This window comes from Diospyros lotus, chromosome 9 (assembly GCF_014633365.1).
Source record: "Diospyros lotus cultivar Yz01 chromosome 9, ASM1463336v1, whole genome shotgun sequence".
In the NCBI taxonomy this organism is placed as follows: Eukaryota; Viridiplantae; Streptophyta; class Magnoliopsida; order Ericales; family Ebenaceae; genus Diospyros; species Diospyros lotus.
This window is the reverse complement of record NC_068346.1, coordinates 20155975-20300153: the sequence shown is the minus strand read 5'-3', so window position 1 is coordinate 20300153 and position 144179 is coordinate 20155975. Positions and strand designations below refer to the sequence as shown.

General features: G+C 38.8%; 3 protein-coding genes and 1 non-coding gene across 7 annotated transcripts; 1 reads left to right on the top strand and 3 right to left on the bottom strand.

The window, feature by feature from the left end:
- Positions 1-1659: 1659 nt before the first annotated feature.
- Positions 1660-7694, bottom strand: LOC127809970 (alkaline/neutral invertase A, mitochondrial-like). Its single transcript, XM_052349179.1, has 6 exons — positions 6600-7694; positions 5217-5382; positions 4769-4980; positions 2788-3281; positions 2639-2687; positions 1660-2309 (listed from the first exon to the last, which is right to left on the bottom strand). Exons 1-6 carry the CDS (start codon positions 7377-7379, stop codon positions 1983-1985), a joined length of 2028 nt encoding a protein of 675 aa, XP_052205139.1. The 5' UTR covers positions 7380-7694; the 3' UTR covers positions 1660-1982.
- A 15030-nt stretch (positions 7695-22724) lies between these two features.
- On the top strand, positions 22725-22831 carry LOC127810731 (small nucleolar RNA R71). Its single transcript, XR_008025542.1, has one exon. It is a non-coding gene; the product is annotated as a small nucleolar RNA R71 (small nucleolar RNA).
- A 2254-nt stretch (positions 22832-25085) lies between these two features.
- LOC127809555 (E3 ubiquitin-protein ligase UPL6) lies at positions 25086-142803 on the bottom strand. 4 transcript variants are annotated; one of them, XM_052348424.1, is made up of 26 exons: positions 142385-142802; positions 125492-125589; positions 125170-125297; positions 111789-111903; positions 110545-110725; positions 94625-94804; positions 94199-94381; positions 85799-85871; positions 85514-85632; positions 85102-85403; positions 84856-84952; positions 84397-84540; positions 84136-84219; positions 83967-84053; positions 83630-83770; positions 83383-83508; positions 57056-57154; positions 56007-56074; positions 52282-52348; positions 51531-51701; positions 51360-51449; positions 49568-49648; positions 39803-39876; positions 33824-33895; positions 33636-33725; positions 25086-25646 (listed from the first exon to the last, which is right to left on the bottom strand). In XM_052348424.1, exons 1-26 carry the CDS (start codon positions 142541-142543, stop codon positions 25580-25582), a joined length of 3096 nt encoding a protein of 1031 aa, XP_052204384.1. In that variant the 5' UTR covers positions 142544-142802; the 3' UTR covers positions 25086-25579. The 4 variants fall into 4 exon arrangements, with proteins under 4 accessions (XP_052204384.1, XP_052204385.1, XP_052204387.1 ...); XM_052348425.1 differs by having other exon boundaries at positions 111789-111900; XM_052348427.1 differs by lacking the exon at positions 125492-125589 and adding an exon at positions 112006-112121 and having other exon boundaries at positions 142385-142518.
- Positions 61327-65499, bottom strand: LOC127809557 (uncharacterized). The gene is made up of 2 exons (XM_052348428.1): positions 61699-65499; positions 61327-61369 (listed from the first exon to the last, which is right to left on the bottom strand). Exons 1-2 carry the CDS (start codon positions 62333-62335, stop codon positions 61335-61337), a joined length of 672 nt encoding a protein of 223 aa, XP_052204388.1. The 5' UTR covers positions 62336-65499; the 3' UTR covers positions 61327-61334.
- Positions 142804-144179: the final 1376 nt, after the last annotated feature.

Sequence of the window (144179 nt, the reverse complement as noted above, 5' to 3'; positions counted from 1 at the left end):
GAAACCTTTTTGCATCAAGAAACAAATAGTTTGAAACAAATGGAATTAAATGCATGCATTGAGAAATAAATGTGCAATTATAGATTAGAAAAGCTTTTATTTATGCACTAAAAAATTGATGTTTGGAAAACTTTTATGAAAACAATGAGAGCAGTTATAGAAAAGCTTGATGATGAAAATACGTTGAATACTATTTGAAAAGAAATACTCGAGTATCAATATTAATTACTCAATTGCTTTAGAAATATTTATATATGCAATGAAAATTTATGCACGAATGCTTAATTAGTATTGAGATAAGAATATATTATATAGTATAAAAAATATTTTATAAAAAATCAAATTTAAACTTTCAGTTATAGAAAATATATGCAATGATGAGGTGCAACATTTGAAAATAAGAATGAGAGAAACAGTTATAAAAATATAATAGGCTCTTATTGATATTCTTAAATTATGATTTTCAATTCTCATAAAAGATATGTGTATGCAGTTCATCAAGTTGAGTAATGATATATTTTTTTTTTTATCAATAACTAGAAAACATATTTATCTAAAAGAAAGTTACTTGAAAATATCCTTCAGACCTTTGATACTTAATAGAGAATTTAAATATCTCCCAGGCGTCCCCTGCAAGCAATCACAACATATAAAATTTGTACAATGTATTATTATATATCAATAATATACTATATATCATAAAACCTATAATTACCTATGAACAAGATTGTGAATACCTAATGGTATATGTCACAAACAAACATTTATCCCATTCAACAAAATAGATCTCGTACTTTTATAAAATATGGGCAAGATTTGGTTTCTCAATTATTAAACTCTTACTTCTTTTAAAAATATATCTATATATGATGAAATATAATAATATGTATGTATTCTTGTTTTAGAATGACACTTGGAATCTCTCTTATCATGGCAATTGTTGAATTATTATAAAAAAAAAAAAAAAATGATCATCATCATTGTCTGTTCTTGGCACGATACTATTTATTAGGAGGCTTGGAATTTTTTTATTTTTTTTTAAAGATATATGGTTCTCCTTTTAACTAAATAGATAGCTATACGTTCAACATTCCTTGTCCGTTGGACCACACAAAATATTTTTCTTGTTCTATATACTAAGCCTCAAAAAGGTGGGGGGGGGGGGGGGGGGGGGGGGGGGAATCTAGATATGTTTTTTTTTTTTTTTGGTATTTAAACAACCTGGATACTTGAAATTTGAATGTCCAAATATTATTTGAACTCGCCAGTAGCTTAACAAGTCAGCCTATAAACTCCCGATAGCAGAAACATGCGAAAGTATTGTTTCATCTATCTTTATGTATTTTACTTATTAATTCCTCTTGCCATAATAAGAGATTTTACATTCAAGTGAATAACAAATGTATAAGCAAGCAATGCATGCATGCATAAATTGTACAAATAGGCTGTTCCATTTAATAAGGTGGTTTTGAAATCCATCCTAAACAAAAACATTTATAAATTATAATATGAAGTGCAGGCAGGAACATGCCGAAATTGCTTGATAAGTTGCAGGCAGAGGCTCAACACCAACCAAGCTAGCTAGCTAGCTACAATGACCAAACACTGTCATCAAATACCACAACAAAAGCTGATATATATCAATCAGAGCCCACATAATAATGAAAGTTCACTTGCATTATTATTCGCTCCACAGAGACGTAAAAAAATGTCTGAAACGTTTCAACGCTGTGTAAAAAAAATAAAAATAAAAAGGTTGAAGGCTGGCTCTCCTAAATATCAGCCATCATCAACCTTTTGGCATCAGTCAGATGATTTACTAGCTAACAATGACCTACTTATGCTGTTACAAATACATAGCATTCATTTCCTGTTATTATCCATCTTCTTCTTTGCACAACAAAGAAGCCAGCTGCTCCGTGTTAAATCTATAGTAGTTATAATTCTGCTCATAAACGCGGAAAGAGATAACGGGATTCCCCTTAAGCTTGGATCTTAATTTTGGCAACACCAGGCGAACATTTCTTTCGACCAGTTTTGCTAAGTGCACAAACACAAGTCTCAAGAAGCTCGTAGTCTTCATCCCAAAACAGCATGGATGCCATCTCAGGGTTGTCCAATAGCATCTTTGAGGTCAGAAACCCTGCGATTGTCCATGTCTGGTAAAGTCGAGATTGCTTCCCTATGAATCTCCCATTATGTGCGTCATAGTATTCAGGCCACCGATCTACTGAGAGCCTCTTCTCAGCCACGTCTATTGCCTTTCTTGCTAATTCTGGTTTCTTCATCTTAATGCAAGCCAACGTGAACTGGGAATATTGAGCAGTAGCAGGAATTAGAGAACATCGTTAAAACTCCAGATCAAGGTGGTGGTCAGGCCTCATTACAGCAGGATCAAGGATTTTATTACTCACTAATTACTTCTTTAGAGGATCAATTCTGTATTCCAGTTTCATATAAATGTACATACATCAATTTTCAAAATTAAAACGGCAGTACACACATAAATATGGTAAGACTAAATCAGTGGTGATGACATTTATATTAACATTGTAGAACTACTTTTCTTGCATCGTAGTTTTCTCCACTCCAAATTCCAAAATAGAGATTATGAAATCACTATTTAATCAAACCATACCTGCCATAAAAGAGTCGGCCAGGATCCACCATTGTGATATGACCACGAGCTGCAAGTATGCAAGGAAATTTTACTATGTACTACCATGGGTAATAGCTATTAAAGATCCAAGAGATACAAGAAACCATTAAAACCTTAAGCACACTTACGTATTCTTTGGGTCACCTCCAGTGATTATTCGCCATTCCTCATACTCCAAGGCAGGGAAACATATCTTTAGAGGCATTTGTGCCACAAGATCATCCCATTTGGCCTCAATCAAATTCAGAATACCCTCGTTCTGATTTGGGGTACCCAAAGATGAAACAATGGACCAAAGATTTCCAAGCATGAAGACTCTAAAATCCATGTGACCAGGTTGAAGATTGCCAATAAAATACCCACCTTCCTCGGGAATCCAATCTACCAGCCAAGAAGGAATTTGGTCGGGATAGATGTTGAACTTATTGATGGCATCAGTAGAGTACTCCTCTGTCTTGTAACGATAAATTTCATTTATTTTCTTCATATCCACCCAATAGTACTCTCTGATATGAAATGACAATGCGCTAAGACGATTATTAATTGCTGCCACCAAGTTCTTGGTTCCATCATTGACAATAAGCATCTCACGGGAGCAACGCAGAGCTGAGTAGAATAGAGCCTAACAAAATCAAGTGCATCAAGGAATCAATAGACCAATCGAGGAAGAAATAAAATAAGATGCATATAGAAGTAGTTATATATATATATACATACATAAAACATGTAAACAATCCTTAGCCGACTCAAAATGACATTTTTTTTATCCGTTTCCCCTATTTTGCCTGAAGGCAGCAGGAAAGACACTGTGGGGGTAGAGCCTGGTATTCATCATTCAAAAACCAATAGGAGTCGAGTCAAAATGAAAGAATGGCTCCACCAGTCTCCCAACCAAGGGCATTCATTGCATTCTGCCAGAAGGGATAACCAGGAGTGACATATCTGTAAGATTCATTGGCTAAATTCATAGAGAGACTGCTTATTACACCTACAACACCTCCCTCCCTTCCTCGTCTGCTTTTTGCCATAATTGTAATGGCCCTCCCATCACAAAAAAGAATCCACAATTGGACATGATCCATGCAGAAAAACACTTCTCATCCCCACAATTCCACAACATGGTGAAATAACTCTCTATCAGGAAACCATAGCTCTTTATGCTATCAGTAAAAGTCACTGCAAATCACATAAGACTTTTCCAGTTACCTGTTACACTTTTTTCGTTACCAATCTTGGCAATATCATCATTTTATTTGAATCAAATGAAAAAATGACATTAGAAAAACAAAGAATGAATGTTGGAAATTGCAATCTTCACCAGACACTAGCTTTAGGTAAATTGGAAAACAAAAAAACTCATTTCAGTAAAAAGTCCCTCACCCACTGGCGGTACCATGATCAATGAAACTGACCCTTGCACTATCTTATGATTTTTCTTATTGAAAGACATGACAATGCTTAATCAGACGGCTAAACCAGTATCCAGGGAAACATGCATCATAGGGTACTTGAAGGAGTAGATTATTAAACAAGAGCAAAAATCCCTAGCTTAACAGAGGATGCCAGAGCAACTGGCAGGTGACTGAAATTTCAAAAGATTGTGGCAGCCTCAAAAGTCATTGACTACTAAAATATATGAACATATTTTCATCTTTTCCAGACATAAATCAATGCTCAATAAATTTAAAATGCTGGCTGTTTTGACATTTTAAAAGCTGAGAAACACTAGAAGCATCAAATAGAAAGTAATCAGCTTCTATAATACTATAATCTTTTATAATGTATTCCGATAACAAGTACAGATAACCACAGAAACCACTTTAAATACTACTGCTTGATTCACCATTTAAGTAAACTAAATCCTAGAGACAATTATGACACATTTATCACATATATGTGGCAATCTAATTGGAAGACAGTTTGAAAGATCATGTCAGAGTCAAGTCTTGAGAAACAATCATCAGAGAATAAGGACAGCTGTGCCAATTCAAGAAAGATTTTAATCCGACAAACTTCATCTACGATCCAACACAAAGAAATCCAGCAGTAACATGAATACATGAATAAGAAAAGTTGTGAACTTTTTTATAAGCAAAATCTCCAACTTACTTGGATTTCAAGAGGATGGCCATGAATTCCCATCCGCCTATCAATCATGCAGGAACCATCGGTCACTAAAAGAGAAGGGAACATATCAAACCCATCTGTTAAGCATAAGTTAAGGATCAGTCTTATCCCTGTCTGCACATCCACCCTCTCTTGCAGTGTATAGTCCCCAGTCAGCCTCCCATAAGCTCTCAACAAAATAATCCACCACAACCCTGTCACATAAGTCAAGACAGTTACCCATGCTATTAAAACCAAGATTCTAATTGTTGCTTCAACGTGAAGTTACTATATGGAAAGACCTAAAACTGATAACAATGTAAGTCCTTAAATGATAAATTGACAGTAAATAACAATAATTAAAGAGATACATAACAGCAACAATATCAAAAAATCTCTATATGCAACTATAAATATAAACGTTGTAATTGGAAAGTTAACTTTGTCTTACCAGAATCAACAGGTGCAACACGTCCAATGGCTGATTCACCAAAATCTGGGTCCAAGACATCCTCATAGGCTCCATCAGTTCCATCAAGAGGTACACTTTTCACTTTAAAACTTGCTGGCATCAACCCCTGCCCAGGGCTGTAGCAGTCCACTGTCTTTTCCCAACTCTAAGCATGAAATGGGGAAGCATTTATTAAACTAAAATTAAATTTGAAACTCACATAAGAATTCCATAAATAATTTATAGCTCAGGAGTTCCCAGTGACTGTAATAACATAGAAGGTGAAGGAATATTACTTTCAAATCACCAAAAATTCAATGAGTTGGCAGAAATCCAGCCATTATAATGGACTTGTACTATTATAAGAATGGCACAAGGAATATTTTCTTTCAAATCACCAAAATTTCAATGAGTTGGCAGAAATCCAGCCATTATAATGGACTTGCACTATTATAAGAATGGCACAAGGAATATTTTCTTTCAAATCACCAAAAATTCAAATGAGTTGGTAGAAATCCAGCCATTGTAATGGACTTGTACTATTATAAAAATGGCACTGTGAAAATACTAAATTAGTCAAAATGTGGCATGCCATTGCTAAATAGCTCCAGTTGAAGAGTAAAAACGCATTACCAACAAAATGGTATGTGCCTAAAATTGGGGGCATTTTGATGATCAACAGTGATTTATGAACACTGTGGTCCTAGGAATGTGTTTGGAAGGGTCATGATAATGAACACAGCATGGCAACATTTAGTAATGCCATGTTAAAGTCGGTGGGGTGGGCTACCAACTTTATGTCTACCCAAAAAAGAAAAGAATTTGAGAATCCTTCCCTTTTTGGTCCAATATCCTTCTAGATTTTACAAAAATGCCAAAGTGCACATATTGGTCACCTAGTACAAATTATTATTATAGCAAACCTCTACAAATAGCAACACTCCTACACGACCACTGTATATGGGAAAAGAAACAACTTTTCCTGTTGTAATATAGATATGATAATGTTTACACAACACCCCCCAAAAAATTCAAAATTAACCATTCTGCATAGAGCGCTAATAATATCTACTTAGCATTTGATGTCACTAAACTTTTCCTTGCATTAGCATATTCACGTGCAAATTGTTCACTAGGAAAGGCTGCTAGAGCAGTGGACATCAGTAAACCAAATGCAGTTGAGATTCAACAAAATAGTAATTCCAAGTCACTGCTAAACTACTCCAGATTCAACAAGAAATGCATAACTTTGAATCTCAGCCATATCCATATTCAAAATGAAATCAATAGAAGCAACTTCCTGTGAAAGAGAACTGAGAAATTTCGCTAGTAAATAGGGAACAGGTATAAGTTTGTGATGAAGGAAAGAAAAAGATAGAATACCTGCAACTGCAAAGTGTGGAGTAGAAAATTCTTGACGATCTCACCTTCTCCATTGAGCAAGAATGCAAGTGCTGAAGGGACAAAATCACGAATAAACACCTGATCATAGTTTAATGGTTGCTTGTCAGCAGGATCACTTGCTGCAACAGTCCCAACAGGATTTCCACAGTAGTTCACAATAGCGCCTCGAAGCAACTGCCAAGCTTCCTTTTCAATCTCAGACACCTCCCTCTCAGATATTGAGATCTCCTCTCCATTCAAACGTTTTAAATTATCTAAATTGACCTTTGACTCATTTACTTCTACCCTAGACTCTTCATCCACCACATCCGGTCCCCTGTCTATCCTCTCAACTACCAGAGGCTTCACATTCAAGCCTCCCTGAATGTAAATACTCTCAAATCCTTTCTGATTAATATGGCTTTCTACAGAAGTTGAATGGTTCCTAAAATCAGACGCCACATTAGCTATCACTAAGACACGCTTGGTTTTATCAATGCTGGAGCTGGTAAAAGCCCTAGATTGACCCCACACCGAATCAGACACATAAAAAGCCTTCCGATTCGGATCATTCACACGCCTAAACCCTAAGATCTTACTTCTACAACGGCGAACACGACTGGAACTGCGCACTTTGAATTGTGATTTCGACAAATTATCATCAATCAAATGGTTACACTTCCGAAATGAAAATCCAAATACAGAGGAATTCCTATAACCAACCAGAATTCTACAACAGGGCTTCATTGTTGAAATCCCGAGACAACCGCTCGTATTCATTTTTTTTTTTCTTTTTCTTTCCGTATGTCAAGAATAATCAAATCAATTCAGTATCTTTGTAGTTAGCTTACTGGACAATACACGTAAATTGCGCGCGCGCGCGTATACATAAATTATATGTACACAGATCTGTTATTCCTGAAATCGGAATCAACAGACTAAATTTCTAGCTAAATCCGAGGGGATTACTACGAGTTAAGGAGCAGATTAGAATAAAAACTAAACTGATTGTAATTGCTATTACTTACAGTTGATGACGGAGAGAAGAGACGATGAGAATGAACAGAGATTTGCGTAAGGTGGAGAGTCGGAGCCAGGAGAGGATGCGTTTAAATAGGAGAAGGAAGGATGAGAAAGTTCGTTCAAAGTGCTGGTTTTGAACTTGCCAATTTACGAAAGTACCCTTGCACGTGCCAATGGATTTTTAATTGTTACGGAACGTGATTTTACCGAAACGACCTTCTCTCCGGCAAAAAATCTGGGTACGGAGGAGGGCGTAACCGTCAATTCGAGTCTGGGAAAATGAAAGGATAAGGTAGGGTCGGCTCTGAAACCGTGTAAAAAAATGTGAGGAAATTTAGAAAGCGAAAGTTTTGGCTCTTTCCTTTATTTTCCTTTTTATTTTTTTATTTTTTTTAATTCTTGACCTTTTTGTTTTTTTATATTTACTTTGCTTTCTTTCCTCGCAAATATCCACTAAATATCCGTCATGTTATCTCGTCAAAGGGGCAACGTAGAACGTAGAATAGGTTCATATTGCCATTTTATGTTATATTAATTATTATATTATATTATGTTGTTAAATGATTATTATTTATAAAATTAATATTAAAAATATAATAATATTTTAATAATTGAGCGTGCTATGATGTTATATTTATTAATGTTAAAATTAAATAATAAATATAAACTATTTTAAAAAATTAAAAATTCAAAAACTAAAGTGACAATCGGTAATCAAAAGATTCAAAATCAAATATGGAATATTTAATTGATAAATTAAAATTGAAACTAAAAAGAATAAATAAATAAATATATATATATGGACCAACGCGAAAGCAAAAAAGTAAAAAGAGAATCATCAGGAAAAATTAAAATTAAAATTAAAAGAAAAGATAAAATATAAATATACCATTCGTATTTAGATGACACCCCAAAGGAAACGTGTTAGTCTTTATCTTGGAGAGTTATAATGGACAGAGAAAGGGGAGAGGAGAGAATCGGGAAAGGGGGAAAAAGTGAGAAGAACAAGTTAAAAGCGAAGAGACGACTATTCTAATATTATAATAATGTAAAAGATAATACTTTTGAATTAAAAATTATTTTAAAATATTAATACTACTAAAATTAAAAAATAAAAAGAACCCTCTTAAATTTCTAAAGGAAGAAGGAAATTTTGATGGAAAAGTCTTGAGTGCTAGAAAAAGTGATTGACAAGCTTATCGAATGAGGATAAAAGGACGAAATTACTCCCACCCACTTTGTAAATTTGCAAGTCACACTGTCCTGCTCTCTCCCCTCCCCTCGCATGGCCGTCGCCGCCTTGTCGCAGCACTCAGCTCCCCATCGCGCCTCGCTGCCCTCGCATAGCCTTTCGTCACCTCGCTACCATAGTCGCCTCGCTATGCAGCGATGGTCAACAAGGCGAGGGCAGTGAGACACGACGGTGAGCTGATGGCAACAGCGAGACAGTGGCGACCATGGAAGGAGAGAGAAGAGAGCATGGCAATGGCTTGCAAATTTATAAAGTAGACAGGGACAATTTCATCATTTTGCCCATATTCAATAATCACGTCTGTAAAGTTGTCTGTCCCTGTAGAACAACTCAATTTTGATGGTCAAACTGTGGTGTCAGAAGGATATGAGGTGGGACCTACTTTGTTTTTTTAATTTTTTTCTCCATCCAATCTTGTACTTTGACTTTTCCAAAGAGAAAAGGGGCAGTACATGTATTTTCACATCAAGTAATGCTATTCATCTAGAGTTGATCTATAATTTAGGTGATATTTTTTTATTAAGTAATAAAAATATATACAATAAAGATTGATACTTGCACATTTTTATCACCGGATAAAAAGATATCATATAGATTAAAATTCATCTTTAATCTAGGTAAATAACATTATTTTTTCACATCTAATGCATTAAATGTTCCGGATAAGTTGAGTGGAGTGTGTTAAGAGGAGATGAATTTAGTAAGTTGGGTAAGGTGAGTTAAGATAAAAAAAAATGACTAAAAATAATATAAAGTTTATTATAAATATTATATATAAGTTTTAATGATTTAAAATATTTAAATATAAACAAAAATTCAATTAAAATTATGTATTTTATTTCCTTCAATCACCTGCACATAGAGTTTAATTATTATTATTTTTTTACTTTCTCCTATCAGTTGTACGTAACGCAAGTATATATAATTAATAAATTTATTTTATAAAAATATTTAAAAGGAACATAAAAATAAAAATATTTTTCAAAATATATTTTCTATGTATATGTAAATATAAAGTAAGAAAAAGCAAAGAAGAGTATATATAAATATTTATGTTAGTTGTTGGTCCCTTAGGGTATGGTCACTCAAAATTGGGGTAAATTGAGTGATTAAAATTTTTCTCAATTTTAATAAATATTATTAATTAATAATTTTATTAAAAAAATATATATTTAATAAATATAATAAATTATATTTAAAATTAATAATAAATGTAAGCCACAAAATATAATAAAAATAAATAAAATGAGGCACAATACAATTTATAATGGTTCGGTGTTTTCACACACACCTAGTCTACTCTCCCAAGGTCTAGCCACCATTGGGGTTCTACTAAAATAATTTTACCAAAATTTTCACACTAACTCACCCTGAAAACTAGATACACACCTAGATTACAATTGATTTTAAGCAACCATTACACCAAGATTTTTTTCCTAGCTTATTTTGGAAACTAGATTTACCTAAATTTTAATGGTTTTAGGAAACCTATACGATACAATAGTAATTTAAATGTTACAAATAATTTTTTCACACTTGAACACAAATAAACAATTAAGAACAAATTATACAAGGCAATAATATTAAATAAATTTGTAAGCTCAAATAGAGAAGTTCGGATTTGTCGTAGAAGACTTGAAGAACTTTTCCCCTCTTACCTTATGGCTCTTCGGTGGATATGCAATAATATTTTGAGACCCTCGAATTGCTTGGATGTTTTGCTTGAGAGCGTTTGAGAGCTTTCGGGTGCTTTGAATATACAATGGAAGTATTTGGATGCTCAAAAAATGAGTTTGGGGGATATTTATAAGCATTTTAGCCACTAAAAAAATGGGTTAATATGAAGTTTGAAATTCAAAAAATATTTAAACTTTCACAAACAATAAGAAAACATGTCTCACTTTTAATTCAAAATAAATTTACTTTTAACATAAGAAATCAAGATTTGAAAATTTAAATATAAGCTTTTGAGACATAAATAATTAAAATATAAAAACATGTCTAAAAGTAATCTCATTTAATTCAAAATAAATTTACTTTTTGTATGAGTAAGAGAAAATTGTTAGAACAGGAGATGTTATGGCACACACCAAGAGGGGGGGTGAATTGGTATAATTAAAAGCTTGGTAGAAACTTGAAAACTTTTTGACCCAATTGAGGTTTTAGTGACTTAAAACATAGAACATATGAGATGATAAATGTAAAGCAAGAAGAATAAAAGACACAAAGGATTTATAGTGGTTCGGCTTAAACCAAGCCTAATCCACTAACTTAGCTCCCACTAAGGATTTTAAACCAATTCACTAAAACCTCCTACTTACACAAGTAGGCCCTTTAGCTACACAAGCTAGGAAATACAACCTCCCAATTTAATGGGCCCTCTAGCTACTGCTAGGAAAAATACAAACAATCGAATAGAGAATCTAAGAGTACAACTCTTAGTTACAATGATCTCTCAAAAATGATACAAGGCTTGAAGTAAATAATTACAAGTGAAGATCGAAGCTTTGAAGAGAGAAAATTAAAGCACAGACGATTTTAAATACAAATGAGAATAAAAGTAAGCTCAAATAATTTCATTCCCGTCCATTAGCCTTCTCTTGATCATCTATGATATGTATATATAAGTGTCCCACAAAGTTAAAGAGAAATATAGCCGTTTGGAGCCGTTGGGATTTGAAAAAATAGCCGTTGGAGCTTTCTGCAAAAAGAAATAGTCGACAGAAGAAATGCATAGTTGACTATTTTTACAAGTAAAGCAAGAAATAGTCGACAGACAAAACGAATAGTCGACTATCTTATAACACAAAATTTACAATAGTCGACAGACACATTTGTATAGTCGATAGATGCAGAAATATGAAGAAATTTTTGAATTTTATGAACAACAATAGTCGACAGACCAAAAGTCATAGTCGACTATCCTTACTCGATAGTCGACATATGGCAAAAATAGTCGACAGATGCCTTGAATAGTCGACAGAACAACCAAAATAGTCGACTATTTTGAGGCATAGTCAACAGAATGAAAAACATAGTCGACTATCCTTTTGAAAAGATTAAAAATTTATCAAATCCTCATTTGATTCTTTTGAATCCTCATTTTGATTATTTTGAAAGCAAGTTGAGATCATCAAAAGTATATTTTGAAACAAATCACTCTCAACAAGCAAGTTTTTCAAATCACTCTCAACCATACTCAATATTTCTTCTATAAGTTTTCATATCTTGCTTCAAAACTTATATACTAAAAATTCATTTTCTCATTCATATAATGCACATAGTAGAAATTGATTTTCATATAGTCATTTATCAAAACCATTCATTACCAAGAGATATTAGATATCAAAATACTAGGAGATAGTTTTCTAAAATGAACACTTTCTAAAATGAACACACTTTCAAAAACATGTTCTAGTTGGTCTTTTGCCTTAGAATTATTTTGACCAACGATTTCAAGGAGATTCTTTTTAGATCTTAAAACTTGTTTATGCTAATCTCCAAATAATATAAAAGATCATAGATCATTTTATCAAAGCACTTTGAAATTGATTTTTGTTTCCAAACCATATGCTTTGATTGAGAAAAAAATACATTTGAAAATTTTCATCATCAAAACTAAACACAAGAGTAAAATATCAAAAATATGTCTAAAAATAATTCTCCTTTAATTCAAAATTTGAAAATTCAAATATAACCTTTTGAGACATAAATGATTAAAACAAGAAAATATGTTTAAAAATAATTATTTTTTAATTCAAAATAAATTTACTTTTTTCATAAGTAAAAGAAAATATTTATATCATAAAAATATTTTTGTTAATCATCAAAATTTAATTAATATGAGCAAGTTAGCTTAACATTCTCCCATTTTTTAATGATGACAAAAAACATGATTTATGAGGTGATTAATGTAATAAAATATTTTTGAACTCCCTCTTAATTTTATACTATGAGCCCCCCTTTCAAAAATACTAATAACATAAAAATGTTTTGGATATAGCTTAATAGATAAAATAATTTTTAAGAGTTTTAAAGACCAAACTTGATTGTCAAATCTGATTGCCTTGATTGCACCTACTTGATGTCCTATCTCTCAGATATACTATTTCCTCACATACACGAAAAAATATTATAATACATTTTTCTCCCCCATACAAAAATAATATACAATTCACACTCTCATACATATAATCTTTCATCTCATAACATCTTATTCTTCTCCCATTTTTTGTCATAATAAAAAAGACATTGTTAACGAAGAAAATAAAGATTTAAACAATACAGTCCATGAGAGAAATTTACCAAGAATAATCCACATAAAAAATATGATGGATGATAAACAGAAAGTATTGATAATATAGATATAAGTGTTAAAAATAGTACAACATATACATCATGGAATTTCGTGCTGATCATTCCAACCATAGATCTAAGATTACACAACATAGAATATATCTATAAAGAAAGCAATCATAGAATAGTCAAAAGTACAGTAGCATTACAGAATCTACAAAGCAATTATCTAAGTCACCTATGTTGATAGCTTTGGATTTCGTCGATGCTCATTGCTGATGATGGTTGTCGAACACGACGGATCCAAGTTCATCGATATCATCTGGGAATGGGCACTGACTACTGCTAGTTTTAATTGGGTAAGGTTGTGAACTACCTCTCAGAAATAAGAAAACGACACATTTTCTTATTGGATGATTGGGTTTTCAATTTTCCAAATAGGGTTTGGATCATCCATGAGGAAAAATTCATTGTCATAATATGAGTTTGAATTGGTTTCTGGGTGAAACTAATTTTTAACATTAAGAGAATTTGCACAAGAGTTTACAAATAGTAATTCCTCCAATAAAAGTAGATGCAATTGAAGATCGACAACCTACTGTTGGAGGGAAAAAATGTAGGATACACAGCCATAAATAGGATTTTGAAGCCTAGCTTAAGCTTCATATAAGAGTGTAGCAACAACCCTATAATGGTCACTAACTAGAAGTTGGGTCAGGAGCTTTGAGGCATTACTGACACCAAAAACTTTACGAATAGTTGCAAAATCAGTAGGTCCTTTTTCATGACAGAAGAAATGGAAAATACGCATGATTAGGTATATTTTCTAGCAACTTTCATACATGGCATGAGAGTTCTAAGTTAGGATGATAACCCAATCCAAACTCACAAAATCATTTATACACTCAACTCGAGTTTAACTCAAATAAATCTTGCATTCATCGAGGTTTGGCTTATCTTGAGATTCAAGAACATTGGACACTGTCCTCGTCTTAACTCAAGATTAGATTTAGCTACTCATTTCCATTTTTAAAATAAATTGGCAAGAATTTAAATGACGGGAATTAAAAGACAGTATTTAAAAGACTATTTTTTAACCGACCATATAGGCGGTATATAATTTAAAGACAATAATTGAAAGACTATTTTGACCGACCATATAGGCGGTATATAATTGAAAGATAATAATTGAAATTGCAAGAATTTAAAGGCAGAAATTAACCGACCATTTAGGCGGTGGATAATGAAGTAACAATAAATGACATAAGAATTTAAATAAGAAAGAGAAGAAGTAAGATTTGCAAGAGAAAATAAAAGAGAACAAGAGCAATTAAAATAACTAAAATTTCATTCAAGAATAATCATCTCTTACAAGTGCACCTAAGTGCTCTATTTATAGGCTAAAAGATGTAATGGAAACCACTTAATTATATAATTTAATAATACAAAATATCTAATTGATGATGTAAGCAATGATGTCATTTTAACCATGATGTAAGCAATGATGTCATCTTATCCCATGATGTAAGCGATGATGTCATCCTATCCCATGATGTAAGCGATGATGTCATCCTATCCCATGATGTAAGCGATGATGTCATCCTATTTGTGGGACTTGGGATTTTCATATTTTTGGGCTTTGGGCCTTCTTTGTGTTGGGCTTGAGCTTAGGCTTGGGCTTGGGCCTTCCTTGTGTTGGGCTTGAGCTTGGGCTTGGGCTTGTCTTATGTTGGATTCTATTTGATTGTTGGGCCAAGTGCACATGAAACATCTTCTAGACTCCATAGTTGGCCCATGATTTTGAGCAACAATAATGGGTAATCCAACGTCTTCGATTTATGCCCCTAATTAATTGTAGAAGACAGCTTTCTTGCTTCATCCTGTAATAATATATAATGCAAATAATTATTTATTTTAAGCATAATTATAAAGCCAAAATAGCGATATAATTCATTAGGATATAGGAAATATTGACCCTTATCATGTTACAGCCTCCTCCCCTTAATAAAATTTCATCCTCAAAATTCTCATTGGTTCATTCAAACCACAAAGAAAAACACACATTCTCCAAAGAATTTGGTCTTTCAGATTTGCGCTCATTCTATTTTAACAAGGTGAGTTCGTAGCTCCCATGACATCATCCAACATTATCTTTAAGACATTCTATGTCATCATTTTCCAGTATCCCAACAAGTTCAAGGCCATTAAGTACACCATCAGGTTTTACACTTTAACACATCTCCCTAATCCATCATCTCATTTGGGCCATGTCATGACCACAAGCGCCTTAACTAGCTCAAACACATTAAGAGCATCATCCAGATACCTTCATTATATTGTCATAATTCAAGTGTCATCCTAAGGCCATCTCGTGCCCACATCACACTTCTAATTGGTAACATCTCTACCACACATTAGTCTAGGGACGTGCTCAGAACGCATGGGTGTTTAATCCCAGTAATAACTTGATTCATAGGACTGTGCTCAATGAACATATTAAATTCACACTTGCTTCCATTCACAAATAGTTCAGTGCTACCTTAAGGATCACTTGGGGGTAAATTAAATCCTCATCTAGCAGATTTGCATTTGCAAATGAACTCCTGTTACTCAGTTTGCTTAATTTTTTTTCCATGTTTCTTCTACACTCCCTTTTCTATAGCTCTTCGTCATCTGCACCACATATCCATAAGCTCCAATATTCAACACATTCAAGTTCTTATTACTAGTATGATCACCAAGGTTTGTCCTAATTACGCACCACCAGGGGTCTCTATTCACCCATCAGAGTTGGTTAAACTGACTATCCTTTTCTCTCAACTCGATTGTATCTAGTTCCTTTCCAGGCACACTTTAGGATTCCCAAAGTAAATATCCTTCAGACTTATTCAGATTATTTTCTCCATAACATTTCCTTTGTTCCAATCCATTGTGTATATACTATGGCAACAATCCACTCGATTTAGTAAATAGCTGAGGGAGAAAATGCCTCATTCCCTTTTCCATCCTTTATTACTAACAGGTAACCTACCAGACATCACGTCCTTTAAGTCACTCGATGTGGATGCAGTTAACCTCCAATGCTACCGATGAATTTCCTTTGCTGACAGCTAAGTTGATATAACACCAACAAGACCAAGCATAAATTCTAACCAAAGATGATTAGAATACTCGACTCATGCGGTCCATAAGCGTCATTAGCACGTTAGTCAATCCATAACATCATAAGATGAACTACCCTACCCAACTTGGGTAACAGGGTATTTATACCTAATGATAACCTTCTCATTCCATGCATGACATTCCTTGACCACTCTTAGATCCTTTTTTTTTTGCCTCACACATATAATATACATGCACCTCAAGGAACACTCTTGGACGAGATAACGATCAATGGACTCAAGCGGCAATTCATTGCTAGCCTCAATTTCTGGCTTAGAAGGTAACTCTCCCCAGAGATATACCTGGGTATTCCTTTATGTCCTGACATGCTCTCTACACCCGTCCATACCCAACACTTTTGAGTTTCGTTTATCGACATAACCACCAATGACTACCCCAACTGGGTAGCCTAGACCTTATCCATCAAGTCTCGTTCACTTAATTGTTCACTTTCCACAAAATCTAACTACACTCGCCACAGGGACGATAACTCCCCACTTAGAGTTACGGCGATATTCCAAATCTTTAATGATTGCGAATTTATCAATAGCATAATTTGGCCTCATTGCCTACACAGTGCCTAATCCGCATTCAAGTAAATGCCCAAGTGTCACATGACAACCATCCTCAAATCACATTTAGGCCATTTAGATACAAAACTCCCAATTCATTTCATCGTCATACACAACAACAGACTTTAGTGTCCACCTATTTACACAGCCTGTAACCACACTAATGTATTTCTTTTCTTACTTCACCATCTTTCAACTCTAATACCACTAACTCGGTATCACATTTAAACATTCATTTATATAGTTAATCGTTTCAATTCCATCTTCAGATATAAACTAGCATTACATGCCCTGCATACATGAATTTTCAACTCCACTTAAGATTCCTTACTTTCTTAGCCAAATTAACCATTCCACATGAGAGCAATTTGCTTTTGCATATCTAATTTCACTGATTTTTTCTCTCGTTTATTCCTTTTAACACCATGGCAACCTATAACCCTTTGACCATTCTACTTCGTTACATTCCGTTTATTCGAATCCTCAGGCATGTATCAATTCTCATCTATCATGTAATTTTTTTTCCATTGCTACACATTGCAGTTACCAAGCCCCCCTTCAACAAAGACGACCGACAGATGGAAAGAGATCAGGTGATCATTCGCGATCGATTAATAGCTCCCTTACCTACGGTCGACTACCTGCTGTGCCTCGCTATTGCCTCACCTTTCTTTTTACGACTACCCATTAGCATAAATATGTACACGCCTACCAAAAATAATAACCATCATGTCCGCAATAATATTATGCAACACTTCCACCCATACGTGGTCATAAGCCCTAACCATTTCATAAAATGTTTATATCCGATCACACCTTACTCTTATTATCATACTTATTACTACCTGTCACACATTCGTGATTTCTTATATTAACAATCCTATCATATCATCATAAGGACCAATGTCCTATTACATGTTAGAACCACTCCAAACAAACTCCATAAGTTATAGCTCCACACGTTCTAACTTCCTAGGCGAGCGTCCCATGCCTTAGATCGTGCTAGGTACACATCATGAATGTACATCGTACATCTATTCAAAACATTATTCTACACCATTATATGCTATTAGTTATCCAACTCACACACACAAGTCATTGTTGACACATTCGGTATAATCGTAGCATGCCACATATATCATGTATAAGGCCTATACCTTACTAATTCCCTATACACATTCCAAAGCAACCGCACATGCTCAAAGAGAGTCAATACAAAATTTCCATTTCATTATTTTACACATGCCCTACATAATAGCTATTTACATCCATGCTAGCGACCAAAAGCAAAAAAAAAAAAAAAAAAACATCCCATTCCTAACGACTAACTTATTATCTTATCTCTTATTTTTACTTTCACGAGCATGTTCTCACTAAGTAGTGCTCATCTCGTCCTCATTTGCTCGGGATGTGGCCTCATCTATTGGAGATGCTAACCCCCCGTTACTCCCTACACGAGAACTGGGTCCTACTAATTCATCTCTCGAGTGAGTAGGATTCCAAATCATAACTTTTATGGGATGTCCCGTAGAGGATACCCAAAGTCTACCCAAGTCACTCGGGTTCCAAATCTCCGTTTGTCACTTTACAGTGTGGGCAAACTGCTCATAATGAAACCAAATGGTCATATCCTGCATCAGGATTTGGGTGAGCTGCCTCCATTTCTCATTTATATACTTTTTCACAAAGAGCACTTGCTTTTCAAAATGCCCCTACAGGTGCTCATGCACGGTCAATTGAAATACTTGATCCACGAGCCACAAGAAACTTACCACGTGCTCCCCATTATGTTGCTTACCTCCCATTGCGGAGAGTAGCTCATGCTCCCAAAAACCCCAATTAAGTCTAGTGCCCCTAGATTCGAGTCCGACAACTCAAAACTCGATCCTTCTGGGTCCATACTAAATGAAAAGATATCTTGTGACCTGCACATAAAGTCGAGTATCTGGTCAATTACCAAATATCTCACTCCTCAATCTAGAACCAAGCCCAAAAACATATGGTCCCTCATCGGAGTATGCCAATGCAAATCTATACCATACTACATACATATTTTTGGGTACACTTCATTTCACCCCGTTCCTAATCGCGACTTAAGAATGGGGACTCTTATTCAAACTTATACCCAGCTGCTAGACGCAATCTAGACATCTCTTAACACCCCTATGTATATAGGAGCGACTCATCCCAACCGTGCTCTGATACCAACTATGACGACCCAGAAATTTTCTCAATTTCTATTTACAAGCAGCTAATAATTCAAATACATGGGTTAAAATTTTGCCCCATAATTATACAACAGCAGAAGCAAATTAAATATAAATACACATTTCAGGGGTGTTTCCTTACATAACAGAGCATTAATCAAACAAATATAACAATTACAATATCTGAGTCCCTGATCACCACTCTCACCCAATGATCTTTTTGGTTGGGATTGCCCTATACACATAGCCACCTAAGACCGACATGCCTAATGATCCGATCATGACATTAGCTCCCACACCTGGAATGATGTTAAAAACAAGGTGAGCCACAAGGCTCAACAAGTATAATAGAAGAATAAAAGTAAGTTGGGGAATAAATCTCTCACCTAGAATACGCCCCATGCAATGCAATGCCACAAATGACAATGTCACACCATACCATGCACGAAGATATTTGGTGCATAACAAAAATATACCAATGCACATTATGGTCCTTGGGGCTCACGTTAGAAATGCACAACCTGGCACTCTAATCTCGGCATACAAACCTATCGCAACCACGACTGGCTGACATAAGACACATGAGCTTGAGTGATGAGAATCGTGGAGGGCTGACTAACAATGATGCAATCGGACAAGTCAACCTCGTCAACCATGTCGGAATTGGATGATTGACAAGATTTGCGCATAAAAAGGAATGGTTATTGATTGATTGGTTGATTGCAAGATTTGGGCTCATGATTGATTGATTGATTAGTTAATTGATTGACAAGATTTGAGAGCATAAAAAGGAATGGATGATTGATTGATTACCTGATTGATTGATTGAAAAGATCTGGGAATATAAAAGGAATGATTGATTGATTGACCAGATCTAGTTATTTATTTATTTTCTATGTAATTTGGGATTTTTATTAATTTCCATGTAGAATTAGGATTTAATTATTTGCCTATTTAAAGGCTTTTCCATTGTAAACATTAGACAGAAATTATTATGAATTTTTGAATTTGAGAGATTTATCTCTTTTATCTTGTTCTTCAATGAACAAAACTTTGAACTTATCAATGGAGTGATTCCTTTGTGGCGTTCAAAACCCGAACTTATCAAAGATCTGGGCAGTCTTTGTGGCGTTCAACAATTCTTGGTTCTTGCTTCCGTATAATCAACGGGTCTAGATTTTAATATAGTCTAGGTTCTTGGTTCGTGAATCAACGGGTCGGGAATTCTTTGCCTTCTACCCGATTTTGGCTTTTCTGGGGTTCTTTTCAATCTTTTGTGGGTTCCTTTGGTCTTGTCCCATCGTGGGTTCACATCATTGAGGCCCTCACAACATACTCCACATGAGCTAATCCACACGAGCCCGGGGCTTTCATCATACCCATATGTCGGAGTTCCTGAGTCATAACTACTTGAAGCCCAGCTCCACTCATAACTGTTGAGGGTTAACTTCATACCATAATCCACAATATACTATAACCATGCACTGCAACAAATAAGGAATGCAACGGCTTTTGTAGTATTAATGTGATGACAAGGCCCCTATAAGCCAAGCATCAGGCCATGCTACGCCCACGAAGGAACTCACACAAGCAAATGCTCTAAATGCATATACCCGCTTGACATACACAAGTCAACACTCAATAGGTCAACTGTGTCATGCCAATGCTCACACTCCTAACATATACAAGCATGGCCCCCAATGAATGCAAGTCTAATCCCATGCACTGTAATGCTATGTGGTATGTCACATAATCGCAGAGCCAGTTGACAGTGATCAGACATCGGTTGGCAATTCGTGACCAGGGACAATCGATCGAAAATCGTCCTTGGCTTGGTCGATGGTTTGCTCCAATGTCACCAAACGGTCAACACGTTACCTCATCGTCGACAGCTCCAGCGCTCTGCTACCACGACTCACACTTGCAGGAAAGCATAGCCATAGCCAAATCTCGCCAACCCTTTAGGAACTTAGTCTCAAACTGGTTCGACATCACTCCCAAGGAATTAGGGGCGATACAATATCCCGGAAGCTTTTAACAAATAAAACCCCAGAAGTCTCATATTTAATTTAATTTAAATTACCCCAAAGGAACCCATAATTTAATTAAATAATATTCAAAACCAAATCGGATTAAGGAAGAAAACGAAATCCAAAAATCGAAGGAGATTCGCAAAGGGAGTAAAGAGCTTGCCTTTAATTAGCATATTTCAGTGTTTTTATGCTCACATCCCATTAAGTTAGTATACTCTACAAAATAGTATAATTTTAACAGAGAATTAATAAAATCGCCTTATAAATTAAATTTCAATCGTACAATATTCTTTGCATAATTTTCCTCATTTACCTAACTATTTAAACCTTGAATACACTGAGTTTTTCTCCTGAATTTCTCCAATTTTTCTTTTTTCCTTTTTCCTTTTCTATTGTTGTTTAACTTTGGTTGATTTCTCACTGTTTCTTGGGCTTTAAAAGAAAAAGAAGAAGGCCACCAGAGGTTGTCGCGTGGCAGCCCAGCTGGTGCCAGGTTGGAAAATTCAACCAAAATTCCTCTTCCTTGCGCAAGCACCTGCGGGTTCGATCCCAGGTCACCGGCCTAGGTCCCTCACACGTGCACCACCCGCACTAGCTACTCCTTCAACCATTATATGTGCAAATTTAATTTTAAGGTAATCCATAGCCTACTTCCAAAATTTACACTTAAACCCCATAATTTCCAAGAATTAACACCCCCATCCACTTAATTAACTCCTATTCCCCAAATTTTTCAACAATTACCTGGCCATTTCTTTAATATAAAATAATTTAATACTTCCCCTTAAATACACAAATATTCACTAATTACCTCACATATAATAATTAATAATTATTAATTATTCCCGAATTACTGGGATGTTACCGTCTCAATGTTACTAGAACATGCACATTTGAGATTTATTAGACACCATAGCAACCAATTGTCCCATTTGAACCTTTAAATTCTTTATGGTAACTTTGTTGATTTTGCAAAATTAATTGTTGATTTTAAAAGTTTGCCTTCGTTTGTCATAAAATATGTGGTAGCTTTGGTTAGGGTTGTGACCAAATCTTTCAAGGAGGGTTTTTTTTTTTTTTTGGTTGGGATCTAGGTGGAGTGTCACCATATTTGGATTATTCCAAGAAATTTTTTTGGTGATTCCTCCACCCTGGATTATATGCATTTGAATAAGGATTGTTTTGGTGTCTTTCTTGATTAGAAATAAAATAAGCTTGTTCTGTACTTTGAGGTACAAAGGAATTCCCCACATGGCATTCATTTGTAGCATGCTGACCTCCACATAATTCACAAAACCTGCACAAAAAGATTGAACCATATTAGTATTCAACTTATCTAGTTTCTTAAAAATTGTATCGACCTTTGCATTTAATGGTAATGGCATCAATCTCATGCACCCCAATTGGTCTCCTTGGCATGGATCTTTTTAAAGACCATTGATAATTATTTGCAGCCATCATTTCTAACAAGTCATAAGCTTCATATGTGGATTTACCCATCAAAGCTGCTACATCAATGTTAAGCTTAGTAGAAGGATTCAAACCATTATAAAAAAACTTGGACCACCAACCATTCAGGTAACCCATGATGTGGACACTTTCTCAGTAAATCCTTAAACCTTTCCCATGCCTCATATAAAGTTTCCATTTCATTTTGCATAAAAGTTATAATATCATTCCTCATCTTTGTTATTTTTGCTACTGGAAAGAATTTAACAAGAAATTTTTGAGCTAAATCATCCAAATAGTGAAAGTGTTTGCAGGAAAGGAATTTAACCAACTTTTAGCTTTATCTCTAAGTGAAAATGGAAAAAATCTTAACCTTATGGCATTATCAGAAACACCATTATATTTGTAAGTGTCACAAATTTTTAAGAAATTTACAATGTGAATATTAGGGTCATCACTAGGCAATCCATTGAACTGACTTGAAGTCTAAATCATTTGAATAAGTGCTGACTTGATCCCAAAATAATTTGCTTGTTACATAATGCTTGAAGTCACACTACTGATTTATGGAATGGCATAGCCATGCAAATGTTTTGTATTTTCAGCTCTTACTATGTCGTCATTTGTGGCTAACTAATGTTGTCTTTTTAACCTTTCTTTTTTTTTTTAAGAAAAAATTATAAAACCTAAAGAAAATAGTAACTGTAACAAAAAGAATACATAAACTAACAATCTAAACTACTCAGATTTAAAATAATAAAGGATAAAAAAAAGATCAATTAAAATGACATGGAACAACTTGACAAAATAAAAAGTGAATAAATGATACATTAATATGATGCAATATGACACTTAAACAATAGAAACTAAAGTGGGTGAATAGCAAACAAAATTGAAAAAAAATAGTTTAAATTGACAATAGAGTTAATTAGTATTGATATTAACAATGCCAACCATCGGCAACGATATCAAAAACTTGATAAATAAATTCGTGAGTATACAAAATTGCTCAAGTAATAAAATAGAGAATCATATATCATTCCTACAAAGATTGCATATAAACTATCAAAATTGGTTAACCTAAAGTGGGTGTATATTAATTAGATTGTATATTTCTAAATTGGTTGAGTAGAGCAAAGCTCAACTCGATTACAACTCTATCCAACTACATCAATTGTGTTTTCAAATTTTTTTAGATAAATTTCACCTCATCCATGAGGTTTGACGAAAATGCACTGACCACCCATGTATTTTAAAAAATTACCCTTCTCAACTCAGTTATCGTTATCGTTAACAGATTACAATAATTACCCTTACTTTTCAAGCATTTATTCTCTCTCCCTCTTTTCTATCATATCCCGTTCCTTCGTCTTTCAATCTTATCTTCTTGCCACATCTAGGGTCCAAAAACCTATTTCTGACTATCATGGTTGTTACAGGCTTCCCCACATGTCAACTTTGTTACTACTATCATTATTTGGCACCCTATCATAACTGGTGAGAAAAATAATGGATGATGATGAAAGACAAGCCAAAATTAGAAATCAAATAATCAATTCTACTATTTTGACCACCATCGCCATTCTTTCTCTTATGTTGTTCATCTATCTTAAACAATGACCCTTATGTTGTTCATCTATCTTAAACAATAAATGGTCATGCTATTTATACAAGGAGAGTTTTACAGAGGAATTTATAGATGTTCTTACGAGAAATTAAGAATTTATCACGATAAATTCACAATATTCTCTTCTTTCCTCTCTTTCTCACTTTTCCTCTCCAGTAATCATACCTCTCTTCCTTTTCCCCTTCAACATTGTCTCTCACAGCCTTCCTGTTGTCAATGCCTTCACCTCGTCGCCTTCCTGTTGCCTAGTCCTCGCCACCCACTGTTGCCGCTGCCTTGCACTAGTCGCTCGACGTCCACCGCCCGTCGCCTACACCTATATCCTTACCTAATCGACCGCCTACTTCTCCCTCATCGCCTGCTGCATCCTCACCTGGCCATCTCGCCTCTCGGGACGACGATCAGCCAAGCGAGAGGCAAGGTATTGACCATTAAGCATGTGAGGATACAACGGGCAACGAGTGACAAGGGCGAGGGCGAGGGTGAGGCAACGACGAGAAGAAGGCTGTGAGAGGTAGTGCTAGAGGGGGAGGAGACGCCAGAAGAAAAGGGCAAAATAATCTTTTCAAGTTACCTGTAAAACCCTATATGTACAAATAACATTATCCTTAAACCAAACTACGGGCATTTTAGCGAGGTCATCAGTTATTGGGCTTACGTTAGCTTTATCTGTTTAGTCTATCCCACATCTCACGTCTATCTAGCAGTAATGGTGGGCAATACCCTCTGAAACACCGCTACCGGACTGCCCGTTCACCAACACCAAACCTCAAAAGGTTCACGGTTTATTTTTCCTTTATATAAAAATGATAATAAGAAACAGGCATGCATCCATTGAACATTTACAAACACTGACAATTAGAGCTAGATATGATGACAGACCGGTCCTAATTTGGTAAAAGAGAATCTGCAAATGGCTATGATCATTTACATAAATTAAAAGCTCTGCCCAAGCATCCCCTACAAGACGAAGCAGCTTTACCCATAACATTATCCGAGGCATGCAATACTTCATCCGGAAGAGGTTGGTCCTGCATGTCTATGTACATGGAGCTACGTACAGAAATATGATATAAATTGAAGATAGAACCAATTTATGTACATGTTCAGTTCAGCAATGGCTAGCTTTCTTACGCGTCTTATCTACATGTTTCTGTGCACTTTTTCTGTTCCTTTGTGCCTACAATCTTCTTCTGTTGCCCTCAATTTGGATGGTCCTGGACAGTACTTCCCAATGCACAACTGCTATTCCCATACTGTCAGACACAGCAGTTTCTCTGTTCCGGCACTGAATTTTTTCCCACCCTATCTGATGAAACTCGTGCTTGACATGTATAGCAGCATAGGACAAGCTCTCTATCAACTCAAATCAAAACCCGCATCAGCATGTATAGCATATAACAATTTCTGCTCCAGTTGTTCCTTGCTGTATCGTTGACAAGTTAGAAAAAAAAACAGTTCACATAAAGGATTAGGACCTTAATTCAAAACAGAATTAAAGAATAAGCTGTGAAGGTAAAGAACAGGAGGAATGAATACATGAGAAGAAAGCAGAGGCTGTTCTTTTTCTTCATTTGGCAAGGCAAATTTTTTGGCCAGTCAATTCCACTAGGATAAGCATACGTTTTACAAGGGCCACAGCCCCACAAAATAGGTTTGGTTGCTTTTGTCAGTGTTGAAGGATGATCACTTTGACTACAGCATCAGAACAGGAATGAATAAAAGTAAAAATAGCACACTGAAATTCATAGTTCTAATCAAATTACACCCCTCTTTTATTATTAAAATAAAATCTAGAAACAGAACAGGCTTGAGATGGAATCAACCTGAAAAAAAAAAAAAGTCGGATATGCTTCTGTATGTATTGACGCACACAACAATAAATGATTATGACACCATCATTGTAGTGAATCTAGGTTGTGTTGGCTTGACCAGAAATGAATTACTTGTGTAGTCGATAGAAGTTGCATGCTTCCTTGGTTTTAAGCACTACTGGGATTTTGAGGGATTTCTTCACTCAAAATGTGCAAAAAGGAGTACAGCAGAAAAATTCCTATTATTTTGGGTAAAATATGAATGAATAATGTTTAACAAAAAGAATTAATGCACTTCATATTAGGGTAATAACTACACAAACCAACCCCAGAGGCTGGATTACTACATTTCTGGACTCAAACTGGAGAAATAATAGAATGCAGCAGCAAAATCTATATTATACATGCAAAACAAGAACAAATATTGTCCAATATAAAGAATTCATGACAGTGGTGACATGTGAAAATTAAATTGATGAACCTTGACGCAATGTCACACTTTTCTCCCTGACGCCAACTAGGCTTGATGAAATGTTAGCGCTTCTCCCCTAGACAACTCACAAGACCAAACTACCAGTTAGTGCCAGCTTTCATTATCAGCTACTGCCACTGCATTCTTAGAGTCCATCCACTACTATTGGTGGTAAACCCATGTGCCACCAACAAACACAGATCACAACAATCACCTGAACCACCACACCACATTCCACTCCACCAATACTTACCCCACAGCCACCTCATTGAAGCCCCGCTACACCAATATTTGCTGCACCCTACACCATTCAGACTCCATCCCATTGCAGACCATCATCACCTAGTCATTCATAATTTCTGTCATTGAGAAATAAAGCTCAAGCAACAAAACATTGTGCAGGCCTGTCAAGAAGCCCCTATCCATTTTTCTCCAAAACTAGAGGCAGCCATGCTAACACCTAGCCTCCATTACCCTCTCTTCCATGCTCCACTGTTACCCAAGCATAACAACAGTGTCTTATAGGTCACACGGCAGAAGTGGTTGGTGGCAAATGCTAAAAGAGTTTTGGAGGTTGGTTGTAGGTTGTTTATGATCCAATCTTGATGAAGGTTTGAGCAAGTTCACTACTTGCAATCAAACTTGGTAGGTTAGAAGTAAAAGTGGGTTTCTTAGTTGTTGACAGAAAATTGAGCGGTTGTCACTTGATGGGTGGATGAATACATGGTGGTTGTGGTCTCAGAGAGTGGAAGGATTGAAATGCCAGTGGTTTTGGGTGGAGTATGTGTTGAAGGTGTTTCTACCATTCACAGCCAATCTCAAGCCCCAAAGAGAAAGGTTGCAGTCTCTATCCAACAACCAGTGCAAAAATCTTTAGATCTTATATCACGAGTTCTGCGAAAAAAGAGTAAAACCATTGGGGTGTAACCATCTTAATGACGTGTTATATCACCTGGGTCAATGAACATAAGCTAAGGCAACTACATCAGCATCAGCACCTGGATGAAGTGTTAAATTCCCAAGGGGTCTCTCTCATTTTTATGAACATATGGAAGTAAATAAGCTAGTCTAGGATTGAAAACTTAAGATTGTTTTATGGAACGTTGGAAAACAAAAAAGCTTACAAAGTGAGGACTAGGAGAATAAATAATATTATTTGCCTTCAAAAGATGAGATGGGTTGGTGAGATAACTATAATATTGATCAAAGTCTAGACATATAGTTGCCAGTGGTTGGTACTTGAGACCATTTAGAAATAATGTCAGGACCAGAATGCTTTATCCAAAGAGGACAAGGCCCTTCTTTAAGGCTTGAGGGGATTTATCGAGTGTGCTAGGGCTCAAGTCATAGTGGCAAGGAGAAATGGCATCATTTCCTCAACTCCTCAGATGAGACAAATGGGCATACGCCTTACTACTTGCATGGCCATAATTGCTTCTAAGAAAATGCCTATAGTTTATTATAGTGCCTCATTCTTATTGACTTATTATGGCATCAGACTATCTTATTACAAAGACAAGAAAGAACTAATGGCTTGGTGGAACCCTTAACCCTAGTCTCCATTTAGAAGAGTCCCCAAGGGTTCTAAGCCGGAGAAGAAAGGAGAAGATTTTAGATGATATTTGTTTGAAACAATAGGAGCTTGTGCACAAGAGGATGTGCTGAAGCATCCCTCACGGACAATGAACACAAGCTTCAAGTTGATGGGATGTGTGTGCTATAACCTGGACAAGAGGTCAAGATTTGATTGGTTATCATTCCGAGGAAAGGGTCCAGTGTCAATTTCCCCAGGAGGGAAATTTATTACTGAGCTGCTGAAAGAGATGCTACGTCTGCATGTTGGAGGCCAAGATAGCTACCTCCACCATCTGTTGTTTCAGGAAGTAAAAACTCAAAGATATGAAAAAATCTCCATGGCTTCGCTTGTTCAACTTGATCTTCAGCAGGGTAGTCAATGACCCTCTGGCTGGAAAACTCTGGGATAAATGACTTGTTTTTGGATTTCAGCGACTGGCCTTTTTATTTTTTTGTGGCATGGCCATTGCAGTGCAAATAGTCCTTTTGCAGTGGATTTGGATATGGGAAAACGGTAAAATTTTGCTTACATCAAGGATGCAGTGTTAAAAGAATGCAGGAAATTATAACAGTCACTAATGTGTATGGATTCTATTAAGAGATGGAAGAAAGGAACCAACGTAGCAGAGAGAGAGAGAGAGAGAGAAGGGGGGAGGGGCCAGGGGGAGAGATTTAAGTCAAAAAGTGTATTATATGTGATATTTTACTCTTGATATTAATATTTCAAGTATGTTTTGATGATGCAAAATATTTCAAGTATGGTCTTTGTAGAAATAGAAGTATTTTTGAATATAGAATATTCTTTATACATGTTAGGAGCTATGTATATTCTGTGTATATTCTTCTTTCCTTTTTTGTTATTTTCTTTTTGTATTATTCTTTTTCTCTATAAAGAGAAAAGGGGAATTAGAGTGTAATGTAGAGAAATAGAGAAATATATTATTTCTCAGCTTTGTTTAGATGGTATCAGAGTAGGAATTAGGATTAAATCATAGCCATTCAACTGTGAAACCCTAATTTTTTCTATTCCTCTGCTATACCCAAGAAGTGCCGCCGTTCTTCACCAGTCGCTTGTCACTGTTGCATCTCCTAGCTGCTGTCGCCGCCCTTACATCGGCCACCGCCTTTGAGATCTGGCCATCCCGATCCCTGCCGCATCTACAGTCATCGTTGTCCTCCAGTGGATTCCCACCTCTGGAACAGTTGCGACCTCCTAGCCTCTCGTGAAGGTCGGCTTCCATCGGTCGCACCTGTCGCTGTCCTTGGTTGCGAAGGTCGGTGTTGCATCGCACACTAGAGCCGCCCTTATCCTTCGTGCTGCTTCGTTCGTACTGCTTCGCACAATCAGACGTCCTTGATCTGATTGTGCTACTTCGTTTGTGCTGTTCGTGCTGGCCCTCTGTTGCTGTTCGTTTGTGTTGTTCGATCTGGTTTCTATTGCTGAGATTGGGCACTTGGGTACCCAGATCTAGGCACCCAGATCTATGGGTCACTGTTAGCGGGTCCAGATCCGGCTACTACTCCACCTTGCTTCTGCTGCCCTGAACTTTTTGTCCGCCACCATGACTGAATCTGCATCTTCAGTCACTTCGACCTAACAATCCCAGCATTCTCAAGATCAGTTTCGAGTTCCCCGAAACTCCCATGAAGCTGATGCAGGACCATTCACCAAAGATCAACTTCATTATCTTCTGCGACTACTAAAGCCTAATCTATCTCCTGGTACATCCAATTGTTCATTGGCCTATTCAGGTAGAAATTCCTTTGCCCTCTCTAGCTCTTTTCAATCTGTTCCATGGATCATTGATTTAGGAGCATCTGATCATATGACTGGTTTATCACATCTATTCAACTCGTATATTCCTTGTTCTGGTAGTGAAAAAATAAGAATAGCTGATGGTAGTCTTTCACCTATTGCAGGTAAAGGTCTCATTAAACTCTCTGACAATATTGATCTTCAATCAGTACTCCATGTTCCTAAACTTGCCTGCAATCTTCTATCTGTTAGTAAACTCTCCAAAGACTCTAACTGTTGTGTTATCTTCTTTGATTCCTATTGCATTTTTTAGGCCCAGAACTCGGGGGAGACGATTGACAGTGCTAGAGAAATAAACGGGCTCTACTATTTGGATGGGGATGTCTTGCGTAATAAAAAATCTCACGGGTTGAGTGGTATTAGTTCTACTTCTGTTTCCAATCAAATAATGCAATGGCATCTTAGGCTAGGCCATTCTAGTTTTCCTTACTTGAAATATTTATTTCCTACGTTGTTTAAAGGAGTGGATCCTTCTATGTTTCAATGCGAGAGTTGTCATTTATCCAAAGATCATCGTGTTAAATTTCTTCAAAAACCCTATTGTCCTTCAAAACCATTCTATTTGATACATAGTGATGTTTGGGGGCCTTTTAAGATACATTAAAGGGACTTTGAATTTTGGTTTACATTATGCATATGGACAGAAGTTTGAGCTGATTGGATACTCGGATAGTGATTGGGGAAGAGATCCAATTGAGAGAAAGAGCACCATGGGGTATGTTTTCTTTGGAACTTCAACTGCTTTTTCTTGGTCATCAAAGAAGCAAAGCATTGTGGCTTTATCCTCGTGCGAACCTGAGTATGTTGCAGCTGCCTCCACTGTTTGTGAGGCAATTTGGTTGAAGAATCTGTTACTGACATTGAAGTATCCACAGGAAGACTCAATCATGATTTATGTAGATAATATATAAGCAATTAAACTTGCCAAAAATCCAGTGCAACACAGGCGAAGCAAGCATATTGATACCAGGTTCCACTTTACCAGAGATCATGTTAAACAAGAGACTGTGAAGTTAGCTTACTGCCACACACTTGAGCAGGTGGCTGACATCTTCACCAAGCCATTGTCATTCAAGAGTTTTTCAAATATTAGAGGCCTGCTTGGGATGAAGGAGGTTAAGTGTGAAGGAGAACACAATCAGACCTAGTTTGAAGGGGAGTGTTGGAGTTAGCAAATCAGGTCTGCTATGTGACCGAGTCAGCAGGAGTGATGGAATAATAATGTCCTTGTTTGTAGGCAGTGGGTTAATTGATGACCTATTCTTATGGGCACAACTTAGTTTGTTAATAATGTTCTAGTTTGTTATGATTTTCCCATGTAATCTGCATGTAATATCCCTATATAAGGGTCTTGCTTTTTATTCAATAATAAAGAGAGAATTCTTGATTAACAGTGTTCTGTTTTTCTTGTTCTTGAGAATTGATATTTATCATAAGAAAGGAGTGTGTGTCTAAGAGAGTCCAGATCAGAACCAACACTCCGATCCGTCCTTGCACGTCTAACACTGGTGCATTAACTTGTTGAAGTTGCGCATCCATCTGCTTCATTCCCGTTCCATCTGCCATCATTTTCTATTTGAATTAAGCTGCTATAAGGCCAAGGCTTGAGCTCTGGTCAGTTCTCCTAAAGATCGAACAGTAAGCGCTGAAGGTTACCAAATCACTTCTCTGAAACGCCTCCTAAATTGGCTTCGTCTTGCTTGTTTGACTCCAAAATCAAATCAAAGTCGCTGGTCATGCTCACCTAACAGTATCGAGACCAATTGAAATTGTTAAGAGTTCTTTAAACACTGGAATTGATTGTTGGAATTTTCTTGGACTGCCTTGCCTTCACATTTCGGATAAGAGTTGCCACAATTCACAACTTAGAATCGATCAGAATTATAGCCACGAATTAACCCCTCTGATACCAATTTGTCAGGGCCTTAATCCTGACAAGGAAATTTCTCCTCTTGAGAGGGAAATTAGGGCTAGGAAGAAGGGAAAAGGGGGAAAGAACAAGAGATAGATGAATATGGAGTTGCAAGAGAGAAATTTAAGAGAAATGAATATCAAATTTGGTAATGAAATTCCCTTTTCTTCTTATTGAATTGGGAGCTATTATATAGCCCCTTTACCGCTAATCCTTGGTGGTTACAAAACCTTAACAATCTGATGGTTACATCCTCTAACAGGCTAACAGCTTACCACACCCTCCTAACTGCCTACTAACTGCTTTAGCTGCCTATTGTTACAATATACAACACTTACCCGCCTACTGTTACAACCATAGGAAACAAAATACAATTTTACCCCGGGTTCCACATAGGGTCCTGACAAAGATCTAGGTATTTGGGGTACATTGGCAAGGCAAACTGCTAAGGTGGTATAACCTTGAGGTAAAACGATAAGGTAGCAATGAGATCCAAATTGTAGTGAATTATTGAGTTGTTGAATCAGTGTGTCAGACTGCATGACTTGAAAAGCTAGATTGGCGCTCAGGTTGGGGCACTACACACTTTCAACCTGGCCAAGAAAATAGTTTTGAAGCAGAGTCTTGAGAAAGGGAAAGTCGATTTTTTTCTCCTAGTAATCCATTAAGGCTGACTTGTGACACTGGCAAATCATATGGACCTGCCAGTCTCACATGGATGGCCTTGTACCATGCTTGGAGAAGAGCATCATGCACCTGGGACATCCCGAAGGTATGTGCACATACAATAACTAGAATGAATTCCTAGAAGATATAACTCTAATAATTGACTCCTACAAACTTCTATGAGGGAGGACATTGTAATTTCTCACATGCGGGGTGTTTTTCTGTAGTGAGGTTAAATCTTAAAGGAAATTAATATAATTTAAGAAATAAATCATTATCAACGTTCTAAAACGTGGCCTAGGCAGCCCCTGGTTGTTGCGATTTCTTGCAAATCGGCACCCCCAAGTGCCGGGCCCGATTAATTAGGCCCAATTGGCGCCTCGATAGCCTAGGTGGTGCCTAACTGCCGAGGGCAAACACCCGTTTGGATTTCCCCTTTTGCTTTTATATCCTTTCGTCGATTTCTCTCTCTTGTCAACGTTGTTGTCGCCAATCATCTCGTCCCTTTCTTTCTCTCGCCGTTGTCGCCAATCGTCCTTCTTAGCCACGTTCTCGGCTCTCGACGCCGTCCGTCGCTTGCCCCCATCGGCCGTTGCCCATCGCCTCTATCGCTGTGTCTGCGTGTGTGTATATATATATAACAACAATATTAACATATATATATATACATATATATTATATTAATATATTTTTTAATTAATTTTAACACATATACATATATATAACAACAATTTATAATTAAATAAAAGTAAAAATGAGTATTTGATGCATTTTTTTGTATTATTCAAATAACATGTCTATTTTGTCTTTTTATCATATTCTGATAGCTTATTGGCTTCTTCCATCATTTTTGTAGCCCTTCTAAAAAACCTTTGATTTTTGCAGCTCTTCTCACTTATCTTTCCAACTTACAGCAAAAAATAAAAAATAAAATAGCAATTTTCCTAGGCCCCGCCTAGGCGCTAGGCCCTAGTCTGACGCCCAACTAGCACCTAGTGCATTTTAGAATGCTGATCATTATGACGCAAATAACTAGATTATTTGCTAAACTCGAGTATATAAAATTCATTGCTGCAGGAGTTCATCACACAAGGACAAATTAAAGCCATTAAGGCAAGACATGGTTCTTTAGAAGCAAAAGATAATAGAATGGGAGAAACCTTCTATATGGGGGAAGCTTCAGAAGATTCATACAAGTGGCTGATGTTGGTAATCGGTCAAGAGCCTCTTCAGAAGCACTACCAGCAGCCCTAAGAGAATACTCAAAAAAAAAGTCTCAAACTTAATAAGTGAGGGGTTAGGAAAAATATGTGCCACAATTCTTGAAGCATAACAGAGGGATACATACCTTTGTATGCAAAACAAAGGCTCCAGGCATTTAAATCCAAGCAAAGGTCCTCGCGAGCACCCAGTTACAAATCTGACAGAAGAGGAAAGACAAACATTTTCATCAGCCTCATTTCAAAGACGTTGTAGGAATTAGCTATATAACTACAAAACTGCATATGGGCCATAAATAGCTGAAAAAAGAGAGCAACATTTGTTTTAAATAAATCATGCATTAATGAACCTCAAGTGACTAACATACAAATTAAGAAAACAATATCATAAAACACCAAAAAAAAAAAAAAATGGGCCAACATTCAAAATTTGCATAACATAATGACAGGAAAATGTGAACTGATATCATGTTAGGAAAGTTTTTTGAAGCACTTAAGATTAGTTTTAATGCGATGTCTTTTCCATGACAGAAGGATGATGTGGGCACTTAAGATTAGTTTTAGTGTATTGCCTTTTTCATGACAAAGGAAAAGGCTGCAGTAAAGCATATTTCTGGCAACAATTTATTTTTCCTTTAATGTATAAAAAACAACATAATAAACAGTTAGGCGTTATGTAAATATGAGGATAATTTTGTATTACATAACATATTCATATAAATTGATTGCCTTAAGGGATATAACCCATGAAATTAGCCATATTCTTTGCTCTCTTCTCTCTCTTCTTCCCTCCATTATGTTTCTTCCTTGATATATATTTTTCCCTGTTACTTGATCCCATGTTTGTTTGTGCTCAGCGAGCATGAAAAAAGGGAATATGAAAAGTAGAAAAGAAAATGGCAAAAGACGCAACAAAGCACAACAGTACAGTTCAGAAATTTTTTTTGAACTTGCAGGAGTTGGTTTTGATGCGACTTATCTATGTTTTGCTAGCTTTCAAATATATGTATATGTTTTTTCCAAATAAGTTATTTAGAGCATAAATCCATATGACGACTGAATCTTTGGGCCCAAATAACACAACTACATACTACGAGGCTATAACAGTGAAAATTACAGTACCATAACAGCGTTAAGCTAGAGTTCTTCCAGATCTTGATCCTATCTATGTCGTTGCTCAATGAGCACAAAAAAGAAAAAGGAAAAATACATAAAATTTGAAAACCAATAAAACAAAAACAAAAAAGTCCTCCATAGTTGACTCCTCCAGTAGAGTTCCTGCAAAAGATTTTGAAATTTCTTGGAGTTAGTTTGAGGTGGTCTCTCTATGTTTAAATAGTTTCCAATATTTTCCTTTTCCTAGTAAGATATCTGCTACCCAGGTTGCTTTGGAGCTTCAGACACAACACTATTACAACAGTGTCAAGCTAGAACAGTTTGGAACCAGGTGCCTATTGTTGAAGATACTAAGGCAGTTGATCTGTTGTAGTTGTCTTGGAATTGTTTGTCACTTTATATGTTGTGTTTGTAGTTGGTTGAGTGTATTATTAGGATGTAGTTTCAGTTGTAGTGGATTGCTAGCTTGATATGTTTACAGTTGCGGTAATCAAGGCTATATATAAGGTAGCCTTTCTATTGTAATTGTATTGAGATTTATTCTGATTTTCTCAATCAAAGTAGTTTGGACGAGATTCTAGTTTTCTCTCTTGAGTTTTTCCTTTCACTCAATCTTCATTTTATGTTCTGTTACACCTATTTGGTACTTCCACTAAATTTTTGCTGTTGTGAGAATGATTTTATACAAAATGTTTCTGTGAGAATAATTTTCGTTGATCTGAAAATAATTTTCTGCTTTCATTATGCACTTCTCTATAACAGAAACTCTAAATTTTTACTTTTTAATAGCAGAAAAATAACTTCTGCTATTGTATAAAAGCACTTTTTGCTATTGGCCAAACAACAAAAGAAATGTCGAATGACACTTCTATACACTCAAAAGCGTTTTCCTGTCAAGCCATAGCACAGTCAAAGAGGCGGCCATAACACTATTACAGTAGTACAAAGCTAAAGTATTTCCCGAACTTGATCCCATGTATGTTAAAGAAAAGGAAAAAGGAAAAAACCAAATAAAGATAAAAAAAAAAGAAAAGAAAGAGAAATTGAAACAAAAGACCAAACACTCCAATATAGTTAACTTCATGGTAGAGTTCTTGCAAAAATTTCCAATTTTCTTGGAGTGATTTTGTCACGACCCTAGAGGATGGGAATTATGTTGAAATTAATAAAAATTCTTTCCCTCTCTTTTCTCTCTGAATTCTCCCCCCTCCTTTCAAATTCTCCCTCCCTTTCTATTCTCTTTCTCGATTCTTCTATAATTCTAGAAATTGTCCAAGTCTCAACCCCAGGACTTGACATTTTGGTATCAGAGCCAGTGGTCCTCGACTATTGAATTGAGTTGAGGCAATTGAGGTGGGCGCAATTTGGAAGCAGAGGTTGAGCAATCGCTGATCCATAGCAATTCCAATCAAATCTGGGTGATTGGTGATCCAAGGGAATCAAGATCATTAGCGATATGTGTTGATCTTGGAGTCGGCAATTCGCTGCATACCATTGGTGATCGCGATCAATGGCGATTAGTGCAGTGAACAGGGTCGGCAAGTATCTGCATATTAACGGAGAATTCAAGGCAGGCTGTTGAGGGATGGTCGAAGGTACTAGGATGAAGCAACTAGAAGCCAAGAGAGGCGTTGGAATTTGAGATGTTGTAGACGCAGAGGAGGTGGTGAGTTGCAACAAGGAAGAAAGCTTGGCCATACGGGAGTGTGTGCAGCGGGATCTCGCTGCAACTCGAGAGAGTATGCAAAGAGAATTGGAGAAGTACAGGAGACAATGGATCAATATGGTCAGAGAACAAACAACATGTTCAATATGCTATCATCACTGACTCAATTCTAGTTGTCACCAGAATTTCCCCCAAGAACAATTTCAGATCCAATTCTGCCTAGCAATGGCATTCTTCCTAGAGACTCAGGAGTGCAGGAAGCAGAGTTCCCAACCCTAGAACCAACAATACAGGTAAGGGGATCTTCCTCTCAATCCTCTAATTACACCCCCATGCTCAAGTTGGAGATACCGGTGTTCGAAGGATCGAAACCGCAATGATGGATTCATAGATGTGAAAGGTTTTCCCAATTTTATAATGTGGCAGAAGGGCAAAAATCAACTTGGCAGCAGCCTATCTGGATGAAATGGCTGATTCATGGTACTAGGGGTGGGTTAAGATGAGGAAATTTGAGGTCAGTTGGACTGATTTTGCTGAAGACCTGTGTGATCGTTTTGGAGAGAGATCCATGATGGATGTGATTGAAGAATTTAATAAGTTGAGACAGGAAGGATCAGAGATTGAATATCAAATTTGATTTGAGAAGTTAAGGTCCTTAATGTGGAGTTCAAAGCCAACACTAACAGAGCATTATTTTGTATCCAACTTCATTAGCAGCCTCAAGGATCAGCTGAGCTGAGGCCCATCAACAAAATGATGCAGCCTGCAACAATGACACAAGCTGCTGAGAAGGCAAGATTACAAGAACTTGCCTTGGAGGCTATATTCAAGAAGCATAAAGTCCTACTGAAAGAAAGTCCTTCCACCAGTCAACTATTGAGAGGAAACTCTCAGGCTATAGCAGTAGGATCAAATCAAGGCACCCCTAAGGTTTACACTAACCTTAGTGTAGTAAAAAATCCTACCATAGAGAAGAGGAGGCAGCTGGGACTATGCTATAAATGTGGAGATAGATACAACCCTGGCCATCAATGGAAGAGGCAATTGCTTAATATGGTGGGGTCAGATGAGGAAAAAGGAGTAAAGGGGGTTGTAGAGGAGATTGAAAATGCTCAAGAAGAAATGCAAGGGGATGAAGGTGGAGAAATCTCCTTTCATGCATTAAAGGGAGGCCCAACGGGAAAAAGGAGGCTCATGGTGTTAATTGATAGTGGCAACACCCATGGCTTCCTAAATGAAGCCATTGCCAAAGACTTGAAGTGCAGACTAACAAACACTACACCCCTCTCAACGACTCTAGCCAATCAGAACAAAACGTACAACAACTATGAGTGTGTTAATTTCAAATGGTTGATGCAGAGACAAGAGTTTACAACAGATTTAAGGATTTTGGAACTGGGAGGATGTGATATTGTGTTAGGGGTAGATTGGATGAGGACAGTTAGTCCTCTGGCTTTTGACTTCGACAAATTGGAAGTCATGGTGGAAATTGGTGGCAGGAAATTGATGCAAGGACACCCCAGCACAAAGGCAATAACCTACTTGTTCATCCTAGGCCAAAAGAATAACTAACTTACCTTGTTGTAGGTGACGTTCAAGCTTGAGTGCCCTCCAACAGGCGATGCATGCAAGGCTTGCAAAATTCTTTCCCTAGATTGGGGGTCTTCCCCAACCACCAGCCTCCCTTTGTATCTCAGTAGGCCTGCCTTTAAGGTATATCCCTTTTGTTCTGTTAGCCTGGCTGTCAACTGTGTAATGAGGTCCTTAGCCCAGGTTGACTGGCTCATAACTCCCGGATACCTTCTTTATCCAATTAGGGACTACCACTGATATGACTTGGCATTCTCCTTTTTCCTCCCTTCTAGACAGCGCATCAGCCACTGTATTCTCTTTTCCCTTTTTGTATTGAATGGTATAGTCCAACCCAAGCAATTTGGTCACCCTTTTCCTTTGAAGCTGCGTGTGCAGCCTTTGTTCCCCTAGGAATTTCAAACTCTCATGATCTATTCTAATTACAAACGAATTCCCTTCCAAATAGTATCTCCATTTATCCATCGCCATGAGGACTGCTATGAGCTCTGCCATACATGCTTAACCCCACATGTTTGGGAGCTAAGGCCTAGCTGAGCTAGTATCTCATCAAGTTGTTGATATTCTCACTAAGGGACTGTCAAGAGATCGGTTTCTATTCCTTTGTAAGAAGCTTGGTTTGGTTTTATCTCTTACACAATATATTCCTAAGTCTATTGTCAACATTTCAGAAATAGCTCACTCCAAGGAGTTTGATTTGAGGGGGAATGTTGAAGCATATACCGAATAAGTGGCTGATTTCCTTTAATTGTTGATGAGTTATATTTGTATAGGCTATTATATTTTTATGTTTTCTGTGCTGTTCATTTATATTTCAGCTTGCTATATAAACTCAAGCAATGCTGTCATTTGTACGTTTTGATTGATTTTTCAACAATTGAAAGTTTCTCTCTTGCATTTCATTTCTCTCTCTCGCACTTTATTTCTTTTTGTATCCAAGTTTCATTACATGCTTATGCATAAAAATACAAAGGAAAGTTTAAAAATGCACCTGCTCCAGTCCATTGAGATCCAGATCCATGAGATGCAGTCCAATTACAAATCTGGTCCGGATCAGTAGTTATTGGATTTGGATCTAATGGATCTAGACTGGACTGGTCCAGTTCCGGTCCATTGACAGGCCTACTTGCATTATGAAGATTCCCACTTGAGCCCATTCTAAGATGAGATAAAAGCTCTTAAGGATTTGATGGCTAGACTTGATTTCCTAATCTACCACAGCTTCTTCCTTATACACTGCCTTCTAATTCCAATTTTCCTCACAAAGATACACTGCTGGTTGAGTCACTCTCTTCCTTGTCTCCTTGGATATTTGACTTTACAGCTAACAACCATATGACAGGATCTTTTTATTCTTTTTCATTCTTACTCCTAGTTCTAGCAAGAATGAAAGAAGATTTTATGAGTCACTTAGGGCTCTTTATCTTCTGGATAAAAGAAGATTTTATTGCACTATTATGTTTCTTTTGGTTACTCTTCATATATTGACTGCCATATGAGTAGCACAGAAACATATACTCTCAACTGCAACCAAAAAAGAAAAAGGTAAATTAGCCTAGAAAGAAATAGTACTATGGAGGAACACAGTGGATTGATTCCGAGGACTATCCTAACAACATCAATATTGTGACTGCCATACATACTGGAAATAAATTATATATCAGTGCATACATATATATATATATATAAATGCATCAGAAAATAGAGGAAATAAAGTACAGATGATAAAACTCACTTCAAAAGTTTCATCTGATTTTCCCTAGAAAAGTTCCTGAGAACTTCCCAGAACATGTCAATAACATAGTGCTCCTGTAGAAAACAAATTATATAAAAGTGTCATTACAAGATTCAAAAGCTAAAACGAATGACATTTAAGGCTCCCTCACCCCTTTTCTTCTCTCAAAAAGCAACTGATACTAAAAGCTTGATTGCTAAAAAAAAATAATAATAATTATGTTGAACTGTTAATCACTGACTCATCTAAAATTTTGGAACATCAACGAGAAGTGCTAATTAATTCTTCATTTTATATTCTCAGCTTGGCTGCTCATTTGTGGATGGGCTAACTCTTGCGCTACTCACAAGAATTTATTTTCTTATCACATAGGTGCTGAGCTTTGATCAATTGAGCTGTTCCCTTCTATGGTACAATGTAAAACTGTAAGCACATATAAAACCTCAAGGTCCATACTGTGAAGTGTGAAATGAAACTAAATGTTCTAATTGTGATTGTAATACATATTTTGGCACCTGTTAGAAACTACCCAAGATACCTTGTCCATATTTTTGGACTTGATATACTTGATCTTGCTTTCTATATTTATGTGCTACATTGTCTAGAAGATTATGTCTTGATTATATGTTTCGGTTGTATCCTAAATCGTATATATTTCCAAATCTAGATTAGGGAACTGCCTAATCTAGATTTGGAAGCTGCCTATTGTGGTCGAACATCTTGTATATATATTCATTCGAACCCTTCAAGGGGAATAAGATTGAATATCTTTTCTTGCCACTTTTTGACATGGTATCAAAGCCATAGGAAGTCGATTACCGGTCTTTGTGATTCCTGACTACCATGGCCTTCATCGATATCCAATCTTCTTACATAGTTACCAAAATCCCACAACATCATGACGGATTCAGCTGATTCCAGTGGCACAACAAAGGTCCCTTTTGCAGGAAGTAATGGTGTAATCTTAGGAGGAGAGCTACAAAACATCCAAGCGACCCACAGGTTGAATGGAAAGAATTACTTGAAGTGGTCTCAGTTGATCCGGACATTTTTGAGGGATAAAGGGAAGCTAAGTCACTTATTTAGCCAAAGGAAAGTGATCCTATGTATGCAGCCTGGGATGAAGATGACTCTTTAGTCATGTCTTGGCTATGGAACTCCATGATGCCAGAGATTAGTGACATAATTAGTGTTCTCAAATGCGTTAGGCGTTAGTTGGACGCTAGATTGGGGCCTAGCGCCTAGGCCGCCTAGGTGGACTGTTTTTTTTTAATGTAATTTCATGTTATTTTTAGATAAATCAAAGTTAAAAAAAGACAAAAAAAAAAAAACTTATATATATTAATCAAAAATATATTTATATATATATAAACTGGGGTATCACTGTATCAGGCAAGGGTGGAGGAAGAATAGGGTGAGAGATGATTGGCGGCAGCAGCGGTGGCCAAGTGGCCAAGGGAAATCGGGGCCAAGAGAAATTACTGGAGTGACTCCGCAAGAGACGACGATGGGGTGTGACGAGAGAGGCTGACAGAAAGGGCAAGCAGCGACGGCTACTCAGCAAGAGACGGTTAGTGGCGGTGTGCGAGAGAAAGAAGGGGAAAACAACAAGAGAGATTAAGGGTAAGGGGAAACAAAAACCCTAACTATCAATTTATACAAAATGGATTAAGGGCCCAGGCGATTCATGTGGCCAAGGCGACCGCCTTGGTTGACTAGGCACCACCCGGTACTGATTACCCGGGCCGGCACCTAAGGGGGCTGATTAGGCCATAATCATGGCGGCCAGCGACCGCCTAAGCCGATTTTTAGAACACTGGACACAATCATGGTTCTAATGATTGTCAAGGAGATTTGGGACACTGTGAAGCTCACTTACTCCAAAGTGCATGATACGGCTTAGATCTATGAGATCAATACCAAAGTAGTACCCACCAAGCAAGGCTTCTAGACCATCACTGAGTATGCAAATCTATTGCAAATACCATGGAAGGAGTTAGCCCAATACCAATGCATTTAGATGGAATGTAGTGAAGATGCGATTATAGAAAAGCCAAAAGATTTGTTGAAAAAGAAAGAACTTATAACTTTCTTACAAGCCTAAACAAGGAGTTTGATGCAGTGAGAGTACAAATCTTTGATAAGGAGAATCTGCCATCTCTAAATGAGGCAATCTCCATTGTGCATGTAAAGGAAGGATGAAGATGAGTAATGCTTGATGGTTCTCCTATAGATAGCTCAGCCCTCATAACCATAAAGGATTCTAATTAGGGTAAGGGACCTAGAGAGGAAAAAAAAGGTGCTAGACTCGTACAGGATGACCAACAAGGACTCGCGGTGGTGCACCTATTGCAACAAGCCTTGACAAACTACAGAGAAGTGCTGGAAACTTCATGGAAAGCCACCCAAGGGAGGACAACCAAAGGGCTAGGGACAAGTCTTTGTGGCTAGTGGCCATCAACCAACTGAAAGGAAAGTTCCAAATCGAATAGATTCAATGGAACTCAATCGAGAAGAAATTGAAAAGCTGAGGAGTTTGTTAGGATCATTAGAAAAGAAAATTGAGACAGGTACTTGCTCTCTAGCCCTCACAAACCATATGACATGTTCCTCACATCGATTCATCTCTTATACACCATGTACTAGTTCCAGAAAAATAACTATAGCTGATGGATCATTAAGCACTGTGGCTAGCCAAGGGGATGTCATTATAAACAGACATCTCACCCTCAAGAATGTTCTTCGTGTCCCTAAACTCTTTACAAACCTTGTCTCAATTCAAAAACTCACCTCAGATGCTAAGTGTCGTGTCATTTTCTATCGAACTTTATGTGAATTTCAGGAACAGGACACGATGAAGATCATTGGGCATGCTAGGGAAAGGGCTGGACTTTACTACCTTGAAGAACTAAGTGAGCAGGCTCATAAGAGGAGTTTCCCCTATATCATTCCTTGCTTGGTCTAATAAAGATAAGTTGTGGCTTCATCACTTCCGTCTTGGTCATCCCTCTTTTATGGTTCTTAAATTGTTGTTTCCTTTCTTATTCAAAGGTCTAGATGTTACGAAATTCCACTGTGATGTGTGTGAATTTGCAAAACACAAGAGAGTCTAATTTTCCCTTTCTAATAAAAGAAGTAGCCTCCTATATACACTTATTCACGGTGATGTTGTTAGGACCCTAGTCCTAAGTGATGTTCCCTTAGAAGATAGAATTGGAAATTGAGGGAGAAATAGTAAGAATTGAAGGGGGGAACAAACTGAAATTAGGGAGAACTAATAGAAATGAGGGATAATCCAAGAGAATGGGGGGAGAAAAATAGACAGAACTTGAGGGAGAACAGAGAGAATTCAATAAACTTGATAATTCATACATTGTTATCCCGACCATGAGGGTTATGGCTGTGTATATAAGCAACCCACAATTCAATAAAGCAATTACCACTCCTCCACTGCCAGTAACTGCTCCTTAATTACTCCACTATCTCCCCACTTCTCCATAACTAAGAATAATCAAATAACAAAAGCAATAACTAACTACTTCAGCAAAATAAGTAAAAATAGAAATAAAAATAACAAGTTGGTCGTGACATACCCTCTCCCTTGAAAGATTTCTTGTCCCCAGGAAATCTCAGTAACTGGACCAACATTTCTTCATCAAATCCTTGATTTAACTATCTGATTCAATCTTCCTAGATTGTAGGGTGCAGAATCCTTAACCTTCTAGTAATCATGCGAATTAGTTTTAGCAGTATGTATTCCAACAGCCTCACGATCTTCCATCGTCTTCTAAAACACATCAAGGTTCTCCCGTTCAGACCGCTTCAATTGTTCCTTCTGCATCCTCCATGGCTTCCAACTCCAGTTGGATTCAACATTTATTGACTCCGACCGTGCCTTAAAAGCATCTTTTGCTTCCTATTTGCTAGCGTACACCCAAGGTTCATCTTCCACAGATTTCTCCTCCAATGATGTACCATTAACTTGTTCGGAAACCACTATTCCTTTCTTGGCATCTTGAATTGCCTGATCTATTGTTAGTAATTCATCCACTTCTTGCAAATCGAAAGTCTTAGGTAGGATTCCAACTTCTGTTGGAATTGGTTCTATAGTAGATCTTGAATAAAGATCTGCTGGTATACTGATTTGAAACTTAATTGAAATCAAATCTAGTAAGTCATCCAGCTTTTGGTTGATGTTAGCAAAACCTTTCTCGAATGTTTTCTCCAATGATTGCACAGCATCTCTGGTGGCCATATTCTCTTCTCGGCAACGACCCATTTCCACTTGAATTTGCCGCAAACCCAACTCCATGGCATCCAACCTCACCTCCATGTGCTTTGTGTGAGTCTCTTCTTCCATTTCATTAGTCAAATTCTCTTAACTTCACTCTAAACAACAACTATAACTGCTTCCAATAATTGGTAACTGCCTTTGAAACTGTTTTCAGAAACTGCCTTGTTCTGCTGGCCTTCAAAGTCTTGATCGAAAACATCTAGATCCAGTCAAGAACTGGACTGCTTTGATACCAAATGTCAAGACATTTGGACCCTAGTCTTAAGTGATGTTCCCTTAGAAGATAGAATTGAAAATTGAGGGAGAAATAGCAAGAATTGAAGGGGGGAACGTACTGAAATTAAGGAGAACTAACAGAAATGAGGGGAGAATCCAAGAGAATGGGGGAAGAAAAATAGACAGAACTTGAGGGAGAACAAAGAGAATTCAATAAACTTGATAATTCATACATTGATATCCCGACCATGAGGGTTATGACTGTATATATAAACAACCCACAATTCTATAGAGCAGTTACCACTCCTCCATTACTAATAACTACTCATTAATTCCATTATCTCCCCACTACTCCATAATTAAGAATAATTAGATAATAAAAACAATAACTACTTCAGCAAAATTAAAAGTTAGTTAATTAGATAATCTGAACTGTCGGCATGTGAATGCACTTTCTAGTTGTCGCACCCACTTTTCCCCATTGTTGTTGGATCGTCGGCCTTACAACGGCCTAGCCCCGAAGCCTTGCCGCCAGATAGATCTGCTAGTTGGGACGTTTTTGCCCCGATCTCTCTCTTCGGTGCTCCGATCGCGACGCTGTCACCACCATTGGACTCATCTCCCTAAGTCCATCCAGATCCAGGTGGTTTCGTCACCGCCGGCCACCAACCACCGTCACTGGCCGTCACCCACTGCATGCCTCTATCGCTACTCCTTTCATCTCGTTTCAGATCTAATTTGCAGTCCTTGACATGTCTGACCTCAGTCAAATCCCTCCTACACATGGTGAGTCCATTTCAACATCTGCTACCTCTCAACCCTTTGCCCTTTCCAACATTGTTATCACCTCTGACAAGTTGATAGGCTCCGCTAACTATCTATCATGGGCAACCTCTGTCAAGTTGTGGTTCAAGGGGCAGGGACAAGCAAACCATCTCACCACGAAGGCAAAGAATGCCGATCCAGTCAACAAAGCCAGATGGGAACAACTTGATGCTCAGTTGTGTAATATTTTATGGAATTTCATTGATCGCTCTGTTTTGTAGCTTTTTCGGCCATTTAAAACCTATTATGAGGTTTGGATGGAAGCCGTTGAATGTTATACCAATGACATTCAACGTCTATACACAGTTGTCCACACTATCAAGAACATCTAGCAGGGTCACTCTATGGAATCCTATCTGGGCCAAATGCGTTCTCTCATGCAGGAGTTTAAAGCTCTTCTTCCATACTCTGATTCCAAATCCGCTCATGATTCTCAGCAGGAAAAATTGTTCATGGTCCTTACGTTGTCTGGTCTCAAGCTTGAGTTCAAGCTTGTCTGCCATCAGATCTTAACTAAGTTCACTAGCCCCACTATGAAAGATACATACAAAAGATACAATATGGCTGACAGTTCTTCGGACACTCAGATGGTAACCCTACCAGCTACTGACTATGAGGCTTTCTTGAAGTTCCCAGGATTTTAGCCATCTACTGATCATCCCATGGCTTGTGTTACTGAAACCCCTTCTATTAGCCCTTGGATTTTGGATTCTAGTGCTACCGATCACATGTGTGGCAATAATGATATTTTCTCTACCCTTACACTTTCTGAACATTTACCAACCATCACTCTTGCAGATGGCAACAAAATGCTCGTTAAAGGGATAGGGAAAACCTCTCTTACCTCCTCTTTCCCTTTAAATTATGTCCTTTATGTCCCATGTAGTCCTTTTAATTTGCTTTTTGTTAGTCAACTTACTAGAGAACTAGAATGTTCAGTGACATATACCACTACTTCTGTTTGTGTGCAGGATTGGGGTACGGGGCATACGATTGGCATCGGACGTGAGTCACGGAATCACTATCATCTTGTTGTGCTTAGTTCACTAGTAGCCTGCACGACTTCCCTAGATCTCCTTCACTCTCGTCTCAATCATCCTAGCATCTCCAAACTAAAGAAGTTAGTTCCTAGTCTGTCGTCATTATCCACTTTTAATTGTGAGTCATCTCAGTGTGGTAAACACGCTTGTAGTTCTTTTCCTAGTTGTGCCCATAACAATGCTGCGGCTCCTTTTTCGCTTGTGCACTTTGATGTATGGGGGCCCAATTGAGTCAACTCTACTATAGGTTTTTCATACTTTGTTACTTTTATTGATGACTTTTCCCGTTGCACTTTGTTTTTCTCATGAAAAGTCAATCCGAATTATTTTGTCTTTCAAACATTTATTGTTGAAATAAAAACACAGTTTGGCATTTCTATACTTGTTTTCTGTAGTGATAATGTCTCTGAGTATTTTTCCTCTTAGTTTACTACTTTCATAACTGCTAATGGCAACTTACATCAATCTTCCTGTCCTTACACACCCCAACAAATTGGTGTTGCTGAGCGTAAAAATCGTCATCTCATTGAAATTGCCCAAACACTACTTTTACATGCCAATCATCCACCAAATTTTGGGGTGATGCTGTTCTTCCTGATTGTTATTTGATCAATCGCATGCCATCTTCTGTGTTACAAGACCAAATTCCTCATTCTTTTATGTTTCCTACACAGTCACTTTATTCTGTTCCCTTTTGTGTATTTGGATGTATCTATTTTGTGGGTTCTTTTTCACCTAGACAAAATAAACTTGCTGCCAAATCTCTCAAGTGTATCTTTCTAGGCTACTCTCAATTGCAAAAAAGGCTATAAGTGTTACTCTCCTGAGTTAAACCACTATCTTATATATGCTAATGTAACTTTCTTTGAACAACAGTTTTTCTTCTCGGTTGCTCAACCTGATTTACAGAGACATGACCAGGTATTGCCTATTCATTTCTTTTCTCTTTTGTTGCCCTCTTCGGGTCCGTTTGTCTCCTCTTTTGTGGACCCCCCACTACTATCTCCAGATCCACACTCTACGGATCCTTCACTTCTTACATATCATCGTTGTCCTTAGTCTATTGTCGGCGCCAACATTCCTACAGAATAGGACTCTCTGTCAGTGGTTCCTCTTGCCACGGATCCTGCGCCAGCTAGCCTTCCTGTTGCTTCCCACAAAGGTACACGGTCCACTCGTTATCCACACCCTCTTTATAATTTTTTGTGTTACGAGTGTCTGTCACCTACTTTTAGTGCCTTTGTTTCAAGTCTTTTCTCTGTTTTTGTTCCTAAAATTACAGATGAAGCCCTGTCACATCCAGGTTGGTGCCAAGTTATGTTAGATAAGATTAAAGCCTTACACTTAAATGGTACTTAGGACTTAGTGGCTCTACCACCAAGAAAGATTCTCGTTGGTTCCTGGTGGGTGTTCACTCCAAAAGTGGGCCCCGATGGACAGGTGGATCATCTTAAGGCTCGCTTAGTTGCCAAAGGCTATACATAGATAGATCTATGTGCTAAATTATAGTGATACCTTCTCTCTTGTTACTAAAATGACTCTTGTTCGCCTATTTCTCTCTATGGCTGCTATGCGTCATTGGCTGCTCTATCAATTGGATATTAAAAATGCCTTCCTCCATGGTGATCTATTGTAGGAGGTTTATATGGAGCAACCACCTAATTTTGTTGCTAACGGGGAGTTCAATATAGTCTGCAAACTCAAGAAGTCTCTCTATGATCTCAAACAATCTCTACGAGCATGATTCGAAAGGCTTAGCACTGTGGTTCAAGCCTTTGGTCTCACCCAGAGTGAAGCTGATCATTCAATTTTCTATCGACACTCCTCTTCTTTATGCATCTACCTTATTGTTTATGTGGATGACATTGTTATCACAGGGAGTGATCAAGTTGGCATACAACAGCTGAAGGAACATCTACATTAGCACTTTCAAACCGAAGACTTAGGTAGACACTGGTATTTCTTGAATATTGAGGTTGTACAATCAAGAGATGGTATCTCAATTTCTCATAGGAAGTATGACCTTGACATCTTAAAAGAAACTAGCAAGGTGAATTGCAAATTGGCTGATACTCCAATGGACCCGAATATCAAACTCTTGTCGGGACAGGGGGATCCCTTTTTAGATCTTGAAAGGTATTGAAGATTGGCAGGCAAGCTGAACTATCTCACTGTCACTCGCCCTGACATTGCTTTTGCTGTAAGTGTAGTCAGTCAATTTCTCGATTCTCCAAGTGACTCTCACTGGGATGTTGTTATCTGGATTCTAAGATATATCAAAAGAGCACCAGGTAAAGGGCTACTCCATGAGAATAAGGGACACACAGATATTTGTTGTTATGCAGATGCGGATTGGGCAGGATCTCCTTCTGATTGTAGGTCAACCTCTGGGTATTGTATTCTTATGGGAGGAAATCTAATTTCTTGAAAAAGTAAGAAACAAAATGTAGTAGCTAGATCAAGTGCAGAGGCAGAATATCAGGCTATGGCTAATGCAACTTGTGAGATCGTCTGGCTTAAGCAACTCTTGCAAGAACTTAAGTTTTGTAAAGTATCTCTTATGAAGCTTATTTGTGATAATTAGGCTACCTTGCACATTGCTTCTAATCCAATGTTCCATGAACGGACCAAGCATATTGAAATTAACTATTACTTTATTGGAGAAAAGTTGATTGAAGGTGTTATTGTTACAAAGTTTGTTAACTCCAATAATCAACTTGCAGATGTCTTCACCAAGTCTCTAAAAGGCCCTCGGGTAGAATATATTTGTAACAAACTTGGTGCATATGATATCTAGCCTCTAGCTTGAGAGGGAGTGTTGAGTTGTATATAGAGATAGTTAGCATGATATCATGGCTTATGTCATGATAGTTGTATATATGTGTTCCATCTATTAGTTTGTAATAATATGGAGATATTCTTCAAACCATCTGTCTCTCTCTCTATATATATATCTAAATTCTCACACTTACCTTTGCCATGAAAGCCTGCCCTCAGCGGCAAAAACTACTAGAAGAAACAATTTTCTTTCTGAAGGGAAGACAGAACATAGGGAAAGTTCCACCAGATAGCAAACATTGACTTTATCAGACATTGAAGATTCCACTAGATTGGAAACAAGTGGAGTACCATCAGGACCTTTGGCCCAAGTATGAACTGATATTTCAGACCAATTTGTAGTGTCAGGTAATATATTTTTGAACGAACCCTCAAAATGGATGGGGAAACCAAGTTTATGACTGTTAATGATAATTACTCAAAAAAATATGAACTGGTCTATGCCTCATAGCATTCTGACAGTTTGTTTCCCCCAATTACCAAGGAGGGGCTTGGGGGGGGGGGTCTTCTTGAAAGAAGAACAGGAATATTGAGTAAGTAGAAAGAACATACGCTATGGTAGCCACCCGCATAATTAGTATGGGCTCGAAGATCCTCAATATCAAAACCATCAACTGATCCAGATATCAGAAGCTGGAAAAGGAAACACCACAAAAGAAACTGGAAATTGAGATTCCACAGAACAGATTAGGGTTCTCACGACTATTTACAATAAAGAAAAGACACGAAAAGTAATAAAAACTTGTAATCAATGAAAAAGACGATTCATTGAACATATACACTCAAGTACATGAGAAAGACGGAAAAAAACAAAAAAGAAAAGACAGAGGAATACAGCACAAGTAGTAAAACTTTTACATGCCATATAATCTAATTAAGAAGTCATACAGATCACCATTGCAGAAGTGTAAGAGTATTACAAAACAATATCTTTGATAGCATCTATATTAAGTATCTATAAGAGGTGTCAATATGATACAATCTTCATGTAAAGGTGAATCCAAAATAACCACCAATAAAATTAATATTCACAAAATTTCATTCACACTGATGGTGCTATGAATTAAACAACTCTTTTAACAATGGCAGTAACAGTAACAACACAGAATCTTCAAAAGTACACCTATTTTCCTTATTGTACAGGCAAGGCATAACTGTAAAAATAAGAGAATGTAGAATTGTATATTGAATAAGATGTACATCACTTAAATACATGAACCAATACCATCACAAAGGAAAGTATATATTCTACACATCATATGAGATATATGGTTATTATAACATAGGGGTGTAGTATATATACAGTTGCCTAACATATATCAATCATAATATCTTAACACTCCCCCTCAAACTTGAGCATAAATGTTGAATATGCCCAACTTGGTGCATATATAGCTCATACGAGGATCTTCGAGTGACTGAGTGAACAAATTGGCTTACTAGTCATGAGAACCCACAAATGCAGTGACAATATCTCCAAAACGCAACTTTTCTCTAACAAAATGGCAGCCAATCTCAATGTGTTTGATTCTCTAATGGAACATGAGATTAGATGCTAGAGGCTATATGATTTATGTTGGAAATATCACAGGTAATATATTGGAAATATCACAGCCAATCTCAATGATTTGTGTTCGATTCTCTTATGCTCCATCCACTTGCCTCATATGTGCATATATTGGTCTTCTTCTCACACATTCAAACTTTCTTAATTGTGTCTTGTGCATCTTATCTCCAATAAAGCGTCACCCCAATCTTATTATGGATAATCTTGTTTATAATAATGTTTTTTCTTATATAACAACACATCAACTATACTCATTTTGGATGTGTTGGTACTTAACTACCTAACATTTTGAATCATACAACAAATAAAGTCCAATTGATATGCGATAAAACTTTTCTTTTAGCCTTAAGATAATGTTATCATCACATAAATGTTGAACACATTTCTCCACTTTAAGCCCCTACAACTATTTCATTCTATCATAACAGACCACAATGACGATAGGTAGCCACGTCATAAGTTGTGCACAAAGAAAGCACATAAAGAATGGAAGATGTAGGCAAGCGATTGCCATATCAACAGTATTGTGTCTTTGACATCTTGGTAATGTCATTGATTGTAAAAATTTCACTGATGGTTGCAATTTTAAATGGATAATATTGATTGATTTTCAATCCCATATTGATGATGTTTACAATTCATTTCTTATTAGCAGAGAGCAGAAAATAATTAGTAACTTACACTTCTTTTTATAAATTTTATAGCTGTCTGTTTCCAAGGAGAGAGAAATATTCATGTCAATGGTCTAAAATATCATTCAATATATAATCAGGATACCTGAAGTTCATGTTCATTAAACATGTTAATCCAATCTTTCTGTATAAGTTGCTGAAATCCCCTCAGAAAATGGGAACTCTGTTGTCGTATCTGAAAAGGATGTTTTGACATCATAATTATGAAAGAGAAAGTTTACAGCAACAATAAATAAGAGGATAAAACCAGCGATACCTGGAAATTCAAACGATGGTTGGCTACAAGATGAATAAATGTAATGACATTCTCATTAGTAACTCGTACATTTTTCCCTCCCGGAAGCAGCTCTTCTTCCATTTGCTCTCCATATTCGTTATTTACAATAACAAAGAATAATTCCAACTCTGAAATATCACCTCCGTAATGCTGCACGTCAAACAAAAGAAACTATTAAAATAATGAGTAAATAGCTCAAAATTATGCACACACAAACAAAACAACAAAACAGGGATAATGTTTATCACAAAAGAGTACAAGCAAATCTTTTTACATGTGACTAAATTTATGATGTTTATGTTAACAAGTACACTAGTTAGGGAAGGAGGGCCGGAGGGGGGGGGGTGTTGTGTGTGGGGGGGGGGGGGGGATTCCTTTGTAAAACTACAGGGTATCGTTTCACTAGGCCTCAAAATCTGACATCAATCCAGACCTTATATTACCGTTTCTGCAGGCAGCTCCACTTGTTCTGATGATTATACCGTAGGACAATGCAACTTAGAGTTGAGACTTCACTTCCATATGCATTTATAAATGTTCCTAAGAATTTTTTGTTTGACAATAACATGCACTGATGTATTAAAATTCAGGGACAAACTTCTTGTGGCAATGCAGTAACAATGTTTAAATATTGATTTCTTGGCTTCCTCTTTGTCAAACAATTGAAGGCTCAAAGCCTAAGTTTTCACTAGAAGCTCTGGAAATGATAAATGATAGGGGGAAGGATCACCTTCAAGAAAATAAGGTGGCGATATAACTCAGGATCCAAGGAAGGCAAGTCATTCAAATAGTTGTACCTGTACAACAAAATTATAAATGCACCATAATCAGATAGAGAATGTACAAAGAAGCTAAGACAAATCATATCTGGCAGAAGATAAAAGGAAATAACAAGTGGTCAGACTAAAAATCAATCCAAGAACAAAGATGCAAGGGCAAAGTGTAGATCCTTAATGTAATCCGGTTATAACTGAAAAAGTCTAGTATCTCCTTCCCTGATCCGAACGCATGTTTCTGTTTGATGATACATGTCCTTAATAACAACTTATATATAAAAAATGCAAACCTCTTTCTTTTCTAAAACACTTCAAAAAACTAATTTTGGAAATTCAAAGTTACTAAGATGTTGTAATGACTCCAAGGGAATGCCAGAGGTATAATTGTAACTAGTGTTAATGCTAGTAAATAAGAAGTTGTTGTACCTAGTAATTATAGCTTAGACAGCATGTACTCTTTCAGTTAAGGGAGTTACAACCAAAGAGATGCCTATGAAAGGGAACCAGATGTATGAGGATGGGAATTAAGTATGAGATAATACATAATCCTTTCCCTCCAAAATCTCTTTCCCTCCTTTCTCTCTCTCTAAATTCTCCCTCCTTTCAAACTCCCTCTCTCCATTCAAATTTCTCCTATGACTACAAAATATTCCAGTCTTCCAGAGCTGCACAAGTCTCAAATCCGAGACTTATCATTATGGTATCAGAGCCAGTCATCCTCGATGGCGAAGGAGGTGATCAGGCGAAGGAGTACATCGGTGTCGATGCAATGGCAAAAGGAACTCGTTTGAAGCAGTTGGAAACAAGGATGGAAGCATTGGAGTTTGCGATGACTCACGCATGAAGCAGTTACTCAGGGAAGGGAAGATCTGGTTGCATCAAGGGAAGGAATGCAGCATGAATTGGAAAAACATCGAGAGACAATTGAACAGTATGAGAAAAGGATCAATAGTATGTTCAACGTGCTATCCTCCCTACCACAATTCAGGTTACCGCCTGAATTCTCGTCCCAATCAGTCACAGATCCAGGTCATTCCGACCAAGGAATTCTACCGCAGCCTACGAGAATGGTGGAGACGAATGAACTATCAGAAAAGGATACAGGAGTACAGGTAAGAGGAATAACTCCCCAAACTACTAATCATGCCTCGATGCCCTGTTTGGAGATAACCCTATTCGATGGATCCAAGCCTAGGTGGTGGATCCATAGATGTGAGCAGTTCTTCCAATTATATAATGTGATGGAAGTGCAGAAAGTAACCCTGGCAACAACCTATCTTAACAATATGGTCGATTCCTAGTACCAAGGGTGGATAAAAACTAAGGAGATGGAAGCAAGGTGGAATGAATTTGCGGAGGAGTTGTGTGAATGGTTTGGGGAGAGGAATATGTCTGATGTAATTGAGAAATTCAAGCTGTTGAAACAAGTAGGGACGGTGACTCAGTATTGAGAGCTTTGAAGTGAGCTCAACCAGCCTTGACTGAGCAGTACTTTTGTGTCGAACTTTGTTAGTGGCTTGAAGGATGAGCTTAGATCGATTGTGAAAATGATGATGCCTGCCATGGTGAGGCAGGCAACTGAGAAAGCTAGGTTACAAGAGCTGACATTAGAGGCTATTTTCCCCAAAAAAACAAGGTATAGCCTAAGACAAATTATAATCCTCTACAGACAACGGAGGTGAATTCAGGGACAATTACAGGGTTGATCAAATATCTTGTTTTTTTGTTTCTCTAGGTTTAGCCATCTTAAATATATCTCTTTCCATGTCTTTTGTGCGAAATTGGTTCTACAAACATTTATTACCTTTTGACTCTTTCTGTGGTTGCTAGATCAAGTGCTGAGACAAAATTTAGAGCTATGGCTCATGGAGTGTGAACTTCTATGGCTAAGAATTATTTTAAATGATCTCAAGATCAGCCCAAAAAGGACAATGAAATTGTATTGTGGCAATAAATCTGCTATTAGTATTTCACACAATTCAGTTTAGTATGAGCATACCAAACGTATAGAGATAGATAGACACTTCATCAAAGAAAAATTGGATAGTGGCTTAATAACCACTTCTTGCATGCCAACAGAAAACTAATTAGTAGATATTCTAACTAAAGGTCTTCCACCTACAAGATTTTAGTAGATTATATGCAAGTTGAGAATAGTCAATATATACTCTCTAGCTTGAGGGGGAGTGTCGAAAATAATATTGTCATGAATCAAGGTAGAAAAATCAAGAAGATTTGCCATAAATCAAGGAAGAAAGATTTGCCACTGTTGGATTAGTTGTCAATTAACATGTAATTAGCAATCAATTAGCACGTGATTAGATGTAATTAACTATCATTTAAGCCTTAATTTTAGCCTTAATTATTATCCAACTTACTATAAATTTCAATGGAAGAAGTCTAAACCAAACATAGAGTTCTACTCCTAAAAAGGGTTTTCTCTCTTTTCTATCTTGTTCAACATTGTTTCTCTCTCTTTACCACACATATCAATCAATCAATCCACCCCATCTTGCTTCCCATGATTGTGGGATTATTCCTATAATTATGGCTCAACTATTGTACAGATTTGTCCCTATTTTATAGTTTTCTATTTTATTCTTTCCTATTTTCTAATTCTTCTCATATAGATAAAGGGTGATGTAAAAATATATATAAAAAATTGTGGAAAATGCTATTGGTACTCCATAGGTTATACCATGAGCTACATAATGTAACTAAAATGTCCAAAATACCCCTCACCTAAGGTGATGAAGTGAGGCAGTGAAGCGCATGACTAAAATACCCCCCACCCAATGGAGTGAGCCAGCACGAGACAGTTAGACGCGAGGGGTATTTTTATCATTTATGATGCATTGTGTAGCCCATGGTGTAGCCCATAGAGTACCTATAGCATGGTCCAAAAATTATTATAGTTTCTACACAAAGTATGATAATTTGTCACTGTTGTTGTGTAATGCAAGCCAATATTAAAGAGGTGAAGTTACACTGAGGTTGTGAAAATTGTGGGAGCACAATAAACATTTTTAGCCCATTAATGAGCTTGGCAATAGTGATCAAATAGTTTAAACAAGCAACATTTTGGTTATATTACTTGTCTTCACAACAGTTATATTAATATCCTGGAGAGGTATTCACAACGCTCTCCCTTATTGATTCGAAGAATTTCACAAACCAATCCCACATCAGTAGTCTACTGTGGAAGCTTAGATATATTACTTGGTCCCATGAACCTATAAGCTGCCTTTGGCTAGCACATTTGGGTAAGGACCCATGGTGCTCCAAGTAACCTCTTTCGAGACCTCTGTTAAGAATTGGAAACATTTTTAGCATTGGTAGAAAACTCTTGAATGATAAAATTCAAAAAGCAAATGAAATCAAACGAAAGAGTGATTCAACTTGAAATTATTATATATATACACATAAATAGGTAGATTTTTAGTTTGTGATCTAAAATCAGCACCCCCCCCCGGGGTTCAAACTATCCCTTGGTTTGACTTACAGTAGAGATCCAGATTTCAATAATTCCCCATCTAGATGACATGCAAATGAGACACACACAGGTGAAATAAAATATCTTCAAATATTAAGAAGATAGAAATCCATAAATGGGATCAACAACTAATAAAGAAGGAACATATTAAAAGTGATAAGCCAAGGAAACCATCTGAAACCTTACTTCTGCTTTAGTTTGCTCAAGAAGAAAGTGGCAAATGGTATATCAACAAGGATCCCTTCAAACATTGTCTGCAATAATAACAAAGAGAGACAACATGAAGCACCAGACAAGACACAATTTAGTTACCACAGATAACAATTCAGCTATAATGTTAACAATTGAATTGCTGAATAAACTAGTTATACAGAAATTTCAAGGGTAAAGGATCCGTGAAGAACAAATCAGCAATCATATAGCAAGGTATAGAAATGACCTACTCTGTCTGAAAGCTAATAGTAAGGAAAAATAAAACATATGATGGTAGAAGCAAAATGGTATAATACAGAATAGTAGAATCAGGCGGTATCATGATAGAGGGAAGAATGTTTGGTTGGAGAACCAGATAAGTACAAAAGAAAAGAAATGAAGTTTGAATGGTTACATTAAAAATAGTGCAACAGGAGCAATGAATCTTGGCAACCAATTAAAAAAAAGAGTTGAATAAGTAACTGCAGTTATATCCACCGAGTGGAGGAAGGGGCTACCTATTAACTAAACTCAACTCCTTACGACATAGACCCAACCATGTGCAGTTGATTACTAAAATTTTGGAGTGCCATTCTGCCTAGATAAGATCAATTCCTATACATGAATAAATTAATACTGAAAGACAAACATAGAATGCAACTACTTCATCACCTAGTTACAGCAGATAACATTTGAAGCTATAGAGGTGCCCTCTGGCAGTATTGGCCACAAAAAAGGTAATAAAAAAAACAGTTCAAATGTTTTTCTTAACTTAAATTACAGAAACATAATACACTCAGGCTATAGGGGAAAAAGAAAACATAATTCTGAAAAGAAAAATGCCAGTTGAAACTCATCAGTTTTATGTAGCTAGATAATCAAAGACTAGTGGTACGTGTTTATCACCTTGTGCATGTCATGTTAATGTCTACCGTCTATGACCTTACCAACTTACATCATCCAAAATGTCAATAATGTATGCACTTGGTTTTTAATTATTGCAATGCTACAGGCCAAATCTAAGGCAGATAGAAAGGCAATACCTTTGCAAGAACAGCTCCAAGAAAGTGAAAATACTGGAGATGCAGTTCATGTATCATTCCTGATCCAGGATTGGGGTACAGTAGGTGATCTGCTGTTTCCTGGATTATCAGTCTAATATTATTTAATTAAAAAAAAAAAGAGGAAGATAAAAGCATGGTAAACTATTATAAGGAGCAGTGATGCTTCGCAAATAAAAGCATATTGTTTGCTCAACTGGATCACAGGAGTTTAGAGTAACGAAAAGACAGGCAGGAAATAACTACAACAAGTTGATATTTGTCCTTCACCAATTAACTCCCAATTCTGAAGAATAACGGAAAACCATCCTGGCTTCATGCTCAAACGGCTTTGAGAAAATCCTGAACCATTATTATTCACCGATTGTGTCTTGATCCAATGGAAACTAGGGCAGGGATTATCATACAAATTACAATATTCCAAATGCAGGAATAACTTAACTCCATTCTGTCTTTTTCTCTCAATAAATTACCATTAAATTACTAACATTTCATACACTAGCATATGAAATCTTCTTTGCAACTCAACTGCTTGGATGGGATATAATAATAATGTGCATGAAAACAGAAATAAAATTAATAAACCTAGCAGGACGAGATAGATAAGGTGCAAAATCTAGTCTCTAGATCATCTACATTAAGTAGTCCTGCCAAACCTGAACTTACACCATCACACAAACCAGTATAACTGATGCACCATGTGGATTACTCAAATAGTTGCCACATGGTCATTCACAATATCAGACAAAAACATATAAATTTTCCAATGTTGATGTTTTGCCCGAGTTGTTGTGCTGGAAGTCTAGAAGAAATCAGAGAGAAAATAAAGATGATCGAGTGGCAGTTAGATTGCAGGACTTAAATGTAATAAACTGTAATTAATAGGGGTAGTTTAGACTTTGTAACAGTCGGTTATGTAAACAATGGAATAAAAATTCTGTTTCTATTAATCTCATCAATCTAATTACATGGGCTCTTCTTTTATAGAAGAGGTGTTACATAAAAAGGAAAGCAATCAATCTATGTAATAGGAAACTATAGATCTATGCACAACAGGAAACTATACAATAGGAAATGATAGCAACTGTATATTTAGAAAAGTTTCCTAAGATTGGTTTAGGCAAGATTCTCTAAACCAATTTTAGGAAACTCATATCACATTGAATTCTTTGAATGCTAACACTCCCCCTCAAGGTGGAGAATGTATATCCCACATTCCCAACTTGCTTACCAAGTCTTCAAACCGCTTCGTTGGTAGCCCTTTGGTTAGGATATCCGCAACTTGTTCTTCGGATGGCACACAGGGTAAATGAATTAGGCCGGCTTCCAATTTTTCCTTGATAAAATGTCGGTCTATCTCAACATGTTTAGTCCTGTCATGTTGGACAGGATTATGGGCTATGCTAATTGCTAATTGATTATCACACCAAAGGCTAATTGGTCCTTGGGCTTGAATCTTCAGGTCTTCAAGGATAATTCTAAGCCACAAAACTTCACATAGGCAAAGGGCCATAGCCCTAAATTCCGCTTCTGCACTTGATCTTGCTACAACACTTTGCTTCTTACTCTTCCATGACACCAAGTTCCCGCCTAGATAAACACAATAACCACTTGTTGACCGCCTATATGTGATAGACCCAGCATAGTCAACATCTAAGAAACCCTTGATGTCCAGCTCATTCCCTGCTTTAAATAGAATTCCCTTGCCTGGAGTGGACGACTTGAGGTAACTTAGAATTTTTCTTACAGCAAGCATATGATCCTCAGTTGGGCTATGTATGAACTGGCTCACAAGGCTAACTGCAAAAGCGATGTCAGGCCTTGTGTGGGAGAGATAAATCAGCCTTCCAACAAGTCTTTGATACCTTCCTTTGTCCACTGGTTGGCTACTAGGGTTGTTCCACAACCTACTGTTAGGTTCAATAGTGATTTTAGACCCTTTTCCACCTGTTAACCCTGTTTCTGCCAACAAGTCCAGCACATACTTCCTTCGAGAAAAGAAGATCCCAGCTTTAGAATAGGCAACTTTAATTCCCAGAAAATACTTGAGAACCCCCAAGTCTTTGATCTCGAATTCCGTGGACAGCCTTTCCTTGAGTTTTTCTTGCTACTCCTTATCATTGCCTGTGACAATCATATCATCTACATATACTAATAGAACTGTCACTTTACCTTCTTTAGAGTGTTTTATGAAGAGAGTGCGGTCTCCCCTACTTTGGTTATACCCGAAAACTTTTATAGCTTTGGAAAATCATCCAAACCAAGCCCTAGGAAACTGCTTAAGCCCATATAGAGCTTTCTTGAGCTGACATACCTTCTCTTCATGCTCTTCTTGGAACCCTGGTGGCAATTCCATATATATGTCCTCCTCCAAATCCCCATGGAGGAATGCATTTTTTACATCTAGCTGTTGTAGGTTCCATCCAAAATAGGCTGCCAATGAGAGGAGAATACGTACCGTGGTCATTTTTGCAATTGGAGCAAATGTCTCAAGATAATCGACTCCATAAGATTGTGTGTATCCCTTAGCTACCAGCCTGGCCTTATATCTCTCCAGGGTGCCATCAGCCTTGTATTTTACATTAAGAATCCATCTACACCCCACTGGATTGATCCCCTTAGGTCTGGACACAAGATCCCATGTATGGTTCTTTTTTAGGGAACTCATTTCCTCCAACATAGCTTGTTTCCAGTTCTGATCCTGTAAAGCCTCATTTACTGACTTAAGAATGATAATTGAATCCAAGGAAACTAGGAAACTCTTATGCCTTTGGGAGAGACGATGATAGGAAAGAAAATTGGTTAAGGGATGTTGTGTACAACTCCTAACCCCTTTTCTAACTGCAATAGGTAGGTCTAAATCATCAAAGATAGGGCCATCAGAAGAAAAAGTATCTTACGTGAGATTCATACCTAGACCAGAATCTGAGGATGGTGTATGATGTGTGTCTTGGATAGGCTCCTTCACTTGTAGATGTAAGGAGACCCCTTGTACCGAACTGGAGAGGGCAGCCGTTTCATGGCCGCTTGTTCACCCAACTCAGCCTGATCATGCACTTCTTTGTGACTGCCAGGGGACAGACTAATGAGAGGATGAGAAGGTCGGGTTGGTGATGGTTGAGTTGTTTGAGCGGTAGTAGGGCTGGTGTGGTCAAGAGAATTAGAACTGGAGTGAGGTGTATGCTGAGAGGCAAACAAGAGAGTATCATCAAAGCTTTCATCGAAGCTGTAGTCTCCATAGGAAAGTCTCTCCCCCTGGGGACCAGGTAGAGAGGTACCAAAAAAAGAAAGGGACTCAACAAAGGTAACATCTTTAGAGACATACAACTTGTGAGTAGAAGGATGATAACACTTACATCCTTTTTGGGTAGGAGAATACCCTAGGAAAACACACTTAAGTGCCCTTGGATCCAACTTATCTCGATGTTGTTTGGATATGTGAACAAAGGATACACACCCAAAAACTCTAAGAGGAAGAGGATTATGCACATTAAAATCTAGAAAATGAGTAGTTAGACAAGCAAGAGGGCTTTGTTGGTGAAGGAGCTTTGTGGGTACTCGATTAAAAAGAAAGGCAGTAGTGAGGACAGCCTCTCCCCAAAAACTTTTAGGAACTCTATGATGGTGAAGAAGAGTACGAGCCACATTAAGGAGATGTCTCATCTTCCTCTCAGCTACTCCATTTTGTTGTGGAGTATCTATACAGGAAGATTCATGGACAATTCCTTCTTGTTGGAAAAACTGATGTATGTGGTGATTAAAACTCTCTCGGGCATTATCAGTTCTAAGTTTCTGTATAGGTGTTCCAAATTGAGTAGTAATCATCTTACAAAAATTTGGCAACACTGTTCCTATGGCAGCCTTATCTTTTAGCAAAAACACCCATGTCATTCGAGTACAATCATCAATGAAGGAGATAAACCACCGAGCCCCAGAGTAATTAGGAATTTTACAAGGCCCCCATAGATCAGAATAAATTAGAGCAAAGGGTTTAGAACTGATTTTATTACTCATGGGATAAGGAACACGATGCTGTTTGAAAAGAATGCATACATCACAATGAAAGATATTGGGATCAATATAATGAAATAAAGTAGGAAACATAACTTTTAATAGAGCAAATGGAGGGTGACCAAGGCGGTAATGATGCAGCCATATATTATGATGATCTGCTGTAGTTTGAGAGGAACAAGCAATCGGTGGCTGGTTTCTAGATGGATAAGAAACCTTCCCTACAAAGCAGTACAACCCACCTTTTTCTTTAGCAACACCAATCCTCGTCCCTGTCTTTAGTGCCTGAAACTCACACATATTAGGTGAAAAAACAGCTTGGCAATTTAAGGTTTTAGTGAGTTGATGAATGGACAGCAGATTAGCTGATAAGTGTGGAACATGAAGGACTGGTTTGATGGAGAGATTAGGGCCAAGATCCAAACTGCCATGGCCAGCAATAGGAACTGCTGTGCCATTAGCAATTGTGATCATTTTGGTGGTCTTGAGAGGTTGATAGGTGGAAAATACATAGGGGTTAGGTGTCATATGGTCTGTTGCTCCCGAATCCAAGATCCAAACATCATTCCGATTAGTTTTTAAGGTAGAACAGAATGCAGAATGAGTGCATTTACCTGGGATTTCCAACTGTGTTAGAGAGCAGGATCCATCTTGCATTGATTTGAGGAAGGACTTCAGCTTGTTGATCTCTTCAGCATTACATGGAGTGAGATTTGAGCTGCTGTCAGCCTCAGCTTTCACTCCCGGCTGGTCCTCCTCTTGCTCATTGTGTGATAGATAAACCTGATTTCTTGCAACCAGATTCTTGAATCCTCCTCCACTCCTATTTAGGATAGCCTCTTTGCCATGAAGCTTGAAACATGTGTCACTGGTATGCCTGGGTTTCTTACAATAAGTGCACCATAGTCCCTCTCTTCCATTGGCTTGAGTTTGAGCCTCTATTCGCCCAGATCTAGGCCGTGTCCCCTCTCCTTTGTTCACTGCCATTGCTGATCCGTCAGTGGCAGATTCCCTTAGCATCACCTGCCTCCTATTTTCTTCACTTCTTACCACAGCAAATACCTCATTAAGAGAGGGAAGTTTTTCCCGACCAAGTAGCTGCACCCTTACTCGATCAAATTCGAGGTTAAGGCCAGCCAAAAACTCAAAAATCCTATCCCGTTCGACTATTTGGTTAAGGGTTGCAGCATCCATGCTGCAAATCATCTTTATATTCTGGTAGTGGTCTAATTCAAGCCAAAGACCATTCATATGATTATAATACTCGGTGACAGACAACCCCCCTTGTTTAGAACCATTAATTTTAGTTTTCACTTCATAGATGACTGATGCATCCTAAATTTTAGAGTAAGTTCGCTTCACAACTTCCCAAATCTCCCTAGCAGTACCCAAAAACATGTAATTCTTACTTACCTCTGGAAGCATAGCATTCCACAGCCAGGACATTATTAAGGAATCCTCAATATCCCATTTTGGGTACATAGGATCGGTTGCCCTTGGAGGAGAGGCAGTGAGATGATCGATGTTACCCCTTCCTTTAAGAAATGTCCTTACCAATTGAGCCCACTGCAGGTAATTTCTCCCATCTAGTCGATAGGATAGGTGGAAATTGGGCAACTCCCCTGCTGCTGCTCCATGCCCAGCTTCTGGGATTGCTGCTTGAACTTCATCTACTGCTGGTGAGGTTTCTCTGGTTATCACTGCTTCAGATAGTTTAGACATGCTGCAGAGAACTTAAATAAAATGCGAGAAGGCTGGCAGCAAGACAGGAAGAATGTGTGTGATGTAGGAAGGGTTTCAGAAGGTACTGCAGTGCTGAAAGGTGCAATGAAGGCACTAGGGTTTGTAGGGCTGTGATGGCTCTGATACCATGTAAACAATGGAATAAAAATTATGTTTCTATTAATCTCATCAATCTAATTACATGGGCTCTTCTTTTATAGAAGAGGTGTTACATAAAAAGGAAAGCAATCAATCTAAGAGATATTTACATAAAAGGAAAGCAATCAATCTATGCAACAGGAAACTATAGATCTATACACAATAGGAAACTATACAATAGGAAAGGATAGCAGTTGTATATTTAGAAGAGTTTCCTAAGATTGGTTTAGGCAAGATTCTCTAAACCAATTTTAGAAAACTCATATTACATTGAATTCTCTGAATGCTAACAAGTTATTTCCCCTAGGAAGATCCGCTTCTCTAGCTTATAAATAGAAGGGTGCGGAGGCCAGATTAGATCATCAATCATATTTTTCATTTCATTCTCTTGTGTTCGAGTATAGTGAGAAGAGAAAGAGTTGTGATAGAATAGTTCTTGAAGTCTTCATGTGAGGATTGTATTCGAGAGATAAGAGAAGGCGAGTGAGAGGGATTCTTGTACTGATTTCCTAAGTTCTTAGTGGATTGTTATCTTCTTGTAGTGCTGGATGTAGTGCCATTTCTATGGCATGAACCAGGGTAAATCGGGTGTGCTGCATTGTGGTTTGCTTTCTTATTCCTCTTTTAATTCTGTTTGATTACTTACTTTCTATCTTTATCCTTGTGCTGTGATTGGTTTTGGTGAGATTATTGAGTGATTCTTGGGCCATATTAGTACTCGGTTTTAACATCCAAAACCCTAGAAAATATGCCTCCTCAACTTGAAATATTGAGGAGATATTAGTTTCTTATATTTCAGATATTGATTAGACCATCTCTATTATATCATAAACTCTGCAGTATACACGCAGAAGTTCTATTATATCAACTATGTTATTCCTTTCAAATTGCTCTCACACAAAACAGTAAATGTTGTCAATTCCCCAGCTCATATCACAAACCAACTCAGACTTTGCACAGGGAATGACCGCCTTAACTATGCTAACAAGAATATCCAATGATGTATACCATAAGTGGTATCCGAAGTCATCTGAAAGTATAAGAAAACATAAGAACAAATGGGAAGTCTAGAAATTAGGATCTAGGCACACGATTTTCATTAAAATGGGATTCAATCACCAAATCTCACATTTTCTCAAAGTCGGAAAATGTATGACTAGTTTCTACAAAATGTACCCACTAATATGAACTTAAAAATCTGAAAACTTGACTGGATAATGCACAAATTAAGTCGTACAGTTTTACCACTTGGCTAGTATGCTTGCAAGTGTGGACAGAGTTTGTGGATCATTATTAAATCTCACTTTCGAAAGTCACTCTAATCCCTAGTGAAAAAAAATCATGCCTGAATCCAAAGTCTTCCCATTCCTAAATATTTAATCTCCTTTTATAAAATGCAGACCCATTTACAAAAGTTCAAAAGACTTGAATAGACATTCCAAATCTTCTCAAGTCAACTAAACTCAACAAGCCTTGTACCGACTATTCAAGGCCACAAGGTGAAAGTGTTTTCTCCAGTTGGCCCTATTCAAACCCATATCCACATTCTTAAACCTTATAAATATTGTTATACCCAATAGTTTAGCCAAACAGGGTTCAGATTAATGATTCACCAACAAATGAACTATACGCAGAACAAGAACAACTATGAACCAAACTCAAAACCAGCTCAGATTACATAAAAGAGGATTTCATGAACAATATGCAAAACAAGAACAAACTACAAACAAAACTCATAACCAGACTCAAAAGAGTTTTGAAAACTGGAAACAGGAATGAAATTTAGAGAACCAGAAAATCAAAACTAAAATTTTCCTAGTGAACATAATACTGAACTCAAAAGAAAATTACTAAAAACACAAAAGTTATTAATTCCTTGGATCCGGATGCACCCTGAAGATGAAGAAAAATAGCATTCATCACGGAGAATGCTAACTTTTGTTATCAAGTCAAGCCATTCGGGCTAAAAAATGCAGGCGCAACATACCAACGACTGATGAATAAAGTTTTCGCTAAGTAAATTGGCCAAAACATCGAAGTCTATGTAGATGACATGGTAGCCAAGGCTTCAGAAGAACAGGACCACTGCTCGGACCTAACCGAAATCTTCGCACAATTCCAGCAGCATAGCATGAGGCTTAACCCTGACAAATGTGCCTTCGGGGTGCAAGCCGGTAAGTTTCTGGGATTCATGCTAACCAGCCGAGGAATTGAAGCCATCCTCGCAATGCGTAGTCCTGCCAGCCTGAAGGAGGTCCAGCAGCTAACAAGCCGAATAACAGCTTTGTCCCGCTTCCTTTCGAAGTCGGTCGGCCAACCGAGAAAAGCCCTTCTTCCAATACCTAAAAAAGTCAGTCGAGTTCCAGTGGACAAAAGAATGCGAAACTGCTTTTCAAGAACTAAAAGCCTTCCTGGCAGCCCCCCCCCCCCCCATCCTTTCGAGACCAAAGCCTGGAGAGAAACTCTCACTCTTCCTCTCCGTCACTGCTAACGCTCTCAGTGCGGTACTAGTCAGGGAGGAAGGCAAAACACAGTAGCCAGTATACTTCATCAGCAAAACTTTTCAAGGAGTTGAACTACAATACCAAAAGATCAAAAAGCTAGCGCTAGCACTAGTGACGGCGGCCCGAAAGCTCAGGCCATATTTCCAAAGCCATCAAATCACGGTCCAGATTGATCAATCGATCCAACAAATACTCCAAAAGCTGGAGCTTTTGGGAAGAATGATCGCATGGTCAGTCAAGCTTTCCGAATTTGGCATACAATACCAGCCACGAAAGCACATCAAATCTCAGGTACTCTCCGATTTATGTGCCGAACTCTCTCCCATGGGCAAAGCTCGGAGCCCAACCCCTAGACACTATTTGTCGATGGATAACATAAAAGGAGGCGAGGTTGGGGTCATCCTAGAAGGACCCAGCATTCTGATTCTCGAACAATCACTCCGCTTCAATTTCAAGGCAACCAACAACCAAGCAGAATATGAGGCCCTCATAACCAGTTTAAGTCTAGCAAAGGAAATCAAAGCATCCCGGTTAATCGCTAAAAGCGACTCCCAGCTAGTAACCAACCAAGTCAAGGGCGAATTCTAGACAAAAGAACCACAGCTTGGGCAGTACCTCCACAAGGTTAGAACCCTGGCTGAATCTTTCGACTATTTACAAATTGAGTATATCCCCAAGGAACAAAACGCACGAGCAGATCAACTCTCAAAGCTTGCCAGCACCAAGAAACCCAGAAACAACCAGTCAGTCATACAGGAGGCCCTGGATGTGCCCACCGTCAACCTTCCCGACATACAAACAATAGAAGTAGCCCCCGAATTTTGGGGAACCCCTATCATCTGATTCCTGCAGCACAGGATGCTCACCGCAGACGTCGAAGAGGCCAAGAGACTCAGAAGAGTAGCTTGCTACTTCACCCTACTCGAGAACCAGCTGTACCGAAGGGGTTACTCCGTGCCACTTCTCAAATGTGTCAATCTCGACCAGTTCATCTGCATCATGACTGAGATACATGAGGGAGTATGTTGAGGCCACCTCGGCGGGCGATCCCTGGCAGCGAAAATATTGAGAGCCGAATACTATTAGCCAACAATGCGAAACGACTGTCTAGCCTATGTGAAACGTTGTGACAAGTGCCAAAAGTTTGCAAACACGCATCATTCCCTCCCGGAAGAACTCCACAACCTCGGCAGCCCTTGGGCATTTTATAAATGGGAGATAGTCATCCTCAGACCCTTTCCAGCTGCAGCAAGACAACTTAAATTTATGGTAGTGGCCATCGATTACTTCACAAAATGGATCGAGGCCGAGCCCCTGGCTACAATCATAGCTGAAAGAATCCGAAAATTCATCTAGAAGAATATCGTTTGTCGATATGGTCTCCCTGGGGTACTAAGCTCGGACAACGACACTCAATTCACCAACGGCAGACTCCAAGACTTCTGCCAAGAACTCGGTATCCGCCAGGTCTTTACCTTGGTTGAGCACCCCCAAACCAATGGCCAAGCTGAGGCCGCCAACAAGGCCATACTGGCAGGACTAAAGAGACGACTCGGCGGCACAAAAGGAGCCTGGCTAGACGAACTCCCCATAGTCTTGTGGTCATACTGCACCACCACTCAAATCTCGACTAAGGAAACCTCTTTTCGACTCACTTACGGGTCCGAAGCCATGATTCTTGTCGAGATTGAGGAACCTAGCCCCAGGTTACAATACTTTTGGGAAGACAGCAACAATGAAGAACAGTGGGTCGACATCGACCTCGTCCAGGAAATTTGATACCAGTCCCAAATTCGTGAACAGGCCGCCAAACAAAAAGCATCTCGGAAATACAACAAAAGAGTTCGACCTAGACAATTTCAAGAAGGAGATTTAGTCCTAAGAAAGATCGAAGGCCCAAGAAAACAGTCCTCACAAGGGAAACTTGGTGCCAACTGGGAGGCCCTTACCGAGTCATTAATAACCTCAGCGCAGGAGCTTACCACTTAGTCGAGCTCTCAAGAAGGCCCATGACCAGGTCATGGAATGCAGCCAGTCTACGGAAATATTACAGCTGAACGACTATCTTCTTTTAAAACATCTAGAAAATATATACTCATTTATCACCTGTCAAAGTCTTCAAATGGGCCCAGACCCAAAGTTTCTTTTCTTATCGCAGGGCTCGAGTTACCTCAGTCTGCTGCCTTTGACCTTGAGTTACCTCGGCCTATCTACAACAAAGCTTTATATCAAACAAGCCCCGGCAGACCTCGAGCTATCTCGATCTGTTGCCTTTGCCCTCGAGTTACCTTGGCCTATCTACAACAAAGCCTTATATCAAACAAACCCCGGCGGACCTTGAGTTACCTCGGTCTGCTGCCTTTGGCCTCGAGTTACCTCGGCCTATTTACAACAAAGCCTTGTATCAAACAAGCCCCGACGGAACTCAAGTTACCTCGGTCTGCTGCCTTTGCCCTGAGTTATCTCGGCCTATCTACAACAAAGCCTTGTATCAAACAAGCCCCGGCGGACCTCGAGTTACCTCGGTCTGTTGGCTTTGGCCTCGAGTTACCTCGGCATATCTATAACAGAGCTTTGTATCAAACAAGCCTCAGTCTGCTACCTTTGGTCTCAAGTTACCTCAGCCTATCTACAACAAAGTTTTGTATCAAACAAGCCCTGGCGAACCTCGAGTTACCTCATGTCATGGTCCTAGGGTTTAGCCTAGGATTAGAATAGAAATCGGAAGGATCCGATTCATTTAAGGTCAAGAACAGAATGTATAGAGGGGAAATTGAAGAAGAATGGGGGAGAAATTAGAGAGAATGGAGGGAGAATGGCAGAAGAACGAGAGAGAGAGAAATTAGAGAGAAATCTTGGAAGAGAATTCAGAATTCAATATCAAAATCAGCATACCCTCTCCTCTTACAATGGGCCTTTTTATAGGCCTTAGCTAGCTCCTCAACTAATTTCTAACAACACCCATGTGCTCCTAACAAACACCCAAATATCTCCTAACAAACTAATATAAGCCTATTACAATATTACCCCTTTATTATATCCCTATCACAATATTACCCTTCTAATCCTCCTAGGGACATGACAATTTCCCCGCCTTGAAACATGTCTTGTCCCCAAGACATGCCAAACCTTCATAGCTTCCATTATGCTCCCATTGTTTTTTCTCCCTTTCTTCCACAACTTAAATGGAGAAATTGTGAAGATATCCTTCACTGCCAATGGGATGATCCCAGGTGACTTTTGCTTTCCATGCATGGTATGAGTCTTGTGAGAAGTCAGAGGTAGAACTCCAACCTGAAAAGCCAGTTTAAGAGGAGGAGGGATCCTCCTCCTTATATATAGCCCAAGTCTCCCTTGTGGAGGCGATGTGAGATTCTAAACACTCCCCCCCACGCTGAAACTTCTCCAGTAACTGATATATGCCCAGGTGATCGAGTAGGGTACTGGTTCATGACCACGACAGCCAAGGGTTAGCTTTGATATCATGTGAGAAGTCAAAGGTAGAACTCCAATCTGAAAAGCCAGCTTATAGGAGGAGGGATCCTCCTCCTTATATATAGCTCAGGTCTCCCTTGTGGAGGCGATGTGGGATTCTCAAGAAATCTTCATGTTGCTAGTAACACCATAAGCAAACACTATACCATTAATTCCTTGTATGGCACCACTTACAACCTGTTGGGCTGCAACATCAATTCTGGTCTTCAATCCTCCCTTCAACAAGGGTGACGAAAATTCTAATCGGTCAACTGTAGCAACAACAAACAAAGCAACAGTAGCTTTGTTCTTTCCGGCCAAACTCTCGACAGCAACATGGTGACACCATTTAGGATCAGCGAGATTTCCTCCATCTGGTGCTGTCTTCGCCTTATCATTAGTTAAGGAATCCTCAGCATTATCCAAAACTATAGGCAATGGAACCTTATCATTAGGAACTCCACCACCCATTCCCTTTCTTATAGAATTTTGATCTTAGACACCCTCCAATCCTTCTATCCCTGCACTAGTCAACAGAGGTAACGAATTGGCCTTGGCTTCCAATGCTACCCCATTTTCCTCTTGCAGCCTTTCAATAGGTGCATCTTGTGGTCTTATTTTTTCTTCAAACTTCTCAAGCACTGCTGCATAATTCATCCCCAATTCTAGTAATTCATTGTGGCCTTTTGTCAATCCTGTCATCTGATTAACTGTTGTCCTAGCCACCGGATTGTTACAGCTTCCCTTTAGATAATGCTTTTCACCACCAAAATTACTCCCAATATTGCAACCATCCTTCTGGTCACTGCTGCCTCCATCAGAATGCTTCTTTTTCTGCCCAAAGCCTAGTAGGCAGTGAATCGGTCGTTCGTAATCTTGTCTCATTCTTCGGCTGCTCCACCCCAAGGAATTCCTCCTTGTTAAAACTTCCATGATAATCATCAAAGTATTCCACCGGAAAATTGTAATGATACTTCTTAATAAGTATCATCGCAAACTCTTACAGCTTCTCGTGGAACATACGACCAAATTCCTCACACTCTTCATGAATTCCTCCTTGTTAAAACTTCCATGATAATCATCAAAGTATTCCACCGGAAAATTGTAATGATACTTCTTAATAAGTATCATCGCAAACTCTTGCAGCTTCTCATGGAACATACGACCAAATTCCTCGCACTCTTCATGAATCCCATTGCTTGTTCCTTTGTCCCTGTTGTTGCCAACTGAAAATGCAGCCTTCTTTGGCTGCCATTGAGGCTCCATTATAGCTGAAAATGAAGCATTCTTCTGCTGCAATTTAGGGCTCATCTACTCCATGTATGCACTGTTCCCAATGACCTCGCGATCAAGTCGTCCCCTTGAAAATGCAGCACCCTTCTGCTGCGACTGAGACTCCAATGTCCTCGTGCTTGCACTACTTCCCCTAGCAAACTTCTCACGAGTAAGACAACTCGAAGGCCAATAAACAGGAGCTTTGTACATCCTAAATCCCTCACTTCTCTTTAGTATGTACCTCTCAACAGTCATCCTAAAGCTGATCCAAGAAGTGGCAAATTACAATCACAGTTCTGCTTCAGAGTCAGTCCTATTTTAGGGCCGAAATAAATTGCACGTTACCCGACTTGATCGGCCTTCAAGAGTCGCCTAGGGCTACCGAATATCCTGTCTCGCTTGCTGCAATAATACCTAATACTTGCTGGAATCACCGTCAGAATCACCGATCTGCAACGCCTTCCAAGTCACAATCGCTTCGCCTCAAATCCGCTTCAGCTTATGGCCAGTGATGCATCAAGCTTACTTCCCACAGTTATGCTCTGAGTTGGCTCTCCAGAATGATCAGAATCTCCTTCCGATCAAGGAGGAAAGCACGTTGTGACACCCCAGTCGCTTCACCAGCACGGGTCAAAAGGCAACCCAAATCGTAGCACACACAGTGCCTTTCGGTCAAAGCAACAACATCCGCAAAACTCCAGTTGAAATTCCAATTAAAACCGCCACACCTCAGCCACACCTGTAGGAAGCTTATCGGTCTAGGTCAGAATGGTCTTCCGATCTGGTCACAACTTCTGGGTCATTCGCTTCACCTCCGACGAACTCAAGCTCGCCTCAACAGTGGCACTTCAGTGGTCATGGACCACCCTCCTTTCGTTACCTTCTAGCCGAACCAAGAATCACCTTCAAGGATCAGATCTATCACCCTCCAGAATCACTGTCGAGGACCACTGTCAACCCAAAGATCATCGTCGACTCTTCGTTGCCTCCCGAGGTCGGGGATCACCGACTTAGCGACCCTGACCTAATCGCCCCAGAATCACCGTCAAAGTTGCCTAGGTCAGTTTCGCCTTCACCCGCCTTCCTCAGTTGGTCTCCTCCTCCACTCAATCCATTGATGCTTCCAATCGGGTAGGGTGTTCAATTCGTTCACCTGGAATTCTGTCTTAGGCTGATGACTGCCTGAGTTCCAACCGATCGATATGAATCACTGCACCCAACCGCTATCAACTATCGTTCGAAATCCGTTTCACTGTGGATGAGCAAGCGAGGTTTGCACCCAAGTCGATTAACGTGTTTAGAATGGCAGAACCGATTGAAGAAGGTGCAGAGCATGATCAATCAAGGAAGGCGATTGTGATGTAACCAGCGGAATTCTTCGAAATTGAGAATCGATGGTTGCGGTTTCTTTGAAATTCACCTGCAACAGCTCCGAGGATGGGAAGGCTTGCTCGTCTGGGAGTTCCAATCAACTGGAATCAAATCCACAGCCAAGGATTGACTGCTCTAATACCAATTGTCATGGTCCTAGGGTTTAGCCCAGGAATAGAATGGAAATCGGAAGGATCCGATTCATTTAAGATCAAGAACAGAATGTATAGAGGGAAAATTGAAGAAGAATGGGGGAGAAATTAGAGAGAATGAAGGGAGAATGGCAGAAGAACGAGAGAGAGAAATTAGAGAGAAATCTTTGTAAGAATTCAGAATTCAAAACTTTGTATCAAACAAGCCTCGATAGACCTCGAGTTACCTCGGTCTGCTGCCTTTGCCCTCGAGTTACCTCAGCCTATCTACAACAAAGCCTTGTATCAAAAAAACCCCAACGAAACTCGAGTTACCTCGGTCTGCTACCTTTGGCCTCGAGTTACCTCAACCTATCTACAACAAAGCCTCGTATCAAACAAGCCCTGACAGACCTCAAGTTACCTCGATCCGCTGCCTTTGGCCTCGAGTTTCCTCGAATTATCTACAACAAAGCCTTGTATCAAACAAGCCCCGGCGGACCTCGAGTTACCTCGGTCTGCTACCTTTGGCCGAGGAAGCCCCGGCGGACCTCGAGTTACCTCAGTCTTCTACCTTTGGCCTCGAGTTACCTTGGCTTATCTACAACAAAACTTTGTATCAAACAAACCCTGGCAAACCTCGAGTTACCTCGGTCTGTTACCTTTGGCCTTGAGTTATCTCGGCCTATCTACAACAAAGCTTTGTATCAAACAAGCCTCAGTCTGCTGCCTTTGGCCTCGAGTTACCTCGGCCTATCTATAACAGAGCTTTGTATCAAACAAGTCTCAGTCTGCTACATTTGGCCTCGAGTTACCTCGGCCTATCATCTACAACAATATTTTGTATCAAACAAGCCTCGGTTTGTTGCCTTTGGCTTCAAGTTATTTCAGCCTATCTATAACAGAGCCTTGTATCAAACGAGCCTCGGTCTGCCATCTTCGGCCTCGAGATACCTCGGCCTATCTACAACAAAACTTTGTATCAAAAAGCCCTAGCGGATCCAGGATCATCTCGGTCTATTTCGCAAGGTCACCTCGGCGCTTCCCTCTTTGTCACTTAAAGCAGCATGAAGCTTATTCAAGTAAAAGCAAATCGAAAGCTTTGTCAGTCCCGCTAAAGCCCATCATGGAATAGGCGGACACGGCAATCCTAAAATCGTTTGGTACTCACAACGATTAAGCAACCAAACGTTGCAGCAAACAAAGCGAAGGAAAAGTACAAGGTACCCACATTCGGGAAAACTTTAATTTCATTACTCCATTTCATTACAGCGTATGTCCACAATACAAAACTTTTGTACAAAGCTTTCGACGGTTCATTTACAACAAAAATACAACCGAGCCAGTTCAATATTCTATCCTAGCCAAATCCTAGCACAACAAGACCTACGCTGCTAATCAAGCTTTGACACAACAAGGTTGACTCTGTTGTTAAATACCGTCCTCCGTAGAGCCCTTAGCAACTTCCCAGTGAGGATCACCAGAAAACCGACGACAACATCATGGCTGACATTGACCAGACATCGACTGGAGCCCCCCCCCCCCCCGGGCCACATCTTAGTGATGCGGGTCCACGCAAGCGAAGGCATGCGCAAGGACCTCAAAGTGAGGTCCAATAAATGTGACAACACTAGCATGGCGATCACGATCCCCAGAGAGCCTGAAATCCAAGGGACGAGAGAAAAGTAGAGGCGACAGAGGGCGAACTCCTCAAGGCTAAGAAATAAGTCCGCCCTCATATCGCGACCACCACGAGCTACCAACCCACATACCGCGAGCACCCCGAGCCACAAACCACGACTAACTCTAGCCGTCGACGCATCACCTGAATCGACCACGTCATCGCCAGAAACAATACCGAACGCCGACAGAGTCTTTACTCAACTTGAGATCACCAAACATCCGGCCTCAAGATATCTAGCCGGACCATCCAGGCCCAATCTCAACCCTCTCCTTAGGTCCAATCTCAACCCTCCCCTTAGGCCCAATCTCAGCCCAATCTTGGTCCTCCCTCTGGACCCAGCCTTGGCCCAGCGCCAGCCGGCCACGGCATCATTGCAATTCCACTAGGTATTTGCGCGGCCATCTCAGATTCTACCCTCATTAATGGCGGATCACATCCACATTAATGAGGGTCCCGTCGCCACCATGCTACCACCTTGGGAACCCCCACCGACGTCGAATAGTCAGTCTCATCACTTGCAAACGCACAACGCATGCATACAGGAGAACATCTCCTCCTCCTATATCAACTAGTTCTCTTCAGAGCCAAGGTATGTTCTGATCTCTGACCTACTGATACACTGCCTCTCTTTACTCTCTTACTCACTTGACCGTCGGAGTGCTTGCAGGTGCCAGCCGCCCCCCGGATTGACCCGTCGTCGAAGCCAGTGCCCCGCCTCCGATCGTCCTCTTTTGGTCAGGAAAGAACATGACCAAATAATCATAATTTTATCTTATACATCTTATCCTCAATAAGAGTCATTCCAACCTTAATACAAATAACCTCATTATTAATTTATCTTTTCTTGTATACCTACACATCCATCTTACCATCTCAATATCTGTTACACTCAAATTTGCATATGTTAGTGATTTACAGCCTAACATTTCATGCCATACAACAAAGTTGGTCATGCCAATAATAATGCAATATGTTGATATTAATAATATTATTATAATATCAAAATATCGATAATTACATTATTACAAAATTAATTCTATTGATATAATATTGAAAGAATTAGTTAGGGAAAGTTAACTCTTTCACCCATAGGCTGTTCCATTAACTTAGAAAAACTTATATACAAAAAAATCCTAAAAAATCTCCTACAATATCTCCTATTTTACAGCAATAGATAACAATAACTATCAACTTATCTAATTTACAATTTTGGATCGATATGACTAGGATATCCTTAGTTGATTCCAAGATTACTTTCATCCTTTTCCTTTTCCTTCTCCATCTAGGAGTTTAACTTGCTATTATCCTTTCATATGTATGCATCATCCTCTTCCTTATCCTTTTATCTTCCAACACTCCCTCTCAAGTAGGTGAATAGATGTCCATCATTCCCAACTAGCCTCTAATCATTTCAAATCCCTGTTTTTGTATTGCCTTGGCCAAGATGTTTGCTTCTTGATCTTTAGTAGGAACACAAGTCAAACTTATGTCTCCTTTTTCTATCTCTTCTTTGACAAAATGCCTGTCAATTCTAACATCTTTCATCCGGTCATACTGAAGTGGATTGTTTACTATGCTTCTGGCTAACTTACTGTCACTATAAAGTAGTTTAGGTAAGTTTATAGGCATAGATAAATCTTTCATCAATCTTTCTATCCAAATTACCTCGCAAATGCACTGTGAAATGGCTCGATATTCAACTTTTGCACTACTGCGTGAGACAACTTGTTTCTTGCTTCTCCATTTGACTAAATTTCCCCATAGCTTTGTGCAATACCCTAATGTGGATTCGCTATCCTCAATGGATCTAGCCCAATCCGCATCTGCATAGCTCCATATTCCTCTTTCTTTACTCTTCTTGAATAGTAACCCTTTCTCGAGTGTTCCTTTAAGATACTTTAGGATATGATAGGCAGCTTCAAGATGTCTTTTGGTTGGAGAGTGCATAAATTGACTGATTATGCTTACCGCATATGCAAAACCTAGCTGTGTATGTGATAAGTAGATTAATTTTCCCACAAGGCGTTGAAATCTTCCTCTATCAACTTGATGCTCTTCATTGTCTTCTTCTCTATTCTTCCAATTAGGCTCTAAATAAGTAATTGTAGGCTTGCACCCAAGCTTGCCTGTTTCTTTTAGCAAGTCTAGAGTGTATTTTTTCTGTGATATGAAGATACCCTTACTGCTCCTTGCAACTTCCAAGCCTAAAAAATATCTCAACTCTCCCAAGTCCTTTACTTCAAATGCTTCCCTTAGTTGATGCTTCAATTTTCCAATCTCTTTTGAGTACTATCTCCAGTGATGATTATACCATCTACATAGAATATTAGGATAGCCTTCTTACCATTAAAATATGTCTTTGTAAAGAGAGTACGATCAGTTTTCCCTTGCTTGTATCCAAGCTGGTTTAGTGTATCACTAAACCTCTTAAACCATGCCCTAGGTGATTGCTTAAGGCCATATAAAGATTTTTTCAGCCTACATACTTTCCCTCTTGTTTCTTCTCTGTCAAAACCAGGGGGTATCCTCATGTAAATTCCTTCCTCCAGCTCACCATTCAAAAAAAGCATTCTTTATGTTAAACTAATGAAGTTTCTAATCCAAGTTTATTAGTAATGACAATAACACCCGAATAGAGTTAAGCCACAAGTGCAAATTTTTCCTCATAGTCAACGCCATGAGTTTGAGTAAAACCTTGAGCTACAAGTCCTACCTTGTATCTCTCAATCTTTTCATCTGATTTGTACTTCGTTGTGAACACCCACTTGTTACCTACGGTATTCTTTCCATCTGGCAGTCTCACTATCTCCCAAGTATCGTTCTTTTTCAGGGTTTGCATCTCTTTCATGACTATTGTTCTCCACTTCTCCTCCTATAATGCATGATAGATATCCTTAGGAATAACCACATCATCAACACTGACTGTGAATGCTCTAAACTGAGGAGATAGTTTTGAGTATCCTAGAAAATTGGAAATGGGGTGCTTAGTGCAGGATTTGACCCCTTTCCTTAGAGCAATGGCAATATCCAGACCATACTCTTGCTTCCTTCCTTTGGCATCTTCCCTGTTAGGAACCTCAGCATCTCTTTCAATTGTTCTTTACGGACCAATCCTTGGTTCATATAATATGACTGGCTAAGGGTCACGAGGTCTTCTTGAATAAACCATCAATGGTGGTTTACTTTGAACCTGATCATCCTCCTGATTTTGGTGTTCTTTATTCTCTCCCCCTTAATGGTTTTGGGCAAGAGAAATAGGAGCTTGACAAAATTCAAGTATAAGTTGGGATGATTCACAATCAAGAAGGGGTGTAGGTAAAGAAGTAGAACCATTTGAAGTAGGCATCATTGGATCCCAAGGGTTTGTTGTGTCAATGATGTTTTCTTGCTTAGAAAGATCCTAAAAAAATGGCTGATTCTCGATGAATGAGACATCATAGGAAACAATGAACTTTCGGGTACTAGGATTGTAGCATTTATACCCTTGCTAAGTAGGAGAGTAACCCACAAAAATGCACTTGAGAGATTTAGGATCTAGTTGTGATAGAATGAGTTGATTTTTGTGAACAAAAACAATGCATCCAAACACTCGTGGAGTAATGGAGTTTAGGACTCGAGTATGATGAGGGAATGCTTCAAGAAGAACATATAAAGGAGTTCTAAAGTTTAGAATTTTTTAGGGACGTCTATTGATAAGATAAGCAGATGTCAATATAGTTTCTCCCCGATAAGAATTTGGGACTGAATAAGTGAACATTAGGGCTCTTGCTGCCTAAAGCAGATGTCGATTCTTTCTTTTAGTTATCCCATTTTGTTGGGGGCTATAAGGACATGAGTTTTGGTGAATGATATCATGCTCAATTAAGTACTTGCTGAACTCATTAGAAAAATATTCATGGCCGTTATTAGTTCTCAACACATGAATTGATGTTTGGAAGACATTTTGGATTTCCTAAACAATAGATAAAGAATATTGGATGGCCATTATTAGAAAAAGAAAGACGCAAAATTCTAAGATAATCAAACCTTGGATGTCCTAAACACTGATGCCATAGCATTATATTTGAGTCTGAAACAGTAGATAAAAAATATTGAATAAGCTACCTAAATGCAGTTGAATGATCAAGTCTTGGTGTTTGATAGAGTCCCCCTTTCATCTTAGTATTGCCAACCATCTTCCCCGATGATAGGTCTTGAAAAACACAATAGACTTGGAAGAATGTCACCATACAACCCTCTTCATTAGCTAGTTTACAAACTGAAAGCAGATTAAACTTTAAATCTAGTACATATAGCACTGATTTAAGAGTTAAACTTGCTACACAAGTTGTTCCTTTTCCTTTTGCAAAGGATATTGTACCATCAACCATAAAAACATTAATGAGTTGATCACAAGGTTCATAATTGTGCAGCATACTAAGAGAACTTGCCATATGATCTGATGCTCCAGTGTCTATGATCCAACAGCTTGTAGGAAACTTTTGAGAGATAAGAATGTATGTAGCATTACCTTTCCTTGCCAGGGACACCATCAGATTAGGGTTGTCTGAATTTTCAGACTTAAGTCACCTTCATTTGGCTTAACAATTGTTGTAAAGCCTCCAATTGATTTGTTGTTAAGGTGAAGATTGTGGAATTCCCTTTCTTAGCTTCTACCATGTAAGTTGATTGTCCTCCTTTCCTCTGATACCTTAGCTTCCAATTTGCTGTCCTTCCATGAATTTTCCAGCAAGTTTCTCTAGTATGGTAAGGCTTATTGCAGTGGTCACACCACTGTTTCTCCTTTGGAGTCTCTACTTAACCTGAAATAGGTGTTTCCCCTCAGAAAATATTCAAGCTTGAGGATGGAGAATAGGCCTCATTGCTAGAATGCTCTGAATCAGAAAACATTAACTTCTTCCTACTTTCTTCTCTTCTAACTTTTGCAAATTCCTCTCTTATGAATGGAAAAGGTTTTGACCCGAGTAGCCTACCTCTTACCTCATCTAGGTCTAAGTTTAAGTTTAGACCATGTAGGAAGTCAAAAACTCTCCTTTTCCCCCATCTTATCATATTTTTTTCCATCAGCAGAGCATTCCCATGTGATCTCATAAAACAAATCAATCTCCAACCATAATTCTGTTAAGGTATTGAAATATTCAGTAACTGAATTTGTAGCTTGTCTTGTGGTTCGAATGAGTGATCTAATTTGGAAACATTAGGCAGTATTGCCTAGGTTTGAATAGATTTCTTAGGCTGCCTTCCAAATCTCACAAGTTGTCTTGTAAAATAGGTAGGTTCTTCCAATCTTTGGTTCCATTGAATTAACCAACCAAGCCATAACAATGGCATTCTCAGCCTCCCATATGCCATAGGTTCTTGATTCTAAACTTGTCTTAGAAACAACACCGATTAACTAGCCTGCCTTCCCTTTTCCTCTAACAACTAGCTAGACTGATTGGGACCATTCACTGAAATTGGTACCATTCATCTTGTGTTGTGTGATATGGAGAGAATGACTTTCAATGGCTATTGGAACAGTTGGAACGTGAGAATCCTTCACTGGAGGAGGATTAGTGGTAGAGGTCTCATTGGCCAAGTGTTTTTCTTCCATCCCATAGACTCAAGACTCCTTTAGAAGTTGCAGACGAGAAATCAGGTGCCACAAGGATGTGGCTCTAATACCATGAAAGAATTAGTTAGGGGAAGTTAACTCTTTCACCCATAGGCCATTCCATTAACTTAGAAAAACTTATATACAAAAAAACTCCTAAAAAATCTCCTACAATATCTCTTATTTTATAGCAATAGATAACAATAACTATCAACTTATCTAATTTACAATTTTGGATCGATATGACTTGGATATCCTTAACCGATTCCAAGATTACTTTCATCCTTTTCTTTCTCCATCTAGGAGTTTAACTTGCTATTATCCTTTCATACTTATGCATCATCCTCTTCCTTATCCTTTTTATCTTCCAACAAATATTTATGATTTTTCTAATACTATATTTTTACTTATAATAATTTATTGTATTATTACATCAAATTGTGACTAAATCAGATTGATAAAATCATAAAATTAATATTACCAGTATTATACTCCTGATATTATTAATATTACAACATTATTGATTAATAATTCTTTATTGTTATTAAGATTTTGACCAATTATTAGTCAATTTACTACCTATTAACATTTTTACTATTCATGAAACTAATATATTATATTACTAATATTATTGATCATTAATCAATTTTAAAATTAAAATTGTAGGATTTGATACGAACAATATAAATGGAAGATGAAAGTAGTGTTACTACACTAGGATTACATGATCAGACCCTTCTCCTACAAGGCTGGGAAATCTGTGCATTTAGGAATATGCCAAAAGTAAACAAATTATACAATCAAGGATATTTACAAGATATAATAGGATCTTTCCAAAAAATGAGGATATGATTGTGAATTGAGGATGTGATCAGATCCTACAGGATATGGAAGCTTTCTAGATTTAGAACGATTTGTAGGATTGCATAGTACTCAATTATTCAACACTCCCCCTTAAGATGGCTTGTGAATATCTTCCATGCCTATCTTGGCAATAATCCCATGGAAAGTTGTGCTGGTTAAGGTTTTAGTAAAAACATCAGCAAGCTGATTCTTGGATTGAACAAAAGGGATGCATAGCTGCCCTCTAGTGAGTTTCTCCTTGATGAAATGTCTATCTATCTCAATATGGTTGGTCCTATCGTGGTGAACAAGATTGTTGACAATACTTATTTGCTACTTTGTTGTCAGTGTACAACATGATAGGTTTTGTCATTGGTCAGTTCAAGTTCTTCCGGTACTTTCCTTATCCAAAAGAGTTTACACACTCCTAGGGCTATGGCTCTGTATTCAGCTTCTGCATTTGATCTGGCCACTACATTCTATTTCTTACATTTCCATGTGACCAGATTTCCTCTAATAAAGGTGCAATACCATGATATAGACCGCCTATCATCAAGGGATCATGCCCAGTCAACATCAGTAAAACCTTTAATGTTAGAATGCCCTTTAATTGAGAACATACCTTTCCGCGATGCGGTTTTCAGGTACCTTCGGATCCAATAGATTGCTTCCATGTGAATATCCTTAGGTTTATGCATAAATTAGCTCAGAACTCCGACGGCATAGGCAATTTTTGGTTTGGTGCAAAATAAATAGATAAGTTTTCCCACTAATCTATGATATCTACTTTGATCTGCTTCATCTCCTTCTCCAATTTTCAATCTATGATTTACCTCAATTGGAGTGTCAACAGGTTTGCATCCTTATTTCCTTTAGCAAATCTAAGACATACTTCCTTTGAAATATGAAGATTCCTTTATCTGATCTTGCAACCTCTATACCAAAAAAGTAATTTAATTTTCCAAGGTCCTTAATCTCAAATTCTATTCTTAGACATGCTTTCAGCCTTTCAACTTTGTTTGGATCATTTCCAGCTACAACTATGTCATCCACACACACAATAAGGATTGTCACCTTACCTCCTTTGTTTTTAAGGAACATAGTGTAATTTGCATTACTGTGATGAAAACCAAATGTTGTAATAGCCTTGCTGAATCTCTCGAACCAGGCCTTGAGAGATTGTTTGAAACCATATCAATTCCAAACCCAGCCTCTGCCCCCGCTTCCAAACAACCTTCTCATTCCAGCCTCAATTCCTAGCCTTCCCATACCACTGACCACAACCTATCTTCAGGTACTGGTAGCCATATAGAAGGACAAGATCATGCTGAAGTGAATGAGGAAATAGCCACTCAAATGATGTCACCTCCAGTACGATTTAAGGGTTCACCCTATGTTTATAAGCGAAGGTAGCCTGGCTAAGAACCCCAACAGATCCAGTTCTCAGTTTCTAGTCAAGGTAATGATCTCACACAACCTATTTCCATGACTTCTACTGAATCTATCTTTTGATGATCTAGACCTCTCTATTGCTGCTAGAAAAGGGTGAAAAACTGCACAAAACACCCCTTAACCAAATACATCTCCTATCACTGGCTTTCCCAAAAACATAGGAGCTTCCTGGCATCCTTAGATGCAATTATCATTCCTAAATTAGTCCAAGAGGCACTAAAGGATTAGAATTGGAGAAATGCCATGATGGAAGAAATGGGGGCTTTGAAAAAGAACCACGCATGGGATCTTGTATCCAAACCAAAAGGGGTTAATCCTGTTGGGTGTAGATGGATTTTCAATGTTAAATACAAGAAAGACGGCACCCTTGAAAGATATAAGACCAAACTGGTGGCTAAGGAATATATCTAGTCACATGGAATTGATTATCTTGAAACATTTTCCCCAGTAGCAAAAATGACCACGGTCAGAATTTTCTTATCCTTGGCAGCCCATTTTGAATGGAACCTACAACAACTAAATGTCAAAAATGCATTCCTCCATAGAGATTTAGAGGAAGAAGTAAATATGGAATTACCACCAGGATTCCAAGAAGGTAATGAAGGACAGGTATGCCACCTAAAGAAGGCCTTATATGGCCTTAAGCAATCACTCAGGGCATGTTTTAGTAGGTTTTTTAAAGCTATGAAAGCTTTAGGGTATTTTCAAAGTAGAGGGGACCATATTCTCTTTATAAAGCATTCAAAGGAACGCAAGATAATAATTCCTTTAGTGTATATTGATGATATGATTGTTATAGGTGATGATAAAGAAGAGTAGGTCAAACTCAAAAGAAAAATTGGGCAAGGAGTTCGAAATCAAGGACTTGGGCACTCTTAAATCTTTCCTAGGCATTGAGGTTGCCTACTCCAAAGAAGGGATTTTTCTGTCCCAAAGAAAATATGTACTTGATTTGTTGGCAGAAATAGGTCTGCTTGGTGGAAAAGGATCTCAAATTCCAATTGAACCTTACAGCAAATTGTGGAATAATCCAAACAGACAAATGGTGGATAAGGGGAGATATCAAAGACTTATTGGGAGACTAATCTACCTATCCCACACAAGGCCAGACATAGCATTTGCAGTCAGCCTTGTGAGTCAATTCATGCACAATCCAACAAAAGAGCACATGCTAGTTGTGAGGAGGATCTAAACAGCAAGGGAATTCTCTTTAAAGCAAGGAAAGAATTGGGCATCAATGGTTTTTTAGATGCAGATTATGCAAGTTCAGTAACAGATAAAAGATCTACAAGTAGTTATTGTGTATATCTAGGAGAAAATTTGGTAGCAAGGTCACATAAGCAAGAAGTTGACTGTGATAGCAAGGTCAAGTGCAGAGACAGAGTTCCGGGCCATGGCCCTAGGCCTATGTGAGGTCTTATGGTTGAAAATCATTTTAGAAGACCAAGGATTCAAATCCAAGGCCCAATTGGGATAAGGTGTGATAACCAAGCAGCTATCAACATAGCCCATAACCTTGTTCAACATGACAGGACTAAACATGTTAAGATTGATAGACATTTTATAAAGGAAAAATTGGAAGCAGGTTTGATTCAGTTACCCTATGTGCCTTCAGAGGATCAGGTAGCAGATATACTAACCAAATGGTTGCCAGCAAAGAGATTTGATGATTTGACAAACAAGCTTGGAATATGCGATATACATTCTTCAACTTGAGGGGGAGTGTTAGCGAAAATAGAGTAGAAAATAAAGATAGAGCAACAGCCAAAATTATCCACAACTAACTTACTGATTTATGTTGTATTTTTCTGTAAATTAATTATTGTAATCTAGTCCTAAAACTTAGGAGTTGTTCTCTATTTATACTTGTACATTCATTCCTTGTAAAGGTGAGAAAGTATTCTTCCCTTTTCCCAATTATTTAACACTATTCATATGGAGTGGCAATATTTTGTATCCATGGTGCTAGATCACTATAAAATCAGCCTATAGATAAATTCTTTTTAATTTGAGCATACAGATATGAGAGAGAGAGAGAGAGAGAGAGAGAGAGAGAGCATAATTCTTAATACCAGCTAAACAATAACAACCTTAAACAACCCATACTGCACATCAAAAGCTGCTCGAGTAACATTCTCCATGAAATCTTTGAAAATGCCACCACCATCAATGCCAGCTTCCTCAACCCCAAATTCATTAATAAAGGTGATGCGAACCTGGCACGTTCACCAAAAAATTTATAGTTATTGATATAGAGGGAAAACAAATCTAGTTGATCTCTAACATGTCAGCCAGGCAAAAGGGAAAATGTTTCACACAAAAAAATTGAGACATCACCGGTCCTCGAAGATCCTCTTCAGATAACGCACTCAACTGACTAAAAGCATCTTCCAAAATGTGATCTCGTCGAATTCTCAACCGGTTTCTAGCAAAAACAGCTTGAGACCCATATCTTTGCCTCACTACTGCCAACTGTGACTGGTGGACAAATTTCAAGACCATAGATCACAGAGAAACAAATGAGTTAAAAAGCTGACTTAGTGATATATAGAATGTAATTTGAAATAAAGATTTGTACGGTAAACTATTGGGGAAAACCATAGCCTATCATGTTTATGATTATTTAGAAACATGGAGTTGAAATCAAAATAAATGTTATGAGTTAGTAACTCACAGTAAATATTTTAACTCTGCTTGTAAATGGCACCAAGAACGGAGCATATTTCAGTATTTCATGAGCCCTGGTGTTTTCAATGATGGCCTGGAGAAAGATGACATATTAAAACCATGAACAACAATAATTTTGTTTGAATGACTCAACACATTAATGAAACTCTATCTACCTGAGAAATAAAGTGATCATTAACACCATCAGCATGGAAATCACTAGGATCTGTAAACTGTCGTCTGCTGTTCCAGTCTTGCAACTACAATAGCATTCTTACATGACTGAGTTAGTAAAAAAATAATGATGAAGCTTGCAAGCTCCCAAATTCTTGAATAAAGATTAAAGAGAAGGGCACCAACAGAATTTCATTTTGTTAAGCCAGTACTGCTGTCACTAGAATGCAAGCGGAAAATTGGAAGGATGAGATCGTATATACCTGAGACAGAAGATCAGAAGCCACAATTCCAACCATATGCTGAATAAATTCTAGAGGGTGCCTCTTCAGAGTTGAGACATTAGCAGCAGACCTATCTAAGTTAGGGTTAGTAACAGGATTCACCCAGAGGAGCTGCCATAATGCCTACATGGATAAGCAAGTAAAAAATTCTTATACTCATGGAAAACTGGACTTCCATCTTTGCTTTTATAACCAGACTTCCCACTTGCATGATACAAAATAACAATATTTCCAATGAGAATGGTTTGAAACTTTAATGGTAACATTCTTGTTCCTATAAATATTTTATTATTTTTCTATAAGAGTGACATCCTACTTTCCAGTTTGATTTGACATACAATGTTAGATATTTCAGTTGGAAAATGAACTAAGGAGGACTGCCAAGCATCAGTTTCTTGTACATGTCACCTTGACAATTCTACAACAGTAAAAATATACCTGTCTTAAAATGACAATCAAGCTTTTGATATCTTTTAATGATAGTGGCTTCTCCTGCTCGTAGAATTCCTCATTATCAACTATGATGAGCATGTGCCTGATCCATAAAAATGGGTGTTAGACTACTTCCAGCAACTTGTACCATAATGTCAGAACCTCATGCAAAGCACAAACTACCATGAAACTATTTCTGGCAACTAGTTAGCAACAATGAACAAAAACAAACAGAATAAGCATTTCTCTTACTTATACACAGGACAAAAAACTGATAAAGGTAATAGCCAGCCAGGTGCATCTCCCGGAAGATATGGTAATTGCCCAGAAAAGGATGACCACATCTGATTCTCCTGGCATCGCTTCATGAAGTTCCATAGTACAGGAACAAGATCAGTTCTGTAAGCTAGAACAGTCATAATACACTCCGGGGGTAAAATGTTGAAAGCTATGCGCAAGAAAGCACAAGCAGCACCAACAGCTACCACCTCTTTACTGTCAGGCCCCTTCTTCAAATCACTGACTAGTGGAATCCCTCCAAACAAGACATTTGCCTGCTCAAAGGTATAATATGTAGCTTTATAGTTAAAGAGGCAGTAAAAAAATTGGAATACAGAAATATTGTCATGTCAAAAACTAAGTATAGCAGGTGAAAATTACGCACAAACTGTAGAAGAAATCGCGGATCCATTGCACTAGAAATCTGTAGTTCCAAGTCCCTATGGAGACCTTTATTGACCACTTCATCACTAGCAACCAGTTCATCATCAAACCCTATGGAATCTGAAGTACAATGGTAATGCAAACAAACGTACCATCAGAAACAGTAGAGAAAAACTGGACATTAAGATTAAGTTTTGTATATGCACAACATAATAAAGGGAAAATGAGTAGGATAAGGGAAAAAAGAATGCCCTAGAAGTTCACAAATAACACTATTCAAGCATACTTTCTTTAGTAGATGATTGCATAAGGGGAAGTGCCTCCAACAAAAATGTAGCAACAGCTGCAAAGTCTATGGCCTGATCAAGAAATGAAGAGGAAAAACAAAGCATTATTAATACATTGCATCTGAAAACTCCTAATACTGCAGCTGAGAAAGTTAAATAAAACACCCAAATGCAAACTGGAATCAGGCTAAAAAATGAACATCATCCTGAATTGGAAAATTGGAAAATTGTAGGAAGAATCCTGAATTAGTGGAATCCAAAATTAGCGGGATTTATATCACAGTATTTTAGGAAGTTATCTTCTATTATTATCTTGCCTATTGAATTCCCTTATAGCTTAGGAATTATTTCCATTTTTACAGCATCCTAGATTAGGAAATTAATCTTGTATATCTTACAGCATCCTAGATTAGGAAACTAATCCTGCATTTCTTACAGCATTCTAGATTAGGAAATGAGTCTTGTATATATATCTTAGAGAAAAATAAAATTTGTATTGAGTGTTATTCACCCCAAACCCTGCCTCTTTTCAATTACTAGCTATCATTCAGACTAAAAATAATCATATAATTCGCCCTCCCTCTAAAAGCTTTTCTTTTATGTTAGCTGGTGACTAAGAAATTAACATAATACCAAAGCAGATAAAGTCCCGTGTACAAACCTCACTACCAACCTGATATTTAAATAGCTGCCACAACTATGCAATAAAGTCTACCCACACGTGAGGGGCCATATTAAAAGTAAATAATAATATAAATGCAAAATTACCCCTCTCTATTGTATCTTAATCTTTTAGATTAGCTGATAATTAACAATTTAACATCTTGGTCGTAACACCACACCTCCTAGGATGTCACTACCTTAGAGAACTAGGATTTTGTTTTTCTCCAATGCCTAATTTTCCCAATAACCTAAGTATGGAAAATTGGCATGGATTGAACCTAAATGACAAATTATAACCATAAATATGTAAGTAATAAACATTTATTACATCACCTGAAACAAGGCGCCCATTTATTACAATGGGCAAATCCATAAAGGAATTATAATAGAAAACAAAAGAAATCATTACTACAACACGCGCTCATAGATGAAATCATGACCCTAAATGGAAATCAAAATTACTAAAAAGCCATTCAACATGAAAGGTTTAACCATTCAGCTTCTCTTTCCCTTTGTTGGAGTTACCTAACACGTTTGAATATGTCGCATTAAATGTTAAATCATTTAGTGATGGTTCAAATGGTTTTCATGCATGTAGATGCAAAATGACATGCTTTCCATTTTCCTTGTGTTTAGTGATGCAAGGATGAAACACCCTTGCTAGATCATCATTTTACGCAACCTTTCACACCAGGGTCAAGGTGGCAATGCCAAACCACCCATGATGATCAAACATGCTCTTGTCACTAAACCACATGTAGAGTAACATGACAAATAAAGAACGCATCATGTGTATTGCAGATGATAACATGAAATGCAGAAGCATCCTATATGGCATGAATCTTCATCACATGTGCTCAACATGTATGACAAACTTTAGTTTTAGGGAGAACCACTCACCTTGACATTTTATAGTTTATAAACTATCTTTGAAAGATGCATTAGGTGTCAAAATTCCTGCTCAAAATGCCACTTGGGTTCGAATCCCCTCCCTAGACATGAAAATCATCTCAATTTTTTTTCCTATTTTTTTCCATTTCCTCATCCACCCAATCCTGTCTTCTTCTCCAATAGTCCAATCACCATTGATATTTTCTGACAATTTATTTTTTTAGCTTTTCTCCTCTCGTTTCTTCCTCCTCTTTCTCTTCCTCTCCTTTCCTTCTACCCCATACCTCAAACTAACCAAAAATCCGATCACCCAACTAGTTTTTCCTGTCATACCCAATTTTCTGGCAAGGTTCTATCTTCTTGTTTTCTTCAACAAACCCCACCCTGAGACCACCTTTGGAACCCTTAGAACTTCCAGAAACAAAACCCTCTCCCAAGTTCCCCCAATATCTCCTTAATCTCGACCCAAACATGGTTATAAAACCCTCAACCCGAAACTCTTTTTATAATCGAATTTCACTGGCCAAAACCACCAAATTGATCCAAATCAGGCTCTTTTTTCTTCTTCGAGGCTCAGAAAAATAGTTGTAATCATGCCCTAAACCCCTAGCTTTGTTTGATGCTTCCTTGCAATTTTCGTCGCTAAGTATCCCTATTCTATAGCGGTTACACTACCGATTTTGGCCAATCACCTTCTCCCTTCTTCTTTGAGTCTCTCCTTTATGCTTTAATGGCCCTAGGGCCTAGCCCTAGCCAATAATGATGGCCAACACAACGCTGCAACCTTGTTGAAGAGTTCACGCTACAATTTCTAAAAATTGCCATTAAGCCCTCCCTCTTTGTTTCTCCTTTCACTTTGCCCCTTGCAACCATGCCCCTTATCTTTTGTAAAATATCACAAGGACCTTGTGAGTTTGGGTTTTCTCCAAATTGATCCCCACTAGTTTTGGAAAATTCCATTAAACCCCCTCTCCCCTAGAAATTTCTCAAATCACATTTTTCATCCCAAATCCCAACATTCTGGTAATTTCCATTTTTGTTCCAAAATATCTGAAAATGCTAAAATTTTGGACGTTATATTGGTCCTTGATATAATCCAATTGTAATTTGAAAGGCCTCCCTATCTGCTCCATAAGTGCTAACACGTGCTAAGGCTTTGATAGTACATGTCTTTGTGTTGAATCCTTTGGATTTAGCAGGGTGTTCTCTCATTTTGTAGAGAGGACTTGGCGGGAATTATGTAGGGAAAAGAGGAATTAGAGAAAGGGGGGAAAATTAGAAGATGAAACGAGAGGGAGAAAGAGAACTGAGAGGGAACTGAGAGGGAGAAAATTAGATATTTCAGGGTGTCTTTGAATTGAAGATACTAAGGCAGTTGATCTGTTGTAGTTGTCTTGGTATTGTTTTTCACTTTATATGTTGTGTTTGTAGTTGGTTGAGTGTATTATTAGGATGTTGTTTCAGTTGTAGTGGATTGCTAGCTTGATATGTTTATAGTTGCGGTAATCAAGGCTATATATAAGGTAGCCTTTCTATTGTAATTGTATTGAGATTTATTCTGATTTTCTCAATCAAAGTTTGGACGAGGTTCTAGTTTTCTCTCTTGAGTTTTTCCTTTCACTCAATCTTAATTTTATGTTCTGTTACAATAGTAACCCGTTAGCCCCAAGAATCCCCTTAAGGACTTAATGTTCTCTAGTTAAGGCCATGCTACCATAGCTGAAATCTTCTTGGGATCAGTGCTAACTCCAGCACAGGAAATCACATGTCCCAAGTACTCCACCTACTTCTGGGCGAAGTCACATTTGGACCTTTTGATGCATAGCCGATTGAGTCTGAGGATACTAAATGCAATTCTAAGGTGTTCTAAGTGTTGGGAAAAAGTTAGGCTGTAAATCAATATATCATTGAAAAATACTAACACAAATTTTCAAAGATAAGGTTCAAAGATGTGGTTCATTAGGGCTTGAAATGTTGCTGATATATTAGTTAATCCGAAAGGCATTACTGTAAACTCATAATGCCCATGGTGGGTTCTAAAGGTTATTTTGGGTATATCAGTTGAGTTCATTCGGATTTGATGATAACCGAATCGTAGATTAAGTTTGGAGAAAATAGATGCATGGCTTAGTTCATCTCAGAGGTCTTCAATGATGGGAATGGGAAATTTATCTTTGATTGTGATGTGTTTAAGTTGGCGGTAGTCAACACAAAAATGCTAGGTTCCATCTCTTTTTTTAACAAAAAGGACGGGAGATGCAAATGGGCTTTTGTTGGCTCGAATTATAGAGTTGTCCAGCATTTCTTTTACTAATTTCTCAATTTCAATTTTGAGCTTTGGTGGGTATCTTTAGGATCTTATATTAACTGGTTCAACATTTGTTTGTAAAGGGATAGAGTGATCAAATGGTCTTTCGGGGGGTAGGTCCTTAGGTTCTACAAATAGATCCCTAAACTCAATAAGTAATGCATCAAGGGAGGCCAGCTCATGTACCTGCCATAGGTCTATGGTTGGCTTGCTGATAGTTATTAAACACTGGCCCTCTTGTTCTCCTTGTTCCTTAGTCTTCTCACTAGTCTCAATCGAGAATAATTGAGCCATTTTGGAAAACTTACACTTGAGAAATTTGTGTAGCCTCTTTACCTTGATCAATTTGATGACCTGTTTCCATATTCCCTTGAAGTGTAACTCTCCTACCTCCCTTTTCCAACGTAACCTCCATCTTATTAAAGTTGAAACTAATAGGACTTACCCCTCTCATCCAATCAACTCCCAAGACTATTTGGCATCCCCCCCGCTTCAGCAGCCTAAGGTCGGCTTCAAATGTTTCCCCTTGCATTGTCTAACAAAACCCCATGCGGGCTGATCTTCTTAACACCCTGCTTCCATTTGCCACAGTCACTGCTAAAGGTTGGGTGTTAGATAACTCAAATTTCATTTTTCTAACTATCCCTTCATCAATGAAGTTGTGGGTATTCCCACTGTCAATTAGGACCATGAGTGTTCCTTCTTGCACCATTCCTTCAACCTTGATAATCTTATTACTAGCCACTCCTTTTATGGCATGGAGGGATATTATGTCGTTGCCTTCCTTCTCCCCATCATCACCTACCACCAACGCCTCTTCTCCTGCATCTTCCTCAATCTCTCCTCCATCCAACAAGAGCAATTGCCTCTTGCATTGGTATCCAAGGAAATACTTATCCCCACACCTGTAACATAACCCCGATGATCTCCTATGTTCGTTTCCTCTGCTTCCTTGTTACCCCATGTTAGTAGGTGGTAGTAGTGCTGGTGGCTTTGGCATTGCCCCAGCCCTATACATCTCCCTTCTTGTCAATACGGCACCCAAGCTATTTCCCCTACCCTGATTCCTCTGTTTCTTTATCAATGCCTCCACATTTAATTCCTAGAGCAGAGCACTCTCCACCGCTTCCTGAATCGTCCTTGGCCTTGTCATCTTAACCGCGGATCTGAGTTCCTCTCCCAATCCGCTAATAAAGCTTGACACGAAATAGGCTTCAGTCAAGTATGGATTCCTCCTATTGAGCATCAGAGATTTTAACTCCTCAAATCGGAGCTGATACTCCTGCACTGATCCACTTTGTTTCATTTTGTTGAACTCTTCAACTACATCCGTAGTCCTCCTTTCTCCAAACCTCTCACATAATCCTTCACGAAGTCATTCCAGTTACATTCTTCTCTCACTCTTTACCAACCTTGATACCATACGTCCCCTATGTCATTCAAGTAGGCCACCGCCAGGTTAATCTTCTGCTCCTCAGCTACTTGATGTATTCCGAACAATTTCTCACATTGTCGGATCCACCACCGTGGCTTAGCCTCATCAAACACTAGTAGTTCCAATTTCAGAACCGAAAAGTTGTGGTGGGTAGAATTTACCTGGATCTCCAGCCTCCTATCCACTCCATTGATCCCCGTTGCCACTGGATCAGTCTCCACCTCCGAGGATCCTACCATCCTCTAGCAAGTGCCGGTTCCCGGTAGTATTGCATTGATCTCTCTCGTGGGGGAAAATCTGGAGACATCCTCATCTGTGCTTGGCTCGAAAACATGAGCATGAACTGTTGCATCTAATCTCGCAGCATATTGCTTTGTTCTCTCATCTCTGATTTGATCGTGCATATCCCCGCGCAATCGATTTGAGGCTTCCTCAATCCTTTTATCCACCACCACTCCGATCGAGTCCTCAATTGATCTGACTCTAGCCTGCATGTCCATCACTGTGGTCGTCACCTGCTGAAGCTGTAATTCCATCTGCTTCATACGAGTGTTGTCTGCCATTGGTATAGCTTGTCAAAGTTCTAGGGCTAAGATCGGTGCTCTGATACCAATTGTCAAATCCTTTGGATTCAGCAGGGTGTTCTCTCGTTTTGTAGAGAGGACTTGGTGAGAATTATGTAGGGAAAAGAGGAATTAGAGAAAGGGGGGAAAATTAGAAGATGAAACAAGAGGGAGAAAGAGAATTGAGAGGAAAATAGAACTAAAATTTGTTCAAATGTTATTCGATGCCTTCTCCGTGAGGCAGGCCGAGTTTATATACTCGGTCCTAGCGAAAGTTAGCGCCAGAAGCGATTGCCACTTCCACATTTAAACAGTGTTCTAAAAGGCGCTAAGCGCTAGTCAGGCGGCAAGCTGTTGCCTGGCGCTAGTCAAGCGGCAAGCTATTGCCTGGCGCCTAGGTGTCGCCTATAAAATTTAATATTTTTTAATTTTTTTCTTAATATATTCTTTCTTTCCCCCACCGCACCCCCCACCCCCCAAAAAAAATTTCACAGCGCTCTCTCTCTCTCTCTCAAACCTGCCTCCTCCAAGCACATCGCTGCCCCCCCGCCATTGACAATCGAACCGTCTGCCTCCTTCGATCACATCATTGCCCCCTGCCAATGCCAATCGGACCGTCGCTGTGTTACCACGGGTAAGTCCGAAGGTTGTTCCAGTCCCCGTCCAGCGGTGGCGAATACGGAGTCGGGCGACCTAGGCCGATACGACAGCAGCGGCGGCTGCGACGATCATCACTGATTGAGTCGAGTGAGAGGTCTCAAGCCCAAACCACATCTGGGCGGCCAAGGCGACGCCTTGCCGCCTTGGCCACATCGGCCACCTAGGAGCTGCCCGAGCTCGATTAATTGGGTCGGCGCCTAAGGGGCCGATTTGGAGGAACTCACGGCGGCCAGGGGCCACCTAGCGCCTCTCCGCCGCCTAGGCCGCCTTTTAGAACACTGCATTTAAATGACTAAATTCCTCACAATTACAATTACCTACCAGCCTTCCTTGTTTATTACAATTATTCCCCCCTTAGCTACACGACACTTTGTTAACCTATATATAAGCAATCCAAACCCATTTCTTCTTGAACACCCTCCACAAGGCTTCCCTAGGGACCCTATCATAAGCTTTTCTAAGTCGATACATACCATGTGTATATCTTTTTGTTTATCTTTGGCCTTTCCCATTAGACGTCTCAATGAGTAGGATAACGTTCAGTTGATCAGCCAGGCATAAAACCAAAATGGCTTTTAGAGGCATTGGTTTCTCTCTTAAACTTCTCAATTACCCTCTTCCAAAGTTTCATAGTATCAATCATTAGCTTGATCCCTCTATAATTTTCATAGTTTGTAATATCTTGTCAATTATTACAAATAAGCACTAAAGTGCTCTTTCTCCACTCATCAAACATCGTTTTTGGCTTAAGAAACACACTAAATTATTTTGTTAACCAAACATACCCTCTTCTAACATGCAGTTCAATACTTTTATGGGGGCACTATCTAGCCCAGCTGCTTTACATTTTTTCTCTCTTTCATAGCTTGTTTTATTTCATTTGGACAAATACTTCTATAGAACATGCATTTTCTAATGCTGGATCTGCTTTCACTGAAAAGGCCCCAAGAATCCACTTGCTTTGGTTCGAAGAATTCAAAACCCCAATGTGAAACATCCTTCAGCCAGATACCATCGGTCTAACATCAGTGATTCCCTTTCGAAAACCAAATCTTTGCTCTGAACAATCCTTTAACCTCTCTAAGCACAGCAGGTCAAACAAGAATGAAGGGCCAATGAACAAATCATGCCCCTGAACTTGCCTCCCACCCACTCTTTTCTGCTCACCAGACACATGGGATAGTTTAAGAACTGAACACCGAAAATATGAGATGTTGGAGAATGATCAGTCAATCCCTCTATCGTTGCAAATCTTGAAGCTAATTGAGAGGTTGACATCTTTTTTAAAGCTCTCTGAATTATATCTTCAACAACAGGACTGGGCATGGAAGCAGCTACAGAAGCACATACCTTACCATGGATGTCAAGAACATCCACTTCCGAGTCCTTTTGGCCACAACAACCCACTCGTCCTCCCATCAACCACCTCTATAATAAGCCAAACACCCTTGCTACTAGGGTTTCAAACCAGGGAAATGTGTCACATGAGACAACCAAATATTAATTCTCCACAACTTTAACCTTCACAAGATGCATGCCTTGGTAAACAAAGAGGCCTCCTGGCCCTCCTCAATCTAGAGGAAACTCGGGCCAATACCCTACTAAAGAAGACATGTCTAACAGTGTCAAGTATAACTACTGACTGGTGAGCTTCAAATCAGACTTCTTTCAATTTGCTTATGGAAATAAGTGGATTTGAGTATGCCGCTTTAAATTCAAAATACACCTAGAACTCAATTCTAAACCCTAAAGGCACCGCAGTTACACTTTCCACTACATACATAAACTAAGCTAACAACCAAGAGTTGCTTCAAAAACTCAGTAAAGAGTGTATCGTATAATAGTAGCAGTTTGTTAAAAAGATAAACTACTTCCTCACCATATCAAATGAACAGTCAGGCTGAGAGAAAGTTACTCCAGCTGTTTCCAGTAAGTTACCAAGAAGGCAGGCATAACCAGGAAATTCAGTTGATGCATCATTAGGTAGAACATTAACATGATTTTGCACACACAGAGCCATCTGGTGAATGTAATGTTCACTCAGCTCCCGTGCTGCAAATTCCTGGATTAATGAACAACAGTTTACTGGAAGTAAGAATGGCATTTAAAATCAAAAACAGAAAAAAAAAAAAAAAAAAGAAAAAAAGAAAAACTTCACAACAATAACGGGTGAAGCAGAACAATATTAGAAGTTTGCTATTGGCTTACAAGAGATGCTGCTCCACCAGCTAAATTCTAAACCCCTGCTCTAATCTAAAATGCAGAAGCATAGTGTTGCAAGTAAGGGACTTTGTCAAGAAACTACCTCTTTTAGGTTTGGGAAGAGCTTCCACAAGAATGGAATTGTAAGAATTTGTGATGAGAAACTCCATCGCGGGTCAACATTTGGACAAACACATGATCTCTGACCAACATGAGATATAATGACAGCAAGGATCCTCTCCAATGACGATATTTTTCCAGCAAATTCAAATTTTGAACTCCTCTGCGCAATTGATACATATGATGAAATAACATATCTACACTTTTACAAAAAGAGCAATCTCTAGAAACAAAAGTTTATAAAATGCCAGGAAGATGATTACTTTAAGAGGTACTATAATCAACCACTTAACAGCAAAAGGAAGAAATTGCAGATACAGGCCAATGTAGGTAAAAGCACCAGTTGAACAGAGTCCATAGGACTTTCATAAACTTTGAGATACAAACCTTTGTAGTTGCAGTTATTCAGCTTGTAAGTTTTACCAATGACCAACTACTGACAATTCAAATCACTGCCCTTGTACAGAAAACATTCTACAAGATGGTGAACATTGTGTGTAGGTGCCATGATTGGGTGCCAGGCAGGGCTGAAAGAATGCTATATGCTCCTGATGTTGGCAGACAATTGGGAAGGTATAACAACAGGCCAAACACCCTGATTATCACCCAGTTCAATATTGCCAGGAGTATATTTGATGTCAAGACAAAAAACAAAAAAAAAAACAAGAAGAAGAAGAAGTATTCATTGTTCATGCTACAAGTGGCAACTAATGAAGTATTCATTGTTCTCAAGCTATAGCAGCTTGCATGAGCATTTGACTGGGTTGCAGTCTTGAGCCAACTTGCATCGGTTGAAAGATCAAGGACCCCTAATATTAGATTTTGATTATTAAAAATACTTACGAAGCATAAACCAATGTTTTCAAAATTAAAAAGTATGGTTTTTTCAGACTATTCTTTCTTGGACCCAAGACAACTTTCAAGCTGCCTACCAACATGAAAATTGACTTTTTTCAACACTATTTCCAAGAACCCAACAGTCAACTGTTGGACAGAACAAACTAGTCTTGTTACTGGTTACTAGTTCCAATAGTCGACTGACATTTGACTGTCTAGGAATCCAGTCAACCAAACAATCAATTGTCTAGAAACCTAGTCAACCTATTTTGGTCATTGGACCCAGCACTTGATGATGCAATCAACTTTGGGAAAAACTAGTCAACCAAATCTTCTTTTTTGTTTTCAGCAATCAATCGACAGTTGACTATCCATGTACTACAATTAGTGTTCCAAGGGACCTTTAGGTGCAGAATGGGAATTCATGGAAATTTGTGGGTGTAAATTAATTGGAAAACATCCTTAATTCCAAAGGCAATGACACACTGGAAGAGTGGGTGTTATAGGTGGGCACTCGATCATTGTGTTCAATGACCAAAATAGCAAAACTGGGTGTTATATCTCAAGGACACTCAGTTGTTGGGTCGACTTAGGCAATTGTCATGACCCTAGGATACAATGGTCATTAAGCATGCGGCAATTACTGATTTGTATTTTTCTTGTATTTCTTTAATTACATTTCTGTTTTAGATGAGTTGTAATACTTTCAGTTACAAATGATAATTGAAAGCACTAACAATAAGAGTAGCTATATAAGCTACCCGAGAGGCTCTTTTGGAGGATGTTAAGTAATAATTGATTGAATGCTTCTCTCTCTTCAGTTCTCTCCCAGATTTCTCGCTCTCATCTTTGTGCTCTTCGCTCCCTTCCTCTCTGTTCTACTTCTATTCTTGTTGTCTCCCTCCAATTCCTCTCTCTTTCTCTCCCGAATTCTTCTCAAATTTCCATCTAAACCTTAGCCAAACCCTAGGGTCGTAACAGCAAGTAATAGAGGGAGGGAGGGAGGGAGGGCATTATTTAGTTGACTCTTAGCTCAATTGCTGTAGCCTGAGTCAAACAGCCTTGCCTTGGAAGGTTGACCAAACAACAATCAATTATGATGTCATCTGTGGATTCAAATGATCAATTCACATTAATTGGATTTTAGTTGACTATACTCATGACATGCACTAAAAGGTTGTCCTGGCGGAAAAATAATTAAGGTGAGGGGAATGGCAGGTAAGAGGAGATTAATAGTGCTAATGACAGTGGCAGTACTCACAGCTTCTTGAATGAAGCAACTGCCAATGCCTTGAAGTGTAAATTGACAGCCACTATTCCTCTATCTGTAACTGTGGCTAATGGTGGCAAAATGTACAGCAAATACGAAAGTGCTGATTTCAAATGGTTGATGCAAGGGCAAGAGTTCACAGCAGATCTGGGAATTCTGGACTTAGGAGGTTGTGACATTGTTTTGAGAGTAGACTGGATGAGGACAGTTAGTCCTCTAGCCTTCAACTTCAACAAATTAGATGTCACTGTGGAGATAGATGGAAGGAAATTGACATTGACAGAGCCATGAAACTGGTGAATGCAAGGTGATCACGGGTAAGAAATTGCAGAAACTGTTACAGAAGAAAAGGGCTCAGGTGTCACAGCTGTACTCTATACAAGCTCTTCAGATGAAAGAATGGACTGAGGCAGAGGAAAAACATTCACTGGCTGCAACTGCTATTATTCAATTCCTTACCAAGGTACAATCATCTAACTCTTTACAATTACTTTTGATGGAATTTGAAGATTTATTTCCTGAGCCAACATCCTTACCTCCAACTAGACCATTGTCATGACCCAAGGAATAATAGAAGGGTATTATGGTAATAGGATTGTAGCAGGTTGTTAGGATATTTTTTACAAGTTGTTAGAAGCACATGGGTGCTGTTAGGAGATTGTTAGAAATTAGTTAACTAGCTACTATGCCTATATAAAGGCCCCATTGTAAGAGGAGAAGATATGTTTTGAATGATAAATGAATATTCTGTTTTCTCTCTAAGTTTCTCTACAATCTCCCTCTCATTTCTCTATTCTGCTCTCCCTCATTTTCTCTCCAATTTCTCCCCCATTCTTCTTCAATTTTCCCTCTAATACATTATGCCCTTAACATTTATTCAATCGGATCTTTCCGATTGTCCATTTCAGTCCGTCATGAACCCTAGGTTCATGACAAATTAGTATCAGAGCCACCGTTTCTCAGCGGTTCTCTCTGTTAAGTGATTCCAGCGAATACAAGGATTCCAACGAAATTATCAATCGAATTCTGATTTCTCTCTTTCCCTCTATATTCATCTGTTCTCCCTTGCAATTTCTTCCTTTCTTTCTCTCTACCCAACTCCCTACTACTATCGTTGATTAGCTCAATATGCGACTCTCTGTGAAATCAATCGAGTAGAGATTTAAGGTGAAGTTTGACGGTGATTGGGCAAGTAGGAAGACGAGACTGTGAAATCGACCGAGCAAGGTTCGGTGAGTCCGACAAATTGAACAGTGCCGGCAATCGATTGCAGGGCAAAGAACGATTCAACCAAGAGAAAGAGCAAGGCGACTTGGCTCGGAACTGAAGGCGAATTAGACAGTGAGTGCGATTCCATTAGGTGATTTAGGTAACCTTCGGTGCGAACTTGGAAACGATGAGGAAGAGTGACTCTCGGTTGTGAATTTACTGAGTGTGGGTCAAGAATTCCAAACGAGCAGGCCGGGCGATTTCGAATTGAAAGGCGGCTTGGCCAGGCAGATCCGTTTGAGATTCCGAAAAATCTTAATGGTTGGGCTCGTGTTCGGAAGGTGCAATTGAGAGGTTCGATTAGGCAAGTATTGGAGGAACAAGTGGAGTTGATCTAAGTTAGGCCGTTGTAATCCAGTGACCCACACTTCCTGGTTGTGAATTCAACAACTTCCAACAGCTAATTCCAACGAGTTGGAACAGACTTGGAAGCCAAGTCGTAAGCTACCGCAACCATCGAATTCTCAATTCCGCATAATTTCGTTGGTTGCATCGCATTTGCTCAAGGAAGGTGAGCAGCCCAGACGATCCCAGAGGCTGAAAGTGGAACGCGAAGAAGTTCCCAGTGAAATTTCAATAAATTACGAGACCGAGCCAGTGGTCACCATCAGTGGACGGTGATTGGGTGGGTCGCGGCAGTTGCAAATCGTGATTGTCAACGGATAAATTGAGCTTCCGATCTGATTCGGAAGGTGTATGTTGGACGTCAATTAGGCTTGGAGTCGGGAGGAGTGACCTCCAGCTAAGACGCTGGTCGCTGGTTCGACATTGAAAACGAGCAACTGATTTCCGTGAGGTGAATCTGGAGGCCGAACCGATTCAATTAAGTTACGAAAGTATTTGCACAGCAGAAGCGTTGAGATTTGGAGCAGTTGGGAGTGGATTGTGGAAAGCGAATTTGGAGGGGTGATTCTTGGCTGAGAATTCCAGCACTCTTTTGCGGTAATTCCAATCAAATCCTAGGCTGCTAGTAAGGTAAACAAAGGTTAATTTTGGCTTTGAATTTTGGGATAATTTATTTGAAGAAGGGAGGTGAAGTAGAGTGGGTGTTCTTCAACTATTGAGTTGCAATTAAGGTGAGTATAGGAACTGCTATAACAGGAAAAGCAGAAGTTGAACGCTTTGTGGTAGGCGTTTATAGAAACGGAAGTCAATGTTGAAGCGCTGGTGACTTTGGAAGCATGTATAGAACTCCCATTTCTTGGCTGTCGAAGTATGTTGTTGGTGAAAATTTGGCCATGGGTAGCAGTGCATTTATGAGACCAATGGAGTCTCAATTGCAGCAGGAGAAAGTTTCCTTTTCAGCTGGAATGGAGCCTCAATGGCAGCCAAAGGAGGCAGCATTTTCAGTTGGCAGCAACAAGGACAAAGGAATAAGCAATGGGATTCATGAAGAGTGCAAGGAATTCGGTCGAATGTTTTGCGAGAAGCTGCAAGAATTTGCAATGATACTTATTAAGAAGTATCATTACAACTTTCCGGTGGAATATTTTGATGATTATCATGGAAGCTTTAACAAGGAGGAATTCCTTGGAATGGAGTAGCAGCAGGAGAAGCTGAAAGAAAGAGAAAACAAGGAAGCAAGGAGCATTGATCATTTTATGGAAGAGTTGGAGCGTGAATCAGAAGTGAAGGAAAGGCGGAACCAAAAGCCGAACTGCTATGAAGATGGCCTACTTGTAGCTGAAATATCTTCCAATGTTGTGAAGGTGTGTAGAGCTGTTCCTAAAATGTGCCACAATGATGCTGTAAATTTTGAGGTTGAGGAGCAACAACATTTGAAGGTTGTAGGGTTGCAGATTTCAGCTGCTACCTGCGAAAAGGAGCGGCTAAATTCATTGAAGGCATTTGATGTGAACACATTGACAGCTGAAGAGTATCCAAGAACAAAGAAGAAGTGGCCTAGAAAAGGAATGATAAAAGAAAGACAACCAAACTAGAGAGAGTTGGTATTGGTTGAGGAGCAATGGCTAAATTGTTGTAAGTTCTTGGGGACAAGAACTCTTTCAAGGAGGGGGGAATTGTCATAACCCAAGGAATAATAGAAGGGTATTATGGTAATAGGATTGTAGTGGGTTGTTAGGATATTTTTTACAAATTGTTAGAAGCACATGGGTGCTGTTAGGAGATTGTTAGAAATTAGTTAACTAGCTACTATGCCTATATAAAGGCCCCATTGTAAGAGGAGAAGATATGTTTTGAATGATAAATGAATATTCTGTTTTCTCTCTAAGTTTCCCTACAATCTCCCTCTCATTTCTCTATTCTGCTCTCCCTCATTTTCTCTCTAATTTCTCCCCCATTCTTCTTCAATTTTCCCTCTAATACATTATGCCCTTAACCTTTATTCAATCGGATCTTTCCGATTGTCCATTTCAGTCCGTCATGAACCCTAGGTTCATGACAACCATTTGACCATTCCATTCATCTTAAACCTAATTCAGAACCTGTGAACATAAGATCCTACAGATATCCCCCTGTACAAAAGGCTGAAATAGAAAAGCCAGTCAAAGACAAGCTAGCTAATTCTATAATACAGCCTAGCCAAAGCCTATTTGCCTCATCTATCCTCCTTGTTAAGAAAAAAGATGGTACATGGCGATTTTGTGTTGATTATCGTCAACTCAGCACCATTACTATTAAAAACAAATTTCCTATACCTATTATCGAAGACCTACTTGATGAGTTAATCGGTGCCACTATCTTTTCCTAAACAAGACCTTAGGGCAAGGTATCATCAAATCAAGATGAGACCTGATAATGCCCAAAAACTGCCTTTAGAACTCATCAAGGCTTCTATGAATTTACTATCATGCCTTTCAAACTAATGCACGCCCCTACCACCTTCGAAGCTTTAATGAACCACATCTTCAGCCCTTATTTGAGGAAATTCATACTTGTTTTCTCTAATGATATCCTCATCTACAACCCTACTTTTAATAAGCACCTATCCCACCTAAGGATAGCATTTGAGATCCCCAAGTTAAATCAATCATTCAATTGTATGTAAAGTTGTCAAAATGTACCTTTGCTAAGGGACAGGTGGAGTATTTGGGTCATATAATCTCGAGAGGAGTCAACATTGACCCTAAGAAAATATCATCCATGGTTAAGTGGCTAAGGCCAACAACAATTAAAGAATTAAGAGGTTTCTTGGGGTTAATAGGATACTACAGACGATTTATACAACAGTATGGACTACTAAGCAATAATTTGACAAAATTACTCAAGAACGATAACTTCCACTAGAATATTAGGGTTAAGGCCAGTGTTATTAAAGGCCCAAGACACAAAAAAGTATTAAGAGCCTAAGGCGCATGGCGTAAGGCGAGGTGTGCGCCTGATGGAACTAGGCGAGCACTAACTAAAACAAAAAAAGGAAAAAAATATATATATCTTAGTTGAAGAGTAAGGTATAAAATATGTCATAACTCCTAATAACATATTCGCAATCATATTATCAAGGAAATTAAAAAATTCAACATATACTAATGAAAGGAACAATAAAAAATGCCAAAAGATGCAATCTAAAAGTCTTTAAGTTAACTGTTAACCTTAAGATTCTTAGATTATACCCTTAAGCAAGAAAACCCTCTCATAAACCCTCTCCAACACTCACGGATGCAGTGGAATTATAAGAACAGAAAAAATGAACAACAAAAAGAAATTAACGGAATTGAAAAGATCAAACCATAAAGGAGACACAACAAATTTATCTTGGTTCAAGCCAATTTAATTGGCTCTACATCTAGCATCAACTTAAATTAAATATTAAAACAATGTATAGGTCTTAAATCTTAATCAAGATTAACTAATTATGCATTTTAAATAATCTAAAAATCATCCTCATCATCAAGATCAAACATTTCTATATTTTAATCATTAGAAGTATCATCTCTAATATCTTCTTCCACATTATCTCCCTCTCTATCTTCATCTAATTCAAATTCAATTGAAGCATTTAAAGTAGTATCCCTTTTACTCATTGTCAAATTTGTAGTTGAAGCAATAAATTTAAACCCTAAACAGTAAAAAGTTAAATAAAGCAATAAACAGTAAAACAAAAACCTAAAAAACAATTAAAAAATTAAACAAAGCCCAAGGTGCCTTGGGCCTAGGCACATCTTGGTGGTCTACACCCACATGGAAGCATTCTAGGCGCCCTTAGGTGCGCCTTGCGCCTAGGCGCGCCTTTAATAACACTTGTTGAGGCTACTTTTCTATCATTAAAAAGGGCTATGACTCAGGCTCCTGTCATAGCATTACCTGATTTTGCTAAGCCATTTGTGGTAGAGACTAATGCTTGTGACACTGGAGTGGGGGCTATGTTGATGCAAGAAGGGAAACCACTGGCCTACATCAGTCAAGCTCTTACCCCGAAACACTTGGGACTCGGTGTGTATGATAAAGAGTTGAATTCTATGTTGATAGTTAGTGTTTTAAAACGCGTTAGGGCCCAGTCTGGTGCCCGATTAGTGCCTAGGACACCTAGGTGGGGCCTAGGCAGATTGCCTTATTTTTTTTAGTTTTTATTGCAATTTCATGTTATTTTCAGATAAATCAAAGTTAAAAAGATAAATAAAACTTATATATATAAATCAGAAACTTATATATATTTATACATATAAATAGCTATTTATATATATATAAATTTATATATAAACAATATATTTATATGTATAAATAAATCTGTTATATAAACAAAAACTTATACATATATATATATATAAACTGGGGTATCAGGCTAGGGCAAAGAAAGAACAAGAGAGAGATGATTGATAGCGGCGGCCTAGGGAAATCAGGGCCAAGAGAGACTGACTGGAGCGACTCCACAAAAGACGGCAACAGCGTGTAACGAGAGAGGCTGAGACAGAAAGAGCAAGCAGTGATGGCAACGACGACGGCGACTCCGCAAGAGATGATCAACGATGGTGCGCAAGAGAGAGAAGGGGAAAGCGACGAGAGAGATAAGGGGTAAGGGGAAACAAAAAGCCTAACTATCGATTTATACAAAATAGATTAGGCGGCCCAAGCGATTCATGTGGCCCAAGCGACCGATTAAGCCATAATCGGCCCAAGCGGTTCATGCGGCTAGGCGACCGCCTTGGCTGACTAGGTGCTGCCCGGTATCGATTAGCCAGGTCGGCGCCTAAGGGGGTTGATTAGGCTATAATCGTGACGGCCAGTGGCTGCCTAGGCTAATTTTTAGAACACTGTTGATAGTTGTAGATAAATTGAAGCATTATTTTGAAGGGAATCAGTTTATTATCAAAACTGATCACAAAAGCCTCAAGTTTTTATTGCAACAAAGGCTATAAACACAATTATAGAAGAAGGGAGTATCAAAATTACTAGGCTTAGATTATATAATACAATAGCAGAAGGTAAAGGATAATGTGGTGGCTAATGCTCATTCAAGGAGGGAGGAAAAAAGGTGTCACATTCCTAAGGGTAGGATAGTCCAAACTCAAATTTTGTAAGCTGTCCAGGTTGTATCGAGGCAGTTACTGACTATGCTTATTGGGTATACCTTCTAGAAGGTGCCCATAACTGACTATAAAAATGTAAGGAGGCCTATGCCTCGAGGCATGATTAGAAAAGATTCTGATTCTCTCTCTCCCCAATTCTATTATTCTTTTCTCTCTCTTTCTGGATTATCTCAGAATTCTCTGTGTAGAATTCTGTAATAGTCCTTGTTAGCTTCAAGGTGCTGACAAAAGGTAATTGCCAAGCTATCATTGCAGTTGTACCAAATTGGGTGCAAGATATTTTCGAGAGTTATGAGAAGACTAGGTAGGTGAGACCTTTTAACCACAACTAACAATTAGGCCAGCTGGTAAACCTAGTTATACACTCTCTAATGGGTTAATACAGTTCAAAGGATGATCGGTTGTCGAGGAAGATGAGCAATTAAAAGGCAGGATTTTACAGTCGTCACATAATTCTCCTTTGGGAGGTCATTCTAGACTGAGAACTACCTACTATAAGGTGAGGCAGCTATTCTTTTGGACTAGCCTCAAAAAGGATGTGGCTGATTTTGTATTGAGTTGTGCAGTCTGTCAACGCTGCAAACATGAACAGGTTGCTTATCCTAGTCTCTTGCAGCCATTAGATACCTGAACAGGCTTGGGAGGGAATCTCTATGGATTTTATGGAAGGACTACCAAAATTAGAAGGAAGAGGTGATCTTGGTAGTAGTTGACAGACTTTTACTAAATTTGCTCATTTCTTGAGCTTGATTCACCCCTTCACAACACAAGAGGTGGCTCGATTATTCCTAGATTCAGTGGTAAAAGTACATAGGGTTCCCAAATCGATCGTCTCTAACAAGGACAAGATCAGTGTTATTAAAGGCACGCCTAAGCGCAAGCCGCACCTATGCCCAAGGCAACTTGGGCATAGTGCCATCAAGGCACGCCTAGGCCCAAGGCGCCTTGGGCTTAGGCGCGCCTAGGCTTTTTAAACTATGTTTTAGGTTTTTATTTTACTATTTATTACTTTATTTAATTTTTTACTGTTTAAAGTTTAAATTTATTGCTTCAACTACAAATTTAACAATGAGTAAAAAGACTATTACTTCAAATGCTTCAATTGAATTTGAACTAGATGAAGATGGAGAGGGAGATGATGTGAAAGAAGATATTAGAGATGATGCTTCTAATGATGAAAATATGGAAATATTTGATCTTGATGATGAAGATAATTTTGAGATTATTCAAAATGCATAATTAGTTAATCTTGATTAAGATTTAAGACCTATAAATTGTTTTAAAATCTAATTTAAGTTGACTTAAAGACTTTTAGATTGCATCTTTTGGCATTTTTTATTGTTTTTTTCATTAGTATATGTTGAATTTTTTAATTTCCTTGATAACATGCTTGTGAATATGTTATTACGAGTTATGACCTATTTTATATCTTATTCTTCAACTAGGATATGTATTTTTCTTTTTTTTAATTAGAATGCGCCTAGTTCCATTAGGCTTGCGCCTCGCGCCTTGCACCTTAGACTCCAACACCCTTTTACGCCTTAGTGCGCCCTGAGCTTTTAATAACACTGGACAAGATACCTTGCGTCTTGTGCCTTAGACTCCCAACACTCTTTTGTGCCTTAGTGCGCCCTAGGCTTTTAATAACACTGAACAAGATATTTATCGATGTTTTTTTGGCAAGAATTTTTTAAAAGTTTGGGGGTGATTGGACTGTATATGTCCACAGCTTATTGCCTTGAGACTGATGAGCAAACTGAGAGGGTGAATCAACGTTTCGAAGCCTACTTAAGATGTGTATGTTTTGCAAAACCTAAAAACTAGAATAGTAGGTAGTTGCCGTTGGCACAATGGTGGTATAATTCCAACTATCATAGTTCTCTAAAGATAACTCCTTTTGAGGCATTATTTGGATTTAACCCCCCCCTCCCCTACTTGTTGTGATGAACTATCAAAATTTAGTGGCTATAGTGGACCAATACTTGCAACACTAGGAGGAGATGCTCATACTACTTAAGGAGGAGTTAGCCACAGCCCAGAATCAAATGAAGCAGTTTGCTGATAGGAAACTTTATACTTGTGTTATTTGATGACATTTTGATATATAGCCCTACCTTTGGCCTCCATTTAAAACACCTAAGGACTACATTTGAGATTCTCAAACTCAACCGATTTTATATCAAAAGGTCAAAATGTGCCTTCGTATAAAGTCAAGTGGAGTATTTGGGCTATATCATTTCTAGTTAGGGAGTGAGTACGAACCTAAACAAAGTGGCAGCCATGACAAATTGGCTAAGGCCTACAACCCTTAAGGCCTTGAGAGGATTTTTGGGGCTGACTGGCTACTATAGGAGATTTGTGAAGGGGTATGGGGGAATTAGCAAACCACTAACAGATTTGCTAAAGAAGGATAACTTTGTGTGGAGCCAAGAGGCTAAGACCACCTTTGAACTAATAAAGAAGTCAATGAGTGAAGCCCCAGTGTTGAGTTTGCCAAATTTTAGTAAGACTTTTGTGGTTGAAACTGATGCAAGTGGGATGGGTATAGGGGTTGTTCTGATGCAGGAGGGTAAGCTCTTAGCTTTTATAAGCCAGGCCTTAGCCCCCAGGCATGTAGGCCTCACCATATATGAGAAGGAGCTTTTGGCAATCATATTTGCAGTGGAGAAATGGAGATACTACCTGAAAGGAGGGAGAAATGGCCTCAACATATATGTTTTTGCTACAACAGAAACTTCACACTCACTTACAAAAGAAGGGGATGACCAAGTTAATGAGCCTGGATCATGTTATTCAATAAGAAGAGGAAGGAGAACATTGCAGCAGATGCTCTTTGTAGGTGTATGGAGGAAGGAATGGTTGCATCTATCACTACTGTGGTACCCAACTAGTGTCAAGAAGTGGCAAGAAGTTATGAGGCAAATGATCAGGTCAAGACCCTCCTAGAGCAAAATTATAGATCCAACAAGTAAGGAAGGGTATACTTATGTGAATGAGGTGATAAGGTACAAAGGGAGGCTTGTTATTGGGGACAGTGTAGAATTGAAGAAGAAGATATTACAGGCCTTACATGAGTCACCTATTGGGGGCCACTCAACGATACAAAACACTTATCACAAGATTAAGCAATTGTTTTGCTAGCCTAAGCTTAAGGAGGAAGTTGTGAAGTTTGTTCTAGCATGCAATGTGTGCAAAAGATGCAAACATGAAACTGTGGCTTACCCAAGGTTATTACAGCCATTGACCATTGCAGGGTAGGCTTGGGAGAGCATATCAATAGACTTTATAAAAGGGTTGCCAAATTCTAAAGGGAGAAATTGCATATTTGTAGTGGTAGACTGGTTCACAATGTTTGCCCATTTCCTAAGTCTAACTCACCCCTACACTGCACGAGAAGTAGCCTGGATCTTCTTAGACCAAGTGGTGAAAGTGCATAGTGTTCCAATGACTATAATATCTGACAAGGACAAGGTATTTACCAGTCTTCTATGGCAAACTTTGTGGAGATCCTTAGGGGCTAAGTTGAACCTATCTACTACCTACCATCCCCAAACAGATGGACAAAAAAAAGGGTCAATCAATGCTTAGAGACTTACCTGAGAAGCTTGTGTTTTGTACACCCTAAAGACTGGCACAAATGGCTTTTTGTGGCTCAATGGTGGTATAATTACAGCCACCACAGTGCTATTAAGATGTCCCCTTTTGAAGCCCTTTTTGGTTACAAACCACCCCTATTGCTAGCCCTCCCAGGGCCCACAAGTGTGGCAGCCGTGGATGAACACTTGCTAAGAGGCAGCAGGTCATACAGCAACTTAAAAAAAACCTAGCCATGGCCTAGAATCGAATGAAGCAGCTAGCAAATAGAGGGAGGACTGAAAGGGAATTTTGTGTGGGGGAAGAAGTGTATTTGAAGTTAAAAGGACCCCATCTTAGGTCACTAACTATTAGTCCTATCTCCAAGCTCAGCCCCAGGTATTTTGGTCCTTTCCCTATTGTGGCCAAGGTCCTTTCCCTATTGTGGCCAAGGTTGGAAGTGTGGCCTATAAGCTATAATTACCGGAGGGTACCCAGATCCACCCGATCTTTCATGTATCTTTGTTGAAGAAGGCAGTAGGGGGACAACAAATGAGTCCCCACTTACCTCAAGGAGCTTTGCAAGTTAGTGATTCCCCATAACCAACTGCTATTGTGGATAGGCAGGTAATCTATCAACAAAGGGCACCGATCATGCAAGTGTTGGTGAAGTGATCCAGCTGGCATGAGGACAACAACACCTGGAAATGCCTCCCAGACTTACTTAATCAATTCCCTAGAGCTGCCAGCCTACTTACTATTTCTTAAGGACAAGAAATGTCTCAAGGGGGAGGGTATTGTTATGTACTTACGGTATCGTGTGTATTTACGTATTTTGTAATCACAAGAGGCAATAGTAGGTGTGGAAATAGCAAATAAAACAAAATTCAATTAGTGCAGTAGCGGATTGTACTCGAGTAGAGATGGGGGATGTAGTACATAAGCGGTTATCAACTTTTGGGTGGGAAACTATGTACGCACGGGAAGGCTATCTACTTAGCCTCCTATCTACTCCTCGTCCTCAAGTGGCAATGAACAAGCTGCTCAACAGCTGCCATCTCTGGTTAGGTTTAAAGGCTCTTCTTATGTATTCAAAAGAAGATAGCCCATTCTGGAGCGTCAACCTGCATCAACATCAAACCCAAGTCTAGGCATGGAACTCATACAGCCTTCAATTTCAATTCAATCTAACCCTACTCCTGATGATTTAAACCTTCGTATTGCTGTTAAAAAGGGGGTTAGATGCTGTACTCAACACCTCTTGACTAATTTTCTGTCCTACCACCATCTTTCCCAAAACCACAAAAGCTTCCTAAATTAGTTGATGAGGCTCTAAAGGATCAAAACTGAAAATAAGCTATGTTGGAGAAAATGAGAGCACGAAATAAGAATCAGACATGGGAGTTGATATCTAGACCAAAGGGGGTCACTCCAATAGGCTGCAGGTGGATCTTTAATGTGAAATATAATGCTAATGGAACCTTGGAAAGGTATAAAGCCAGGTAGCTAGCCAAGGACTATACTCAGTCCTATGGCATAGATTATCTTAAGACCTTTGCCCCTGTAGCAAAGATGACAACCGTGAGAATTCTCCTTTCACTAGCAGCCTACTTTGGATGGAAGCTACAGCAATTAGATGTGAAGAATGTCTTCCTACATGGAGATTTGGAGGAGGAAGTATTCATGAAATTACCTCTCGGATTTTAGGAAAGAGAGTCAGGGAAAGTTTTCAAGCTTAAGAAGGCTCTCTATGGACTCAAGCAGTCCCCACGAGCTTGGTTTGGTACATTTTCTAATGCCATGAGATCTATGGGATACAGTTAAAGCATGGGGTGATCACACCCTCTTCATTAAGCACTCAAGGGAAGAGAAGGTAATTGCACTATTGGTATATGTGGATGACATAATTGTCACCGAAAATGATGAAAAAGAACATAAGATTCACAAGGAAAATTTAGCTCAGGAATTTGAGATTAAAGACCTCGGTGTCCTCGAGTATTTTCCAAGAATAGAGGTTGACAAGGGGAAAAGGATCTAACATACCAGTTGAACCTAACAACAAAATATGTGAAAACCCTAACAGTCAACCAGTGAAAAAGGGAAGATATCAGCGGTTGGTTGCCCAATTAATCTCTCTCTCTCATACTAGGCCTAACATTACTTTTGTTAGCCTAGTAAGCCAATTCATACACAGCCCAACCGAGCAGCATATGAAGGCAGTAAGGAAGATTTTAAGCTACCTAAAAGCTACACCAGGCAAGGATATCTTGTTCAAAGCAGGGGCGGAGTTGGACATCAAACGCTTCATAAATGCAGACTATGCAAGGTCTCTTACTGATAGAAGATCAACAACCAGGTATTGTGTGTTCTTAGGTGGAAATCTTGTGTCTTAGAAAAGTAAGAAACAAAGTATTGTGGCAAGATCAAATGCAGAGGCAGAATTTAGGGCAAAGGCTCTTGGTTTATGCGAGTTACTATGGCTAAGGATCATTCTAGAAGATTTAAGGATCAAGATTCAAGGTCCAATTGAATTGTTTTGTGGCAATAAATCAGCAATTAGTATTGCTCGTAATCCTATTCAGCATGACAGGACAAAGCATACAGAGATAAACCGACACTTCATAAAGGAGAAGTTGGATGCAGGTCTAGTTCGCATTCCCCATGTTCCATCCGAGGAACAAGTGGTTGATATGTTAACTAAGGGGCTAACAATCAAGAGATTTGAAGACCTAATATGCAAGTTGGGAATGATAGACATTCATTCACTAGCTTAAAGGGGAGTTTCTAAAATAGATTCAACGTAGCCTCTCTTCTTTGAAGACCTAATATGCAAGAGAGGCTACACTGAATCTATTTTAGAAGTTTCCAAATTTGGAATAGGATACTTTCCTAATTCAGACTTAGGAAACTTTCCTAAGAATGTACATATGTATCTTTTCTTTCTTAGGTGTTATAGTTTCCTATGTTGTATTCTTTCTCCTCTATAAGAGGACTCGGCCATGTACATATTTAATATAGCAAGAATTATTCAGTTTCTACACAAACCAAACAAACAAACTTCTTACAAACACTAAATCTAGGGGAAAAAATGAATTCAACAAAACTGTAAATATGTTTACAATAATAATACTGATGCTGAACTAAAATAGGTCATGCTGGCATAGGGATCTCAATAATATTCTAATATGGTTTTAGAAACATTTAGCATTTGGAAAATCCAGTTAAATACTCAAAAGAACTTCTCAACATTTCAGTCACCCATATTCACACTTGGTAATAGTACATAGGCATACAAATTAACGATGCCTTGCCACAATTACTATTTTGGGAAAAGAGAAAAAAAATTATCCTAAAAGAAATGTTCAATTGCAGATGATATGCATGCAAGAAGAGAAGGATGAAGACATTATAGTATGGGATACACCAACTGAAAGACAAATCAAAACCATAAAGGGCAAAATGTACCTTCCCAGCAAATACAATATCTCTCAACAGAGTATATGCATTTTTTTGCAAAAGATGGCCAATTATCTTGCACAACCATGGAAGTCTGCGATCAGTTAACAAAACTACTGTCTCTAATAAAAGGACTGTCGAAGTACTGGACTTATCAGATGTCATGAACAGCTTATCCTTAAATTGATTTCTGCCAAAAAGAAATATGGTAAATTCCCCGTCTGAAAGAAACTAAAATATAAAAGTAGCCTCAACAAGTAATAGTTCTAAACCAAAATGATTTAAGAAAGTATGAACAACTTTATTTTAGCCATTACTACACAGACTTAATATCAGAAACTTGACATTGCATAACCAAAAGACAAAAACTTAAAGAGAAGAATTTTCTAAGACATTGATTCTCCCTCATACTTCTATAATCAGTAAAAACAGAGAAAAAAAAAAAAAGAAGTGATAACTGCCAAAGGCATAAAAATGAAAACCAAAGAAAATAATAATATATGCTATAAGACAATGCATGAGAACAAGAATAGTTCAATTGGCATAGAGTACTTGCTCTTATTGTGCAATCATGAATATCTTACCTGCACCATTGATACCTGAGCCACTAATCATATAACAGTCTGCTTTTCATATTTCTCTAAGGACCTAACTCAAGCTGGTACACATTTATGGAAAATGAGTACAAGCAACAAAAAATAAAATAAAATATGCTTACAAGCTCTATAGGGCCAAAGCTAAATCCAAGGACTAGTCCAAGATAAGCCCAAGTTAGCATTAACAAGGTTAACTTATCCAACTTAAATTGGACCACACAATCACACATGATGACTATCAGACTATCAGCTGGTTAAAAATGAAATATTCTTCTCAATTACATTTTTTGTGTGTTGGTTAAACAAGCATATAACTAGAAGTGCAACAAGTATAAAAAAAAATAAAAAAATAAAAGTAAAAACCAGGAAGCACACAACAAAAATTTATCACCAGGCGTATAAACACAAACCAATGGGTCAATGAAAAAAATGCTTCAGCAAACCAACTTGGTAGATAGTTTTTTTGCTGGATTTATATCATGTCCCAAAGCATAAACAACTCATGCAGTACACATGAAAAAGTACACAGAGGTGTTAAAAGCCTTGTCATGCATAATACATTTAACTAGTTTACAGAAAAAATGAATTACAAATCAGGAAATGATTGCCTCATTCAAGAGAAGCTAATAGTTGACAAGAGGAGTGCAAACCACAAACCTATTTTGATAAACTGCTTGAATACAAGCATAGGCAAGTTTCTTCACCCTGTAATCAACTATACTTCGCTTAGAGAAATAGTCAGAACCTGAGAAAAGCCTTAGAATATCACCTGCTGCATGATAAAAATAAATAAATAAATAATGGAAATAAGTTTGGACGAACAAAGCAAAGCCTATGCAAATAATGAATGAGGGGAAAGTAAAATGATGCGTACACACTCTTGCCACAAAAATAGGATTCTGAAGCAGCTTTGTCTGTATTAAATTTAATTGGAAAAGAATAGCTTCATTTTATTCTTTGTTCTTCAACATCCTTCAATATTTTAGAAATCTAGCAAAAAGAAGCCACAAGCAATTGTGTACAACAATAAGGAGATACATCTATTGTAAATTACACCATGCATAAGCACAAGTTCGTTGTGTGAGGCAGGGAGGGAATAAACTAGAACGAGCACCATCTCTAGAGGATGCAAGCCCAAAATTATTTTAAAGCAAACATTATACATACAAACATATATATTTATGTAATATACACTCAAGGAAATTGCTGAAACATAAAACTTATACACCAGATGGTTTAAATATAGCAATTCTAAGCACAAACCATTTGTGCAATAAAAATCCAACTGGTACCTAAGTTCTCTGTACACGGAATGATGCTCAGTCTCAAAGGTTAAATAATAAAACCCCGAGTCAGGGATCCTGTGGATGGATATTCTGAAGGTGTACATCTCTACAGCATGCTGCATATATGGAAAATTACAGTGGCATGTTTACTAGATTAAATGACCAAAAAAGCACACTTTAAATATCTTAAGCTGTTGATTCCCGTAGGATTAACAAAATGAAGAAGAAGGAAAGGTTGGCTCATCATCCGGTAGGGAAACTGGATGCTATTCTGATCTTGTGTTTTTAGAAATTTCTAAATCTAGATTAGGATACTTTCTTAATTCCAACTTAGGAAACTTTCCTAGAATTGTGTATAGGTAATCTTTCCTTATTTTCACGTGTTGTAATCTTGCCCATGTTGTAATTCCTTAATCCTATTGTCAAGTTTTGGAAAAAAAATAACTTTACTGTCTCACTTTTTTTATTCACTAGAAAAGCTTGATTTATACAAGCTTCTTTACAAAAATAGGAAACAACTAACTTTAGGAAAGAATCCTAGGATCTATACAATTTAGGATACAACCAAGATAGGAAACATAATTTAATCTAGAAGATACAATTTTACTTTTAGAAAACAATATATACAGTCAATCAATCTAGGAAACATATATAATCAATCACCAATCAATCATCAATTAATTAATCATCAATCAATGATTGAATCATTCCATATCAGCTGCCATCTTTCCCAATACAGAAACATTACTCTTGTTGCTGTTTCTTGTTACTTAGGGAAACCCTAGTTGCTGACACCTATAACTAGGGATTATCATGTAAAGTGATAGTGAAAGAATTCCATTCTTACATGGTATCAGAGCCTACAGTACCTTCCTATTACTTCTAAACCCTAGTGTGCCTTCATTGCATCTTCTTGTCCTCTTTCATCCTATCTATTCTACCTTCATTGCACCTTCTCAGTTATAATTGTCCTACTCATTCAGCCAATTGTTCCATTGAATATGTTAAAAATTTATGAGGTTGCTCCATCCATGACAACAAGAGAAACAGCTCCGTTTGATCAGCCAACCGGAAACTCCCTTGCCGGAGAGTTGCCAGGAATGCATCACTCCTACCGTTTAGACGGCAAGAACTACCTATAATGGGCAAAGCTAGTGAGGACCTTTCTCGAAGGCCGAGGGAAGATTGCTCACTTAACTACACCAGCTCCAAAGACCTTTGATCCCACATTCACAATGTGGGATATTGAGGATTCCATGACCATGTCCTGGTTGTGGAGTTCAATGCAACTTGAGGTAAGCAAAAATCATATGTTCTTGTCTTTTGGGAAAGATATTTGGGATATAGTTAAGCATACCTACTCTAAAGTACAAGATGCCTCACTGATTTTTGAAACTAAAACCAAAATAAACAGCACTAAACAAGGGTCTTTAACAGTAATCGATTACTACAACAAGATGAATGGATTGTGTATTGAACTTTATCATTACCAAGATATTAAGATGGTGTATAGTGAGGATGCTGCCACTTTTAATCATATTCTTGAGAGGGACAAAATTGTGAAATTTTTTGCAAGACACAATACTAAGTATGATCAGGTTATGGTCGAAATACTTGGAAGAGAAAAACTACCATCTCTTAATGAGGTGTTTTCCATAGTTTGAAGTGAAGAGAACCGAAGAATAGCTATGCTCAGTGAACCTAGTTCAGAGGGATTAGCTATGATGTCCAATAAAGGAGAGGGAACTAGATTTAAATCCTAGTTAGGGAAATCTGATGTGCATTCAAAAAATAAAAATCACGACAGGTTGCGGTGCACCTATTGTAAGAAGCCAAGGCACACTTGAGAAACATGCTTTAAACTGCATGGGAATGAGGCTGTTCTAAATAAGACAGTAGGTTTCAAAAGTTTAGCTTCAAAAAATCAAGCCTATCTCTCAAACAACAAGCAAGAGGAAGGCTCCACTAATAAGGCAGAATCCTTTACTAGATCTGATCTTAATCAGTTGAATGCAAATGAGATCAACAAGCTCAAGAATTTTCTTAGGACAGTTCAGGATGGAACTATCACGACCACAAGGGTAGATTAGGTATAGGATATTATATGTATTAGTTAATGGTTGTACCTCACTGCTTGATAGTTTGTACCTTGCCAAGAAAGCCTATAAATATGGCTGAGGTAGTTAGAGGATGGTATGTTTGGAATGATAATTGAATTCAGCCATTTCCCTCTCATTAATTCTCTCTCAATTTCCCTCTAATCTCTCTCTTTCTTTGTAAATCTTCCCCAATTCTTGTTGTATCTTCCCCTCTTTCAATCTAATTTCCCTCCATTTCTTCCAAATTCCTATTCAAAGCCCAAGCAAACCCTAGGGCCATGACATTTAGTATCAAAGCAAACGATTCTCGACTGTGATCTGGATGTTTTTAGCAGTTAACCAAGGCGATTCAGTGCAACTAATTCCGACGAGCCAGGCGATTTATGATGCTTTAGGCGAGTAAAATTCGGCTGATAATGAAGCAGATCCAAGCAAGTAGAGGCGAACTCAAAGCCAAGCTGTCCCTTGACTACTGACCTGGATCTAGACGATTCAGGAAGGCAGTCACTGCAACGGAATTCAAGAGACGTTTAAGGCAACGTAGAGCGAGCGACTCTCGAAATCAATCTAGGTCATTGCATGTGACCGAGGCGAGAAGGAACGGTGCCAACGATTCTTGGCGAATTGTAAGCGAAGCTGATTCCGTAATCCGATATGACTTGAATATTGAAGGCAATGTTCCTCAACGAGGAATCTAGCACAACAGATCCTGATCCTAGCTACAATCTGGAAGCGGGGATAAACTCAAGTGTCTCTGATCCCGTTACCAATTCAGATCGATTTCTTTGAAGCAAAGTTTGGTGATTTCAGGCCAAAGGCAGAGATAAGCAAATTCCGATGATTCCAAACATTGGACGATGATTGGGTGAGAAGAAGGCGCAGCTAGGGAGATTGTTGAATCACTTCAATTCCAGCGAGTAGTGAAGGTGCAGCGTGGAAGCATGCCCGGGCAATCTTGAATTTGCTTTGATAGTGGGCAGATAGCGATCCATTGCAAGGGTCCGATAAGCTAGGCGAACTCCATTGGTAGATCTGTCGAGACCGATATAGGACCGATTGTGAATATCTTCTCCAATTGTCGAGGTCTAGAATTGAAAGGCAAAGCAGAGCCTAGCGGAATTTCGGCGACCTAGATAGCGAAGCAAGGCCAGACAATTCAAGTGATCCAGAAGCTAAAGACGAAGTAGATCTAGAGCAGCTAATCCAAGAGGTGATACCTACAAGTCGATTCTTGGCTAAAACTCTGGCAATTCGTGTTCAACTCTTGAAGCGAAGTAGGCCCGGTGAGTTTCGACTGTGATTATAGCTAATTTTCATAGTTGAAACATAGTGGATCAAATTATCAGCAGGCGGTCTCTGTAGATCTCGACAGCTCTTACTCAGGTTGCTAAATCGAGTACTGGAAGGCTATCCTTAGAGCAACAAACCATTTGAGGTAAGTAACTTGAGGAGATGGTGGAAGGCATCCACATGATGCAGACAGAATTTGATAAATACCGAGAAAGTCTTGATAATTTTGGCCAAAATTTGGACTGAATGGATGCATTGCTGATCCAGCTTGCTAGGATGTATCGAGTCAGTATTCCAACTGAACCTGAGGTTAATTGGACTAAGTTTGTAAATGATCGAAGTGACTGATCTGGAGAGAAGTCAATGACCGATGCGATTGACGAATTTCATAAACTAAGTCAAGTGGGATCAGTGATGGAGTATCAAATCCAATTTGAAGAATTAAGTTCCTTGATGTTGACTTTGCAACCTGCCTTAACGGAGCAATACTTCATTTCCAATTTCATTAGTGGCCTTAAAGATGAACTACGAACAACTATCAAGATGATGCAGTCTGTTAAGCAAGCTATCAAGAAAGCAAGGTTACGGGAGCTTGCTTTAGAAGTGATATACAAAAGGCATGGGCTACAGCCTAAAAATTATTCTATGAGCAACCAACAGATTGACAGTACTTCTAAGGCTGCCAATCAAGTAGTGCAGGAAGTTGATGAAGTAGCATTGAAAGAGGAGGATTGCGAGCAAGATAGTGTTCATGAAGCTGATGAGAGGTATGAGATTAATGAGGACCTGAGAATAGGAAAGGTAGTAGTAAGGAATGAGGAAAAACCTTAATTGAATCAGGCAATTCAGGATGACAAGAAAGGATTGGTAATTGCTGAAGAAGTTATTGAGGTTTCGCTGGAGAAAAAACTATTGAAAGTGAGCCTTTGGTGTACACTTGCAACTAGGAAGAAAAAGATGTTGAGAACAAGACCCTTGCTGTCTTGATTATTCATATTCTAGTTGGAGAGCTGCAGAGTCAAATCAGATTTTGGCCTGCAGAGAAGCTTGAATTCCTTTCTACGATTGAAAATTATATGGTTGCAGGAATGATAGATCAATTGAAACTATTTTCAATTGCAATAGGGGAGAGGTGGACAGCTGGACTTGGTGTTGCAACAAATCATAGTACAGTTACTGTTGAGGAAAAAGAAAAGGAAAATAAGAGATAAGAACAAGAAAAGGCGAAAAATAAACCAAATGGTGAAGATGGACATTGGACGAAGAAACAACAGCTCGATTGTAATAAGTTTCTTGGGGACAAGAAACCTCCCAATAAGAGAGAATTGTCATGACCCCAATGGTAGATTAGGTATAGGATATTACATGTATTAGTTAGTGGTTGTACCTTACTGCTTAATAGTTTGTACCTTACCAAGAAAGCCTATAAATATGGCTGGAGTAGTTAGAGGATGGTATGTTTGGAATGATAATTAAATTCAGCAATTTCCCTCTCATCAATTCTCTCTCAATTTCCCTCTTATCTCTCTCTCTCTTTCTTTATAAATCTTCCCCAATTCTTGTTGCATCTTCTCCTTTTCAATCTAATTTCCCTCCATTTCTTCCAAATTCCTATTCAATGTAGATGGTACAATGGAGAGGTGTAAAGCCCAACTAGTGGCTAAAGGCTACACTCAATCCTATGGAGTAAACTACCTTGCGACCTTTACTCCTATGGCAAAAATGACAATGGTGAGAATACTGCTATCACTAACAGCAAACTATGGGTGACAATTACAACACCTAGATGTGAAGAATGCCTTTCTACATGGGGATTTAGAGGAGAAAGTGTTCATGGAACTACCTCCAGAAAGAAGATTCAAACAAGGTATGTAAGTTTAAAAAGGCTCTATGGCCTCAAGCAGTCACCACGAGTCTGGTTTGGTAGATTTTCTAAGGCAATGAGATCCATGGGATATCACCAAAGCAAAGGTGATCATACCTTATTTATTAAACACTCAATAAAAGATAAGGTGGCAGCCTTACTAGTTTATGTAGATGATATAATTATTACAGGGAATGATGGTGAAGAACAGAAAGTCCTCAAGGACAATTTGGCCCGGGAATTCGAGATTAAAGATCTTGGTACACTCAAATATTTTCTGAGAATAGAAGTGGCTTATTCTAAAGCAGGAATTTTCCTATCTGTCACGACTGTAGGTGACAATAGGATTACACCTTCAATCCGGATGGTATTAAAGAAATGTAATCGGTGTAAACAGAGAAATGGGAGGGATGTAGAGAATGAGAGTTATGAGGGAGATAGAGAAGAGCTAGGAGATAGACAAAAATCAGAATGCAAAGTTCATATTCAATGCCTTCTCCGGATAGACTTGGGGTTGATATAGCTGGGTGGCTGCATTCACAGGCGATCCTCCCCTCCTAACTGTTGTAATCACAAGTTTTGTCCTATTCTAGCTCCCTTTCACGTGGGGAATCTTTCTAACAAACTGGTACTAGAAATTACAATAATAGCCAGAAAGAAAAGCAGTAAAAATAAGATAAAACAGAAGAATTACAGTGCAAAGAAAATTAAAAATTCTGCTGCTTAGGGATGGTCGTGACAATTTCCCCCGCCTTGACCGATTTCTTGTCCTTAAGAAATACTAAGGAGACTGGCCGTTCGGGGAAATTGTTTTAGGAGATTCGAGAGGTACTCCCAAGTGCTGCAATCCGAAGTGCTGCCACGCCACTTAACCAACACTTGAATAAGTGGAGCCCCCTGCTTGTACACCACCCTCCTCTTGAGTATAGCCTTTGGTTCCACCACTATAGTAGCTTCTTTAGGGAATGTAGGGAGGGCTTTGCTAACTGGTTGGGTTCCCACGAATTCCTTGAGGAGGGAGACATGAAATACTGGATGAATTTGGGTCCCCTCTAGTAACTTTAAACGATACGCCACCTGTCCTACCTTAGCTTCTATGGCAAAAGGACCAAAGTATTTAGGGTTGAGTTTAGTTTCCTTCCCCTTAGTAATTGACTTGAGATGTGGATACTGCAGCCTCAAATACACATTATCTCCCACCGCAAACTCTCTTTCACTTCTCTTTCGATCGGCTACTTGCTTCATCCTGTTCCTGGCCGATGCCAACTCTTGCTTAAGCTGTTGAGTGACCTATCTTCGTTGCTAAAGGTATTCTTCCAACGTTTCTACATTGGATCCTCCCTCAACAGCTAGTAAGGCTGGCGGTTGATACCCGAATAAGGCTTCAAATGGTGACATTTTAATAGAGGAATGGTGGTTGGTAGTATACCACCATTGGGCTAGGGACAACTACCAATGCCACTCCTTGGGTTGTAAGAGGCAAACACACCTCAAATAGGTTTCTAAACTTTGGTTTACCCTCTCCGTTTGCTCGTCAGATTGAGGGTGGTAGGATGTGGACATGCTTAGCTTGGTTCCCAATGCCTTCATGAGTTCCTGCCACATTAGACTTGTAAAAATCCAATCCCAGTCTAAGATAATGTACTTAGGAGTCCCATGCAGCTTCACCACTCAATCAAGGAAGGCCCTGGCTACATCTTGAGCGGTATAAGGGTGAGTTAACCTTATGAAGTGAACAAATTTGGTCAACCGGTCTACTACTATCAATATACTGTCCCTTCCCTCTGATTTCGGTAGCCCTTCCACAAAATCCATTGACACGCTAGTCCAGGCTTGGTTGGGGATGGGTAATGGCTGTAGCAACCCCGGATAGGCTATGTTCTCAGATTTGCACCTCTTGCAAGTGTCACAAGACAACACATATCTTCGAATTTCAGCCTTCATCCCTGGCCAATGAAATAACCTTTTAACCCGCACATAAGTGCTCTGCATGCCCAAATACCCCCCTAACGGTGATTCGTGCAGGAATTGCATGATCTTTTTCTTGAGCCCGATATCATTCCCAATCACCAATCTTCCATGACACCTCGACAATCCCCCACTCACAGTATATTCTCCTCCTTCCTGTGTTCCCACTATCAATTTTTCTATTATCCCCTTTATCTTTTCATCCTCCCCATAGCTATCAATAACCTCATTGTACCATTCCGACACCACCTGGGATATGGCTGCAACACTTCCCTCTTCGTGGCACCTTGACAGTGCGTCCGCAGTTGTGTTTTCCTTCCCTTTCCTATACTGTATGGCATAATCCAGCCCCATTAGTTTAGACATTCCTTTCTTCTGCAACTTGGTGTGAAGTTTCTGTTGTAACAGGAACTTTAGGCTTTCGTGATCGATTTTAATTATGAATTTTCCCCCTTCAAGGTAATGTCTCCATTTGTCCACTGCCATCAAAACAGCTATGAACTCCTTTTCATATATACTGAGCCCCACTCAAAAAAGCCAGGGGCCTCCCCTCTTGAGCTAACACTACTCCAATACTCGTGCCACTTGCATCTGTCTCTAGGATGACAAGTTTGCTAAAGTTTGGCAGCCCTAAGACCGGCACAGCTTACAACTTTCATCGTACTATGCTCTCCAAAGAGCAACTCTTCTCAAAATCTCACTCAAGGGGTGCTGAGTTGGAATCCCATTCGAACTAAGGATTCTTATGGTTCCGGAGGATCCAACTACAGGAGAACTAGGAACGGAGAGCTTTCCCCCCTTTTTCGCCCGAACGCTTCCTCTGCAGGTTACCCCCATTCAAACCCTCCCTTCCTTAGTAATTCTGTCAACGGCTTGCTGATGACCCCGTAACCCTTCACAAATCGACGGTAGTACCCTGTCAAACCCAAAAATCCCCTCAGAGCCCTTGCTGAATTAAGCCTTGGCCAAGCTACCATAGCCTCTACTTTTCTCGGGTCCGTGCTGACCCCTCCCTTAGATATGATATGGCCTAAATATTCCACTTACCCTTGACCAAAAGCACACTTAGACTTCTTAATAAAGAGCTGGTTAGATCTGAGGATCTTAAAAGTGGTCTTTAAGTGAGATAGGTGTTGGTCGAAGGTGGAGCTATAGATGAGTATATCATCAAAGAATACAAGTATGAATTTATGAAGGTAAGGCTCGAATATACAATTCATGAGGGATTGGAAGGTGGCCGGAGCATTGGTGAGTCCAAAGGACATCACTAGGAATTCAAAATGCTCATGGTGGGTTCTAAAGGCTGTTTTAGGTATGTCCTCCAATTTCATTCGAATTTGGTGATACCCCGAACAAAGGTCCAGCTTAGAAAAGAATTAGGCATTGTGTAATTCATCTAAAAGGTCCTCAACAAGGGGTATGGGAAACTTGTCTTTGACGGTTAAGGAGTTTAGTTGGTGGTAATCCACACAAAACTGCCATGTTCCATCCTTTTTTTTTTTTTACTAATAGAACCGGGGAAGCAAAAGGACTTTGGCTAGGACAGATTATGGATTGTTGAAGCATATCCTTAACCATTATTTCAATTTCATTCTTTTGGGTAGGGGGGTAACAGTAAGACCGAATATTAACAGGTTCGATGTTAGGTTTTAGGTTGATTGTGTGGTTATGAACTCGAGTAGGGGGAAGGGATGTAGGTTCCAAGAATAGATCCTCATACTCTAACAACAATGTATTAAGAAAGTCTAAGTAAGATACCTTGTCCGCCACATCTTGGGGTGTGCTAACTATCAATAACATCTCTCCGTGCACCCCCCGTCCTTCTTTTACCTCCTCGATGGCCAAAATGGAGAATAAGTGTGCCAGCTGGTTCCACCTCCCTTTGAACATTCTCTACAGCCTCCTTCCATTGATCATTTTGCAACTACCCGTTTTCTTTCCTCTTGTCAAAGTCATCCTTCTTCCTTCCTTTTCAAAGGATACCTCTATCCTATTAAAATCAAAGCTTATGGGGCTCACCCCCTTCATCCAATCTACACCTAGGACAACATCACAGCCTCCGAGTTGTAGGAGTCTTAGGTCCGCCTCGAACATCTCCCCTTGCATTTCCCAGCCAAAACCATTACAAGCCGACTTGCTCAACACCCTATCCCCATTTGCCACTGTCACACTCAAGGGTGGGGTTCCCGTGAGTGGACATTCCAGTCTCTTGGCTATGCTTTCGTTAAGAAAGTTGTGGGTACTCCCACTGTCGATAAGAATCATCAAGTTACATCCATTAGATCGGCCCTCCACCTTCATAATCTTATTATTAGTTACCCCCTTCAGGGCATGGATCGAAATTTCCCCATTATCCTCTCCATCTTCCTCCCCGGGGTTCAATTCTCTTGTCTCTCCTTGGTCCTCTTCCTCATCACCCTCTAATAGGAGGATCTGTCTCTTACACTAATATCCCTGATAGTATTTGTCTCCACAACGAAAACAAAGGCCCGCCAACCTCCTTTGTTCTCTCAATTGTTCCCCGTATGGCACTGAACTCGATCCCCCTACCTGTTTTCCTTTCAACACTTCCCGGTTGTAGTTCTTTCCCCCCTCATTAGATGTGCCCAGGACTGTTCCTCGTTGTTGCTTCCTCTGTTTCTTCATCATCGCTTCTACCAATGTTTCTTGTAACTGGGCACTATCCAAGGCCTGTTCCACTGTTCTTGGCCTCATCATTTTCACCATTGGCTGCAACTCTTCACTAAGGCCACTCATAAAGCTTCAGAGAGGAGGGGGTTGTGACGGATCATGAATGACCTTAACTCCTCAAACCTCTGCAAATAGGATTCTATACTTCCTGCTTGCTTGAGTTTATTGAATTCCTCTATGGTATCCATCATGCTCCTTTCTCCAAATCTCTCACATAACTTCTCAAAGAACTCCTTCCATGTATATTCCCTCCTCACACTAAGGCACCCTTGGAACCACACATCCACTATTTCATTGAAATAAGCAGTGGCCAGGGATACCCTTTGTGCCTGCAGTATGTTGTACCACTCGAATAGCCTCTCACATTTCCTTATCCACCAATGTAGATTGACTCCCTCAAATGCCGAAATCTCCATCCAAGGCATTGGGTACCCCGATGATGATGATTGGGGGTTTCTACCGTATCCCTACCCAACATTCTTTCCAACCCCTCCCCTAGGTTTACCTCGATTTCGGAGGTCCCAATTCCCCAGTTCATTCTATGTCCTTGCAGAATTGGCTCATTTCTCTCCTTAGGAGAAAAGTCCAGGGATAATCTTACTGAGTTCTGGTGAGTAAACATCACCATGAACTGCTGCATTTGAGCTCCCAGTTCATCTCGTACTCTTGCGATCGAAGCATCCATCCTTCGTTCCAATCCATCCATGGAACTCTCCAACTTGCGGTCTATGGCTACGATCGCCTCATAAGTCTATCCTGGAAATCCTCCACCGTTGAGTTAACTTACTAAAGTTGCATTTCCAATTAATGTCATGATTGTAGGTGACAATAGGATTACACCTTCAATCCAGATGGTATTGAAGAAATGTAATCAGTGTAAACAAAGAAATGGGAGGGATGTAGAGAATGAGAGTTATGAGGGAAATAGAGAAGAGCTAGGAGATAGACAGAAATCAAAATGCAAAGTTATCAAAATGCAAAGTTCATATTGGATGCCTTCTCAGGACAGACTTGGGGCTGATATAGTTGGGTGGTCGCATTCACAGGCGACCTCCCCTCCTAACGATTGTAACCACAAGTTTTGTCCTATTCTAGCTCCCTTCCACGTGGGGAATCTTTCTAACAAACTGGTGCTCAATATTACAATAATAGCCAAAAAGAAAAGCAATAAAAATAAGATAAAACAGAAGAATTACAATGCAAAGAAAATTAAAAATTCTGTTGCTTAGGGACGGCCGTGACACTATCCCAACGCAAGTATATCTTAGATTTGTTAATAGAAACAAGTCTGCTGGGAGGAGAAGGAGCCAACACCCTGGTGGAGCCTAATATTAAGTTGAGAGAAAGCCCTAGCAATCAACTAGTGGATAAGGGAAGATGCTAGAGATTGGTGGGCTACTTGATTTATCTCTCACATACTAGACCTGACATTGCATTTACTGTCACTCTAGCGAGTCAATTCATGCACACCCCAATTGAGGAGCATATGTAGACAATGAGAAAGATACTATTCTATCTAAAAACAACACCGAACAAAGGTATTCTGTTCAAGACAAGTACTGAGTTAGATATTAAGGGCTACACAGATGCAAATTATGCAAGATCCCTCAGTAATAGAAGGTCCACAACCTGGTATTGTGTGTTTCTAGGTGGCAATCTCGTGTCCTAGAGAAGTAAGAAGCAAAGCATTGTGGCCAAATCTAGTGCAGAAGCGGAATTCAGGGCTATAGCCCTTAGTCTATGTGAGTTATTATGGCTAAGGATTGTTCTAAAGGATTTGAAAATCTCTATTAAAGGTCTAATCAAGTTATTTTGTGATAATCAATCACCTATTAATAGTACTCATAATCCTATTCAGCATGAAAGGACAAAGCATATAGAAATAAACTGGTATTTTATAAAGGAAAAGTTGGATGCAGGTCTGATCCATATTCCTTATATTCCATTTGAAGAGCAAGTAGCTGATGTTCTAACAAAGGGGTTGGCTACTAGAAGGCTTGAAGACTTAATACGTAAGTTGGAATAATAGATATTCATTCACCAGCTTGAAAGGGAGTGTTGATTCTCATAGGATTAACAAAATGAAAAAGGAAAGGTTGGCTTATCATCCGGTAGGGAAATTGGATGCTATTCTGATCTATGTTTTTTAGAAATTTCTAAATATAGATTAGGATACTTTCTTAATTCCAACTTAGGAAACTTTCCTAGAATTGTGTATAGGTAATCTTTCCTTATTTTGATGTGTTGTAATCTTTCCTATGTTGTAATTCCTTAATCCTATAACTAGGGATGTATTATCATGTAAAGTGATAATGAAAGAATTCCATTCTTACATAAGTAAAACATGCAAGATGACATTTAACTAACTCTACCAAATTGGTAGGGTAGCCGATCTGTGTTTAAAGAACAAACAAACAAGAAAAAAACACTGGAAATATCTACAACCCTGTTACAACTGCAAATATTATGAACTTCCCGCACAAAATCAATATGATTTTATTACTTTACTTCTAGTGGTTCTCATAACAAGTGTATCTAGATAAAAAAGATTCCAGAATCATTTTTTGAAAAGGAAAGAAATGTTAAGAAATGTGTAACTCATGAAATTGAGGCAAGTTTAATATATGTCAAGAAAGGAGGAATCTGTATGCCCACATGTTCAAGGTTTTCTTTTAACGCTTTTTCTTTATTGTGGGTGTAGGGGGTTTCTAGTGAGGCACGGTCCACATTACTAAGTAAAATGACAATGTAGCCTTGCTATTATTTTGTACACAATCATGAATGTTATATGTGCTAATACAATAACTTTGTTATTAAGGAGGAAAATTGGCTACACACACCACTTTCATGAACAAAATGTTGAAGTAATCGGCAGGTCTCTACAAGAGCTGAGAAATCAGCAGCATTTCGTGGATTACAGAAGAAAAGTAGCTGGCGGAGAAAATCCGAATCTGGCCCAAAACAATGCCTGGATGTACAGACACATAAAAGAAATTGTAAGGTCAAGTTGATTAAGAGTAATAACAGAGATCCTATTTGGAACAAGAACATTCCTAAATCAAGTTACCATGTGTAAATCAGTACAACTCACAAAAATAGAAAGAACAAAGAAACCGAACACCATCTTCTGAAGACTTCAGAATGAGGATCCAAGAGTACTACCTGTCCACATTTTGGCAATCCTTCCCATAAGTTATAAAGAACCGCTTGCGCAACTCTAAACGTTCAGCTTCCACAGCCTTTCTTCCTCTAAAGAATTTCTGTAACTAGCACTTAGTCAAGTTCTAAACCTCACAAGAAGTGGGGTAAAAGAACGTGTTTATAACACCCCTCTACAGAATAATAATATATAAGCTCCATATCATAAGAATCATAACTTAGAAATTTGACTCTACAATGAACATCATTACAGATGAAATGTTTTTGGCATAAAATGCAATTTGGAATTTCCTTACCCTCCCTCCCTGTGTTTATGATGCCAAGTCATGTTTGGTTAGGATCCACCAACCCATACAAGTACTCACGCAGACAAGATAGATATTCAAGAATAAATATTCATATATAATGGAATTATACAAAGGAAAATAAAACATACATTGGTCATGATGGAATTATGCAGAAAACCGAAGAAAATATGGTTGGCACTTGGCACACAGTGTAGAAAATAGAAAGCACAAGAAAACATTCACAAGTAAACTTAGCGCACATGAATTAATATCAAATTAGCTAGTTTATTAGAACAACAACAATAACGAGCTTCAATCCCACTAGCAAGGTCAGCTACAATTAGATGAATTCTAAACCTTCAACCATCTCTAACCATGGTGTGGCCCAAGAGACAACCCAAGGGGGGTGAATTGAGTTTCTTTGCACAAGGTGTTATCTTTAAAACTTTTTAACCCAACGCACAAGAAGGTGTTATCTTTAAAACTTTTTAACCCAACGCACAAGATATGCTTGTGTGTGAGATTATTTTGCTATATATGGAATGAATATAATATGTAAGCACATATAAAGCAGTTATAAGATAAAGGGAAGACAAATGAAAACCGATTTACAGAGATTAAGCACAAGCTGACCTACATCCTCTCTTCCCAAATGGTAATGAAGGGTTTCACTATGGACACAACCCCTTTAGCTTTCAGGTGCTAGAGAACCTCTACATTCCCCTTGTTTCTTAGGTGCAAGTCAACCTCTCTTCCACAGCAAGTCCCTATAGCTTGAAGGTGGTATAGAAATTTTCTCCCTATGGCTTGTAGGTGATATAGAAACTTACAATCCCCTAGCTTCAATTGGTGCCAGTAGACCTCTGGCTTTACTAGGTACTAGTTGACCTCTCTAGCCGCAATAAATCCCCAGCTCACAAGCAAGCACAATTCATCACACAGAAGGGGAGATTACAGGATATTACACACATCTCAATGGATCACAAGAAGAATAACAACAAAGAATGCATCGATAAAGCACTACTTGGATCTTCTTCTTCTTCTTGCTTTGTGAAATCAAAGGTTTAAGGTCAAATTGAGGCAAATTGAATTCAAGACTGGATGCTTTTTGAAAATCAAAAGATATGCCAATGAAAAGATTTTTCAAAAGCAAAGCAATTTGAAAATTTTCTCGTGAATAAAGTGAAGAATTTGGAAAGAACTTCTTTGATCGAGTATATTCCTTTGATGGAGTAGTACAATTATATAGAAGTAAGAACTTCAAATACAAATTAGGAAACTATATAGCTCAGGAAACTACTAAATACAGCTTAGAAAACCATACAGCTTAGGAAACTATACAATTTAGGAGATTGCCAAAAAAAAATAGAAGGTTGACTTTCATCGTTAATTCCATAGGATCAGAAAATCATCCTCAGTTCCTGAATTAGGAAACAAAGCAGAGTAGCTAGGATTATGTGCTCCCCCTTAAGCTGGGTCATGTATGTCAAGCATACCCAGCTGGGACTTCAAATTGTGGAATGTATTTTGCAGGAGAGCCTTTGTTAGGATGCCAGCAATCTGAAAAATATTTGGGTGTATAGATCAGTTTGACAATCCCTCCTTCAACCTTTTCTTTTATGAAGTGTCAACCCAATTCTACGTACTTGCTCTAGTCATGATGAACTGGATTCTTAGCAATGCTTATGGTGGCCTTGTTGTCACAAAGCAGTCTCATGGAGGCTGGATTGAACCTTCAATTTCCTAAGTAATCTCCTAAGCCATATACCTTCACAAATTCCATGGAACATAACATGAAACTCTGCTTCTGCGTTGCTTCTAGCGACCACTATTTGTTTTTTACTCCTCCATGTAACGAGATTACCCCAAACATAGGAATAATACTTGTTGATCTCCGATTTGTTATAAACCTGGCCCAATCTACATCAGTGGACACTTCTACATCTCTACTTGTAGTTTTCTAAGCCCTCTCCTGGGTTCTTTTTTAGATATTGGAGGATGCAATGGACAGCTTTAACGTGAAATTTTGTAGGATTATTCATATTTCTAGTTACCATACCTACTACAAATCCAATATCATGTCGGATGTGGGAAAGGTAGATGAGTTTCCCCACAAGCCGCTAGTATCATCCTTTGTCGGTGAGTGAGTCTCCTTCAATTTCACCCATTTTGTTTGCTAAGTCTATTGGAGTATCTGCCAATTTGCACCGAAACATTCCTGTCCCTTTTAGTAAGTACAGGATATACTTCCATTGAGAAATATAAATTCCAAATTTCTTGAGCAGCCTACTTCCATCCCAAGGAAGTACTTGAGGAAGCACAAGTCCTTTACTTCAAACCCGTTGGCTTTGGCTAGGAGCTTCTTTGTATTACTAATTTCTTCACTATAATCTCCTATGATGATATCATCCACATGCACAATGATGATGGCCCTCTTCCCCTCTTTCGAAAATTTCACAAATAAGGTATGATCAAATTGGCATTTCAGAAATTCATACCTTCTTAAAACTTTGGAGAGACAATTGAACCATGCTTTAGGAGATTGTTTGAGTCCATATAGAGATTTTTTAATCTTGCAGATTTTCCCACTCCTGCCTTGATTTTCAAATCTTAGAGGGATTTCCATATAAACATCCTCTTCCAAGTCGCCATTCAAAAAAGCATTCTTAATGTTGATTTGGTGAAAAGGCCAATCCAAATTCGTTGCCAAATTTAGTACGACTCGTATTGGATTCAGATAGTCTATACTATAGGATTGGATGAATCCTTTTGCAACCAGGTGGGCTTTGAACCTGTTTAAGCTTCCATCTACATCATATTTTACTGTAAAAATCCACTTGCACCCAACCGAATGTTTTCCTTTGGGAAGATCAAAGATTACCCAAGTTCCATTCTTTTCGAGTGCTGTAATTTCATCTAGTACTCGGACTTCCACTTAGGTTCCTTGAGGGCTTCGTGAACATTTTTTGGAATCTACACTTTGTCAAGTTGAGTCGCAAATGCACGAAAGGTTGGTGACAACTTTTCGTAGGAGACAAATTTGGCAATTGGATATCAGGTACAAGACCTTATTTCTTTCCTTAAGGCAATAGGAATGTCTAGATTAGCAGGAGGCTCATATTTTGGCTTCAAGTTCAGCTTTACAAGTTTCAGGTTCAAGAGAGGTCTTACATGTGTCAATTTCGTGTTCCTTGGGATTTGGATTTGATTCTTGGTTATTTTTCGGAGGTGTGCAGTGTCACGATCCCAAGGGTAGAAAGGGAAATGTCCACTAAATGTTGTTGTATTTGTTAGCTAGGGGGTTGTAAGTGGGCGGGAAGTAGCTAGGACGGTTAGACAATTACAACAGCCCAACTGCTTCTGTTGAAGAGGAAGGCTATATGTGTAACTGAGAATGGGAAAGGGGGTTATCGAATAATAGAAGAACTTTTTGTCTCTTTCTTTCTCTCGTCCTCTCTCTCTCTCTCATTTCTCTCCTATTTTGCTTGTGACCAAACTTCCATAATTGTCCAAGCCCGATTCTCGGGGCTTGACATGCAGTCCTTTACATCCTTCTGAGTTTTTTGGCGCCTCCAGTACACAAGTAGCTCCTTAGGATCAACTAGCTGATTTTGAGAGACTACAGTAGTTGGTTGAATGATCAAAAAATGATATTCTTCGTGAGTATGATTCTCCCCCTAAATATCATTTTTGGTGTAGAACGGCTAGTTTTCGAAAAAAGTGACATCCATGGAGCTGTAAAATTTCTTGGCAACAGGTGAATAGCACCAGTATCCCTTTTAATTTGGTGAGTAGCCAAGGAAAACACATTTAAGGTATTTAGGATCAAGCTTGCTCTGGTGTGGCTAACTGATGTGAACAAGTCCAGTACAGCTGAAGGCTTTCAAGGGAATGGAGGAGAATATTCTGGTTAGTGGGTAATTTTTATGAAAGGTCTGATATGGAGTCTTGAAATTCATAATTCAGGAAGGCATTCTGTTTACAAGATAAGTGGCAGTAAGTACAGCTTTACCCCAAAAGTGTTTAGGGACATTGGATGCCAACATAAGAGATCGAGTAACTTCTAGGAAGTGTCTATTCTTCCGCTCAACAACTTTATTTTGTTATGGAGTGTCAACACAAGAGGTTTTATGGATAATACCAAGTTTGGATGAATAGGCACTAAGGGTAGAATGGAAATATTCTCCTCCATTATCAGTTTTGACGACTTGAATTTTTGCTTGAAATTGAGTAATAATTACGTTGTGAAAGAACTCAAAAAATTTCCCAACTTCTGATTTTTCTTTGTGTTGTGCTAAATAATAAGCCAGGCGCGAGAGAATCAGTTTGCAACATAAGAATGAAAGTGGGACAAGTATTGGAGGCAAAGGCAGCAAGCCATGCATATGAGATATATAATATAATTAATAAAGGAAAAGCTGGAAGCAAGGTGTGCATGTGTGTATGCATATAAATTAATAAATATGAGAGGCAACCGTGGCAAGCAGCAAGGGAACAGAAGGTAGTGCACCTGGCACGTGGCAAGCACACATGGAGGGCCAGGTGAGGCCACACGGCCGTGAGAAGCCACGCTACCACAAGAAATATCGTGCAAGCACGCAAGGCACCACCTACCTGTCGACTGATTGACCCCATGCGTGTGCATGCCTACCTAATCGAATGAGTGCCACAACGCCTCGACCGAATGACCTACCCAAATGACTTCCCTTGCCTTGGCTGACTGACTTCCAAGCCTTGCATATGAGATGTTAGTGTGTGTATATATAGATCAATAACAATTGGAGTAAGTGGAAGCAAGTGAAGGCCGCACGAACCTATATTTAAAAGGGTGAAGCCATGCATTTGATTAAATTAATGGTGCATGTGAAGGCAACCAAGCATGAATGTATATATAAGTTAATTAACAAAGAGGTGGAAGGCATGGCATTATGGGTGCATTATAATAATGCAAGTCCAAGCTTGAAAAGCCATGCACAAATTAATTAAAGAAGCAAGTGGAGGCCTTGGAATTAATAAGTGAGGGAATTAATTAAAAGAAGGAAGCCTTAGCCGAACGAATGGCCAACAGAGGAGGCATCCGCGAATGAGTAGGCTTGGGGATTAAAAAATGGGGATCTAAAGTCTTGGATTGAGTATTGAGAATAATTAAGTCTCAAGCCATGCAAACGGTTGAAGGCTGAATCAGTGCAAGCCTATGATCGAATGAGTGGAAGCCTTGACCGATTGAGCGTGCGAAGGAGTGAGGCCAATTGAATGTGTGCACAAGGGGCCGATTGAGTGTGCAAAGGGGTTGTGCAAGTGAGCTAAATATCCCATGCCTTGGCCTCATGGCCGAATAAGCATGCCCCAAGCCATGGCCCCATGGCCAAATGACTGCATGGTCGAATGACTCCTAAGAGGCCTCAAACTCCAAAAGACCCTGTCCAATATGCTATCAAGATGCTCTAAAGATACCTCCAAGATGCTTGCCTAGAAACATGGCCACCACGTGTCAGCCTCCTCCTCTATAAATAGGAGGTTCACCTCCTCATTCAGGTATACTCACTATGCCATTTGAATTCTGATTCATCTTTAAGCCGAGACTGACTTAAGCATCGAAGGGTCTGCGGGTGATCTCACCCGCGCGCCTAACCTACTTCTTTCATAGCAAGCCATTCATCATTTTGGGGATGATTCGTCATCCTGAGACTCATTCATCACTTTGGGGGTCATTCGTCATCCCGAGACTCATTCATTGCCCTAAGTCATTTGGTTCAGAGGACTCACTCCCACGACGCTTCCAAACTCCCTCATGTCATCTTGAGAGTCACAACCCTCATGCCATCCTGAGAGACACAAGTCCTCCTAAGACTCCCTTGCCTTGGCTGACTGGTTTCACATTCATTGATGACCATACTAGACTCTCATGCGTGTTCCTAATGAAAGTGTTGTTGTTTGACTACAACAATTTTTTGACTATGAAAGTGCATAGTGAGTATACACACTAGTTGATTATTCACGGGCCCCGCGCGCGCTGGCCGCCCGACCTCGCGCGCGCGCGCGCGGCGCCCAGCTTGCTGCCACCAATTTTTTTTTTTAATTTAAATATATATTTTTTCTTTCTTTTTAACTCAAACTTTCCAGAATACTTAGATACATTAAATACCTTCCAAAACATCTAAGTTTTCCACCATTCATCCAGATTAAGCATTCATACATTTTTTAACTAAAATAAATACATCAACATCTACTAAATCAACAAAATACATTCAACTTCACATGCATTTCTCTTGCTCCATTCCTTCAACCTTCCAAAACTCTCTTTTCTTTAGAAGATTCCCCACCTACATAGAGGTCAAAGGACCTTATGAGCCATTGCTCAGTAAGGGTGCTATGCAAAAGTAAATGTAACATGAGAAATTAACATGTAATGCAAATGCAATGCATATAATGGGTAGTCCTCCATGCCCTCATAACCACATAGGTTAAGGCACCAACCAACCCCTCTCACATCACTAGTCCTCCATATGGCCATAAGTCCACTAGAACACAAATCATGCAAATATGACCATTACATGCAACTCATACAAAACAATTACAAATGCAAGCAAACCCCACCACTTGGGGTCATCCCTTACGTCTTTTTCTTTGAAACTTCAAGATTTCACTTGTCAAGACTCTCTTTGGCTTTCAACCACCTTAAGAAAAAGAATTCTTAAAGCATTAATGATCTTGAAGACTAGAGAAATGAAAGGAGAAATGAAGACTTTATTTCTTTCTAGAAGATATTTAGATCAAAGCTTACCTTCCTCTCCTTTGGAAGCTCACAAGAGACTCTCCCTTGTTCTCTAATTTCTTCCACCAAGCAAAACTTCCTCTTAGAGATTTCTCTTCCTTTATATAATGTCTTGACATCTCACAAGTTCAAGACTAATTACTACTAGCCCTTGATCAATCTTTTGAAGAACAAATCCTAACCCTTGAAACTAGCACAATCCTTGTGCTTTTGATAACTTAATCCTAGCCTTTGATTTTAAGGGAACCCATCTCTACTCTCTAGAGAAACACAATCCTTGTCATCTAGCCTCTTTAAATCTCCACCCTTGATGATAAACTAGAGACTAAATCTCCATCATCCATTCTTTTATTAGGCTTATTAGATATTTATTTAATTGGCAATTTTGGCAATCCATGCCACTTTCAAGAATCAATTATAGCCATTAGATCTTGATCATTTCCAAGCTAAATCCTCAACCATTGGATCAAAGCTTCAATTCCCATAATTCCCCAATTTTCAAAATTAAAAAATATTGACTAATTTCAAGATAGACTATTTTCCCCATTTCTCATTTAATTTAAATCCCATAAATTTTCAAGCATTTAATGGAGACTAATATCTATTTCTTTTTTATTTAATTTAAATCACTCTTGAAAGACATAATTCCTTTTAAATTTGCATTTATTTTAATCCACTATTTTCCCACATAAATGCATGACTAATTTCTATTTAATAAGGAATTTCTTTAATTCACACCAAGATAACTCTCATTTAATGCTTGAGAGACTATTTTTCTTTTCTTTTTGAATTTCTTTTAATCTCACTCTTGCTTCACAAGATCATGCCAAGTGTCCCACTTACACTTAATCCAACTAATTTCTTATTCCCATATTTAATTAAATCTCTTTCCATGAGATCTTGACAAGTGTCACCAATCTAACCTACTTGGCTTCCATTTTAATTCCACATTTTCCATTATTTTCCCATGCATTTAAACAAGAATTAAATTCTCCCAAAATCAATTCTCTGATATAAATATTTTCTCCACAAAATAATTTACCTCTTATGGGACGGGACTCCAAATTACCGTTTTGCCCTTCTTAAGGCATCCTATATATTATGTCCCTTCTCTTTGATTCAAGGGCAATTATGGAAATTTTCATATACTATTATTCTCTTAATTGAAAATTTTATCATGGCTCCTCAAGGGTATTACAACAATCCCCCTTCCTTAAAAGGTTTCTTGTCCCTAAGAAACTACAACAACTACGTCTTCGTTTCTTCATCCAATTCTCGTTTTCACCATTTGGTTCATCCTTCGCTTTTTCTTGTTCTTTCCTCTTTTCTTTGGCCTCTTTTCATTTCTCCTTCTTGGCTTTATCTTATGGATGAAAAAGGAAACAACATCCCTTTGTTCAAAAAGTATTTCAAGCTCTCTTGAAGTACCTACTTTACTTACCAAAGAGAAATTTCAAAAGATATGTCGATTTTGAGACCAATAATTCTAACTCAAAAACCTATAGATGTACACTTCAATATGTCCTTGAATCTTGTCCATAGTTGGCTCTTCCTCTTGGACTATCCACTTGGGTTTGTGCCAATAAAATTGAAATAACACATTAAGCTGCTAATTGCACTTCCAAGTATAGTTATTAGTTCTTTTGAGTCGTTTTCTTATTATCAAGACCTTGGGTTGTACCCTTGGGCCCAACACATGGCAATATCCTTTGTAAGGCCATTGTGTCCTATGTTATGTTTAAGAATTTAACACCAAACTCTCTTTGGTTTTCCTCTTTTGTTTTCCTACAAACTTCCTCCACTTCATCCACTCACCATATAAGTATCTCAGTTAGTCACATTTTTAAATCCTCTTAATCATGATTTGGGGGTTAGGCTGCACATGTCTACAACATACCACCTTGAAACCAATGGACAAACCAAGAGGGTTAATCAATGTCTAGAAGCCTACCTGAGGTGCATGCATTTTGCCAAGCCGAAAAACTAGAATAGATGGCTATCATTGGCACAATGGTGGTATAACTCCAGCTACCATAGTGCTACTAAAAGGTCCCCCTTTGAGGCAATGTTTGGTTACAGCCCTCCCTTGTTACCAGCTATGACTAATTCCCCAAACTCTATGGCTGCAGTGGAACAATACTTGCAGCAAGGGCAGGAAATTTTGACAGTGCTCAAGAATGAACTTGCTACAGCCCAAAACTGAATGAAGCAAACTGCGAACAGGAGAAGAAGTGACAGAACATTCATGTAGGAGATAAGTTGTATCTGAAGGTCAAAAGATTCCTATAGCACTCATTTTCTGCCACCAAGCTTAGTCCTAAATATCTTGGGTCGTTTCCCATCGAGGCCAAAGTGGGAAAAGTGGCTTACAGGTTGCAGCTTCCAGCCGGGGTAAGCACCCATCTAGTGTTTCATGCATCCCTATTGAAGAAGTTGGTGGAACCTAATGCAACTACCAACCCCAGTCTGCCACCTATGGATGAAAATTCTGAAGTAGAGGTTGAACCCCGAGCTATTGTGGACAAAAGGGTGATATACCAAGGCACAGTACCCTTGACCCAAGTGCTGGTACAGTGGACACATCTGCATCCAGACCATAACACCAGAGAGAACTTGCCAGATCTGCTGAAACAATTCCCAGTAGTAGCTCAATTGCTATAATTTCATGGAGACAAGAAATTTTTCAAGGGAAGGGGTATGTCACGATGCTAGGGGCAATCTATCTTTTAGTCGATAGTGCATGTGCTACTTATAACTGTTAGTTATTGCAATGCCCAATTGTACCCATTCAATTAAGCTTAACAACTAAAAGGAAGAGCCTACAAAAGGCTACAATGTAGAGGATGGGAATTATGTTGAGATTAATAACAAATTCTTTCCCTCTAAAATCTCTTTCCCTCCCTTTTCTCTCTCTAAATTCTCCCTCCTTTCTTTCAAATTCTCCCTCCAATTCTATTCTCTCTCTCTCAAATCTTCTTTAATTCCACCAAACACCAAGCCTCAGCCTCAAAGGCTCAACACCTATGATGATGTTGGGAAAAAAGAATCCGTATTCCTTATGATTTTATTGATGTCAATAATCAAATTTATACAAGAGGTTCCTAAGAATTCTCCTATATTTTAGGACTAGATTACATTCCCACTTTATAGGACTAAATTACTTACCTTCTATCCAAGGTCTTTAATCTCAAATTCCTTAGCAAGATTTTGTTTTAAGCCTTCTTGCTCAGCTTCATCATTTCCTGTCACAACAATATCATCAACATAAACTAATAGAGCAATTACCTTATCTTTTGTGTGTTTGATGAAGAGGGTGTGGTCCCCTCAGCTTTGTTGGTATCACATTTTATGCATTGTTGTAGAAAATCACCCAAACCATGCTCGTGGAGACTGTTTAAGTCCATATAATGCCTTCTTCAATCTGCACACTCGCCCTTCTTTGTTATGAGAAAATCTAGGAGGTAATTCCATGAATACTTCTTCTTCTAAATCCCCATGCAAGAATGCATTTTTAACATCTAGTTATTATAGTTTCCACCCCAAATTTGCTGCTAATGATATGAGAACTTGAACTGTTGTCATCTTTGCTACTAGGGCAAAGGTCTCAAAATAATCAATCCCATAGGATTGAGCGTAACCCTTGGCCACTAGCCTTGCCTTGTATCTCTCAAGAGTACCATCAGCTTTGTATTTTAAATTAAAGACCCATCTGCAGCCCACTAGTTTAATTCCCTTGGGTTGAGTCACTTCCTCCCAAGTTTGATTCTTGTGCAAGGCCCTCATCTATTCTAACATGGCTTCTTTCCAATTTGGATCCTTTAGTGCCTCATCCACTGATTTTGGAATAACACTAGCATCTAGGGTTGTTAGGAAGCTTCTGTAGATAGGAGAAAGGCGATGATAAGATAGGAAATTTGCTACGAGATGTTTGGTGCATGTTCGGACCCCTTTCCGGATGGCAATAGGAATGTCCAGATCTGGGAATTCTGATTCTGTTTGGCTGGTATTTTGCTCTTCAGATATGTGTTCTTCCATTCTTGAATTAGGGGTTGTAATTAGTGTAGGCTGTAGATCATCATTAAGCTGTCGTTTCTTGCACACATAGGGTGAGCCTTTGTATCGGTTGGTAGAAATCAGCTGCTGGTTTGTTGATTCAGTGTTATTTGATGGGAAAGGCTTAGGGAAATGGTTGACAAAATCACTGGTTGAGGCAGGGGGTTCTGGAAAAAAATCTGAAAAGAAATTATCCATAGTTTCTGGTTGAGTATGCTCCCCCTTAGGCTGAGAATCAAAAAAGGATTGGGACTCAATGAAGGTGACATCCTTAGAAATATAGACTTTCCGAGAGATAGGATCATAACACTTGTATCCTTTTTGGGTTGGAGAATACCCTATGAAGACACATCTTTTTGCTCTAGAATCTAGCTTGTCTCGGTGGACCTTGGGTATGTGAACAAAACATACACATCCAAAAACTTTGAGAGGCAATGGAGAATGCAATTTCAAGTCTGGGAAGAACTTAGTTAGACTTTGGAAAGGACTTTGATTGTTAAGAATCTTGGATGGGACCCTATTAATGACATAAGTGGCTATCAAGATTGCCTCCCCCCATAGATATTTAGGAATATTATGATAGTGAAGAAAGGTTCGAGTGACATTAAGAAGATGCCTCATCTTTCTCTCGGCCACTCCATTTTGTTGTGGAGTGTCGATGCATGAAGATTCGTGGACAATTCCTTCGTTTTGGAAGAAGAGATGTAAGTGAGCATTGAAATAATCCCTTGCATTATCTGTCCTAAATTTTTGAATTTGAGTTCCAAATTGTGTGCAAATCATTTTGCAAAAATAAGGGAGAACAGTCCCAATACTAGCCTTATCCTTTAATAAGAAAACCCAACACATTCTAGTACAATCATCTATGAATGAGATGAACCACTTGGCCCCCGACTGATTTGAAATTCTTGAAGGACCCCAAACATCTGAATGAATCAAAGCAAAAGATCTAGATGATAGTTTATTGCTGTTGTTACACGGTTACAACAATAAATTTGTAAAAGGGAAAACTGTCAATGGATGACCCACGTGTGGCTGATCCGAGCGATGGATGACTCTCGTGTGGTGTATCTGAGCGATGGATGACTCACTCGGGGGATGGATGACTCCTTCGAGCCATGGGTGACGCGTGGATTGTCCAAACAATGAGTAATTATCGGGAGAGATGGGTGAGTCTCCCAGGGTGGAGTGACAGCGATGGATGAGCCTCCCGGGGTGGAGTGACAGCGATGGATGAGTCTCTCGGGGGGTCACGACAACGATGGATGAGTCTCTCGGGGGGTCACAACAGCGATGGGTGAGTCCCTTGGCTAGTTTGAGAGCGATGGATGAGTCTCTCGGAGGTCACGGCAACGATGGGTGAGTCCCTTGGCAAGTTTGAGAGCGATGGATGACCTGCTGGAAAAAAAATCGATTAGGGGCGCGGGTGAGAATCCCCGCGTGAACCCTCTGATGCTTAAGTTAGTCCCTCGTAGAAGTGAAATGTTTGAAGACAAAAAGTAAGTACGAGAGTGAGATGTTTCCCCCCAAATGAGAGGAAAAGACCCCCTATTTATAGCGATGGGAGGGGCATCCATGTGTCGAATGACCCAATTTTCTTGGCGGGTATCTCGGAGACAGTTTTGACCGAGTCTTGCGGGGTTGTTGACGCGATGGTGCATGGTGGAGCGCTCACGGAAGCGTTCATGGGTGCGCACGCAAAGGCGCGTATTAGGCACCCCGAGTGACCTCCCCCAGGGGTATGAAGTACCCCCGAGAGACCTCTCTCGGGGGCGTGAGAATGCCCCCGAGAAAGTCTCTCGGGGGTAGGGGGTGGAGCCCCCCTTCTGCAACCACGCTGCTGCGTGGCAGGGGGGAATGCCCCCTTCTTTGGCCACGCTGCCGCATGGCAGTGTGGGGGAGGGGGAGGTGCCCCCTCCTTTTCCCAATGGAATACCCCCGAGAGAGTCTCTCGGGGGTGGGGGAGTGGAGCCCCCCCTTTCTTTAGCCACACAGCAGCGTGGCAGGGGGAGGAAGCCCCCCTGCTTTGGCCATGCTGCCGCTGGCAGCGTGGGGGAAGGAAGCGGCCATAGTGGCCGCTTCCATGTAGCCATAGTGGTTGCCTCCTGGCTGCATGAAGCAGCCAGGTGGTAGCGTGATGGCTTGCCACGTGGCAGCTCCTGGGGTTGCCATGTGGCATTTCTTTTCCTTTATTTTAGCAGGCATAACAATTGCTAATTGAGTAAGAGGTTCTATGACGTTTGGCCATAACACACACCACACTGAAAAAATACTAGGATCAAGAGTTTTAAACAAAGTAGGAAACATTTCCTTCACTAAACTAAAAGGAGGATGACCTAGGCGAAGATGATGAAGCCAAATGGCAGCTCGATCAGAGGCTGTTTTCTGGGTTGAGTAGGCTGCTTGCAGATGATCTTTAGGCTTAGTGCTCCTCCCTTGTAAGATATACAGCCCATGTTGCTCTTTAGCCACACCAATCGTCCTCCCCGTGTCCATGTCTTGAAATTTACACACATATGGAGAGAAAACGACATTGCAATTGAGGTCTTGAGTGAGTTGTTTTATGGAGATAAGGCTGAGTGTTAAATCTGGTACATAAAGTACCGAATTTATTGACAAATTTGGATCAAAGTTAACTTTGCCTTCTCCTTTAATGGGAATTGTGGTCCCATTGGCAATAGTGATTTGTTTGGATGATGTAAAAGGCTCATAAGTATCAAAAAACTAGAAATTGGGTGTCATATGGTTAGTAGCCCCTGAATCCAAGATCCATGTGTTATTCCTACCAGTTTTGGAGACTAAAAAAGGAGAAAAACAGATTTGTTTACCTTGTTGAGCCATAGAGCAGGATGCTCCTCCATCTTGAATGGTCTTTAGGAACTCCTTCAACTTATTAATCTCCTCTTTATTGAGTTGGTTGAAGTCCATTCCAGCACCAGTACCAGTTCCAGCACTCGGCCTTTCTTCCTTTTCTGCTTCTCCCTCTTGTTCTTTGTTTGAAAGGTAGCTTTGAGGGTAGTTTTGTGGAGGATCTTGAGTCCTTATATTCTTGAATCCACCAAATCTGTTGAGGATTGCTTCCTTCCCATGCAACTTGAAGCAAGTCTCCTTAGTGTGCCTCGGCTTATTATAGAAGGTGCACCACTGCCCTTCTCGTCCGGACTTATTCTGGTTTGTTAACTGCTTCCATGATTTGTTGCTGGAAAGGAGTGCTGATCCTTCCATATTGGATCCACCAAGCATGGCTCCTCTCCTATTTTCTTCAGTTCTAACAATAGCAAACACCTCATTTAGGCTAGGTAATTTATCCTTACCGAGAATTTGAACCCGTACCTGATCGAACTCGAAATTTAAGCCTGCTAGGAACTCTATTATCCGGTCTCTTTCAAGAATCTGATTGAGGGTAGCAGTATCCGCTTGGCACACCATCTTTATAGCTTGGTATTGGTCAAGCTCTAACCATAGGCCTAGCATCAGATTATAGTACTCTATGACTGTTAATTGGCCTTGCTTTGAACCATTGATCTTTGTTTTGACATCAAAGATTACGGATGCATCCTTGGCCTTTGAGTAAGTCTGATAAATAGTCTCCCAAACTTCTCGAGCAGTACTAAGGAACATAAAGTTCCTGCTGATATCTGGTTGTATTATGCTCCATAGCCATGACATGATGCGAGAGTCTTCCACATCCCATGTACTGAAGCCAAGGTCAGTTTCTGGTGGAGGATTCCCAATTAGGTGAGTACCCTTTTCTCGGCCCTTAAGAAGGGTTTTGATCAGCTGCGACCATTGAAGAAAATTCCTACCATCTAGCCGGTAGGATTGGTGAACACTTGGTGGTTCGCCGGCAAGAGGAGGTTGATCCACTGGAACTGTTTCTCTAGTGATGATAGTTGGTGAAGAAGACGGATTTACTGATGTTTCTGACATGGCTATGAAGAAAGAACAGAAGGATGAATGGTTTAGATGGCTGGAACCCAAGAAACGGGTGCCATTAAGGCACGAGCAATGAAGGCACCAAAAAAACGGATTGTGCAATGAAGGCACTGGTTACTAGAAGAGAAGGCTTGGATCAGCAAGCTCTGATACCATGTTGGGACAAAGGAACCGGTATTCTTTATGATTTTATTGATGCCAATAATCAAATTTATACAAGAGGTTCCTAAGAATTCTCCTATATTTTAGGACTAGATTACATTTCTACTTTATAGGACTAGATTACTTACCTTCGATCTACGATTAGATTATATCAATTTAAATATAATAAGACGATAAAACATAGGAATAAATACAAAAGATAAAAGAATGAAAACAACCTATCTCTATCTTGATCTCGGCTGCAACCTATCTATATCTTCAGATATTTTAACAAATGACAACTAGGGATGTACGATATTCCTAATTTTTAAAGGATTTCACATCATAGTCTAGGACTGGCAACACTATTATCATAATTCCCATAACTAAATCACTTCCACGGACATTATTGTAATTTTCTAGTTAATCCCTTATAATAACTAGCTACATATTGGCATAGTATATTAAATATTATAATGAGGCTTGAGGACTTAGCTAATGCCATAGCTCTACCTATGTCCAGTTACGACAATACCATTAAATGAGGTATGCATTGACCACCCTAGTGACAATCACTACTAGAGGTGGTTAGGCACTAACTACAACACTTAGGTATTTCCTTGAGAATCATCACGTGTTTATCTTGACAAAATTAGTAGCTGTTTGTAGGATCTGATTAGAAACAGGCTTAGATCCACATCTACTGACTTCAAGCATGTAAACTTGACATGATATGCTTAAAAATTATGTTATGACATAATACTTTTATTGTACTGCTGTACCCATTAATAATTGTTCTTTAAACTGGCATTGCTTTCTCTTGCATAAGCAAACTAATTGCTTATTTATATTACCTATTTCATTCCACTGGGAAGTGACATTGATTCATTGTTTTGCTGTTGCTACATGATTTCATTGGTTACTATCTATGCATGCTTGTGCTATGGCATCATCTTTACTGTTGGACATCATGTATTATCACTACATGTGGTATTAGTTTGTAAGAATCCCAGATGCTCACAGCAGGAATCTATGAGTCTTACTGCACCTCGTATACTATTTTGTACTAACCTTTGTCAACTCGACCTTTATTACCGTTACCAGGTTGTTCGTTTCAATGGCTAGGGCCACCCTGACATTAGGATCAACACCATCACTGATTATGCTTCTTCTAGATAATTCCCAAACTGTTTACTAGCAAGGACACCTTACTTATCGATATGATTGTTATACTGTCAGTTTACCATAGTATTGCATTCTTTACATGTTAAGACTGCATATTTGCCGCATCCTTTCCTAATGGAAATAGCACATTTTTATATTTGTGGGTCCCCCAAGGCTTATGCGCTGTTCAGGTATCTCAGCCTTCAGCTACTTTGTAGGAGCCATCCTGGTTTTCTGGAATATGTAGGAACCTTATATTAAAACCCAACAAGACCATCTACCCATATTTTTAGAACTTGAAATTTCGTTTACAGAAAAAGGAGAACTCAATATTACATATAAAAATTCTAGATGCATCTCAAGTCTGAATCCCAACCAACTATTACCTAATCAATGTTACTCTCGCCTGATCAATTTTACTTTCACATCCAAGCTTAGCATGAGACTACCAAATGCATAAACCCATGATAAAGAGCATCAGAGAACATAAATTCCCGTATATGGATGGATATATGTAAATATATGTATGCATGCACGAACCTGAATTTTGATGGCGGCGGAGTTCTGCTGTCGCATCCATAAGCGGCGGTTCCTCTCCAACCTGGTCTGCTCCAGAAGTTTCTGGCGGTCTCTTTCCTTGGAACTACGACCTCCCAAATCGACTCGCTTCCGAGTTGACGAGTCGCCGCTGAAGAACATTACTAGCACGTGAAATTGAGCCCTAAATCCGAACGCGAACTCGAACTAGTTCGAAAGAAGAAGAACCGGTGCGAACAGTTTGATCGGAAACTTGACCCAGAATCCAGGTGCTACAATTTTCTAGGGAAAGCAAAATAATAAGCAGAGTTCGAGTCGGGGAAGGAAAATGTTCTGCGATCGGGGAAGAGTGACGACAACGACGAGCGAAACCCACAACAGTTCGGTTCCGAATCGAAAAGCCAGGGGAAGAAAGAGAAAGGCCTTTCGCTGCATTTATTCGGTTCTTTTCCGACAGGGAGATCTCCTTTTTGCCCCGCCTTATTTTTTGGCGTCCCAATTACATTAGCAATGGTATAAATTAATTATGTTCTCTTAATTTTAGTCAAAAAATATAAAGTAAGCTTTTAAAAATATTATTGTTGTTTTCAAAAATATAATAATTAAATTTATAGTGCGGAACACTCGAGGCAAGGTAGAGTTAGGAAAGAAAATCTATGTGACTTGTTCAAGAGAATGAATTGTTGCTATTCGGAGAGTGCTCAACACTATTATTTAGGAGAGAGCTTAATAGGCTTGAATCCCTTGAAGAAGTAATTGTGGAGTTGAATAAGCAATAAAATATGAAGGGGGAGAAAAGTGTAATGATGCATCCTCCATTGTTCAAGATAGAGTAGTTGCAAGACAAAACGAGTAGTTGCAAGACAAAATACCGTCAGAAAACGCATGGGGACTCATCCCGCATAAGGTCCCTCATGCTTAAGTTTACTGGTCATGATGAAGAAGCAAGTGAAAAAAGTCCAAGAAGAGTTGGAGTCACTCTTCCAGATAAACAAACAGGTTAACAAATGTGTTTTTAGAATTCGATCTGAAAAAATTTTGGGGGTATATGATCACACAACGAGGGAGAAAGGCCAATCCCGAAAAGGTTCAGGCAATTATTGACATGTAGTCCCCCTCATCTGTAAAAGAGATGCTATTAAAAAACTTAAATCTGATCATACATAGCAGAAAATTAATTTTTAAAGGCATCACGTTTTTCAGAATATATGATTTACAAAATGAAGACTAAATGGAAAAATACATGTTGATGAAATTAGATTTCTGTCTTGGGTCACCCGTGATATTTTGATCTCTGTGTTTGGTATTTTATTTTGATGATGAAAAATAAATTATTTTTATATAATATCTAAACTATTATTTTTTGATTTAAACAAAAATCAATTTTGTTGTGGTAAAAAATACAACAATTAGAATTTGGATGAACTAGGAAGAGTTGTGGAGCAATATTCGACCATGGTAGGATATCTGCAAGCCGTGGGTTATCTGGTGAAAAATGGCCTTTCCGAAAGGAACTTGTTTCCAAAAGAATTGGATCACAGACAGAAGGATCTTTCTAAAACAAACGAGGCCCTCGAAAAGAACATGACTGGCCTCGCTAGCTTGATCTTTCAAAAAAAAAGTCTGACGGAGGAGGTGCCCTCTGAAAGAAATTGGAGGTTTTTCGATAAGGGAACTCCAAATGGACGATGTAACAACTCGCCTTCACAAGGCATATTACTATTCTGGGATTTTTTTTTTTTGAAATATATAAATTTTTTCTCACAATACCATATCTAATTTCCCAAAATATCGTATT

What these genes read in the sequence shown, in the direction of transcription:
- LOC127809970 (XM_052349179.1), bottom strand. Translation starts at nt 7,379, where the DNA reads ATGAATACGAGCGGTTGTCTCGGGATTTCAACAATGAAGCCCTGTTGT. An exon ending in GGAGGTGACCCAAAGAATAC is followed by an intron (nt 2,688 to 2,787) that starts GTAAGTGTGCTT and finishes GCATACTTGCAG; the next exon opens with CTCGTGGTCATATCACAATG. An exon ending in GGCCGACTCTTTTATGGCAG is followed by an intron (nt 2,310 to 2,638) that starts GTATGGTTTGAT and finishes CAATATTCCCAG; the next exon opens with TTCACGTTGGCTTGCATTAA.
- LOC127809557 (XM_052348428.1), bottom strand. Translation starts at nt 62,335, where the DNA reads ATGAATGGTCTTTGGCTTGAATTAGACCACTACCAGAATATAAAGATG. An exon ending in AACACAGTTGGAAATCCCAG is followed by an intron (nt 61,370 to 61,698) that starts GTAAATGCACTC and finishes TGTGAGTTTCAG; the next exon opens with GCACTAAAGACAGGGACGAG.
- LOC127809555 (XM_052348424.1), bottom strand. Translation starts at nt 142,543, where the DNA reads ATGTTCTTCAGCGGCGACTCGTCAACTCGGAAGCGAGTCGATTTGGGA. An exon ending in AAGAGGATCTTCGAGGACCG is followed by an intron (nt 83,509 to 83,629) that starts GTGATGTCTCAA and finishes TGAACGTGCCAG; the next exon opens with GTTCGCATCACCTTTATTAA. An exon ending in TTGAGCAAACTAAAGCAGAA is followed by an intron (nt 52,349 to 56,006) that starts GTAAGGTTTCAG and finishes TTTGTTGTACAG; the next exon opens with GTACAACTATTTGAATGACT.